Source organism: Dreissena polymorpha, chromosome 4 (assembly GCF_020536995.1).
Source record: "Dreissena polymorpha isolate Duluth1 chromosome 4, UMN_Dpol_1.0, whole genome shotgun sequence".
NCBI classification, from domain to species: domain Eukaryota; kingdom Metazoa; phylum Mollusca; class Bivalvia; order Myida; family Dreissenidae; genus Dreissena; species Dreissena polymorpha.
This window is the reverse complement of record NC_068358.1, coordinates 74,885,921-75,009,695: the sequence shown is the minus strand read 5'-3', so window position 1 is coordinate 75,009,695 and position 123,775 is coordinate 74,885,921. Positions and strand designations below refer to the sequence as shown.

General features: G+C 35.2%; 1 protein-coding gene across 1 annotated transcript; it reads left to right on the top strand.

The window, feature by feature from the left end:
- The first annotated feature begins 15,536 nt into the window (after positions 1-15,536).
- LOC127878518 (ras-specific guanine nucleotide-releasing factor 1-like) lies at positions 15,537-89,668 on the top strand. Its single transcript, XM_052425051.1, has 31 exons — positions 15,537-15,590; positions 16,410-16,516; positions 20,083-20,143; positions 22,769-22,855; positions 23,425-23,502; positions 38,358-38,473; positions 39,400-39,537; positions 43,630-43,709; positions 44,085-44,161; positions 45,170-45,286; positions 46,441-46,551; positions 50,944-51,061; positions 52,817-52,983; positions 53,353-53,431; positions 54,409-54,611; positions 57,720-57,802; positions 59,072-59,147; positions 60,585-60,787; positions 61,212-61,495; positions 65,123-65,815; positions 66,693-66,819; positions 71,526-71,635; positions 71,964-72,070; positions 73,335-73,511; positions 74,246-74,343; positions 74,789-74,873; positions 77,153-77,350; positions 78,043-78,122; positions 79,538-79,655; positions 82,957-83,025; positions 84,351-89,668. Exons 1-31 carry the CDS (start codon positions 15,537-15,539, stop codon positions 84,474-84,476), a joined length of 4,227 nt encoding a protein of 1,408 aa, XP_052281011.1. The 3' UTR covers positions 84,477-89,668.
- The last annotated feature ends 34,107 nt before the right edge of the window (positions 89,669-123,775 follow it).

Here is a 123,775-nt window from a genome sequence, read left to right as displayed (position 1 = left end):
TTAGACTGTGCAGTCAACACAGGCTAATGAATGTGCGTAAAGGGTCGTCCTAGAATAGACTGTGCAGTCAACACAGGCTAATGAATGTGCGTAAAGCGTCGTCCTAGATTAGACTGTGCAGTCAACACAGGCTAATGAATGTGCGTAAAGGGTCGTCCAAGATTAGACTGCGCAGTCAACACAGGCTAATGAAGGTGCGTAAAGCGTCGTCCTAGATTAGACTGTGCAGTCAACACAGGCTAATGAAGGTGCGTAAAGCGTCGTCCTAGAATAGACTGTGCAGTCAACACAGGCTAATGAATGTGCGTAAAGCGTCGTCCTAGATTAGACTGTGCAGTCAACACAGGCTAATGAAGGTGCGTAAAGCGTCGTCCTAGAATAGACTGTGCAGTCAACACAGGCTAATGAATGTGCGTAAAGCGTCGTCCTAGATTAGACTGTGCAGTGAACACAGGCTAATGAATGTGCGTAAAGCGTCGTCCTAGATTAGACTGTGCAGTCAACACAGGCTAATGAATGTGCGTAAAGCGTCGTCCTAGATTAGACTGTACAGTCAACACAGGCTAATCTGGGACGACATTTTCCCCCCTAAACTCGATTTTTTCTAAGAAGAGACTTTCTTGAAACGAAAAACATCATAGAAGCTGAAAGTGACGTCCCAGATTAGCATGTGCGGACTCAAGCTTATCTGGGACGACACTTCACGCACACGCATTAAACACCCTTTTCACATAGCATCGCACATATGTAAGTGAAACCCCGTTGACACAACAGATCTGGTAGCAACACGATCAATCACAAAGCAAACAAATTAATGCATCCCAGTTTAACTCACTTACTCGTTTAAATGGTATGTCATGTAAAGTCGATAGAAAGACGACAATGAAAATACATCTGCTTGAAATCGAATCTACTCGGCGACAAACGTACTCCTAATGCCGGCTTAATTGACTTCTTTAACCGTGCAAATCATGTCATTGGATAATCGAATGTTGCTGGGAAATTTTGGTGTTTTTCCCTGACAATTTCCTCAGTGTAATTGCTACTCTTGCAAAAGAAGAGGCATTTATTTGCGAGAAATCTGTTTCTTGCGCTATCAAAGTTTGCAGGAAGCAAAACATAAAGGCATTTGTAGTCGATTATTCAGAATGCCATGCGACGACATTGTTTTAGATAAATGATGCGGTGTGAATCGATTTTATTTCAAGATTTGACTTAAAAAACTCAATTATAGGGAGGATAAATAGCCTTTTCATTTTCGAAATCTGATCGCGTTTACCTAATATAAAGCAAAAAGGCGAATGAACTGTGTCTTCATACGTGTATATATTTTTCAAGCCTTCTGAAATACAACAACGAATTTTAAGTCAAAATAGAGATTAATGTGAATTGCTATTAGGATTTTAGTTACAATATTTGTATTAAATATGCCATTAAAAACACGCACCAAATTTCAAACGATTTATTAATCAACCTTAGAAACCTTAAATTTTCAAATAAAAATATAAATTGTTGACTTTTTATGTTTGTTCAGGAAGTTTGTTTACCTTCATAATGTATTATATTAATAAGCGATTGTATGTTTGCAGTTTTTATTGTACCCTATCGATACGTAGTAAAGGGTTTACACCGTACTCACTGTCTGTCCGTCCGTCCGTTCATCTTTCCGTAAGCACACTTTCTCAGATAGGTACTCCTACATCAGTATGGATTCGTTCCTTGTGATATGAACTTATGCGTGAGCGATTTGTATCAGCCTACGTTACAAGTTACACACATTTTCCCCCTTTTTCATGTTAGAATTTCGTTTACACTATTATTGTTACCATCGACTTTATTAGCAAAAATAAACATCTCTGAAACTACAACTTCACTATGTATACTTCAAACTATATGAACCTTGCTCTGTAAAAAGGGGGTTTAATGCATTTGCGTTAAGTGTCGTCCCAGATAAGCCTGTGCAGTCCACACAGGACAATCAGGAACGACACTTTTCGCTTAAATGGTAGTTTCCGTCTTAAGAAAGTCTTTTCTTAGCAAAAATCCAGTCTAGGCGGAAAGTGTCGTCTAGGATAAGCCTGTGCGGACTGCAATAAAACCCCTTTTCATAGAGCATGGTTCATATGTTGTATATTTCTTATGTTAAGTTATTTGTCACTTCTGTGACAAGCTCTTTTTCATGATTTATTAAATCAATGCTATTTTATAGTTAATAAAATGTCCTCGAAAAGAGCTATTTTTGTTCATAGCAAATTTTATTTTCCATTGCATGTATTTTAAAAGTGTATGCAAACTACATAAATGTTTCACATAATATTTTGGAAAATATTTGTAAATTGTAATTAAAAGCAATTATACTGGCAATTCTGTGATACTACATTTGAATATTGAACTTATCACGTTGGACACGGCTGTTTTACTTTATATGTACTGAGAAAGATATCCAGCAAAAGTTGATATCCTGAATGTGCTCCATGCCAGCCTAATTGGTTCGAAGGTCCTGAACATCACGGACTAGATTGGCGTTTTGCAAATCAGGGTCGTTCTACTGTACTTCTTAGTCCTACAATTAGGGACCTTAGTGGCTCTCCTGTTATATCCCTTGACAGATCCGACCCTATTATACGTAGATACATTTGAAATCCTCGGTGTTTCTTGCTTCTTTCCTTGCTGAAAAGTATCTAGTTTGGCTTAATTAAACGAATATAATATACATTATGTATATATCTTATGTATGTGGTTATCTTACTAATAAAGTTCTTCAAATCTTTACCAAGAAAAATCCCGAAAGATGGCACAGGACAACGTAGCAAATATTTGTAATACAAATTTGGGAAATCAACGATGAATCAGACATATTTGATTAAGATCTACACAAAACAATACTAAAAATACACGAAACAAAAAGAATGGAAAATACGTTGAACACAACTCATCTATAGAGCCACATCATACGTATATTGATCGATTACGTCTATGGTATATATTTATAGCAAACGTTGTTGTTTTTCTTGATTTTAAACCACGTCCACATTAAATTATTGTTATTGATGGAATCTGGTTAGGAAAGAGACATTAATTGACTTAAGATTGATGTGGTGTTCACCGATTGCCATGCGATGCGTTTTAGAAGAACTTTATTGTAAATACTGAAGATTTGCTTCAAACGGATTCTCAGATCTAGGACGTTTCCATAAGAACACATTTAAAACGCAAATGGTCCGTGATCTATGCCACGTTCTTGAGCTCAAAACCTTTAGAAAAAATGTATGCAGGGAACAAAAATAAGAAGATTGCGCGATGCAACGTAAGTGTTGCACGTAATATTATTATTACCAATGTTTTACAACTTGAGAGAACGGTTTTTAAGGCAACCAAAGGAAAGTGTTTTTTGAGAAAATGAAAGTAATTTAGCATGTTGTCATGCATACAGACTTCAATCGACTGATACCAGGAAGACGTCCTCAAGTAGTATTGTCACACGTTGCGTTGAAAAATGATTAATGACCGTCAAGATAATGTTTCTCAATAATTGTTTACGGCCTTTATCAGAAATTATGCCCAAACCATTGGTTTCATGGACAAAGGTTAAACTTCTTTTTAATTTCAACAACATGCAACGTATACTTTATTTTGTCATTAAAATTGATATTTAATAAATTGGAAACACAACTGAAGGTCAAATGGTATGACAGTCATAAGCAAGGCAGCATTCACTTGTATATGGACAAAGCTGGCCCGACAGTGAGGTTTTCCACTTCTTACATGGTACCGAACATGTTTTCCTTCAACTGTGTATTAAATTTCATGCCATTAATCGTCTGATTTTTTTTTTAAATGATGAAATTGTAATGATTCAACAAATATTCTGTATAAATCAACGATTTAAATAGCATACCGTCGGATAAAAAGTATGTTAACTCTAAACAAGGACTCACCCAGAAGATCTTTTACCCATTTATACCTAGCGTCTAGAAAAAAGGCCTTGGCAAACAGCGTAGAGTCAGATGAGACGCCGCATGATGCGGCGTCTCATCAGGGTCTGCGCTGATTGTTTAAAGGAATTTCTGTAAGAAATAGTCTAAATATAGAAATAAATATACTAGACATCCCTAATTTTGGAAATAAATTAATCCAATTTAGATGGATGGGAGAGTCCACTAGGCATAAATGGGTTAAGCTGTCATGTCTTGTGTATTCATAACATGTTGTGTTTTAGATAAATATTTTAGGTTATGAATTATGAATTATGTTTTTAAAACATTTTAGTTTTAAACATAACGTGTGCCAACAGCGAAGAACATTTTAACGCCACAGACCATTGCAACTTAGCGCTGTGTAACCCGGATGGTGAAGACATTCGTCAAAATTGAGCGGTCCATATAAATATTGTAACCTTTCCATGTACATTTGATTGTCTCTATGGAATTTTTCGAAAATAACACGCTTTTATTTAGATAAAAAGGACATATTATAAAAGGTACAATATTACATGAAACACGCGTGTCAAATATTTTTTCCCCACTTTCTCTTAATAAATTTGTTCTCGAGGCTTGTCCTTGTATTTTAAGAAAAATTAAAGTAACAGCTTCCAGGGGAGAAATCAGAGTAAAAATAACTCTTAAACACGAGATATCGCGCTAATCGGAACCTGAGAAACGCGAACTAAACAGTCGCATTAGGCAGCAGACGTTTTCTTGGCAGAAATCAATGAATCTAGATGTCTAACACAAGAAAGTGACGACTTGAAGAAATTTATAGACGTCGTATGTTATTTTTTGCTATTAAATTGACCAATCAGTTTTTATTTCCTTATTTTGATTAATTAGATTAGATGTCAATGACCTCGCTTTCATACGTATTCGCTATCACTTTGTTAATTTACACGAATGCATTTAATTTCATACACAGATATAAATTCTCTGTCGTGAATATAAAAGCTAACAGCAAGAGTAAATTGAAAATTATTTCTACACCATCCGCATCTAATACTGCGAACCCGGAATCAACATCATACCAACAATTTACTCGGAATTAACCCATTTATGCCTAGTAGACTATTCCATCCTCCTAAATTGGATCAATTTATTTCGAAAATAAGGGGTGTCTAGTATATTTATTTTTATATTTAGAACATTTCTTACAGAAATTCTTTAAAGCAAACAGCGCAGACCCTGATGAGACGCCGCATCATGCGGCGTCGCATCTGGGTCTACGCTGTTTGTCAATGCCCTTTTTATAGACGCTAGGCATTGATGGGTTAATGCGTTTGAGTAATGAAAAACAGAAAAAACGATTACTTTTATGGTATTAAAGCAGTCGCGCAAACTTTTTTCTATTTAAATTCAGTTAGAAGAAAAATGATCCTTTATCGTATAATAATCATATTTCTAGTATGTTCGAAGCTCACGTTTAAAAAGGAATCGCATAAGTCACGATTTGAACGGCCCAAAATTAGCAGTTACCCAATTAATTACATATCGCAAAAGCCTAGTCTATTTATTTGGAGCGCTTACCGGAAAGAGTCCCTTGATCAAATTTTATTTATGTCATAATATTTTAGCAAGTGCCTTTTTGTGGGCGTGTGGGGGGGGGGGGGTAGGGGCCTACTGTATTCCTGAGATTACCAACAGGGTTATATCCACAGGATACGTGATGTGTAGCAGCTTTAACACAAAGTGAGGTATTGTACGTGATGTTAATGCAAACGATGACATCGTTTCTGTAAACAGGCACCGTATCATTATAATCGTTTACTACCATTTACACCGCACCTTCATGAAAATTGACAGTATTTACCACGTGGCAACAAGCTGTAGGCAAAGATTTAACACAATATTTTGTTAATTGTACAATTACCAATTATTAATTACATTTACAAACGCAATAACAAGATAACTTATACAATTGAGCCGCTTGTTCTAGTTCCTGTGATGTTGTAGAAAACACATGTTTACCCATTGAGTTTTTGACAGACGATCGATCACCTTAAGTTAACCGTCTAATGCTGCCATTTATCATCATTTAAGCCGCGTTCAAGAAAACTGGACTTGAGACATGTGCGTGCAGTGTCGTTTGGACTTGAGACATGTGCGTGCAGTGTCGTCTGGACTTGAGACATGTGCCTGCAGTGTCGTCTGGACTTGAGACATGTGCGTGCAGTGTCGTCTGGAATTGAGACATGTGCGTGCAGTGTCGTCTGGACTTGAGACATGTGCGTGCAGTGTCGTCTGGACTTGAGACATGTGCGTGCAGTGTCGTCTGGACTTGAGACACGTGCGTGCAGTGTCGTCCCGTATTAGCCTGTGTAGTCCGCAACACTTCCGCCTACATAGTTCGTTTATTCGTTTAGAATATACTTTTAAATGTTAAATTCCTTAAAAGCGGAAAACGGTCATCCCTGATTTGCCGCGCGGATTGCAAATGCTAATCTGGGATGACACTTTACGCACATGCATTAAGCCCATTTTCCCAGAACGCGGGTCATTTCAATCAACTAGAACAAACAAAGAGACTTAAACACAATATATTTCAAATATTTTAATTACACGCTAATCGTAAATCACTCAGTAGAAACGTTTAATAGACATGTACAAAGAACATCTTCAAAGTTATTAATATACATTATAAATAAGAAAATACATGCGATATGTAGAAAAGGCGTAAAAATGAAATAATAATCACCAATATAATAATTTTGTATATAAAATATACATGTATGTCGATTGAGCTAATACATGTAATAGAATGAACACACTCAATACAATTAGCGAGCAAGCCATTCCGGATACGACAGCTTTTATAAACCCTTCAGTATTTATTCCTAACATTCCTAATAGGCGTATTGGGCCGTATTAGAAATTCGAAGATTCATGTTTTATAGACTAGTAATTGGGTATTTATTTCTTCCGTAAGTCTTTTAATATTTGATCAATACAATGAAAATAAAAATGCTTCTTTGACGTCATTTTTATAATGCAATAAACACAAAAGTTGGCTTCTTTCAATTATATTTCGTGAATAACAAACTTCATGAAATCAAAGTGGATGTTCCGAATTTCTTCGCCTAGAAAAGACTATTGTTATTATTTTGCAAGTGTTATGATAACGTTCATACCCCAAATTTTGCTAATTCTGTCAATAGTGTTCAAGTATTTTTTTAATCGTTTTATACCCCGCTGTCTATTGTTGATAAAAAAAAAACCTCATAAAACGCTGCTTAAATAAAAAAAAACTTGTCATTTTTCACAATTTAAAAGAAAACAAATGAACAACCATAATCGTTTAACAATTTTCTGATATTTCATACCCGATTGGTTTACCCGTTTTTGCAAAAAGCTTGGCTGTACACTGATTCCGAAGTTCAAGTTCGAACATACTTTGAAATATACGAAAAATTACGAGCTAATTCAACGTAAACACAAACCAATGAAGAATTGGTTTGGAAAAAAAGTATCATGACTGTTAACTATGTCCATTTGCTTTGAACATTTTTAAATCTAAAGTTGATGAGACAAAAGTATAACAACTTACTTAAATTGGGTTTGAAATTATACTTCTTTCAATTGTTTTCAAAAGTAAAACGGTTACTGCCTTGACCGGTTTTCTCGCTAATTTTCTCTTTATTAATTTTTTACATCTTCTATTTCCTTTTTGTCAAGTTTCAAATGCTCATTTATCAGTATTCACTTTAATACTTAATCGGTCATTTTTATAGAACAATTGTTACTCACTTGGTGTTGTGGCAAAAATAGACATATCATCGGCAAAAACAACTGTTGAACAACTATATCATAAAGAAACCAGTCTGATACAGGATTGTTTTGTTACTATAATTAATTATTTATAATTGCCTTGTAAAGCCAAGAAATACATGTCGATAAAATTACATGCCCTTAACGCAATCTAACGGCAAAATTAAACAATAAGTGTAAATATTAATTGCTTTTACACAAAAACTTAGCTTTCTTATATATTTCCATAATTACTCTTACAAAATACATTGTTTGTCCGCGTTGTATAATGTTAACCAACATACCTTTCGGCATGTATAACCAAACTATTTGACCATGCCCACGTTTACAGCATACAAACATGTTTAATAATTCAAATAGTATAGTACTAGTGACATTAAAACAAAAACAGCGTCTTCAGTGGAAACTCTTCCTGAAATCCAAACTGCGCATCCGAAACTGACTGTAACGTTGTTATTTAAAAAAAAGTTCGACAAGATTATTGATTATAGCGGTAAATAAATTCTTTACAACTATTCGTGTAACATTTCTAATTACTATGAACAATCACTTCTTCGGTTCATTTATTCGGGAAGTAACCGGAGTTCAAACTAACATTAAATATCTAACAAACGTGTGATGACATCATTGCCTTCAATAAAATATTCATGAAACAAACACTCGTAATCAGCCGTTTTTCCGGACTTTAAAGATTTAACCGCGTTTAATATTTTATCGACCGTTATATGTCTATCAAATTCTGGAAACGTATCATTTGGTGCATCAAAATAATTATAGTCGCGTTCTGAGAAAACTGGGCATAATGCATGTGCGTAAAATGTCGTCCCAGATTAGCCTGTGAAGTCCGCACAGGCTAATTAGGAACGACACTTTCCGCTATTATGACATTTTCAATATAAATGGAGTCTCTTTTTAGCAAAAATCCAATAAAGGCGTAAAGTGTCGTCCCTGATTAGACTGTGCGGACCGCACAGGCTAATCTGGGACGACACTTTACGCACATTCATTATGCCTAGTTTTCTCAGAAAACGACTCATTATATCTATTAAACTGCCCCACGTCTTTATTTGAACGATAAGAAATGTCTCTAAATTAAGACGAAACAAACTGAGAAAAGCTCTCAATATAAAATCCTTATTATATACATACTTTTTTAATTTTCAGAAATTTTCAGGTCTACTTTGTTATATTCATTAAAAATCATTAAATTTGTAAATGGAAATTTTCAGTTTTTCTTGTTTTATAAAATATTTTCCTTTTATATTTCAAAAAGACGTTTACCACTATGACTCGAGTGACATTTATTGATATAACTTAGGTCTTGCTATTTTCATGCACGTTACGTTCTTTGATAAAAGCAATCTCCAAGCAGAGCTGTCGTTCCTTGTTTTCACATACAATCTCTTCCATCACAAGATATTCCTACCAGATTTGGTAGGATTTGATTTTTGTGTTTAAGCATTATATTTTGAAAAGTAGTATAATTTGCTATTATATTTTGAATATAGTGTATAAGTTTAAGTTTCATAATAAACAAGCGATGTGTTTGTGAAACACTATGTCCCCATATATTTGACCTTTGACCTTAAAGGATGACATGGACCTTGACCATTTACCACTCAAAATGTGCAGCTCCATGAGATACACATGCATGCCATATATCAAGTTGCCATCTTCAAAATTGCAAAAGTGTACATTAAATGAGCGATTTTGACACATATATTTGACCTTTGACCTTGAAGGGTGACCTTGACTTTTCACCACTCAAAATGTGCAGCTCCATGAGATACACATGCATGCCAAATATGAAGTTGCTATCTTCAATATTGCAAAAATTATGGCAAATGTTTAAGTTGGAGCAAACAAACACACAAACTAACCAACATACAGGGCAAAAACAATATGTCCCCCACTATAGTGGTGTGGGGCATAAAAATAAATAATAACCTAAATTAGAAAAAAAAGTAAAAATAACATCGGTACAATTGTGTCACACGTGGCTAGGCTATCATCACGTGGTTGGTTATGAAGGCAGGGATTTGATCCAGCTATGCTGGTTCCAGTTAAAGCTCTGCGCAGAGGTTGTGATAAAAGATGATCCGCAGTAGTGCGCAAAAATATACGTAAATTTATTTCATATACCATTTCCTGGCGGTCTTCTTAATATATCATCTCTATTCGTGTTAACCTGTTGGATTTTGCTTTAAACGCTGAATGGAATAAATCTCGGCTTTTACCACTGCCATTACGTTTTTATTGTTCGCATTCCGGAATCCAGTTATTTAATCGGCGTGTGATTGTTATATAAATTAAAACACTATATAATTAAGTTAATTATCATTGAAAATATAAATCTATCGAGAGTAAAATCGAAAACACCCATACACCTTGCTATGAAATAAATATGAAACGATCGGTATTGTGAAATATAAAGAATGGAATTCAAACGTTTGTGGATGTCCATGCACCATTTACATGTATTTAGTTTTTGAATATTCAGAAAACATAAGAACATATAGAAGTGTATGTGTTTGAGGCTACTTCTTAGAAGAAAAACTTCCATGAAGAAAATCCGTTTATCAAATTCACGAGAGACTCTAAATAGTAATGACTTTAAGCTGTGCTGAAACCTAAATCAATTGTACTTCCTAAAATTGCCAAGTACAAAAAACGACCACTATTTAAGAAAACGAGGAAATGATTGACTGCTGAAAAGTCGAGACATATCAATTCATTACTTTTTCAAAATAAGAACTCAAACAAGCGTTTATACTTGTTGAATTAGAGGTAATAAGTCATTAAATATAAATATAAATTAATTATTAGCGTTTATAAAAAAAAATTGTTGTCTGTCAGTGATATAAAAACATAATGTAAATTGTTCTCAGCCTTCGATGATAATATCCGCAATGATGTTTCTACAAAGTTTATTAAATTAACGATGGAATTTTTGCAATCGATGTTCGTAGATGGTAAGCTAGTAATTGTTTTTAAACGAGCTTGTAATACTCTCAGAATTACTGAACATTATCAGCATTGGTCTTGAGATAAAAGCAAGTCTTGGGCATGTTGAGTCAAAAAGGTAAAAACAAGAACAGGGGCAAACAAAGACGATCTTCATTGCATACGCATTAGATCGCAGTATGCCTAAACCATTGACGCAAGTATATTTAAAATGCATGTAATTTTCGATTAATCGTTGTTTATCGACCACTTAACGAATACTTAAGTTTTAATAACAAGTATTGTGGCGCCTATTGAGTAATTCAACATCGGCACGCTTTTGTGCCTATAGAAACATCCCTTTGTATGACATTTACTACGGACTAATCCGTTTAAGCAAACTAGCCTTAATAGTGTTGCCAATGTTTTATGTGAGAGTATAGCTTCATAAAATATAAAACTTTAGTTGCGTGACCGTATTGTCTTCAGACACAGATCAAAGCCTCTGTAATAAATCAGAGCGACTGAAATTGCATGTTCCATCCTTAAAAAAATTGAGTTATGAATCTTAAAGGTTTTTGAACTTCAGGCAGGATGGGATTTTTGTTTAAGGATATGATGTATATTTTGAATAGAAAAAATACTTAGATTACTAATGTATGCGTATGTTTTATTGCAGAGTTTATTTATATTGTATTAGCAAAGTAGATTTTGCCGTTGGAAAGAAAACGTATCATTTTGTTAAATTTACGCAGACCGGAAATTGTGCAACTTTTGCATAAACAGCTGCGGCACAAATACGAATATCTCGATAAAAATCAATAGATCTAGAACTAAACTAGCCTTCCGCCATAAACTATCGCCTTAATGGCGTCGCAATTACATTGGCGGTCGTCTACAATGTCGAGAGATTATCTAGAGTTGATAATGATGAGTTAACTTTAATTTTCTTTGATTGTGTATTTGCGTGGTTTTCGAGATCGTTGAGAATCTCACTTTGTATTTGTCAGTGAATGATTAATTGCTGATCGGTACAGCTTGTTTTGTATGATAATGCTACAAACGAATATTGAAAGCCCAGCTACGTTTATCACGAGAAAAATTCTTGTCACAATCGAAAAGTTCCCTTCCCTTTCAAGTGACCAATTTCCCATAAAAACAGAACGATACAACACAACACGAAACATAGAAAATGATTACAGCTGGAGCCGCAGACTTTGAACGGTCATCGCCAAGCATTTGGGGTTTGAATCCGTTCAAATACTTAATCGGGTCGAAATTGAGTGTTTAATAAAATAATCAGTATAGAAAACGTATAAACACCAAAGCTATTGGTAGCATGAGACCATGACAGTCATTAAAAACGTAGATATTCTGAAACAATGTTTGAAACATTTTACATTGTCATCTAATGTTCTGAAATACGCTTTATCTGCAAAACATGTCAATACAGTGAGTACTTTACACTTGTCCTTTATTAATGTTTACCATTGCCTATTATTAATGTTTTTCTAATTAGTATAGCAATTGTCGATCTAGTTGTATATATGCTTCACAGGACTCGTATGAGGACAGACAACTGACCAACATACATAGTATACGCAATCTAAACGTACTAAAATTCGTCACAACTGAACAGCTTTCCCTTCGATGTGGTGACACACATTTTTCTGTGCGTTTGCACCTTTTGTACATGTAGCTAGCCTGTTGTCAATTGGTTTATGTAGTAACAATTCAAACCAGTTCATGATTATTTGTTATTTATTACGATTTAATTGTTTCTGATTTCAGATAACATGGAACTATTTTAAAATCGAGGTAAATCAAGGGAATGCAATTCTGGATGATCTATCCTCTGTTTTCTGCACTGTAACACTTGCACTCGCCTTTCACTTTACTTCTGTTTTCAATGCACGAATATTAACAAATGCACGAATATTTATAAAATGTTAAACCAACATTTAGGTCAATAAAACGTACGTGTTTTCTCTGTTTGCGTGGATCTATGAATTGTTTGAATTTCTTAATCCATACGAAACCGAAAATCAAGCAGCGAGACGTAAGTCCGCTCATCGATTAGGCAAATTTGCAAACTCATTCATTTCAATCATGTGTTTCATATGGTCTCTTGAGAGACATAATTAAGTAAAGGCATCATCATGCACAGTCTGCACTTTGCCACAGATCCCCACTAAAGGCTGTTTGAGTGTTGGCATACGTTTTCATGCACTTTGCCACAGATCCCCACTAAAGGCTGTTTGAGTATTGGCATAAGCTTTCATGCACTTTGCCACAGATCCCCATTAGAGGATGTTTGAGTATTGGCATAAGGTTTCATGCACTTTGCCACAGATCCCTACTAGAGGCTGTTTGAGTATTGGAATAATTTTTCATGCACTTTGCCACAGATCCCTACTAGAGGCTGTTTGAGTATTGTCATAAGTTTTCATGCACTTTGCCACAGATCCCTACTAGAGGCTGTTTGCGTATTGGCATACGTTTTCATGCACTTTGCCACAGATCCCTACTAGAGGCTGTTTGAGTATTGTCATAAGTTTTCATGCACTTTGCCACAGATCCCCACTAGAGGCTGTTTGAGTATTGGCATAAGCTTTCATGCACTTTGCCACAGATCCCCATTAGAGGCTGTTTGAGTGTTGGCATACGTTTTCATGCACCTTGTCACAGATCCCTACTAGAGGCTGTTTGAGTATTGGCATAAGCTTTCAAAGTGTTGTGAAAATTGTGCATGAAGGTTTAAGACTCGTTTATACATGGGCCGTGCTCAGTAAAAAGGGGTTTAATGCATGTGCGTAAAGTGTCCGCACTGGCTAATCAGGGACGACACATTCCGCCTAAACTAGATTTTTGCTAAAGAGAGACTTTCTTTAAACGAACAATATCATAAAAGCGATAATTGTCGTCCCTGATTACAGTGATTAGCCTAATCTGGGACGACACTTTACGCACGTGCATTAAACCCCCTTTTCACAAAGCACGGCCAAAATGTAAATGTTTCATCAGTTTAGCACGTTGCACTGTGCATTTCATTAAAACACTGTTTCTAGCCAGTATTTGTCTGACTGCACTTCACTTTCTGTTGTCAAATAATTCTTCCATGCATTATTCTCTGTGCATAAGATACCAAAGTCCTCAATCAAATAACCATGTTAGCATGAGATGTATTGGTAACTTACTTTATACAAAAGAACACAATATACTTTTTGCAATTCATTCATGAAAAAAGTAATACTGTACACTGTGCTTTTAACATCAACTTGAAGAAGATTACATAACACAAGAACATATTAATAAACGCATATATGAACTCATGAACATGTGATTTTGGTCCTAACTCAAGTAAGCTTTTGAATATTGTTCGTCAGGTTTTACGTAAACGAGCATGCATTGTTATGCATAATATATGGTGGAACATAACAGTGGTTGATAACTTTGTTCTTGATTTAGTTTTGTATAAAATGCATTTTTCTCACCTGGAATAACAGGCTAACGTACCTGAATATTTGATTTTGTATGCCAGTCGTTAAAGCTGCTGTTCTATGTTTTGTCCAATATTTTGATGCTGTATAAACAGCTTAAATGTCAACGACACTACGCGGGTTTATTCATAATTATTTAGATGTTTTCATACACGTTGACAATACTGCCAATACCTTTAATAATTCATACCACACAGTACTGGTTTTCGCTAACACGGAGGTCGAGCATGTTTAAGAATAGAGTACATTTTGTATGTTTGCAGTTATGTTGTAGAGCACATCCTAATGTAGATGAATACCAGCGTTGGTTCCTTCATATGTGACTAGTTTGTTTTCGGCACGAAGTTTTACTTAGCACTTAATTATCTGCTAAAGACATTTCGGTTCGAAATTAAGAAAATTAAAGTACGGAATACATACTTGTATAGACGACTGTAAAACTATTTTTTCAATTTTGTTACGTGGACAATACCTATGAACAAAACTTGGTATTTAAACCCCCTCATGAGTATCTCGCATTGCTAGTGTACAATAAAAATAAGTATACAAATCGAACCATTTGTGTGTGCATGTTTGTACATATCTTAATACGCGTTTTCATTATCTGTCTTTATGTATGATTCGTATCTGTCTTCTGTCTACCGATGAGACAATCAACCTCAGAGATGCTAATCATGCTGTACAGTTGCGTAATCATTGAAGGTTACCATCATTTTATAATTTCAACTTGAAATCGCACAATGTTTTTTATATCATTTTGATATGACATTAAATTATCGTTAAGTACTTAAGTAAGAATTATTAGTTTTTAAATAAATAATAATGGTTTTGGAAAAAGCCAGATAAGTACTCTAGCTAAAACTACGCCTCGGTATGAAATCTTACAAAGTTTCGATGTTGAATATCTCCAACTAAGTTTTTTTCATACCATAGATTTGTATATTACCTTTAAAATTATACTTTAATAAGAGGTATTACTTAATAAATAATAAAGTTTTAGGCAAATACAGATATGTACTATTCAATAAAATAGTCTGAAATATTTTAATATTTCGCTAATTAATGTATCCGAAACAAATTTAAGTTAGAATAACAAAGTATCCTCCAGACTATATCATTTGACTTATTTATTACGTCACATTCCTTAATATATAATAATAAAGCTTTTAGCCGATGCAGTTTTAAAACGAACCTAAATATTAGTTATTGTCGCTGAATATTGCTGCAGTAACAAATATATGATGTTTTATTCTTATATCTCTTTTACTTATTTTAGTGAAAATATCGATGTTTTCATGTTTCTCTTGTTTTCAAATCTACTGTATATGGTAATAAAATCATGTTTACTGGGATCAAGAGCGTGTACACACTGAAGTCGTGCGTGATAAGAACTGTGAGTAAAGTCATGTTTCGATTGAAATTGTCGCTCCATTTTTTAATGCAATAGACAATGGCTTTTTGAGTCCCTTGCAAAATCATAATGTAAATATAAAGGTTTGAGGTGTAAACGAGAACGCTGTTTATTGTGCATGATGGCATTTTAAAATAAATTGGTAAACTGGTACAAATGGTCATATTATATTGACAACATGTCAGATGCAAGCATCATGCCACACTATTGAAGGTCAAGTTGACGTGCGGGACACTTGTCTCCCCATTTCTTATCTGCATAAAGTTGAAATATAATGTTCTTGTAGGATGCCCATAATGCTACTATGCATGATGTGATTTGAACTAAATCGGCAAAAAATGTCTTCATATCAAGACGTGCAAGTCGAACGAAATAATCCTGTTGTTTGGTAGAATGTTAAAGTGGGCAAGTGGGGTGTGTTTAGATTCCATGTACACATTTATCTGGATATATGTTAAAGTAGATGTTTGTATCCCGCCTTACTTGACACCACATCATCCTACCCAGACGATTTGTCATATTTTATCGACAAAGTCGTTTGGTGAAGCCAGGTCAAGATTAGGTTACATACTGTTTAAAAACAGTTACCTTCTCCATTATCTTGACTTATCCTAGTACTTATTATTTCTTTGTTGTACTCGTGAAATGTTTGCCACAAAACGCTTATTTATGTCTTTATGGTAATGAACTGGAATATCTACGTCCTATTGCCATATTAACGATTGTTTGAAGTGAACTTTTCCCCTCTAGCTTTTCAACATTCATATATGATTCTGATGAAATAGCATTTGTATTTTTCAGTACATTTTCACAATAACGTACAAGAGTGAGGGTCAACGCAGCTATGAACTACGTACAGACACAGAGTCCGAGTGCAATGCGTGGATTGATGCAATACGAAGAGCAAGGTAAACGGCAATAATCTGTATAAAGCTGGGTTCCCACTGCCGATCAGTTTAACTCGATCAAGCCCGACCAAGCGGTCGGGAACTGGTCTGGTTCGGTCGGCATGAGTGGCCGGGGCGGTCGGGTAGGTCGGCATTGGTCGGGCTTCCTACCCGATATTTTTTGACATGTCAAAAATATCGAGTAGCTGTCGAGTAGGAAATGGATCGAGAAGCGCTCGGGAAGTGGTCGTTTATTAGTCGAGCAGAACGAGTTGATCGTGAAGCAACCGTGTGGCGATCGGATTGACATCTTTTACACGATCTGAACCCGATCCGCTCGACCTCTACCCGATTTATCTAAGATCGCAACACGATCCACTCGAGCTCTATTCGATTTGATGTACAGATTTACTAGACTGCTACCCGACGGCTACTCGACCGTACACGATCACTTCCCGATTGCTGTTCGTCCATACACGAGCTCTGTACCCGATCCGCTAGACCTCTACCCGAGTTATTTTAGATCGCTTTGTACGACTGTATTACGACCATCACGATCTGGTCGTGTGAAGATCTGGTGGCGATCAAGCTGAGGTCCACTTGGTCGAGCTGAGATCGTATAGGGCTCGCGTATAGGTCGAGATGATCGAGCGGAAATCGGAAAGATGGTTGAGTGGACGTCGTGAATGAGTCGTGTGGGGGTCGTGTGTTATCGACAAGAGGTCGAGAAGAAGTATATCTATCTATTATACTGTCTAACTTCCCTTTCGGGTATTATCGACAGGTGCAAAAGTCGTGTATACCCTTTTTAGTCGAGCTTGGTCGGGTTTGGTCGGGAAATTTTGGTGATCGAGTTGATTGGATCGGCAGTGGGAACCCACCTTAACTCACCGGGCATTATTATATACAGTAGAGGATTAAGAGGGTAAGAAAGCGGCATCTTCTCCAAGTAATATTGCCCAACATATTAATTTTAACCAACAATATGATGTACAAACACTTGCAAAATTAGCTGTAAATATTAGACGAGCTTTTTGGTAAGTTTATGTTCACATTCAAACCCATTAAACCTTTATTATGTTTGCATGATATTTTCCTTTGTCTGATACAAAATCTTCCCATATCCTTCCCAGTAGATGGAAGCAATTGTTGGCATTTCCGTTTATGACATGTTCATCCCGAATATCTATCACAGAAGATGTGAAACAATGTGTTGGAAAATAATGACTGATCTCCCCCCATGTCTATCCCTGTAGCTGGAACACACTATGTTAGCATTTCCATTAATGGCTGCTTCCTCCCTCTGTATCTCTCATAATAGGTGAAAAACAGTGTGTTCACAGGCAACAGTATACTATATTTGACCCCCCCCCCGAGCTTACCCCAGGGGTTCCATATTCTTCTTATTATATATATAATACCTATACGAGGGTTATTTTTTCAAACTGTGTATTTTTGTCAATATTCGTTGTTGAAAGGTCAAACCATACACACTAGGTGTACATTTAAGAATCTGGAACCCTTGGGGTAAGCTCGGGGGGGGGGGGTGCCCGGGGGCGGGGGTGGGGTCCGGGTGGGGGGGGGGGGGGGGCAGGGGTCCGGGTGGGGGGGTGGCAAAATTATGATACTGCTGCCTGTGAGTGTGTTAGCATTTCAATAAATGTTTGATTGCTCCTCTCATATCTATCTCAGTAGATGGGAAATATATGTGCAAGCATTTCACTTAATGACTTATTTAAATGTTTCTTATAAAATGTCTAGTGAGGTATTGAAAAATATATATTTACCATATCACATGGTTGTTTGAAAATATGATAAGACTAGTGTGTACATTAAGAAAAGACATGACAAAGAAACAATATTTTTTTTATAAATATATGTAATTAAATTAAGATGAAATTTAAAACATTATTTCAATTTTAGTTAAAAATTACATATGAATACACCATATAACGAATTTAAGAAGTAATGTGATTTTGAAAAGTTTACCTATGAACAGATGTAATTGGATAATTTTAGACCCTAAATAATTTACTATGCTTGTGTTGCAAAAGATTCTCTTGCGACTTGACCCAATTAGTATCTGCAGAAGTGTTTTTCTATTGACATAAGTTCAGGACAAAACAAAACACCGTCAATTATTCAGGGATCGAATATCTGAATACCCTGAGATCAGATAACAAATTAGCATGACAATACGTCTTAAATATTTGATGCACTGCCTCTCAGGCATCTAGAAGCCATGGTTAAAGTTTGTAGCTTTGTGGGAGAAATTGAGGGCTAGATTCAGACAGGTAATAATGCCACTGGCACTGTCCCCAATCTCCTAACATAACTTTCTGACATTTCTTTTTACCAAAAATACCGTTATGACAGACATTTAAATTTGTATTTTAACCAAGACATTGCAGTCCCCACAGTCTAATCTGGGACAACTGACTCTCCTTAAATTGGATTTATAAAAGAATCCTTTGAAACGTAAGATTCCATAAATGTGGAAAGTGGAATCCCTGATTAGCCTGTGCAGACTCCACAGGCTTCTTTATGACAAAATTTTGCGGACAAGCATGCCCACTTTTCACAACAGGCGGCTAAATTGATAAAAAGCTGTTTCGCAAAAGACACTTGCCAATGTTAACTTACAACTTTCTGAATATTGTTGTCTTAAAATCACTAAATTTAAAGTTTAAAAAAAAAACAATGGTCACCAAAGCAGCAATAAACTATGCAATTAACCGTGATTAACCATGGATACAAAATGGTCATTTCAAGGTCAACCCTGGTTTACATGGTTAACTATATTTGAAACCATGCTATGCTTTAAAAAGAGGTTCCCTTGAATCACTGTGTCTGTCTGTCTGTTTGACTGTCTGCTTCTCAGTCCATCTGTCTGTCTGTATGTCTCTCTGTCTGTGTGTCTGTTCCTCCGTCCGTCCATCTGTCGGTCCGTCTGTCTCTATGTACCTACGTACGTACATCAGTCCATTCGTCTATCTGTACGTCTGTATGTCTGTCTATCCGTCCATCATAATAGCTTTTGACAATCTATCCATCAGACATAAATAATGTCCCTCCATCAAATCCTCTGTCCATGTGTTAGTCCATCCATCTGTCTGCACTGCCATCTATCCTTATGTCTGTCTGTGTGTTTGTCTGTGTGTTTGTGTGTCTGTCTGTCTGTCTGTCTGTAGACACAAACTTGTGAAAAGGGGTTCACTTTAACTTTTCAATATATAACATTCAAACTTTCAGGCATCATTCCAGATGATATGAACTTATGCCCATAAGTTGAATTCGTCATTTGATTACACCATACTACATATTATGACATTTAGCATCGTCAGCACTATGCTATCTAACTTTCTAGTCGTTCCCGGATGCTGCAGCAGTGTGCAGATAAGCTTTTGTGAAAACAATAATAAAATTGTTGGAACAAATTGTCAAATGTGCCACATAAAAACATTGTGTGGCACAAATATTAATCAGGATTAGTTTTATTCTCAACCATTAATAGATTGTTTCTGCAAAATAGTCTGCATTTTCTGTACGGGTCTGTAATGCACTTTAAGAGTTAATTTCTGTTGCAGCTACAGCAAAGTCCTGGAACAAAAAGAAGAACTGGAACAAAAACATCTGCATGTGATACAGGTCTGTGCTCTGCTGTCATTCTTTATTATTTATTTACTAGCCCAGCCTTCTGGCTTAGTTTACAGACTACAAATCTGAGTTAATAAAGCGTTACATGGAAATTGTATGTGTAGTTAACTTACCTAAGTTAAAGTCAATGTCACTTTCTGGCTTAGTTTACAGACTACAAATCCGAGTTAATAAAGCATTCGTGGAAATTGTATGTGTACATGTAGGTAGCTTACCTAAGTTAAAGTCAATGTCACTGTTACTTAAAGTAGAAAAACAATATCCGCTAAAAAGGTTAGTTCCTGTAAAAGAGTAGGTTCCTTTCCTGCAGACCTTACATGAGATAATTTATTTTTTTTAATTAAATAAGATTATCATTTTAAAAGTTTAAAAGTTGAAGTTCTGGGTTTATCCTGTAGTCATTTTTCGTGTTGTATTCTTTTTGTTCTGTGACCTCATTTGTACAACAACTTTATGCAAAGCTTCCAGAACAAAATCTATAAATTGGCTTAGTTTGTTACAAGTTGATACTCTTGGTTCATTGTACCCAAATGGTTGCATTGGAGTTTTAGATGTTTGTGCTTCCTGGATAAGAAGGTCTTAACCAGAATATAGCAGTAGTCTAGCTACCATATTATCAAGTTGAAAATCACATTTTTACAGACAAATGCATAATGAACCTAAAGCGGTCTTAGATGCTTATTGCCCCTTACCTATAATCAATATTAGCTATTTCCATGTGTAATTTTTTTTCTTGTATAAAAAACAACTTCTAGTTGAAAAAGTTTGTGATAATTTTTCACATGAAAAAAAAAGCCAATCCTCTCACAGAACTCTGTATATAAACTTAAAAGCACAAAGCAGAAAAGTTCTATATGCAAATGCAAAAGGCAGTTTGGCAGCATAACATAAACAGATAAATAAATATGTAAACATTTCCATCCGTGAAAGTACATTTAGGTTATCTGTTTGATGTTTCCCTTATCCTGAGCACACCCTGTTCATGACTGTATTAATGTTTTCAAAGGTCTTGCACTACTGTTACTGTGTCATACACAATGAGAGATGTGATCTTTCAGTTTGGGCACATAGTACATTAAAGGGATCTTTTCATGGTTTGGTAAATTGACAAAATTGAAAAAAGTTGTTTCAGATTCGCAAATTTTCGGTTTAGTTATGATATTTGTGAGGAAACAGTATTACTGAACATTTGCCATGGTCTAATATAGCCATTATATGCATCTTTTGAAAATTTAAAAACCTAAAAATTATAAAGCGTTGCCACGCGAAACGATTGAATAATTTGGAGAGTTCTGTTGTTGTCGTTTAAATTTGTGAAACTACGAAGATTGCTTATATAACCTATAAAATACACATTTTATGTATGCTTGGCAGGATAGCTCAGTTGGCTAATGCGTTTTTACTTCAGGATTCCGGGGGTCACTGGTTCGAGCCCTACAGCGGGCTACTTTTTTTCCTTTTTAAAATTTTAATTTTTGATTTTTTACTGGAGCTTTTAAATTTTAATGTTTACATTTATCAATATAAAGCATTTAATGACAAACTTCAAAACATGCCAAAATCTGTGAAAAGGCCCCTTTAATGAACTGATAACAGATTTTACAAGCTATTTTTGTGTTTGTTTAATGCAATTATTTACAAAATTGTAGTTTGTTTACATCTCTCAAAATGATGTGGAAGGTAGTTAGTTCAAACCTTTTCCTGCCCCCACCAAGTATGAGGCTTCAAGCATGCCGCCAGACGTCCACTTGTCTGTCCCGACATCTGCACATCAAAAGCTTGCATTTTCAACTCACCTTTAACTACTTTTGCTCAGTCTTCACAGATTAAATTGACCCTAATGTTTAAAATTTAAACTGCTACGAGTTTTGGCAGAATAAAGATACATTTTTAATTTTTGTTAACTTTTATCCCTAAAAGTATAAGGATGTTTATCGACAACATTTTGTCTTTATGTGATTAGAAATTGTATAAGCCAATATTAATGAATATAACAAAAAAGATACGACAACTCAACATGGAACACCAAAGAGAAAGTTTAGGGTTAGCAAAAATAGTATGGTCAGTTTGGTAAGTAGAAACAGACAATTTTTTTTAAATAATCCTTTATTATAAATAATTTCAAGTTATAATTTTAAAATATGCGTTTATTGCTTTGTCATCTTGAAACTTGCTCAGAGCATTGTTTAAATGATATCTCTATTATGTTGTAAGATGATATCTCTATTATGTTGTAAGATGGGTAAGAAAACATCACAAAAGCTACCTTGAAATAAGAAGTTCAGTTCCTAAGGGTCTCAGGTGAGCAACATAGGGCCCTTGGCACTCTTTTAATGCAATTTTGCAATAATTATACATGTTTATCAAATAACATTTTTGAGTCACATTGTGGGAAAACTGGGATTAATGCATGTGCATTTAGTGTCATTCCAGATTAGCCTGTGCAGTGGGCAGCTTTTCCGCCTAAACTGGATTTTCATTAAGAAGAGACTTTTTTAAAAGTAATATTCAAAAAAATGTCGTCCCTGATAAGCCTGTGCAGTCTGGTATGAGACTTTACGCACATGCTCTATGTAATTATTTTTAAAACCAAAGCTCGTTCTATCTTGCTGTCAGATCCTGGAGAGTGAGCGGCAGGCCAAGTGGCACTATGTGCAGCAGACAGAGGAGCTCGCCACTGAGGTCAAGAAGCTCAAGGCTGAGGTAACCATGGCAACCAGCGCACATGTTTGCTTCAATAAATTTGATATATTTGCCATATATGTTGGTGTTTGAATCTATCACTTAAAGGCAACATGAGGGGGAAGGGGGGGGGGGGTGATCTCTCCTTCAGTCAGTTTAAGCAAATAGAGAATCTATTGTGCTTTTGCAAATACAAAATAAAAAAATATATTATCTAAATGAACTTCCGTTATTCCTTTAAAACAAACAAAAATGCATCCTGCACAGATACAATCATATTTTGAGATTTGTGTGTGCAATAAGTATGCAGTTAGGGCTAAATTAACTGGTTAGATGAAATAAATCAAAGTAAATGCTTTGTCGACTATTTTTCTTATTTAACATTGTCTCGTCATTGCAAAAATGCAGATTGGAAAATATAGATCTTACACAATTTAAAGAAAATCTGAAGTGAAACTATACTTTTGTGAAATTTGCATAAAAGTTTTACATCATGTCTATAAAGATTCTTAATTTGAATTTTATTTACTTACTTGGATTTTAAATAGATTCATAAAGAACAATTGCTTGTCTTCTTATCTTGATTACAGTTGCAAAAATTTAAGAAAGATCGAGTGTTCAATCACACAGTTGAAGACGAAACGGATGAAATTAAAAAGATTAAAAAGGTATGTATAGTAACAAGCATAATTATCAAAAAGCTTCAGGCCCCTATCTAATACTTCTTCATTTCAATTTTTGCGATCAAGTTTCTTGGCCAGTATTTTGAAGCTTTTTGGCAAAGGATGGTAACATGTCGTTCTGTGATCTTGTGTCTGTTTTGCTGTCCGTCTGTTTGTTCTTTGTTCCCAATTGACCAGTAAGTGACACCTTGTAAACCAAAATCTCCATGGCGTATTTTGTCAACGTTGTTTTGTCCGGTCTGTTTTTTAACATAACTTACAAAGTTTATTACTTACTCTTATAATTATATTAACTTGTATAACAATTTTATTTGAGTAGATCTTAGATATTTTTCAGACAAGCTTTTGATTATAATCCCGCTTCTGTATAAAATTTATCTGCTAATATACTTGTCTTGTATATAATTACATTTACTATGCTGCATATGTCATTTAATGCTTTCTTCGGCTTTCCATGATATCATTAGATTAGTTCTGGAATTAACACACACAAAAAACACATATCAAAGGGAGGTAATCTAACCCTAAAGACCTGTGAGAACTAATGAGTTACTGGCCCAAGTTTATGAAAGCATATAAAAGAATTTGCATGATGGAAGTAATTATATGCTATTATCACTTTGCAAAACTGATATATCAAATACTTTGAGTCAGTGTTTATTAGATTGAAATAGTAGACTCTTATATTGATTACTTCACATTCCCTATTGGTCATATTATGGCCTGTATCCTACTGTTACTTTTGTTCATTTTGATAGTCTGTACATGCTATTTACTCATAAAAAGTCACTGAACTTGTTCCTGCTTATTTTGATGAGTGGCTTTCTAAAATGCTATTGTGATAAGTGATCTTCAACAAGTATGTTTAAAAGTATAAATCACATAGCTTTTGGACTGTTCTTGTACAAAATGATATTAACCCTTTACCACTTACATACATATTTTGACTCATTTGTAGTCTGTCAGAAAGTTAAATTTAATCAAAGACGTTTCTTGCTAGATTCAAGTTTTAAAGGCTTCATTTGCAACCCTAAGATACTGGTGAGCAGCAAACAGCATAAAACATGAACAGACTGCGAGTATCTCGCAGGCTGTTCTGGTTTTATGCTGTTTTCACATGACCATTTTCACTTTTCCTCTGAGTGGGAAAGGGTCAAGAAGTTAATTTATTAAAATAACAAACCAAACATGTACATAACTATCAGTATGGACAAATCCACATACCATCATTACGACCATGCAGTCAATGCAGTGTACATTCATTTTCCACACTATGTCCCTGAAAATTCAAGCCCCTATTGTATTTGAATGTCTGAATTTTGTACCTATACATTATTGTTGCCCCTTAATGTAACACAGCTGTGATTATAACTCTCATGCATTACCTAAAGGATGATCGGCGTTCTCTTCAGGAGACAGACAACGAACAACAAGTGATTTTAAAAGTAAGCCTCTGTGTGCACAATACCCCTCCCCCCCTTCATATATACCTCCTGTTGTGCAACTAGATGAAATATTTTGTTAGTAGTAAATAACTTTCCAACCCCTATGCAATGAAACACACAAATAAAAAAAATCCAATGAAAATATTGAACATTCTAATATGATTTAAGAATGGTGCATTTTGGTTGTCATGGAAACAAGATTCGTTAACACTATAATAACTGGTTTGTGGATGACTGACTTTGTAAGAACACTAGGAACTTCCAAAAACCTTTAACACTCCCCACCCACTCTTTTCCTTGTAAGAGTCTCGCTCTATATGGCTCTTTCACACATTTAACCAAATCTTTTGGTTTATTTTCACCTATCTACTTCTGTGTTCATATCATTTTTGCTATTGATGTAATTTTATTATTACTTATAATGTTTATTATTATTTATCAAAAGCTCTTTTTTATCACAAGTTCTATGTATTGAACAAATGCAGATTTCGTAGAGGTATACTTCATATTGTGATAAAAGCATATACAAAAAGTTATTACATAGATGTATTAGCTAGATGTATTAGTTTGTGCATGGTGTTTTGCATTATGTTGAATTATTTATGTGTAGTTAAATGGGTATATTTTGGGGCAAAACTCTGTTCGTGTTTTATTATTTCGTAAAAAAAAACACCTAAAAACCTTAAAAAAATATTTCCTGCAGTAAGACATATAAGTATTAAAATGAGCTATTCAGCTTATGGTTTCTTGAATTTCATAAACAAACCTATTTATCCTATGTGTCCTTTAGTTGGTCGGAAGAAAATGAAAGGTTCAGAACCATGTTTTTGGATTTGGGTGTGGATACGCAGAACTTTAATGTGTCTTGCATGGCACAGTATATGTATACAATAATAATGAAATAGGTTTGGAAACAAGAGGGGATGTTACACAACAGGCCAGGTTTCATAACTTAGTATATTGTTTGTATATAAAATACAATTGTGACATCAAGGTAATTGATCAGTCACTTGTTAATGAAACCATCAGTACTATAATTAGAAATGAAATTTATTAAGTTTTCAGTTTTATTGTACCGGTAGTTGCCTTTCTTATTTTAACCCTTTCCCACTCAGAAGCATATTGGAAATGGCTATGTATAAACAGGATAGAACCAGAACAGCCTGCGAGTAACTGGAAGTCTGTTCAGGTTGTATGCTGTTTGCTACTAACCAGTATCTCTGGGTTGGAAATGAAGCCTTTCAAACTTGAATATATTAATAAAGGACTTAAATTTACTGTGACTTTCTAAAGGACTTCAAATGCGTCTGAGTGGTTAAGCATTAAAGAGCAAAGTTTATGGTGAGAATGATTGATGGTGCCCAGTGCAACTCCAAGGGAATAATTTTTTTATATTGTTGCAATAACATGATTTATGATTTATGTATTAACTTGATATGGTTACGTGGAAACATACAATGGTTACTTAAACTGTACACTTATTTAGAATTGCTCTGTGCACTATCAGCCTATAGCTGTTGCTCTATCGCAACTTACATGTTACTCTGAAGTATTTCATGCCATACTTTTTTTCTACGTACCATTCCAGTTGCTTCTGACTTATTCAGCTTAAGTCAGCACTTCGGAAAATATGTTTGTTTCATGAGATCTAAACTGTATATTGTTAACAAATTGCCTTGACAAAGTAAATAGGGTGACAGCTTTGATATACATTGTCTTGAATTTCAGTTTAAAATGTATGTTTGGGTTTGCAATTGCAAAACCTGTGATAGACAAGCGATGTACGTGTTTGTGAAACACTTTGACCCCATATATTTTACCTTTGACCTTGACCTTTCACCACTCAAAATGTGCAGCTGCATGGGATACACATGCATGCCACATATAAAATTGCTATCTTCAATATTGCAAAAGTGTACATTAAATGAGCGATTTCGACCCATATATTTGACCTTCGACCTTAAAGGATGACCTTGACCTTTCACCAATCAAAATGTGCAGCTCCATGAGATACACATGCATGCCAAATATCAAGATGCTATCTTTAATATTGCAAAAGTTATGGCAAAAGTTAAAGTTTGCACAAACAAACAAACAAACAAACAAACAAACAAACAAACAAACAAACAAACAAACAAACAAACAAACAAACAAACAAACAAACAAACAAACAAACAAAGCAATTATAAAAATTATAAAGCGTTGCAACGCGAAACAATTGAATAATTTGGAGAGTTCTGTTGCTGTCGTTTAAATTTACGAAACTACGAAGATTGCTTATATAAGGTATAAAATACTTATTTTGTGTATACTCGGCGGAATAGCCGAGATGGCTAATGCGTTTTTACTTCAGACTAACTCCAGGACTCCGGGGGTCACTGGTTCGAGCCCTAGTACCGGCTACTTTTTTTTCCTTGTTTTAATTTTATTCTTAATTTTTTACTGGAGCTTTTAAGATCCAATGTTTACATTTATCAATATAAAGCATTTAATGACAAACTTCAAAATATGTCAAAATCTGTGAAAAGGCCCCTTTAAGAATTTAATAAATAGCATTAAATAACAAAATGTGAAGATGGTATAATTGTATTATTATACCCACTGACAAAGTTTAAAGGGGGGTATACTTAAGTCACCATGTTTGTTGGTTGGTACTGGACTCAGTTAAAAAGTATTGCCTTGCAACCCATCATGGTACTTTTGCATTGTTTGTTTGATTCACATAAAAATTAACATAAACATTTCCGCTTTTCACACCAATATAGCTAACATGAAGCTCATTCATGAGCTCGTTTCTAATTCCTTCAACAGATTTAAAATTGCTTACTGGCAGCCATCTTGGATGTCTCCTGTGTCTTGCACTATCCTTTGCAACCCAAATGTCCGTTATGTTGCACTATTCCTTGTAACCCAAAATGTCTAATATGTGGGATTTTATTTATCATAACAAAACATATCTCCTTTATCATGCATTCTCCCTTGTAACCCAAAATGTACACTTTATACATGTATAACCCTACCCAGTGTTACCCAAAATGTATCCTTTATCTTCCACTATCCCTCATAACCCATAATGTCGCCTGTATCTTGCACTCTCCCTTGTAACCCAAAATGTCTCCCATATAAATGAGATTCACACGACGTACTTGTCTGATAAATTTAATATTAACCAAAAATAGGCCTTCGGACGTATCCTTTTAGAGTAGCTTATGATATTCCTTAGCTTCTGTATGTAATGAGGAGTCCTAATGTCAGCTGAAGAGGCCATGAACTTTTGTATGACTCTATAGCAGACTTGGTAGCTGGGGACCAGATGATGCAAATGTGCAGGATGGTCTAGAGCTAAGCTGACATCATATGGCCTAATACCTATTGTCAATGATGCGGCTAATTTAGTTCATTTAATTTGCATATCTATATTGTGCAGTATTTTTTAAGACGGCATGTTTGTTTCCAGCATGTATGATGCATAATGTCTTAAGTGGTTTGATAAGTCAAATTTTATTGAAAGACCAATGACATTTCATTGTACATATAGCATTTTAGCTTATTGACATAATCACAAAATGCTGGTTTAAGTATCCTTCAGCGTTAACTTTAATGTTAATAAATGAAGGAACAGACCAAGATATGGTAAACATCCTTTGGACCTACTAATCTATTATAATGGTCCACATACCACCTAATTGTTTGTCAAGTCAACCCATATTTTTGTTTTCAGGAAGTCTGCGGTCATATATTGGTATCAAAAGTCAAAATAAAAGACTCGTACATATAAATTATTGCAGTTTATGGGGTTACACATCATGCCTAGTTATAGTTCTAGTTACCATTTTTCATATAGCTTTCAACTTATTAATAAGATAAGGTGTTTCTTTTGTTAATATGAATATATATCTTCATTTTTTAACTATTCATAATAATTCTCTTTATAACCAGTTTATTTCTAGATGCATAATATATTAATTTTTTTAGTGCATAGCCATTTAAGCTCATCAGTCTGAGCATAACATGCCTTTGTTGAGCTTTTCTAATCGCCATTTGTCCATCGTTTTACGTCAGTCTTGCGTCGATCAACATTTATCTGGTCAACCTTAAGATGCCAATTAAGTATTGCCCAATCATCATTAAACTTGGTCAATAAATTTGTTCAAATAATATCTCGGCTGAGTTTAAAACTGGGTCATGTGTGGTCAAAACATGGTCAACTCTAGAAGTCTTATTCATCAAAAAACAAGGCTGCCAGAGGGCAGGGTAGCTTTCCTTGCATTGCTAAACTGAAACATTTTTTACCACTAGGGTGTAATATTTGTGTGCAATCATAATCAAACTTGCTCAGAACATTTGGTTTAATGATATCTCCTTGTAATTGTAAATCCAATCTTGATACAACTTGGTTAGAATGTTTATCTGGACAATATTCTAGGCAAATCTGGCTCATGTGCATCCAAAAAAAGGTCACTAAGTAGGTCAAATCTTTTATAAACGCTGTTACAACTCTAGATGCCACAGTTATGACTTAATCTTACTAAAACTTGGTTAGAATGCTTTGCTTGTCTAAATCTGGGCGGATGTTGAATCTGGCCGGGTCACATAGATTTAAGAACAAGGTCACCTGGTCAAATGTTAGAAAAACCTTACCGCTTTAAAGGCCACATTTTTTACTCTATCTCCATAAAACTCTGTGAGAATGTTTATCTTGACTTTTTCTAGGCTGAGTTTGAATCCGTGGCAAATGCATCTTATAACAAGGTCAACTATTCAAATCTGAGAAACCCGTGTCCACTCTTGATGCCATTTTTTCATTCAATCTTGAAGAAACTTTGTAAAAATGATAAGCTGGACAAAATCTAGGAGTTTGATTCTGGGTCATGTGCGTCTAAAAAAATAAAATAATCAGGTCCAACGTTACAAAAAACGTAGTAAAACTCTACAGGCCTTATTTTTTACTCAATCTAAATAAAACTTGGTCAGAATGTTTATTTAGACAATATCTAGGCTGATTTGAATCTGGCTGATATCTGTCAAATCGAAGGTCACCAGGTCAAATCTTTGAAAAAAGTTTATACAAATCTAGAGGCCACACTTATTACTTAAGCTTAATGACACTTTGTTAGAATGTTTATCTTGACTAAATATATGTCAGTTTCAAATCTGGGTCACTTGGGATGAAAACTTGGTCACCCTGTGTAAAGAAAGAAAAGCTTGTTACCACTGTAGAAAAAAATGTAACATTCAATCTTGATGAATCTTGTTCAGAATGTTTATCTTGACAATATCTCGACAAACTTTTAAACTGTGTAACATGCGTTTACAAAATTAGGTCAATCGGTCAAATCCGAAAAACAAATAAATTAAAATCTAGAAAAGACATTTATGCCTTAATCTTGGTCAAATTGTTTATCTTCACATTTTCTAGGTTGAGTTTGAACATGGGTCATGTGTGTCAAAACTAAGTCACCATGTCTTATCTTACTAAAACCTTGTTACCACTGTAGAGACCATATTTTCAAATATTAGAAAGACTGTATTTATACCTCTCTAGAGGCAATATTTATGATTCAAACTAAATAAAACATTGTCAGATAGTTTTCTTTCCAATATCTAGGCCAAGGTTGAATCTAGGTCAAACACATCTAAAAAATAGGTCACCAAATTAAATCTTTAAAAAATGTTACCACTCTATACCACTATCATCACTCAGTCTTGATGAAACTTGGTCAGAATATTTTTATCTTCACCTTGAACTCAGATGATGCCATTTCTTATCATTATTACTTAGTTGACACTGGTTCCAGTCTGTTGAGGAACATATAACTGCTTTAACATAGTAGCAGGGGACAGTTTTTTTTTTGACCACTATAACCATTGCTTGTGAACACTGTAACAGTCATGGTTTTGTTTGGCTTATAATCATGAAACCAGAGCAGAACCTTGGTTTTTCAGCGTAGCTGTCCAAGCCAGCTTTTCACCTTACCTGACCTTTGTAAGTGTCCAATGAAATTCAAATAAAATTTCCCGCGGCTAGATCCGAATGAATACTCTTCATTTATTCCATAGGCTGATTTGAGCATTATTCCCCAGAACATCGGCAACACGACCTTGTCTTTGTAACAATGTTAAATGCTTTTCAGCATTAATCTACTTTATCTCTCATAGAAAGGCTTGAGGGATAGAACAGTTTCACACTCAACTCATGACATCAATACAGTTTGTGTGTGCCCCTTTACATTTACAAGATTTTCAGCGCCATAGCGTTTGTACTTAAAGGCTGTGTTCTCATATATAGTTATTACTATCGTATTGCATTCTGTGATTACGTATATTTTAGATCATATAAATATGGTTGTTCCCCATCCTGATATTCGTTTTGACCAAAATATGTTAAATTGTTTTTGAAACGTTCCAGCAGTGGAATCGTGACCTCACTTTAATGTATTGCATTCCATCTCGCAAGATATAAAGTTCAGTTCGCGGTCAGTTCAAGACTCATTATATAAACTCTTTCGCGTTAACCCTGTGAACATGACCAGATATATCTTTATTGCAGATATTCGGCAATATAATTATGGTATGTCAATAAAAGATTTTTTAAAATAATTCTATGATAAGTACTAGTTTTGACTAATTTAATAAAAATTATTCCACCATAGCGACCAGTTGATTAAGCATGAGCGCGATGATTCACGATACTTTTAACAATCGAATCAAATAACTATGTCTGAAAAAACACTACAACATGTCTGTTTTGAAGAACGCACGTATTAATATTTCAAATATGTACAGTTGATATGTACGCGTGTGGCCATTAACTCAAATATTTTCATTGAATTTCCCTTCTTCTTGCGTATTTATGTTCTATAATTTTATCTATAGATAAATGGTAAATAATATCTAATAATGCGAAATAAGCCACGAAATTTGGCGCAACGTAATTGATTTGCGTGTGATGCTGCTAAGAATTGCGCAAAAAAAGGCATTTGCTGTCAAATTGATATAACTCTTTATATTTCATTAGCCACAACCACAACAACGCCGTATATCTTTTTAAAAGATAATTCTTGTTATATCTTTGCCAAGTTAAAAAGTCACTTATGTATGTTGAAAAGCATGGTAGCGAGGGGATGGGGCAGTTAATCTCTTTTTTAATGTTGATGTGTTATAAGTCAGATTTGTTTTTAAAAATAACTGGGGAGAGGTTGTGTAAACATGACAAAATCTGCTCAGAGCCTTTCTATTCTGATTGGCCTTAGGTCAAGATTCTAGTTCCTTTGGCCTTCTTGTTTGTGTATAATATTATTACAAACATTTGAACACTTGTTTTACTGGCTTGAAATTCTGTAGAGAAAAAATAGTGACAAAATCTACATGCTAAGTATGTTTATTGTATAAAATCAGAATGTATGGTGTATGGGGTATAATATGAGAAAAATCTGACGACATTTTGAATTGTAATCTGTTGTTGTTTTTTGATATCATCACAAATTGTGAAATTGTTCTTTGATGCATCAGTCATAGGGGAATTTTCAGTTAAGAAATACTTATTTTGTTTGAATACTTTACAAGAAATTATAATAAAGAATTGTGCCTTATAAAATATAATTTACTGTTGTAATTATTGAAACCAACATGAACCTGATAGTAATTATAGTGGAATTGTCAGTTTAGAAATAATTAATGTTTGCATACTTTATAAAAGACAATGATAAAGACCTTTGCCTTATCAGATACCATGAACTGTCATTTTATGTTACAATCATCTTGCTACATGATCCTGAGAGAATCGGAACTAAAAAATTTCTATGACAGGTGTTTTACTTATTATTTTGGTTATACACTTTTCTTATGCAACATGTATTCAAATCAATATAGCTCCCTTATTTTAGAACAGATTTTGTTGAAATTTGGACTCAGACTAATTGAACACATATCTAATACTTCATGTAAATTTAAATGAAATTGATCAACATTTAAATATTAAACATAACAAATTTAAAAATCACTGAAAAAGAAAATTCTCAAAATCATACATTGTAAAATAATAATGTGAAAAATTGAACGCATTCACTTACATGTCTTAATGACCTGCAACCAGCTTGCAACATTGCGCTCATAAATATTCATACGAGCCATATTTTTTATCTAATTAATTTGATGTTTTCCTGGTGTAAAATCCCACCCAGAATGATGAAATTGAAATGAAATTGGAATTATATAGCCTTGTACTACACTTTGTGACTTAGCAAAAGCACAGCATTTTTCAATCTTGAATATCTCAGTTATGAGTTAATATTTTGATTTAAAATTGTACATGTGATCATTTGACTGCAGTATGTGCAAGCAAACAATAAAGCATTCATCCGTGATGTTTGGATGCTTCAGCAAGTGGGGAAGGTAGCCTGCAACATGCCTATTGCACTGTTGAGCTTCTGAAATTGTATACCAGAGATATTGATTTTTAAATTAATTTTATGTATTTCTGGTGTATCAACCCACCCAAAATGAAGACATTGAAATGAAATAAAAATTATATCGCATTTCACCATTTTCACATGTCAAAAGATAAAACCACACCTACATGTACCCCACGTGCAAAAGCTCCCAATTGTCACTGATGAATGATTGTATCTTTATCTTTCACTAGATATAGTCAAATGATCAAATGTGCAATTTTAAATCAAAATATTAACTCATTACTGATATATTCAATTTTGGGACACGTGTTGCATTAGAAAAATCTCCTAGTGTATGACCTTTTCCCCCAAAAAATTGCAATTATTGCGTAAATTTACTTAAAATTGGGTAAAAGTATTTTTGGTTGATTTTATAATTTTTGAAAGACTATTGATAAAACCTACCAAAAATGAAAAATACTTAACATTTTATAAGATATAAGTAAAATTGATATTACAACTTCAAACTGGCAAAATAAACTTTGTTCACTCTAAAGCAAAAAAAGTTTTAATCTTATCATTTGCAAACTTGGTGGCAATGTTTATGGGTGTCATATCTAAACTAAGTTCAATAGACTGATACCGGAAAAGCACGAGTTTAGAAAAACCAACTAATCACCTCGGTACAAACAATGCTGGTCCATTATATCAACCAATGATAGCTTCCTTTAAATAATAACGGTTGATAAAGTGTGTGATTTTGAAAGGATTATAAATGGGTCATGTTTATTTGTACCAGCAGATTAGTGGGTTTTTCCAAAAAGTTGCTTTTTCCGGGATACATATATTACCAGCCAGATTGTCTGAAGCACTTCTAATGTATAGCTCTTGCATTATCCCTGTGCTTTGCATTATTTATGCGTCGCTCTCTAGTGAATTGTTTCCTTTCAAAAACTTGAGGTTTGATTAAGATATGCAGCATTCAATTTGTGTGTGTACATAATTTAAATGGAGACAATCATCATAGCATTGGATTGCATATGGGCAGTTGGATTAAGGGCAAGGTCACTGTTGCAAAACATAGAAAACAGTAATTAATCCATAACTTGAGTTTCGATGGAGGTATTATGCTAAAATTGTGTGTGTACATAGCATACATGCATGGCATTGACTTGTTTTTTTGTGTCTATATTGCTTCTATTCTATCATTTCTACAAAAACAATACATCCTTCAGAGATCAACTGTATATGCATTCCTGTAAAGGGGCGTATTTTGTAACAAGTTGGCACTCTTTCTTAGGGAAGATTATTTTAGCTTGACTATTCATTAAAACATTTACGCTAACATTAAATCCAATCTGTGTGTCCTAAATTGACCTTGTTACTGTCCTCATATTGCTTTGATTAAGGTCTATGTGAAACAACCCAATTACAACTACAGATATCAAAGTTAAACTTAGCACAAGAATATAAGGTCACTGACCAAGGTTCATGACCTTTAATGAGCAGGATTATACCTGTGTTTTTGTTTATACATTTTCATGTTTTATTGATGGGTCAACATTGGTGTACACTTCTCTCTGTGCAGATTTAACATTTGACAAACAGGCCTGTACCACTATATGTAATGCATTTTTTGATGAAGACTTTTTCTTAATTGGAAAATCCACACATTAAAGTACCCACAATATTGTCATTTATTGAAAATATAAGATTTAATGTCGAAAAATATTAACAGTTTTACAGGATACAGGGACTTGGGGAATACTGATTAATGTGACCAATCACGGAGCATAATGGAGATGAATCAAGCATTTCACCCTTACTGTAGTAAATTCAATCTTATGCAAAAACTAATCATCTGATTTTATTGGTTTATGTTATCTTGTTGCTTATTAATTCCTCTTTAAAAAAAAACAAATTTTTAGTATACTCCCATTGTTATTAATGAATTTATAGCGAGTTAAACACAAGAAATAAACATTTAATGTTTTACCACCGCGCCTTAAAACCGTGTCGTAACTTTTGAGCTTTTATAATTAGTGTACATCAAAGCGCCTAGGTTATACACTTTGATGTACCCACTCACATCTTTTTTTAAATGATGGTTTCATTTCTTGGCCCATTTTGACAAATAATATATGATTAGAAAGCCTATGTTATGTAGTTTTTAGATATATAAATATATATTAAGCTTTTCTTCTGATTTGGGCAGCCGGGCGAGTTATAACTTAAACTTTTGCAAATATCATACTGTTTTGGAGTTTTAGAATCTAGATTTACGGTTGACATGTTTGTACTTTATACCGATTTGTAGCGTTTATATTCGGAGTTCAGTTTTAAAAATTACATCTTGCTTAAGAAAATAGAATTCTGTATTTGATAGAAAAAAAATAGTTTAAAAATGAAAGTAAGTAAGGAATGAAGGCGGAGGTAAGTAGCGCGTGGTCCTAACGCACCGAACTGATGCTACGGTCTTAGCGATTATGCTTTTGTTTAGATACCGGCCATTATATTTCCTTTGCCATGATTATTATATTTTTATGGAATAAATTGAAATATTTTGTTCACGAAACATATCAAAAAAGCTAATTATTAATGAAGGTTAATAAATGAACAGCTCTTGTTTATAACACAGAAAGGGTGTTAATTTTATGATGAGACAGTTTATATAGCGGACCCTCTTGATATTTTTCGGCTTTGCATACTTCAAATAAAGTGGGTGTCAAAAAGATTGTTCATTTGTTGTTTATTATGCCCCCCTTCAAAGAAGAGGGGGTATATTGCTTTGCTCATGTCGGTCTGTCGGTCGGTCGGTCCGTCCACCAGGTGGTTGTCAGACGATAACTCAAGAACGCTTGGGCCTAGGATCATGAAACTTGATAGGTAGATTGATCATGACTCGCAGATGACCCCTATTGATTTTCAGGTCACTAGGTCAAAGGTCAAGGTCACAGTGACCCGAAATAGTAAAATGGTTTTGGATGATAACTCAAGAATGCTTAGGCCTAGGATCATGAAACTTGATAGGTAGATTGATCTGGACTCGCAGATGACCCCTATTGATTTTGAGGTCACTAGGTCAAAGGTCAAGGTCACAGTAACAATAGTAAAAGGGTTTCCGGATGATAACTCAAGAACGCTTAGGCCTAGGATCATGAAACTTGATAGGTAGATTGATCATGACTCGCAGATGACCCCTATTGATTTTCAGGTCACTAGGTCAAAGGTCAAGGTCACGATGACCCGAAATAGTAAAATGGTTTCCGGATGATAACTGAAGAACGCTTATTCCTAGGATCATGAAACTTGATAGGTAGAATGATCATGACTCGCAGATGACCCCTATTGATTTTCAGGTCAAAGGTCAAGGTCACGGTGACCCGAAATAGTAAAATGGTGTCCGGATGATAACTCAAGAATGCTTATGGCTAGGATCATGAAACTTCATAGGTACATTGATCATGACTGGCAGATGACCCCTATTGATTTTGAGGTCACTAGGTCAAAGGTCAAGGTCACAGTGACAAAAAACATATTCACACAATGGCTCTCACTACAACGGAGAGCCCATATGGGGGGCATGCATGTTTTACAAACAGCCCTTGTTATCAAAGAGTTAATTATTTATAATTATTTGAAAGGTTATTTACCTTAAATTATCAATTAATTAAAATTATTTAAAGATTCTTGAAAATCAGGGCCGAAAAATATCAAGAGGGTCCGCTATATACGCTGTCTCATAATGAAATAAACACCCTTTATGTGTTATAAACAGATTTAAGTGACATCTTGTTTCTATAGATAATCAATTGTTACTATACAATGTAAATAGGTATAAGAGTCATTATGTTAGGTCGGCAATGTACTATCAAGCTAGAAGAATCGAGGATGATGTCTTGCAACAGTTCCTCTTTTTAATTTGGCATTGATAAGTGCATTGCATTTCTTTTGACCATGCAGTCAAGGATAACCCATGAAAGTGCAAGCACTTATTTCCAATGGGGTCCTTCGATTTTGCTGAAGAGACAGCAAGCAGACGAGACAGTATTGGGATACAAGGAATCCGGGTGCAATACCCTAGCTCTTTGCGAATAGATCCCTTGGTTCTTTTACGTGCTCAGTGTATAGCCCTAATACACGCGAGAATTACCTGGGTTTCATACCAGTACATCTCTAGTTGGGTGGGAAACACTTGAAGCATTTCTGAAATTTCCAGTGCCCCGGCCGGGAATTGAACCGGGGACCTCTGGAATGGTAGACCAGAGTGTTACCACTCGACCACCGCACCACCCAAACGACGGTGGTGAAAACAGTAATCAGATCTATGGCTATATTTTTTTAAAGATATATTTTATGCTTAATGTGTGCAATATTAGGTTTAACGCTTATATTAGCTAGCTCTTTCATTAAATGAGTTACCTTGCAAATTTAATTTAATATTATAATTCTTTATTTTATTTACCATGTTTATTATTTTCAGTATCTGTAGAAATATAGATTAATTCACAATTAAGCATTTTAATGGATACATAGTAATTTCATTACTTAATTAAGTGTAATAATTGTTTTAAATTAAAGATTGATTCAAAGGTAAAATTTTTGCAATATAAAAGCAGTGTTCTTATTTTCACAAGAATAACCAGAATGTTGAGTTATGTCTTTTTTTATTATATTTATTTCTGTGAAATGAGCACTATCAAAGGGTAAAACAGGTCTCCCAAGAACTAGTACATTAAAAAAACAGGTTTTGTACAAATGCTGTTTTGATAGTATGAACAGATCTTAATTTACAGAAAATAAAATTTTGCATAATCAGCTTTTGCATTAAAAAAAACAAAAAACAAAAACAAACACAAGTAGCCAAAGATAATTTTTATTGAAATAGATAAGATCTCCATTTTGAAAAATTTCTCCAAATTTAATTTTTTGCATATATTTTTTAAATAAGGAATCATAAAACTGTTAAATATGTTGCATACCTGTTCGAAATTGCTTTCAGGTTCAGAGTTTCTTCCGAGGATGGTTGTGCCGTAGACGATGGAAGCAGATCGTTGAGCTCTATATACGATCTCCCCATGCGGAGAGTATGAGGAAACGAAACAGCATTGTGTTCAGGTGAAATAGTGGATTATTTACTGTGGTTAGATAGAGATACTGTAAAAAACTTTACAAAAACATAATATTATCACATTGGGTTATGTAGAATACACACTGGAAATAAGATATAGTTAGATATAGAAATAATTAGAAAGATCTGACCACAGTCATGTAGAATCCCTTTCAGTTAATCTTTAAGACTAATGAAAGTTCTTAACAAATGAAAATTATAGAAAACTGTATTTTGTTTTCACAGAACTGTTGACTGTCCAGTTGCACATTCTCATACAATATAAAAAGCAGATTTGGAAGCATTTAGCCTGACAAAATAAAAAGCAGATTTGGAAGCATTTAGCTTCTCCAGTTTACCTCCACAGCAAAAATACAACAATATCTTAAAGTTGTGAAAATAAATGAGATATTGCAGAAGTGATAAAAAAATCAAGCTGGTACATTATTTAGACAGGTTTACTCAGGGATACACTCACATTATGTGGAATAACTTAATAACTTATTAAAGTGTTCTGCTTTTAATGCCCTGAATGTTTCCATTATTGCGTAAATTTATGACCATCATGAATATTTAACTCATTATACATGTGACTTAAAGAAATCATATTTATATGAATTTGTATTCAGTGATTCCACATATTGCAGCCTCATGTGCAGAAGGACCTCATAAACATTGATTGATTGTGCCTTACTCTGGGAAAATGGGGTTAAATGCATGGCAGTAAAGTGTCGCAAAGGCTTATCGAGGATGACACTTTCCAATTTTATCATTTTTTTTTGTTTAAAGAAAGTTTCTTCTTAGCAGAACCCAGTTAAGGCGGAAAAAGTTGTCCTTGATTAGCCTGTGCAGACACACAGGCTTATCTAGGAAAACACTCTATGCACATGCATCAAGCCTCATTTTCCCAAAAGAGTCTCCTATGCTTTTTCAGCATGGTAGAGTGTGAGGAGGAGTATAACCAGCAGTTGTCTACCCTGGTCTGCTGCTTCCTGCGACCCCTGCGTATGGCTGCCAGCTCCAAGAAACCACCCATTACACATGAGGATGTCAACTCTATCTTCCTGAACAGGTGAGTGTTGACATCACCCAGGCAGATGTCAACTCTATCTTCCTGAACAGGTGAGCCTACACATCATCCGCAAGGATGTCAACTCTATCTTCCTGAACAGGTGAGTCTTGACATCACCAACGAAGATGTCAACTCTATCTTCTGAATTGGTGAACTCTATCGTCCAGAACAGGTGAGTCTTGATATCAACCACAAGGATGTCAGCTCTATCTTCCTGAACAGGTAAGTCTTGATATCGCCCACGAAGATGGCAACTCTGTCTTCCTGAACAGGTGAGTCTTGACATCACACATGAGGATGTCAACTCTATCTTCCTGAACAGGTGAACCCTATCTTCCTGAACAGGTGAGTTTTGACATCACCCACAAGGATGTCAACTCTATCTTCCTGAACAGGTGAGTCTACACATCACCCACGAGAATGTCAATTCTATCTTCATGAACAGGTTAGTCTTGACATCACCCATAAGGATGTCAACTCTGTCTTCCTGAACAGGTGAGTCTTGACATCACACTTGAGGATGTCAACTCTATCTTCCTGAACAAGTGAGTCTTGACATCAACCTCGAGGATGTTAACTCTATCTTTCTGAACAAGTGAGTCTTGACATCACCCTCAAGGATGTCAATTCTGTCTTCCTGAACAAGTGAGTATTGACATCATCCATGAGGATGTCAACTCTATCTTCCTAAACAGGCGAGTCTTGACATCACACACGGAGATGTCAACTCTATCTTCCTGAACAGGCTATTCTTGACATCACCCACAAGGATGTCAACTCTATCTTCCTGAACAAGTGAGTCTTGACCTCACCTACAAGGATGTCAACTCTATCTTCCTGAACAAGTGAGTCTTGACATCACACACATGGATGTCAACTCTATCTTCCTGAACAGGTGAGTCTTGACATCACCAACAAGGATGTCAACTCTATCTTCCTGAACAGGTGAGTCTACACATCACCCACAAGGATGTCAACTCAATCTTCCTGAACAGGTGAGTCTTGACATCACCCACAAGGATGTCAACTCTATCTTCCTGAACAGGTTAGTCTACACATCACACACTGAGGATGTCAACTCTATCTTCCTGAACAGGTGAGTCTTGACATTAGCTACAAGGTTGTCAACTCTATCTTCCTGAACAGGTTAATCAACACATCACACACAAGGATGTCAAGTCTACCTTCCTGAACAGGTGAGTCTTGACATCAGCCACAAGGTTCCTGAACAGGTGAGTCTACACAGCACACATGAGGATGTCAACTCTATCTTCCTGAACAGGCTAGTCTTGACATCACCCACAAGGATGTCAACTCTGTCTTCCTGAACAGATGGGTCTTGACATCACCCACAAGGATGTCAACTCTGTCTTCCTGACCATGTGAGTTTTGACATCATCCACAAAGATGTCAACTCTATCTTCCTAAACATGTGTGTCTTGAGATCACCTATGAGTATTTCATCTCTGTCTTCCAGAACAGGTGAGTCTTGACATCACACAAGAGGATGTCAACTCAATTTTCCTGAACAGGTTTGGCATTGATATCACCCACTAGAATGTAAACTCTATCTTCCTGAACAGGTGAGTCTTGATATCACCCACTAGGATGTCAACTTTGTCTACCTGAATCGGTGAGTCTTGGCATCCCCCAGGAAGATGTCAACTCTATCTTCCTGAACAGGTGAGTCTTTATATCACCCACAAAGGTGTCAACTCTATCTTCCTGAACAGGTGAGTCTTGACATCACTAACGAGGATGTCAACTCTATCTTCCTGAACAGGTGAGTCTTGACATCACCAACGAGGATGTCAACTCCATCTTCCTGAACAGGTGAGTCTTGACATCACCAACGAGGATGTCAACTCTATCTTCCTGAACAGGTGAGTCTTGACATCACCCACGAGGATGTCAACTCTATTTTGCTGAACAGGTGAGTCTTGACATCACCCACAAGGATGTCAACTCTATCTTCCTGAACAGGTGAGTCTACACATCACACACGAGGATGTCAACTCTATCTTCCTGAACAGGTGAGTCTTGACATCACACATGAGGATGTCAACTCTATCTTCCTGGACAGGTGAGTCTTGACATCACCAACGGGGATGTCAACTCTATCTTCCTAAACAAGTGAGTCTTGAGATCACCCATGAGGATGTATACTCTTTCTTCCTGAACATGTAAGTCTTGACATCACCCACAAGGTTGTCAACTCTATCTTCCTGAACATGTAAGTCTTGACATAACCCATAAGGATGTCAACTCTATCTTCCTGAACATGTGAGTCTTGACATCACCAACGAGGATGTCAACTCTATCTTCCTGAACAGGTAAGTCTTTGCATCACCCTTGAGGATGTCAACTCTATCTTCCTTAACAGGTGAGTCTTGACATCACCAACGAGGATGTCAACTCTATCTTCCTGAACAGGTGAGTCTTGACATCACCCACGAGGATGTCAACTCTATTTTCCTGAACATGTGAGTCTTGACATCACCCATGAGGATGTCAACTCTATCTTCCTGAACAGGTGAGTCTTGACATCACCCACAAAGATGTCAACTCTATCTTCCTGAACAGGTGAGTCTTGATGTCATCCACAAGGATGTTAACTCTATCTTCCTAAACAGGTTAGTCTACACATCACACACGAGGATGTTAACTCTATTTTCCTGAACAGGTGAGTCTTGATATCACCCCGAGGATGTCAACTCTATCTTCCTGAACAGGTGAGTCTTGATATTACCCACAAGGATGTCAACTCTATCTTCCTGAACAGGTGAGTCTACACATCACACACGAGGATGTCAACTCTATTTTCCTGAACAGGCGAGTCTTGACATCACTCACAAGGATGTCACTTCTATCTTCTTAGACATGTGTGTCTTTACATCACCCACAAGGTTGTCAATTCTATCTTCCTGAACATGTAAGTCTTGACATCACACACAAGGTTGTCAATTCTATCTTCCTGAACATGTAAGTCTTGACATCACACACAAGGATGTCAACTCTATCTTCCTGAACATGTAAGTCTTGACATCACACACAAGGCTGTCAACTCTGTCGTCCTGAACAGATGAGTCTTGATATCACCCACAAGGATGTCAACTCTATCTTCCTGAACATGTAAGTCTTGACATCACACACAAGGCTGTCATCTCTGTCTTCCTGAACAGGTGAAACTTGACATCAACCACAAGTATGTCAACTCTATCTTCCGGAACATAACAAATAAAAAAATGTGATCTCTATCCTCATGAAGAGGTAAAACCAGGTCCCATTACTACAAACATAAACATGCCTAATACAAGATTTTATCTCATATATTAAACTTATGGAAATAAATGCTTCAAGTTCTATGCAGGCACAATAAATTGTTGGCACATTTAATTGGAATTGTGTGATAAGAAACTTGTTTTTTCACACGCTATTTGTACCACCTTACTCTTACAAAATCATGTATCTATATTGAGTGGAATTTCAAGGTCTACCATATGATTATCCCCACCAACAGTTGACTGACAAAGCATAAAAAGCAAGATACGATACCATTTAAGTGCAGTATCAATGAAATCAATACATGTTTATATTAAAAAAGCAACAGGGTATGAGATCATCATTGTCAACATTTATTTACAATAAATAACTTATCTACAGCCATGGAAACTAAACAAATACTGGCATGAATTCTTCTCAGACAAGACTTGTAATTGCCAAGATAAGTAAACAAATCACTTTGTCCAAAACATTTTTTCAAGTATAAAAATAATAGATCAGAAATTTTCATTCTGTACTTCTTAATTATTTTGATTTACTAAAATATGGATGTCTGTGTGCTGATTGTTGTCAATAAACTATATCTTATGACATTCCATTATAAACTGTTAACACATGTGAGCGATTGAATGCCATTTCGGTCATCTTGATTGACTTTATAGCAACTGGGTAGCCCCTAAACCATCTGTGTGAAATGCCAGGCCTGGTCTGGAGCTGTGCTGGCCACATTTGTCATAAGCCCCGTTTGTGCATCAAGAGGCTCATATGTCTAAATTTTGTATAACTATACATTTATCTTTCTTATTTCAGTGAGACATTGCTGTTTTTACATCAGATTTTCTTCAAGGGTCTTTGCGCACGACTTGAAAACTGGCCGACACTGGTGTTAGGTAAACCTTGTGTCTTGTTTTGATCTGTATTTAGGGTTAAAGGGTTATATGTAGCCTGAACAAGACTTCAAATGAGCTTACTTCATGGAAAACCACTGCTTCAATCATGTGCGTGAAATGTTCTTTAGATGTTCATGTTCAATCCACAGTTGTTTATAAGGGACAGCAATGTACGCTTTTATCATTTTTTGTTTCAAGGAATTCTCTTCCTAAAGTCTCTGGGAAAAGTTTGGCCCCTAACTTGTCTGTGCGGACTTATCTTGGATGACAATTTACACACTTGCATGAAGCCCAGTTTTCCCAGGGGCCTTGCTCAAAATATATTCAACATGTTTATAGGTCAATATTTGGAGAGTCTCACTTTGCTGATTTCAGGTGATCTGTTTGACATGTTGCTGCCAATGTTGTCAATATACCAGGAGTACGTTAGGAATCACCACTACAGTCTCCAGGTTAGATCTATGCTCTATTTAATATTTAGTTCATGCACAGTGTTTGTGAGAAATAATTAATGCACTGTTTGTGAGACATAATTAAAATCAAGCAAATTACATGTATATGCAAATATTTTATCTAAAGCTAACTTTAATTTAATACATTTAATGTAGATATTTCTTCTTTCCCTTGCTTCAAGATGGGAAATCATTAAAACATAGATTAACGGAACTGTATATCCTGCAATGTAAAGAAGTACATTTTGTGTGCATCTTTTAGCCTGCAGCTTTGTGAATACAAATATTTAATCAAATCTAAAATCTGTTGGTGGAATTCTTTAATGTTTGCCTAAATCACCGTACTCTTTTCCATTTACATACATTTTTTGTTTCATATTGGTTAGAATAAGATGATTTCGTTATTTGGTGAGACTTTGTATAAAATGTTGTTTTGATTCAAGTCATGTCCAAAAAAAGCACTTAAAAGTTTTTTAAGTAACTCCAGAAAATATTATATATTACCCTTTCTAGCTTTTGTCTGCAATTAAGAGTGAGATAAAAGTTAACATGTCCTGTCCACTCTCTGAATATTTGAATATAGATACAAATCAGTATGTGAAAAGTAAAAATCTCAAAGGAAAATAAAATTTTGATGTAATTTTCGATCTTCTTTATCTTTTTAAAACATTGATTTTGATATCTAAACCATTTACGAGAGTGGTTTCATATACCTATATTGCTTACTTACAAAAAAGCTGATATGAACATGATTTGTATTGCAGAATTATCTTGGCAACAAAGTACATGTAGATGCAATGACATACTTGACCATGTTTTACTGTTTTTCTTGGACTGTTTTGAGTTGTTTGCCAATCTAACAAACATAACTCTTCTTTAAATCAAATAATAAGAATGCCGCTTAATAAATAAGGTGCATTCTATACATTACCCTGCATTATACTCAATTCTTTACTGTACTTATTTCAACAGGGCTGCATTTTTTTTACATTCTGATTACATAATCAGGTGCTGGCAGAATACAAGCAGAAGTCGGAGTTCAACAACCTGCTAAAGCGCTATGAGGAGAAGCCAGCCTGTGAGACCAGAACCCTAGAAATATTCCTTACATATCCTATGCATCAGGTTAATATGAGATATTTACTTACTTGATTATGACTAAATCTTTCTTAAAGGGACCTGTTCACAATTTGGTAAATTGACAAAATTGCAAAAAAAATGTTTTCAGATTTGCACTTATATACATCTTTTGACGTATTACAAACCTGAAAATTACAAAGCATTACAAACACGAAAAGATTGAATAGTTTGGAGAGTTCTGTTGTTATCGTAATATTTTGTAATACTACCTGGATTGCGTATATAAAGTAACAAATTCCATAAGATGTCAGCAAGGATGATTCAGTGGTTTAAGCTCAAAGGGTCAGTGGTTTGAGACCAGGTTTGGAAAACTAGTTTTTGTCTCTCTTTAATTCTTTTCTTGCTTTATACTGGAGCTTTTAGTTCCAATATTAAAAGCTTCTTATGACAAATTTAAAAACATACCAAAATCTGTGAACAAGATCCTTTAACATTCCTTACATATGATTTGTATCTTCAGAGTATTTATACTGAGATATGGCAAGTACCTTAAACAGTTTACAATATGATAAGAATGATATTGCTGACTTATGATAAGTACCTTGTAAAAAAATATTCTTTAAATATCCTTTACTGTAAGTATAGGACAGAAGCCATGACAAGTTTCTTCCATGTCCTTTACATAAAAAATTGGTCAGAACCCTTAAAATATTTCTTTTGTTAGTGAATATTTTAAACACATAGGGACCAGGATGTCCTGTGTTCAATCACTACTGTGGGAGCTTTCTTAACTCTTTCAGTGCTGGAACCGAATTTTGAAGTCCTTTGCAAACAGTTTGGATCCAGATGAGACGCCACAGAACGTGGCGTCTCATCTGGATCCAAACTGTTTGCTATTCTGATAGTATTCTTTGAAAAAAAATCGAAGAAAGTAATAATTTTAGAAATTCAGCAGAGAACATTTTAGCAGACAACAAATTTTCCAGCATGCAAAGGGTTAATATTTTTCCCAATCACACTTAGTTCTCATTCTTATCAGGAAACAAGCTCAAGATCATCTTGCAATAAGCCTTAGTTTGTATGCATTTTGGCTTAAATAAATAGGTTTAAATCAAATTCTTGAGCACAAAAAACAACCTCAGATAAACAGAAAGGTTGACTGACCATTGTTTGCAGCTGCTTTCTCCTTTGTGTTTCAGATTCCTCGCTACATCATCACACTCCATGAGCTGCTTGCCCACACACCACACGACCATGTGGAGAGGAACAGCCTTGAGTATGCAAAAAGCAAACTGGAGGAACTCTCCAAGGTACCCAATTAATGTCTTGGTGTGTTGTGACTGGAGGAGCACTCCAAGGTACCGCATGTCTTTGTGTGTTGTGCGGAGATATGAGCCTTGTCATGCGAAAATAGGTCACATGCCATATGCGACCTGTGTAGCTCAAGACCAGCCTGCGCACTTGTGCAGTCTGGTCAAGAGCTGCTCTGTCCTCTATTATAAGACCTGGAAGTTTTGCATGATTTTATAGTTATAAGGGTAGCTCCTGGCTTAACTGCACAAATACAATGGCTAGTCTGGAGCTTTGCTGGGCATTTTTTGCATAAAACTCTTTTTGCTGGACCCTGGTAATATCGAATGCTAGATAGTTTTGATTACAGAAACGTTTATATAGGCTTTGACATCCTAAACCCAAAAATTGAGCATTGGCAAGTAAACATGTCTGTATACCAGTACCTTGTATTCTTTTTATCCCACCATTTTTGCATGTTTTTCTCTTCACTACAAAAGATTGATAAAACGAAAATGGATGCAATCATTTTATAATTTTATAGACACAAAATACAACATGTAAGCATTAAAAGATTTCACACATTTCACTATACTTCCCATGTTTGCTGTATTCAACAATATTGAAATGCATCAAAATTTATCAGATAGGGATGTTTTATTATGAGGGTATGATGCTGGATTAAATAGAGAATATTATAAGGGTTTATAAGAAAGATCAGGGTTATCATGCAAGGCTTGGATACAGATGAATGCAAGGCTAAATAAGTGCTTAAATGTTTCATGCCTAACATGATAAACCATATTTTCTTACAACCTTGAACTACTAGTATGTGTTTAAGGTTGTACTCATGATGAGCTTCAATGATCGCCTTTTGTCTGTCGTTCATTCAGACTCTCTAGGCCTAATTTATTGCAGTATCTTAATTAAACTTGGTCATTTGCCTCAATGAAAGCTTGGACAAGTTTGAAATGTGTTTGAAATTAGGTTATATGGTAAAATTAAAGAAAAAGATTGGGAACACAATTGAGGCAACATATATTTTCCAATCCTGATGAAACTAATTGAGAACATTTGTCTAAACGATATCTCAGTCAAGTTCAAAACTGGGCCATGAGGGGTGAAAAACTAAGTAACTAGGCAAAAAATAATGAAAAGGCTTGTGAACACTCTAGATGCCACATTTATTGCCCTTTCCTCATCAGAATTGGCAGAAGATTTTTCGAATTGATATCTCTCCTCAGTGCAAAACTAGATCATATTGTGTCAACAAGTTGTTCACTAGTTCATATTAAAGACAAAGACTAAACGCTGGAGTGCCCACATGCTTGTCTCAATATTCATGAAAATTGTTCATAACATTTGCCTCAGTTTAATATATTTCTACAACAGGATGATGCATGGTAAAAAAACATAGTCACTTTGTCAAATTAAAGAAAAGTCACATTTGTGGGATGTTGTGTCAGTCCATTAAAAAGATGGCATAATGAGGCTAAGGTAAAACCAGTTGAACACTCTACAAGTCTCCTGTTTTAGGGGGGGGGGGAGCTGTTTTACCAAGCTTTTCATCTTGAATTACCTTTACATGACGCAAGCAGAATGAATAAATTAGAATATTTAATTGGCTGATTCGAGAGAAATCCACCAAAACTTTGGCCGCATCACTGTGTACAGCATAAAAGATGTGAAATTGTTAAGTGTAAGGAATTCCAGACAACTCTTAGCATGTTCGTTCTTTCAAATTTTGGCCCAGTTACAATTAGCCATTTAATTCCATCTTGCAGAATTTCAGGGTCAGTACTAAGTCACTAAACGTCCATGGAAGAATATATAATTGGATTATACAAAATGTTGATAACACAGTTTTGCTTTCAATACGAGAAAACAAACACTAACGAAATAGTATATTGTCATGATAAGACAAAAATCGTGTAATTATCTAACCACAAATGTTTGCTTGGTCAGTCCTTATGAAAATTGTTCCTAAAAGCCTGAAAAGGCTACAGAAATTTGCCGGTTTGGTATATATAACACAGTTTGACTTCAATTTTCTATCGAAAAGTATTGTTTTTAGAAGTTCCGCATCATGCAAAAATGGGTCTTATGCCATATGCAGTCAGTGTAGCTATAGCCCAGCCTGTGCATCTTGCAGTCTGGTCAGGAAAAACCTAATGAGATCACAAAACATTTCATGATTGTATAGCAGACAGCGCAGCTTCTGACCAGACAGCACAATTGCTTCGCTGAAATGCCATAAGAACACGGTGTGATTTGAATGTGTCGAAAGAAAACTGAGTATTAATCAAATATTAGTCATACCATATATTTTGATGGTGAAGAAATAAACTCATAATAATCCATGTGAGAACACATTTGATGTGATCTTCCGTAGTATCATTTTTATTTACGACCAGTATTATGTGCATATACATGCACTAAATAACACACATTTCATGCTGTGGATATGCGGCTCACAAGTGAAAATCCACAACAACAATAAAGCATTTGTTTGCAATTTGATTATTGGAAAAGATAATTTTTGTCAAACTTTATTTCAAAGTCAATATATAACCACAATATCATTTTGTTCCCTGACAATGAAACCGGAGGGGACTTATGGTTTGCGCTCTGTGTGTCTGTGAGTCTGTCACACTTTTTCTGGATCCTGCGATAGCTTTAAAAGTTCTTCATATTTTTTCATGAATTTTGAAACATGGACAGATGGCAATATGGAGATTATGCATGTCATTTCATTTTGTTTCCACGTCAAGAATTCTGGTTGCTATGGCAACAAATAGACTAGATGTATTGCTGAAAATGGTGGATCCTGCGATAACTTTAACAGTTTGTCATATTTTTTCATAAAACTTGATACATGGATAGATGGAAATATGGAGATTATGCACGTCATTTGATTTTGTTCCTGCGTCAAGAATTCTGGTTGCTATGGCAACAAATAGACTAGAAATATTGCTGAAAATGGTGGAGTTTCACTGGTAGGGGAGCATATTGCTTGACAATAGTCTTGGTTAAAGATATTTGTTGTTACTTACTCATGCTTCTTGCTGAGAACGTAACAAATGGTGGTATTATTAGCGTCTTGTTCTGATAAAACTGGGCATAATACATGTGCATAAAGTGTCGTCCCAGATAAGCCTGTGCAGTCCTCACAGGCTTATCAGGGAGGACACTTTCCGCCTAAACTTGATTTTCGGTAAGGAGGGACTTCCTTGAAATTAAAAATACCATTAAAGCGGAAAGTGTCGTCCCTGATTAGCCTGTGCGGACTGCACAGGCTAATCTGGTGCGACACTTTACGCACATGAATTAAGCCCAGTTTTCTCAGAACAAGACACATTATATCTGGGATGAGTTTGAAAATAATTGTTATTTTTTCAAAAGAATGGCTACTATAAGTGAAACCTTTTGAACGCTACCTGCTCAAAATGCTTATAATTTCTAGGGGCCTTGATTGTCTCGTTACCTATTAGTGGAATAGTTTCCTCACTTTAATGCATTCCATTCCAACCGGCAAGGTATCAAGGTCAGTCCATGGTCAGTAACAGACACGTAATATAAACACACTCGCGTTAACTATGTGAACTTATGGTATGTCAATATAGATTCTTAATGCGTTTTCAACAATTCATTATAAGTACCATTATGATATATTTAATTTGAAATATCCCAACATATAGACCAATTTATTAAGCATAAGTGCAATAATTCACTATATTATTAACAATCAAATCAAATAAATTAACAATGTCAGACAAACCACTACAACAGGTTCGAAGAATGCACATATGAATATTTCAAATATCTAAGAATAATTCTTGTGTGGCCGGTTGACTTTTATAGTTTCAATCATTTCCTGTAATTGATGTGGGTGTGATGCTGCTAAGAACTGCGCAGAAAAAGGCATTTGCTATCTTTGTATCTCATTGATATAACTTTTGATCTTTTATCAACACCAACCACAATCAACACTATATATATTTTTTAAAGATATTTCTTGTTTTCATTAATATAGTATGTGTATTTTTCTGACCAAATTTCTGCCTACTTAAATCACTTTGAGCTAAATGTCTGACTTAATCAAAAATCAAAATTCGATTTCACACCAGAGAGTGACAAATTTGAAGAAATCACTGAAAATACTGGGAATACATGAACCATTTATCTGCAAAGTTGGCTGATAGTGCCTTCTGGCCGTCACTGGGCAATCTAAGCAAGAAAACAAGTCGGACTGTTGTTTAGACAATAGTACACACAATTGTACAAATACAGTAAACTATACTTATGCTTTTGGGTTCTGAAATCATGTCAACAAGAATTGATTTTTATTTGTATTGGAAACTGTTTGATAGTTATCAAAGTCTGAGGGTTTTAATTATTTGTTTTTTCCCTAGGTGATGCATGATGAAGTGAGTGAGACAGAAAATATAAGGAAGAATTTGTCCATTGAGCGAATGATCATCGAGGGTTGTGACATCCTGTTAGATGTGAACCAGACCTTCGTAAGACAAGGTGAAGTATAACATGTCAAAATCCTTGTAGCCTAATATAAACCTGTTATTTAGAGTTGTTTGCATCAAAAGTTTTTTTAGACAAGTTTCAAGTCTAATTCTTGGATATAGGCAACTCTCTAGAGATGTTTATGCTACCATGGTTTAGTTCTACCCAGCAAAAAATTCCCAATTGCACTCTGTAATTCAAAAGCACTTTGCCTTCACAAACATAATCTTCTGCTCTGTTTCTGTTATATTAATTCAAAGAATATATTCCTATCAGCCTCTACCAAAGTCTTTATTTTCATTATATTTTCTAAGAGACCACAAATAGTTGAAATGAGTAATTCTGAGCATTAAAGGGTAAATGTATTAAAATGTCTTGAAAAATCAGGTATACTCTGAACTGTACACCTTTCAATCAACCATGCCTACTAGTTAGTTTTATCTGAGAAAATATTGATTCAAGAATATAATACATGGTATGAAAGACAATTGTTAACACATTTGTGAAATTTCCTATATTTTATACCATCACAGGCAGGATAACAAGAACTGGTGTTTCACATTGCCCTCTGAATTCAGTATAGGTTTTCAATATTGGGAGCATAGCTGCCAAGAGCCTTGGTCAGAATTGGTTTTTCTGTCCTCACTTTCATCTGTGTCATCAGTGTTTAAAAATAGAAGTGGATCTGAAAATAATTAATAATGTGTGTCGTTTTCATGTTGGTAAGTCTGTTAAGAGTGGTGTCCCTTGGTTCTAAGAATGGATTCCAAGAGAGGGCTCTGCTATATTTGGACATGCTTATGACAAAATCTTTCATATGAGAATCATCATTGAACCTGATCCTTTTGGAAATTGATTTTCAAGATTATTGTATTGTTTGAAACAAGCATTTCTTGCTTGCCTGCTATGTATCTGCATGCAAGAAATATGGCTTGTTTCTGCTCATTATAATATTTGTGGTTTTGACTTTGGTGAAGCTCTTAATAAGCATATATATATACTTGGACAATCTAAACAGGTAATGCTGTATTAACATGCATGCAAATTGAGTTCCATCTATTTCAATGTCTGTATGATTTCGTTGCTGCCAGAAACTGGAATAACTATTTTGTTGTGTTCATGCAGCATGATGAAATTGTTTGATTATGAAATGTATTACGGTACTCAAATGCTATTATCTTAATAAATGAATTTACACAATATAGTCCACACTGTTCTTTTTTCTTTGTCATTTTCCAATGTATATTCAGAGGTATATTATAAAATAAGTGAAGTTGTTTGTTTCTTTACTAACCAACCCATTCTAATGTTTGTGCTGACCCTGAACTTTTTTTTGTTATTCCAGATTCAGTGTAAATTGATCCTTTTAATGTCCCCCAGTCTATACTAGATGACATATTGTTTTTGCCCTGTCTTTTTTTTTGGTTTGTTGGTTTGTTTGCGTCAAACTTTAACATTGGCCATTATGAACTTTTGCAATATTGAAGATAGCAACTTGATATTTGGCATGCATGTGTATCTCATGGAGCTGCACATTTTGATTGGTGAAAGGTCAAGGTCATCCTTCAAGGTCAAAGGTCAAATATATGGGGGGGGGACATAGTGTTTCACAAACTAAATTGCACTAATATTTGCCCGATTGTTGAATTTTGTTAGAATTTCTATTAAAATTTGTGCAGGGATTCTAATGCACCGATTCGCACAATCTACAGTGTTTATGTGTAGATCCTTAGCACATTATAATATTTGTGTTTTTAAAATCTTCAGGACCTCTGCTGCAAGTGTATCAGGAGAAACAAAGGGGAAATAGGGGCCGTCTACCATCGCTTGGGAGCTCTTCAAAAAAGGAAGAAGTGCGGCAAGTGTATCTCTTCACCAATCATATCCTTCTGACAACGCGAGCAAAGGAGAATGGCCGTCTTCATCTTGTAAAGGTATGAACAATGTGTTTTTTAAGTGGTGCAAGTTATTTGACTGTCATTTTATTTTATTTTTTGTCATGCCATATACAGATTTGAAACTTATAATTATATAGATGCTGAATACATTTTTAACTTTTTTTCTTAAAATGGGCTCTACCAATTTGAATTCTTTAATTTTCGTTCACCGTTTCCTTAAGAAATGTTTGGACCAAACAAAAATTACAATTGATTATTAATAGTGCACTGTGAAAAACAATAAGGTGTTCTGAAGTTTGCATAATCAAATCTGTTCCCTTGGCTTCTTTCTTGGATTTATTACGTTAAAAACACAATAAAATAATTATTTGTTTATTCATTAACCTCAGATGATGTATATTGCAGAATTTTGGGAAGATACCTCTGTCAGATTGCACTATTATTGAGGACCCCAGCTCAGAGATTTTCTTCTTCGAAGAAGACAGTAAGTGGAAAGGCTTTGTTGACTTCTAAATTGAGCATCATTCTGTGGAAAAGGGTTTTAATGCATGTGCATTAAGTGTTGTCCCAGATTACCCTGTGTCCATGCAGTCCTTGGAAGCTAATTTTGGACAACACTTTGTGCTTTTATTTTATTATATTTTTTTGTTGGTAAAGGCGGAAGGTGTTGACCCTGATTAGCCTGTGTGGACTGCACAGGCTAATCTTGGAAACACGTTACGCTTTTACAATAAGCCAGAGCATGGCTCAAATTATTTCAGTGAATTTGTGATTCTAAAGTTCTAATACCAACTTCAAACATCTTTGCATAAGCTAAGCTAGCAGATTCCTTATTGCATGCTAACTAATATAATGCACACTTGTTCACCAGATGTTTTTCTTAGTAGTAAGTCATGCATATTAAACTTTATTGCAAAGTTTGAGTGATAACTTTTTATCAAAATACCTTATAACAATTTGAACACATGTATAATGTATTACTGCAGACTCCATGAAACCTTTCAAGCAGTCATTCAAAAATGTGCAATGTATGTCAAACTTTTGGGCACTGTCAGACACATGCAAGTTGAAACCCATATAATATGTCTGATTAATTGACTAAAAATCAGAAAAACATTCCAACCTTATTAGACAATTTTTATGCCCCCTGATCGAATGATGGGAGTATATTGTTTTTGGCCTGTCTGTCTGTCATTGTATGTGTGTCTGTAACAAAACTTTATGGTCATTACTTTTGCAATATTTAAGATAGCAACTTGATATTTGGCATGCATGTGTATCTCATGGAGCTGCTCATTTTGAGTGGTGAAAGGTCAAGGTCAAGGTCATCCTTCAAGGTCAAAGGTCAAATATATGGCTTCAAAGCGACGCAGTAGGGGGCATTGTGTTTCACAAACATCATTCCATTCAATGATTTCGTTGAGGTTGTTATATTAAAAAAATATATCTCATATATTTCAGCAACCTCACTGGACTCTGTTTCTAGCGCCGTAAGTTCCAACTCCCAGAGCACCTTGCTTCCATTCCAGTTGGAGAAACTGGTAGATTACAATGGCCTTGACTTTCGTCTCATCGTGGACTCAAAGAGCGGGCCTCAGATCATCGTCACTCTAGTCGCTTCCACACATATTGAAAAGGCAGCCTGGTGTAGTGATGTTAGCCAGGTATGTGAAACTAGTGGATGTTAGCCAGGTATGTGAAACTAGTGGATGTTAGCCAGATATGTGAAACTAGTGGATGTTAGCCAGGTATGTGAAACTAGTGGATGTTAGCCAGGTATGTGAAACTAGTGGATGTTAGCCAGGTATGTGAAACTAGTGGATGTTAACCAGGTGTGTGAAACTAGTGGATGTTAGCAAGGTATGTGAAACTAGTGGAGCCGCATTTTGTGAAAACTGGGCTTGATGCATGCGCATACACAGGATTTTCATTAAGAAGAGACCTAGTTTAAACTCCAAATTTGTTCAAAGCAAAAAAGTGTTGTCTCTGATTAGCCTGTGTGGACTGCACAGGCTAATCCAGAAAGACATTTTAGGCACATGCATTAAGCCCACACAATGAGGCTCAGTGGATTGTCAGTTTTGATGTTATGCCACATTTTTATGTAATGAAGTCAATTAAGCATCACTTGATAGTAAAATAATAATACACACATGTACAATAATTGGAGGAGAGCCCATCTAAAATGGACGATGACTGTTTGTTATGAAACTGGATATGTGTTATTGTATGCTGTTCTTACCAAATTTCATTCCTTTAACTTTTATTATCTTATTGAAATAAGTTATTCTTATAAATTATTAAAATATAAGATGATAAGGATTTTCGGCTGGACTATTTAAAATGATAGACCAAGCTATATTACTCACCCAAATATGTGATGATGGCCTCAGAATGTAATGTTGCGGTTAAGGTTAACATTCAACTGCTCTGTATTAGTGTTTCTGCCACAGGTATTCAATTGAAACTTTATAAGTCTCACTGGGGTCATTTGGTGGACAAAGTTCTATAACTCCAACCTTCAATTAAGCAAACTTAAGCTCCCTTTTTTTACTTTGAAATTCAGTAAAAGTAAACATACAACTTCTCATAATCACAGCTTCTACTACAGGTACTCAATTGAAACTTCGAGGTCTTTGGGTGTTTGGCCTTTTGCACTGATTAGGTTAAGGTAAACATGCAACCTCTTTTTTGGCGTAGCTGTTCAACGCCACTTTTGACCTTACCTGACCTTTGTAAGTGTCCAATAAAATTCAAATAAAATTTCCCGTGGCTAGACACGAATGAATACACTTCATTTATTCCATTGGCTCATTTGAGCATACCACTAGAACATTGGAAAAAGCGTCTTTGTAACACTGTTTTACTGCATGTTCAGCATGAAACAATTTTTTATCTAATGAAAAGGCTTGATAGATAGAACAGTTTTACACTCAACTCTTGACATCAATACAGTTTGTGCGTGCACCTTTTATTCTCAGAGGATTGCCAGCGCCAGAGCGTTTGTACTTGAAGGGCTATGTTCTCATTTTTAGTAATTACTTCCATATTCCTGTCTGTGTACTAGTATATTTAAGTTCATAAAAGTATCGTTTTTCCCTATCCTGATATTCGTTTTGGTCAAACCATTTTAAATTTGTTCGAAATTGACCATTTAACATGTAAATGTGTAAAGTTTTAAACAAGCCGTCGATCCAGCAGTGGAAGCGTGGCCTCACTTTAATGCATTGCATTCCAACCCGCAATGTATCAGGGTCAGTTCGCGGCCAGTAAAATAATTGTTATATAATATAGACGCTATCGCGTGAACTAGGTGAACTTGAATTTTCTTTAGACCAGAAATATGTTGAATGAAGATATTCGGCGATGTAATTATGGTATGATAATAATAGATTCTTAATGTGTTTTCAACAATACCATGATCAATATTTTTTTTGATTAATTTAACAAGAATTATTCCACCATATTGACTAATGTATTAAGCATGAGCGCGATGATTCTCAATTAATAATCAAATCAAATAACAATACCCGACAAACCACTAAAACTGGTTTGTTAGAAGAACAACATATAAATATTTCAAATATGTACGGATTACTTCGCGTGTGGCCGGTTGACTCATATGTTTTAATATCACTCCCATTCTTCTTTTGATTTTCTGTTTTATATCTATAGGATTATGACCAGCAATATGTTATAATGTAAAATAAGCCGCGAAAACTCTGCGTAACATCCCGTACTGCGAGTGATGCAGCTAAGAACTGCACAGAAAAAGACATTTGCTATCTTTGCTCTCATTCATTGATCACTTTACCTTTCACAAACTCCAACCACAATCAACACCATATATCTTTAAAAAAAAAGATATTTCTTGTTATCTCTGTGTCTACTACATGAACTATTATTTAAAAAAAGATGCATGTGTGTTAAGGGTCTTTATAACCAGTCGCTGACCAAGACCTACAACTTTTTTCATCATACTTGAACAATGTCATGTTGAAGTTAATTTGCCTGCAAGTTGATATTCTTTAAACTTTGCAAGCAACAAGTACATATCTCTGTTACCTTCTTCAGATATTTAATTGAAGCTTGACACATGTTAGGGTTAGGGTTCGGGTTAGGGTTAGGGTTGGGTTTAGGCTAACCCAAACTCTAACCCTACCCCTTACACTAACCCTAACCCTAACCCTAACCCTCTAACCCCCCCTTGCGCAATACCATACCATGCCTCGCCCGTTGTAGTTTTCCGCCTCCCAATTTAGTGAGGGATTGCATTTAAGCAAGTAGGGTAAAGGTCATTGTAACTAAAAATAGAAAAAGTTTTATCTGCTCACTATCTTTGGTTTGGTTTTAGGCATATTGCTGTAATTATGTTTGTAGGAAGCTTACATGCATAGGAGAGTGGGATTCATTTGGTCAAGGTGGTTTTCCATTAAAATAGGAAAACGTTTTATCCTCAATAATTTGTGTTTGGAATGAGGTTTGTGTGTGTAGGTCGCTTAAATGCTACCTTCCTTTCAAACTTAAATAAATTTAACTATTGTTAATTCATTGGTAAATTTAAGAGCAAACATTTCAAAATCTATTTTCTTTGCATGGTCACATTTTGTGTTTCAATTCTTGCAGACTGCACAGGCTAATATGTGACAACATTTTATTAAGCCCCATATTCCCAGAGTGGGCTGCTATATTCATGTATATATTTTTTCCAGTTTGATAAACCAGTTGTTAATTTTATTAATCACAATTAATGAAACTCTGTCTTATTTCAGTGTATAGAGAACCTGCATTACAGTGATCTGTTAAATAGCTCCATGAGTGAATCATCCTCTGTCACTATGCCGCAGTCTGTTAGGTATGTATATGCTATATTCACACTCTGTTAGGCATGTATGCAATATATTCACAGTTTGTTAGGTATGTATTCAATATATTAAAGTATGTTAGATATGTATGCAATATATTCACAGTCTGTTAGGTATGTACATAATATATTCACAGCCTGTAAGGTATGTATGTAATATATTCACAGTCTGTCAGGTATGTATGCAATATATTCAAGTCTTTTAGGTATGTATAAAATATATTCACAGTCTGTAAGGTATGTATGTAATATGTTCACAGTTTGAAGGTATGTATGCAATATATTCCAGTCTGTTAGGTATGTATATAATATATTCACAGTCTGTAGGTATGTACATAATATATTCACAGTCTGTTAGGTATGTTTATAATATATTCACAGTCTGTTAGGTATGTATATAATATATTCACAGTCTGTTAGGTATGTATATAATATATTCACAGTCTGTTAGGTATTTACATAATATATTCACAGTCTGTTAGGTATGTATGCAATATATTCACAGTCTGTTAGGTATGTATATATATAATATATTCACAGTCTGTTAGGTATATATATATATATAATATATTCACAGTCTGTGAGGTATTTACACAATATATTCACAGTCTGTTAGGTATGTATATCATATATTCACAGTTTGTTAGGTATGAATGCAATATATTAAAGTATGTTAGATACATATACAATATATTCAAGTCCGTTAGGTATGTATACCATATATTCAAGTCTGTTAGATATGTATACAATATATTCAAGTCTGTTAGATATGTATACAATATATTCACAGTCTGTTAGATATTTATACAATATATTCATGTCTGTTAGGTGTGTATATAATATTTTCATGTTTGTAAGGTATGTATACAATTTATTCAAGTCTGTTAGGTATGAATACAGTATATTCAAGTCTGTTAGGTATTATGCAATATATTCAAGTCTGTTAGGTATGTATACAATACATTCAAGTCTCTAATGTATGTATGCCATGTATTCACAATAAATGTAGTTTAAGGAAAATGGCTTATAAACAACACTTATGCTTAAATTATTTAGATTTTACATGATTAGACAAATCTTATTGAAGTTGAACTGAAAGTACACTTAACATTATTTCTTGCCAGACTTTTGGATAAACTGATGTACCATTTTAATTTTTGCATGATTTTTGTTATTTTGAAATTTTTCCAAAGAGTAAAAAGTGTGTTTTTGATAGTTTGAGGAGTCTCTGCTTGTATGCATTTAAACTGTGAATTTCAGGTCAGATCCCAAGTTGTTTCGTGATGATGTTGACATCAAGTTTAGCCGCACACTAAACTCGTGCAAAGTTCCACAGGTGTTTATTTTTGTGGTTATTTCATACTTGACATCTTTTTCTTATGTAAAGTTTAACTCATTGTTCAAAAAGAAATATAAGGATGACCAATTGCATCAAGGATGGTGGACTAAAATGATGTTAAATGAAAACACTACTTTGCTGCAATCCCTGTTTACATTCTCAGTATAAACTTTTTTAAATAAATGTAAAACACAGTTCAAAACATAAAATGAAAACATTTTTAGTTTGTTTTGTAGATTATCACATTTGTATTCAATTGTTATCTTACAAAAACATATTTTCTGTCACAGTTTGACCACTTAGTAAACAAATATTTCATGTTTTTTCTCTGAATAACATGTGTATTTATAGCGATTATGTACCAAAACAATAAAATATTATCTATTTCTGAAGACGTATGGTTCGTCACATAACTTTTAACAATTTTAAACCATAAAAAAATAACATATTTCATGTAAGACATGTCTCTGTACATCAATGGTCAAAGTTACACATAGGGGCCAAACATCAAAGTTTTGGCGATAAAACATCTAGAACATTCCTGTCTCAGCAATATTTTTGTCATTTGATGATGGATTATAAAAGAACTTTTGAAATCTACTTGGTACAAATGTTAACAACCATAAGATTATGTGGCAGCATGTAAATGTCATTTCCTAATAGTAATGTCAAGGTCACAATCAGAGGTCAAGGGTCAAGTTAGTGGAATATGGCCTTTAAAGACCTTGTTCAGACTGAGTGGTGAGTAACACTTATCTCCAGACATCAAAGGGTCATGGTCCGGTTTAAAGATCAAAGGTCAAATGAATAGCAGTATATTTGGGGCAATAGGGTGAAGTTCACGGTCACAGGGGATTGTAACATGAAATTATACATACAACAGTGAGTCTGAGTACCATAAATACCAATAATAACAATCCCTTAAACCGACTTTAAGTTATGATAGAATTCAATGTAGGATTTGATTTTGTAAGTATATATGACCCAAAGGCCATCATTTAATGTGTTCAACCATGTAAAATTAATCCTTTTATACAGTGTGTTTGCTAAAAACCTGCTCTTGTTATTAAACAAGTTATTGATTTGCATAGCTGATGGGGAGAAACAACATACAAAAGTCATGCATGTTGGGGGGGGGGGGGGGGGAGGAAAGAATGTTTTACAAAGATGTCTTGTTGATTATACTAATTTTATTTTTTCTCAATAATATTTGCTTCTTTTTAATCATCTTAAGTTTATTCTTGCATATTAAAAAATTATTGATAGTTATTTAGGAGACCTGGCCTTATATATAGTTGAAATTTTATATGCTATTTCAAGGTACATGGCTATATTTAAATGACTGAGATTTTATAAGCTACATACAGCATAATTATTATTATCATATCTGTGATAAAATTCATTTCCATTCTTATAATTATTGACTATTTATAGATCCGACACGGGAGTGTAGAACGGTTGTTGGAGCGGTTGACAGATCTAAGATTTCTAAGCATCGATTTTCTCAACACGTTCCTGCTCACATACCGTGTGTTCACAACGGGTGAAAAGGTGCTTGAGGCCCTAAAGAAGGTGTATCGCAGTCTTGAAGGAGGGGCTTCAGGGTCAGAGACTGAGGCCAGTGAAAATAGCGACAAGTAGGGCCCTGAGTGTTAACTTAACTTTAACTTTAACCTGTTGACATGTAGGAATTTGTTTAGTTGACAAAATGTTAAAGATAAAAATATATTTATATTGCCTTCAATTGGATCAGCTATATGGGTTGGTTTTTGCTAAATCCTATAAAGAAATCTTAACATATATTGTTTTTTAGAGAAAATATAAGTGCTTTTTGTGTACAAAAGACATCAATGAGAATAAGTTTAGCATTATTAAAAAAAGTTTTTTATCAAGATACTTAAAGCCTTGTCCTCTTTGAAAAATTTAATACATGCTAAAATGGCAATATTTCATATGAAAGATTTTCTGAGTTATTTACCCTACAACCTAGCTAACAATACCATGCGACGCTATAAATATTGTTTGAAACAAAACTTTAGTATTCTCCATGCTTCTCACAAGGGGCTTGCTCGGCACCGAGCTAAACCTTCAGCCGCAGCAGTTCACAAAAGATCCGCCCAGCATGGACCGCATTGTGAAGCCTCATGTACACAAGATGGACCGGATCAGACGTATCAGCACTGGATGCATGAAACTGGAGATGACTGGTGGTTCATCATTGACACAGGTGCCCTCAACGGCCCCGGCCGCATCCACAGCAACTCAGTCAGCATCTGGTGGTTCGGTGTCAGACAGCGATCAGCCCTGCAGCTCAAGGACAACTAAACACATTAATTTCGCCAAAAGTATGTAGATCTATTTTATGTGCACCTATGCATCCTGAGGTATGGGCGAATTATTTTCTTGCTGTAAATTAGGATGGATTATGTAATATTTGGGGCACTTTTATTTTAATATATTTTGTTTCTATTATACAATTCTGAAGTCAAATAATTGTTCATACTATTGAACATTATGTAATTGAAAAGTCTTAAACAAGTTCCTAGCCTAATTATTATACTTATGTCTTATTGAAGAATACGATGTACACATAAGAGTAATCTTCTCATCAGAGATTAGAGCCACGTTGTGCAAAAAAGGGCTTTATGACATATGTGAATAGTGTAGCTTAAGATATGCCTTCACATCAATGTACTCTGATTAGGATATCTATTGTCCACTAATGAGATCACAAAACACAAATGTGCACACCGGTCTTAGGTTACACTGTTCACATATGGCATAATACGCATTTTCGCATTGTGTGTTAAAAATATGGCAGACGTTTTTATTAAACATATTGGTGTATTTAACAGAGTATATTGCTCTTTAATTATTTTTTATTAGAAAACAAAAAAGTTGTTTGTTTCTATATTCATGAACCTCGTCCCCCAAAGGTAATGAAGGTCTTTTTTCATTTTTTGACTCCCTACCTGTTTGTACTGTCGAGTTGATCTTACCCTTAGTCCGTCCATTTGTCCATCTGTCCATATGTCCGTCTCTCGATCCATATTTGAATCCTTTGATAACCATAGATAAATTGATGAACCTTGGGATGTGGATGTACAGTCAATACTAAGAACAGCGGTCAGTCAAGGGAAATGACCAAAATGGCCGTTGTCCACAGGTGGCTGTTGTTTTCAGATCACTATTTTTATATGGTTGGTCAGTTGGTAGTATTGCTACGTCGTTAAACCATCCAGTAGTTTTCATACAGTGTAAAAAGGCTAATTGCCAATAACTTAGTGTAATCACATAATTAACTTTCATTGAATAAAACAGAATAATATCGTATAAATTGATTTAATTATCTTTTGTTAAACTAAATCAATTACTTTATAAAAGCTAGTGTAATTGTTAACTCATGCATCTCGTTCATTCAGTAAATTAAGCTTGTCACATGCCATTGACGTCACGTCCGAATAAGTATAAAAAGTGGATTCACTGTCATAAACTGAAAGTACGGTGTAACTGTTCTGTTTTCATCCAAAGAAAAAAATGCCAAATAGATGTAAAAATTTATTCATACGCAAACATCACACAGACAGCATTTTCATACAAACAACCTCAAACAAAATACAAACATGAAAAAATCCTCTTTCATAAATGCCTTAAGTTTGTTATAAATGCTGCAATTCAGTGTATATTTTGCCTTTATAGACAATCACTAATCCTTCAATTGACTTTTTATAAAAACACTTGCTGGCTCAATGTTTTTTTTAACACTTTATCAGCATTAAAGATCAATTGACTTTGTCACGCGCTCATGCATCATGCCTGCACGCCCCTGCGAAAAATTTTATAGAAATTGGAACGGTTCTGGAACTGTTCTAGAACATCAAGAACAGTTCTAGAACTGTTCCATATTCCCGTTCTAGAACTTATGTTCTGGAATTGTTCCAGAACAGTTTTCTAGAATAATTCCAGAACATTTGTGGAACAAGGCTTAGTTCTGAAACTGTGCCAATAATATACAAGAACATTTCAAAGACAAAATAAGTTCAAAAACTTTCTTAAAATGTTCTAAAATGTAGTTCTAGAACACATTAAGAACTCTTTAAGAACAAGTAAGTTCTAAAAAAAACTCTAATAGGGAATTAGAACACATATAGAACAGGTCTAGAACCAAGGTCTACAATTGCTCTTCATTGTTTAAATAAACTAATTCAGACAATGATAATTTGACTTCAATTTTAAATTAGTAAGTTCTACAAAATTTCTAATGGGGAATAAGAACACATATAGAACAGGTCTGGAACCAAGGCCTACAATTGTTCTACAATTGTTCTACATATTTAAAATAAATATGTGTAACAGTGTGATATTACCTCCCTTTAAAATGTTCTTTCTTAGATTAATTATACTTATTGTTTGTATGTAATGTTTGTGTGAACAATAGTATACTTATTTTCTAATTGTGTAACTATTTGAAGTATATTGTTGTAGTTAAATAAAGTTTATATATTTTCTTATATAAACTTTATTTAATAATGGAAGTTAAGATCAATCATTCCACCAGTTGGGCAAGGTAATCAGGTTATTCTTGATGAATAGTTCTCAGTTACAAGTTCTGAGGGGAACAATGTCCTAGAACTGTTCTAGAACATTTGTTCCAGACTTACTTGAAGCAAACCTTTGGAACTACTCAAACATTTCTAGAATTGTACTGGAACACACCGACTAGAACTGTTCTTTAATCATACTGAAAATCTACAAGAATTTTGTAAGGAACAGTTGTTGAACGTTAAATGAGAATAATTTCTAGAACAATTGTTCTAAAACAGTTCTGGAAATTTATACAAGAACAATTCTGGAATAGTTCTAGAACAGTGGTTCAAGAATTGTTCTAGAACAAACCTTCAGAACTGTTTTAGAACTATTTGTTCTACAAATTATTCTCATTTAACGTTCAACAACTGTTCTTAATCATTCTAGACCATTTTAAGGATGATTCCAGAACACTGCTAGTCATTTGTTCTAGTACAATTCTAGAAATTTTATAGAACAGTTCTAAAACGTTTCGTAGGGGAGTGGATAATTGCTACTAATACAAATTGTTATTTTTAAAGTCACCTGTTTTTATGCCATTTAGATGCAAATTCATTAATAATGGTGAAACAAACATATTTTACTTTGAAGATACCTCCATAATTATCCCCGGGAAACAAACCTTCTTAACACCTTATTATTTGTCCACTCGCAAAAAGCCGCTTTTATCATATCAAAAGCAATTATCAAAGATGCTTTACCTGCATAATAGACAGACAAATTATGTTTTGTGATTTTCTTTTCGCGACTCAAAACGACTGATGCATGATTGCTGTTTTTAGTTCAAACACGACTTTCGGAGTGGAATATACTGGCCGTTGGCCGTTATGGACGATTGACAGTTATTCGCAAGCGTAATATAGAGTGATTTTCGTCGGGGGGGGGGGGGGGGGGGGGGAATCCAAACTGACCAGTTGTCTGCAGTTGACAGTTATTCTCAAGTGACCATTAGGTCAGTTTTGACTGTACAACATTATAGGGAATATGCCTATTATTTCAATGTTTTTTTCCCAACTACAATAAGTGAAAACTGTCCAAAAATATGGATCCTCCGATAACTCAAAAGTAACTAAGTTAGGTTGTTGAAACTTTGCACGTGGAGAGAAGGTTTTATATGGGGAGTATGTATATTATTTCTCTATATTATTTGTCAGACAAAAATTGCTGTTGCTATGGTATACGTAAGAAATAAAAAGCACTCAAAACAGTACCTAAACTAGGTTGATTGAACTAGATTATATGAGAATAGAGGGCCATATAAGGAATATTATTGTAATACACTGAAACAGTTTATGGTTGGCACACAGATAAGGGTAGTTTATATAAATGGAAATAAACATTTTATTTTACACCTAATAATTTTTTGTCTTCATTTATTCCGCCAGCCCGGGAGGAGTCGATGGACAGTGACGACAGCCACACGGAGCTGGACAGCTTTCTGCAGCCCCCTAGACAGGCCCCTATAGCCACATGTGAGACCCTCTGTGACTCTGACTCACCCGACATACCCGCAATAAAAATGGACCCTTCCCTGTCCGACGTCGTGATTTTCAGGCATGACTTTGGGGAGTCCTCCAGTGATGATTTTGACTTTATGAACGGCAAGTATCTTATGCCGGACAGCTGCACGGGTCTGTTTGTCAGCCCATCAGAGTCGCTGGGTTTGAAGACGGTCTCCAGCTCCGACACTCTTACACCTGGGCCCAGCACACCTAGACCAAGCCCTGCCTCCAGCCCCTTGGGCAGCCCACGGCGGTCCTTGCCGCAGCCCCTCAGCCCCAAGAGCGGGGAAACCAGCCCCCGACGCCCTTCAACGCCCGTCAAGATGCCAGGGATGTCAAGTCTTTCAGAGGCGATTTTTGGCCCCTCACCTGGTACCCCGCCCACAATTCGACTCAGAAAACCAACGAAGGCGTCCTCGCCAGTACGGATTCCATCACCAATAATCCAGTCTACCTCACCCAAGAAAACCATTCGATCACCGAGTGCGAGCCCGAAATTGAGACGGGCTCCTTCACCCATCAGCTATAGTTACTCTTCGCCTAACATTGTTGCTCCTCAGATCAAAGTAAAACACTGTAAGTTTACTTAATATTTCTTAAAAAATTCTACAAGTTACTTAATATTTCTGATTATGTACTTTTATATTTTCTAAGTTCAGTTTTCACGTATTGTTCCCATATTTTCAACACCCTTAACTTCTGTTTCTTGCTTTGCCAAAATGTAAAAACAGAATGAGAAAACAATTAAGAGTTCAAAACTAATTCATTTTCACATCCTTTTTCTTATTTAATATTTGTGACAGATACAGACAATCACTATCAGCTCTTTTACAAGTTGGCAAAAATCTTAAGAAGAATAAATCTTTAATTTTTGCTTTTAAAGGCTATTTCTTACAAATTATTAGTAGTGGTTGATTTTTTTTGTACTGATCTAAAGAAACTTTATTAACATTAAATGCCAAGTTGAATTGTCACTTTATTCTCAAGTATGTGATGTTATAGTAGAATCCAGGCATTCAAACTTAGAATAGTGATGTTCTTTTATATTAATTTGTTTAACACAAAAACTGTGTATTCCATGTTCCTTTTGTATGCTTTTTGTACTGAATCAACAATGTTTTCATAATAAGCATTTTCCGTTTATTTTTCATGAAAGAGTGTTTTTGTCTAAGTTTAAAGATTTAAAAACAACATATGTTGATGAATGATTGGAGTTTCATAATTATGTAGAATTTTTTGCAAACCCATTCAGAAATATAGTTTTTAATTATTCAGTAATAAAAGTAGGTGTCTATTACACTTACTAATGTGCTCACTTACTAATAACAATTGATAGAACTGCTTATAAAACACTTTCTTAGTTGATTTTTTTATTCCCAGTGTAATGTTTTTTTTCTAACTTCACAATAAACTTTTGTTTAACTAGCATTATACTGTTGTTTGTGCTCCACAGTCAGCTCTGAACTGGAGATGACCCCTAATGTGACCCCTCGCAGCAGTTTTGCGTCCCAGATTGATGGGTCCCCTCCCCAAGCGCGCGCTGGAGCTGTGGTCACTTCCTCACGTGCATCCAAACGAAGGTTAGGACGTTTTGTGTGAGGAACTTCAATTTATTTATTTGTGTCATGTTTTTTAGCTCACCTGATTTATCAGGTGAGCTTTTGTGACCAGTCTTTGTCCGTCGTATGTCAGTCCGTCCGTCCGTTGACATTTGCTTGTAAACACTCTAGAGGCCACATTTCTTGTCCCATCTTCATGAAACTTGGTCAGAAGCTTTGTCCCAATAAAATCTCGGCCGAGTTAGAAACTGGGTTGTGCCAGGTTAAAAACTAGGTCACTAGGTCAAAAAAAAGAAAAACCTTGTAAACACTGTAGAAGTCACATTTCATGCCCATCTTCATGTAACTTTGTCAAAATGTTTGTCTTAATGATATCTTGGTTGAGTTCAAAAGTGGTTCCGATCAGTTAAAAAACATGGCCGCCAGTGGGGGGGGGGGGGGGGCAGTTTTCCTCATTTGGCTTCATTGAAACCTTGTAAACACTCTAGAAGTCACAATTTTTGCCCAATCATCATGAAAGTTGGTCAAAACATTGGTTCAATTGATGTCTCGGACGAGTTCGAAAATGGTCGAGATCGGTGAAAAAACATGGCCGCCAGTGGGCGGGGCTTTTTTCTCTATATGTATATAGCGGCAGTTTTCCCTATTTGGCTATAGAGAAACCTTGTAAACACTCTAGAAGGCACAATTTTTGCCCAATCATCATGAAAGTTGGTCAAAACATTGGTTTTATTGATATCTCGGACGAGTTTGAAAATGGTCGGGATTGGTGAATAAACATGGCCGGCAGTGGGCGGGGCATTTTTATGTCCTCCACTATAGTAGTGGGGGACATCTTGTTTTTTCCCTGTCTGTTGGTCTGTTGGTTGGTTGGTTTGCCCCAACTTTAACATTTGCAATAACTTTTGCAATATTGAAGATAGGAACTTGTTATTTGGCATGCATATGTATCTCATGGAGCTGCACATTTTGAGTGGTGAAAGGTCAAGGTCAAGGTCATCCTTCAAGGTCAAAGGTCAAATATATGGGTCAAAATCACTCATTTAATGTACACTTGCAGTATTTCAATATTCAAGATAGCAACTTGATATTTGGCATGCATGTGTATCTCATGGAGCTGCACACTTTGAGTGGTGAAAGGTCAATGTCAAGGTCATCCTTCAAGGTCAGATGTCAAGTATATGTGGCCAAAATCGCTCATTTTATGAGTACTTTTGCAATATTGAAGATAGCAACTTGATATTTGGCATGCGTGTGTATCTCATGGAGTTGCACATTTTGAGTGGTGAAAGGTCAAGGTCAAGGTCATCCTTCAAGGTCAGAGGTCAAATATATGTGGCCCAAATCGCTAATTTTATGAATACTTTTGCAATATTGAAGATAGCAACTTGATATTTGGCATGCATGTGTATCTTATGGAGCTGCACATTTTTAGTGGTGAAAGGTCAAGGTCAAGGTATAATTTAAGGTCAAATATATGGGTCAAAATTGCTCATGTAATGTCACTTCTGCAATATTGAAGATAGCAATTTTATATTTGAAATGCATGTGTATCTCATGGAGCTGCACATTTTGAGTGGTTAAGGGTCAAGGTCAAGGTCATCCCACAAGGTCAAACATCATATAGGGGGACATTGTGTTTCACAAACACATCTTGTTCTCTATATGTATATAGTGAAAACATGTGAACACAGTAAAAGTCACATTTTTGGCCCAATTTTCATGAAACTTGCTCAGAACATTTGTTTCCTTGAACCGATAGTCGAGTCAAAAAATGGTGCCGGTCAGTTGAATAACATGGCTGCTGGGAGGGAGGCAGTTTTCTCATTATGCCCCCCCACCTTTCGAAGAAGAGGGGGTACATGTATATTGTTTTGCTCATGTCCGTCCGTCCACCAGATGGTTTCCGGATGATAACTCAAGAGCACTTATGCCAAGGATCATGAAACTTCATAGGTACATTGATCATGACTCGCAGATGACTCCTATTGAATTTCAGGTCACTTGGTCAAAGGTCAAGGTCACAATGACCCGAAATAGTAAAATGGTTTCGGGATGATAACTCAAGAACACTGTTGCCTAGGATCATGAAACTTCATAGATACATTGATCATGACTCGAAGATGACCCCTATAGATTTTCAGGTCCAAGGTCAATGTCACGGTGACCCAAAGCAGTAAAATGGTTTCCAAATGTTAACTCAAGAACGCTTATGCCTAGGATCATAAAACTTCATAGATACATTGATCATGACTCGCAGATAACCCCTATTGATTTTCAGGTCACTAGGTCAAAGGTCAAGGTCACGATGACCCGAAATAGTAAAATGGTTTCCAGATGATAACTCAAGAATGCTTAGGCCTAGGATCATACATCTTCATAGGTACATTGATCATAACTTGTAGATGACCCCTATTGATTTTCAGGTCAATAGGTCAAAGGTCATGATCACGATGACCTGAAATAGTAAAATGGTTTCCAGATGATAACTCAAGAACGCTTAGGCCTAGGATCATGAAACTTCATAGGTACATTGATCGTGACTCGTAGATGACCCCTTTTGATTTTCAGGTCACTAGGTCAAAGGTCAAGGTCACGGTGACCCAAAATAGTAAAATGGTTTCCGGATGACAACTCAAGAACGCTTAGGCCTAGGATCATGAAACTTGATCATAACTTGTAGATGACCCTATTGATTTTCAGGTCAATAGGTCAAAGGTCATGGTCACGATGACCTGAAATAGTAAAATGGTTTCCGGATGATAACTCAAGAACGCTTAGGCCTAGGATCATGAAACTTCATAGGTACATTGATCATGACTCGCAGATGAAATAATGATGAAACTTGACCAGGATGTTTGTCTGGACAATATCTAGGTCAAGTTTGACATTTGGTAAAGATTGAATGAACCGACTCCTCTCAGGTGAGTGAACTAGGGCCATCTTGGCCCTCTTGTTTAATATCTATGCTAGCAGTCAACAAATAACATTATTTTCTTACTGTTCTGTAATTTGCATGCGTGGAAAGTAAATTGATCCAGACATGAAACTATGTCTCCTACCCTGGATTTGCAAATGTTTGGATATTTTTACCATAAAACTCCAATATTATTCTCCAAATAATTGACCATGTTTGCTTTTACTCTATTTTGTTTAAATATTTTGATGGTTTCTTGGTTGAAATGCATGTACATGGTTACTTAAAACTGTTCCCTCATTGGTATTCTCCATTGAGATTCTTTCAAAATATTTTTTTATTTACAAACAAATAAAGATCTACAAGGCGATGCATTAGGACCTGAGAAAGATCTAGTAAGCTATGCATGAAGACCTGAGAAAGATCTACTAGGCTATGAATTAGGACCTGAAAAAGATCAACTTGGCTATGCATGAAGACTTTAGAAAGATCTACAAGGCTATGCATGAAGACTTGAGAAAGATCTACTAGGCTTTGAAATAGGACTGGAGAAAGATCTACTAGGCTATACATAAGAACCTGACTGAGAAAAGTCCATGAGGCTATGCATTAGGACCTGAGAAAGATCCACAAGGCTATGCATAAGGACCATAGAAAAATCTACTAGGTTATGCATTAGGACCTGAGAAACATCCACAAGGCTATGCATTAGACTTAAAAACCATGGACTAGGCTATGCGTAAGGACCTGAGAGAAATCTACTAGGCTATGCCTTAGGAAATGAGAAAGGTCTTATATACTAGGCTATGCATTAGGATGTGAAAAAGATCTACTAGGCTATGCATTAGGACCTGAGAAAGATCTACATAGCTATGCATATAAGGATCCGAGAAAGATCCACACAGCTATACATTCGGACCTAAGAAACATCTACTAGTCTATACATAAGGACCTAAGAAAGATCCACCAGGCTATATGTTGGGACCTGAGAAAGATATACAAAGCTATACATTAGGACATTATAAAGATCTACAAAACTATTCATAAGGAACTGAGAAAAAATCTACTAGGCTATGAATAAGAATCTGAGAAAGATCTACTTGGCTATGCATTAGGACCTGAGAAAGATCTACCAGGCTATAAATTAGGACCTGAGGAAGATCTACTAGGATATGCATGAGCACCTGAGAATGATCTACTAGGTTATGCATGAGGACCTGATAAAGATCTACTACTGCTATGCATGAGGACCTGAGAAAGATCTACTAGGTTATGCATGAGTACCTGAGAAAGATGTACTAGGTTATGCATGAGGACCTGATAAAGATCTACTAGGCTATGCATTAGGGCCTGAGGAAGATCCACTAGACTATACATTAGGACCTGATAAAAATGTACTGGGCTATGCATGAGGACCTGATAAAGATCCACAAGGCAATGCATGAGGACCTGAAAAACATGTACTAGGCTATGTATAAGAACCGGAAAAACATGTACTAGGCTATGCATTAGGACCTTAGAAAGATGCATGAGGCTATGAATTAGTACCTGAGAAAAATCTACTAGGCTATGCATGAGAGCCTGAGAAAGATCCACAAGGCTATGCATTAGACATGAGAAATATCTACTAAGCTATGCATTAGGAGCTGTGAAAGATCCACGAGGATTTGCATAAGGACCTGTGAAAGATGTACTAGGCTATGCTTTAAGACTTGAGAAAGATCAAATAGGCCATGCTATAGTGTGTGTTTGTGTTAAAGTCCCTGTGACGTTGTCCTTTGGGCACAGTTCAAATGTTTGTTTCTTGTAGATCCAGTTCCTCAGCGGCAACAGCAGCCTTTGCCGTGGCTACTGCAGGATCTGGCTACTCCCCAGAGCAGTCCACCAATCGGGTGCAGAGGTTCTTAAGTGCTGGGTCAGGTATGTGGTGTTGGTGATGTTGTGTGATAGTAATGTTTGGATAATTTTGGATTTATATGTAAATGAATAGAAAATGAAATAATTTAAATTTATTAAAATATAATAATTTTGATGTAAATTGTATTGTTTTTATTAATGAACACTTGAAATGAACAGAACGGTTTAATGGCATAGAAAGAAAACTAGTTATGCAAACAAAAGTGTTAGAAATAAAATCCAGTGAACTTTTACGGCCAAGTATTTTTATGATATTAGTATTATGATGCCTTTGGGGTTAATAATATGACACAAATCTTTTTACATTTAATATGGGGATAATTTCTTCTAGGAGCAACAGACCCACGAATGCTTCGTAAAAGAGAGTCTGTGATAAGTACGGCTGCCACCATGAGGGTGTTGAACATCGTCAAGCACTGGGTCGCGAAACACTCACAGGTGTGAACTGGGGGAACATGGCAGCAACCAGCTGATACCATTTATCATTCCTTACCCACTAAAACTTACTTAACCAATCAGTCCACTCCCTTTGTCCACCTTATCATCATTAACCACCAGTCATCTCACCTTACCCGCTCCAACATCCTCAACCCAATACCCTACTTCCCTAGTCCAACCCACCCAATACCCTACTTCCCTAGTCCAACCCATCCACTACCCTACTCCCCTAGTCCAACCCACCCAATACCCTACTCCCCTAGTCCAACCCCCACTACCCTACTCCCCTAGTCCAACCCATTTTCCCCCCTATCCTTACCCAGCTTCCTGAACCCACCCTGCTTAATCCCCTTGCCAAACTGAACTTTCTTAAACCAGCCAGCTTTCTTTCCCTTTCCCACCCAAACTTCTTTAACGGGCAAAGCCTACACCCCTGGCCACCCCAACTTCCTCGATCCATTCAGCCTACTCCCCTGGCCACCCCAACTTCCTTGATCCATTCAGCCTACTCCCTGGCCACCCCAACTTCCTCGATCCATTCAGCCTACTTCCCTGGCCACCCTAACTTCCTTGATTCATTTGGCCTACTCCCCTGGCCACCCCAACTTCCTTGATCCATTCAGCCTACTCCCCTGGCCACCCCAACTTCCTTGATCCTTTCAGCCAACTCCCCTTATCCACCCAACTTCCTTGATCCATTCAGCCTACTCCCCTGGCCACCCCAACTTCCTTGATCCATTCAGCCTACTCCCCTTATCCACCCAACTTCCTTGATCCATTCAGCCTACTCCCCTGGCCACCCCACTTTCCTTGATCCATTCAGCCTGCTCCCCTGGCCACCCCAACTTCCTTGATCCATTCAGACTACTCCCCTGGCCACCCCAACTTCCTTGATCCATTCAGACTACTCCCCTTATCCACCCAACTTCCTTGACCCACAAAGCTTGCTAACGTTGCCAAATTTAACTTTCTTAAACCAACCAACTTCTTCCTTTGTCTGTCCCAAAATAGTTTACACTAATATATTCCCTTTTACTACTTATTAGTTGAATACTATTCATGAATTTCAAAAATGTGATGCCATTGATTTTGTCAAATGATAATAAAATAAATAAAGCATTTCAAGAAATTACTACTGTTTAACCAATGACTCAATAAACCAGTGTTAACCCAGAAATAAAAAATTATAAAGTTCTTATTTAGCAATATACGTAATTTTTTTTTTAAGTATTTAATTTTTTATAAACTGCTTGTTTGTATACAGGATTTTGTATGTGACCCAGCGCTGAAGTCATCATTGATAGACTTCCTAGAGGAGATGGTGTGCAACTCAAACCTGCTACCGGCCGAGCACAAGGCCGCTGCCTCCATCCTCCGTACTCTAACCAAGGAGGGCACAGAACCAAAAATAGATCTCACCAAGCTCCTGGCTCACCCAGAGGTCAGTTTGTCAAGCTCTCAAGAGCTCTAAGACCATGGCACAAATTCACCAGCCAATACTTCGACTTCAGTCTAAAAATAAAAAATATTCTTTAAAATGCTATGGTCGAAAATTACTTGTATGTCATGTCTAGCATGGCAGTTGATGCCTATTATTCTTTGTTTAGAAAGATGTGTAAATGACACCATTTTAAGCGTGTATGTATAACTCAGATATATATTTCTTGGTTCTAAGTCTACTGATATTGCATGATTATTCTTAAGTCTTTCAATGGATAGGTGAATATGGGCTTTTCGCACAGCTTTGTGTTCTTATATGGACATTTGAGGAAGGTACTGAATTGTGGTACTGTTTGTCCATGTATTAAGTAATTATTTTCCATGGCGTTGCTTGACCTAGCTTTTATTTTTTATCTTATATGAATTGTGTTCATATTATTCTGACTTGATTTTAAGCTATTTATGCAGGTGTATTTATCAACAAAACAGAGACCTGTTTCAAACCATTACAATGAAAAATATCTTCAGATATTGTAAATATAATGACAAATCAATGAAAAATATAATGACTTTATCACTTCAATCAGATTAATGTTAATTCATGAGTAAATTTTGTTTGAAATAACGTTAGGTGTTTTTGAATACAACTAATTATAGCAGCAAATTGATGTGCTTCAGAGTGTATCTAACATATCATCATGCGTCAACTGATAGATAGGTGAATTCTTTTTTCAGACACAATCAAAAGACACATTTGACACCCTGTCTGCCTTGGACATATCAGAACAGCTTACATTCCTTGATCATCAAATCTTTACCTCAATCAGGAGCGAGTGAGTGAATGTTTGGATTAACCTCATGCTTAATTATCCTTTTATACCCATGCAGCGCTCATTTCGCAGGAATTGTACCATTCCATCTTTTGTATCATTTGTAAACATTTACCTTAATGTTTTAAAATCATAACCAAAAGAGTATTAAGATATTTAGCAATTTTTATCTATTCATTTGTATGAATAACATTGTTATATTTGCATTTTCTATTGTTTGTTTCTCAGTTCCTTTAAAGGAAAGATTTTTCCGCAAATACCAAGCAAATTATTAGGATGACTTTTTTAAGGTGCAAACAATTCTTCTAAATTCAAGTGTAGACCATTTCTTCAAATTGACTTGGAATCTAACCATTTTTTGGAACTAAGATTTTTTTTAAAATTTATTCTAAGTGTGACCAGATAGAGAAATCTTGCTAAAGGTCTATTTCCGGTATACTTGTTAAAGGGAGCTATTGTGCCAGGCCTGGATGAAGCCTGACAAGGCGACAAAAGCCCCACATGTTCTTCTAGTCAGCAAGAGATTCAATGAGGTGGGTGCTTAGCAATTTTTGTAGATGTAAATAAGTTGTAAACTTTATAAACTGGGGCTTAACAGGACTTAATGCATGTGCGTAAAGTGTTGTCTAAGATTAGCCACAGGTTGTTAGCATGTGGCTATGATATTAATTAGTGAAAACATCATTTTGAATGATAAATAATCATATTATACCGAAAAATTAACTTTTCTGAAAAAAAAAATTCACTATCAAATATATATATATATATAAGTATTTGATAGTGAATTTTTTTTTCAGAAAAGTTAATTTTTCGTTATAATATGATTATTTATCATTCAAAATGATGTTTTCACTAATTAATATCATAGCCACACGCTAACCACCTGTGAGATTAGCAAGTGCAGTCCCTACTGGTTAATAAGGGATGACACTTTCTGTCTTAACTGCATTTTTGTTAAGATGAGACTTTCTTTAAATGAAAAAAATCAATACAAGCAGAAAGTATTGTCCCAGATAAGCATGTGCAGACTGCACTTTATGCACAAATGTAGGTAAATGCCATAGGTAAAAATGCCAGAAGAAAATATGTCATAAGTAAAAATGCCACAAGTAAAGTTGTAAGAACGCAATAGGAAAAAATGCCAAAAGTAAAAATGCCAGTTTTATGTATAAAAATAGTGTTCTTAGCAATTTTAAGGATATTTAGCATTCTATGCTTTTTTTACTGATGACTTTCTCTGATTGAAAATTTTATATTTATTATGCCCCCTTTCGAAGAAGAGGGGGTATATTGTTTTGATCATGTCAGTCCGTCCGTATGTCTGTCCGTCCGTATGTCCATCCGTCCACTAGATGGTTTCCAGATGATAACTCAAGAACACTTAGGCCTAGGATCTTGAAACTTCATAGGTACATTGATCATGACTCGCAGATGACCGCTATTGGTTTTGAGGTCACTAGGTCAAAGGTCAAGGTCATGGTGACCGTAAATAGTAAAATGGTTTCCGGATGATAACTCAAGATAACTTATGCCTAGGATCATGAAACTTCATAGGTACATTGATCATGACTCGCAGATGACCCCTATTGATTTTCAGGTCACTAGGTCAAATGTCAAGGTCACGGTGATCCGAAATAGTTTAATGGTTTCCGGATAATAACTCAAGAACGCTTATGCCTAGGATCATGAAACTTCATAGGTACATTGATCATGACTCGCAGATGACCCCTATTGATTTTCAGGTTACTAGGTCAAAGGTCAAGGTGACCCGAAATAGTAAAATGGTTTCCGGATGATAACTCAAGAACGCTTATGCCTGTGATCATGAAACTTCATAGGTACATTGATCATGACTCACAGATGACCCCTAATGATTTTCAGGTCACTAGGTCAAAGGTCAAGGTCAGTGACAAAAAACTTATTCACACAATGGCTGCCAGTACAACTGACAGCCCATATAGGGGGGCATGCATGTTTTATAAACAGCCCTTGTTCTTATTGTCTTTCTAATAAATCTTGGCTATAGTTGTGTGTCTTTGAGGATCAGTCAACGAAGAAAACCTATGAAATTCCTTTTAAAATCTATTGGATTTTATTTGTTAAATGGAATCTTTTGATTTTGAGGGCAATAATTTATTAAAGCAATGTGACAAACAAACAGGGTTTTGATGATGATTATTTTTACTGCATGGGAATTTATTGCCCATGTATCATAAAACAACAATATTTTGAAAGAAAACAATGTGCGAATATTTCTTTTTTGATTTGCAAGTGATAATTTGTTTTGAGAAACTCTTTCACTGTCTTTTGTTACATGTATGATAAGAATTTAAATTAACATTTTATTAAATATCATTCATGTAGATACAAAAGTTGCATACCATTACCTCGAAATTGGATACTGTGTCAAAAAAAGCGTGACTCTCCCCCTATTTAAATAAAATTATGCAGCAGAAGGCTTTGTAGCATCTAAACTAAAGAAGGACATTCCCAATGTTTGCAAATAAGATAATGCTCTGGAATTTTTACCACTTTACTGATCACAATTTTTTTCCTCTGGCATATTTTTCCTCTGGCACTTTTACCTCTTGCATTTTTCACAGAACAAAGTTCATATATGAATGGATAGTGAACAAATATATTTTCTATTTACACTCTTAAGCACAACATGTTCATGGTGAGCTTTTGTGATCACCTTTTGTCTGTCATCAGACATCCGTTGTCATCATTTACCATGCGAACACTGTAGAAGTCATATTTTTCGGCTCAATCAACATAGACTAAATTTCTTTTTTTTCTAAATCTTCTTTAGGTGAGTCGACTCGTTGTCACAGAGATAATCAGTCGCACCAATCTTCAGGATCGTGTGGCATGCATTGAGAAATGGGCCGCCATTGCTGATATATGTCGCTGTATGCACAACTACAACGGTGTGCTGCAAATATGTGCAGCATTTGTGAATAGCTCTGTGTACAGGCTGAAGAAAACCTGGGAAAAGCTGTCTAAACAAGTGAGTACACCACTTCTGTTTAATAAAATGCACACATTCTGTTTTACATGTTCATGCCCCTCTTTGAAGAAGGTGTTGTACAGCAGTCTGTCTGTACTTGTGTAGATCTGTGACAAGCTTCTTGTCCCACCCTTAACTTTGTCGTATATAAAAAATGTGTTGCCTGTCAGACCTGTCTTCCTACCTAAAAGGTCAAGGTCACACTAAGAGGTGAAAGGTCAAATTGACCCTAACAATCTTTGCCATATCTAGATGGATTTTAAAGTTACTTGGCACAAATGTCAATATCTACATGACTGAAAGGTCAAGGTCACACTGAGAGAAAAAGTAAAAACTTGACCATGACCATTCCTGTCTTTTCTCTAACTTTTCCATTTATTTAAAGATTTTGAAATAACTTTGCACAAATGTCTATCATTATTGTCTCTTTTAAAGGTTAAAGGTAAAATTTGATCATAAAATCCTTTTTAAAACTTTTTTTTTTAAAGTGGAATGTTGGGGCATAAGTTTCCTATGGACATTAGTCTTTTTTCAGCCTTCTTTTGCTAAAAATTACTATACTTGCATACACCAATATAAAATTTTTTTAGTTTTAAAAAAATAAAAAGAAAACATTCAAAATAAAAAAATTTGAAAGCATAACAAACAGAAAGGAAAATAAATTTGCTTATACACTGTATATGTATTTTTAGACTAAGCAGATGATTGAAAGACTGCAGACTCTGGTGTCTTCGGATGGCAGATTTAAAAACATGAGAGACGCCCTTCATCGGTAAGGCAACTTATAGATATATAAATTATTTTGATTTTCTGTCAAGCGCTTTTTTATGTCAAATTTACAATATTTTTTGTATTTTGCATCATTATGGTACATTGAAAATTCCGAAGTAAAATGTTTAAAAGGTATTTAAAGAACTTGACCAAATTCTGATATATTTTCAGCTAAAATGCTTAAAACAAAAGCTTGTGATTGTGTATAAGTACATGGTGTTATATTGTGTTGCATGGGTGACCCACTGTGTAACTCACCAGGCATGGTGTGTTATCATACCACTCATACACCACTTGTTTTGCAGGTGCGACCCACTGTGTAACTCACTAGGCATGGTGTGGTATCATACCACTCATACACCACTTGTCTTGCAGATGTGACTCACTGTGTAACTCTCCAGGCATGGTGTGGTATCATACCACTCATACACCACTTGTTTTGCAGGTGCGACCCACTGTGTAACTCACTAGGCATGATGTGTTATCATACCACTCAACCACCACTTGTCTTGTAGGTGGGACCCACTGTGTAACTCACCAGGCATGTTGTGGTATCATACCACTCCTACACCACTTGTCTTGCAGGTGGGACCTACTGTGTAACTCACTAGGCATGGTGTGGTATCATACCACTCATACACCACTTGTCTTGCAGGTGGGACCCTACTGTGTAACTCACTTAGGCATGATGTGTTATCATACCACTCAAACACCACTTGTCTTGCAGGTGGAACCCACTGTGTAACTCACCAGGCATGGTGTGGTATACCACTCATGCACCACTTGTCTTGCAGATGCAACCCACTGTGTAACTTACTAGGCATGGTGTGGTATCATACCACTCATACACCACTTGTCTTGCAGGTGGAACCCACTGTGTAACTCACCAGGCATGGTGTGGTATACCACTCATGCACCACTTGTCTTGCAGATGTGACCCACTGTGTAACTCACCAGCATGGTGTGTTATCATACCACTCATACACCACTTGTTTTGCAGATGCAACCCACTGTGTAACTCACTAGGCATGGTGTGGTATCATACCACTCATACACCACTTGTCTTGCAGGTGGAACCCACTGTGTAACTCACCAGGCATGGTGTGGTATACCACTCATGCACCACTTGTCTTGCAGATGTGACCCACTGTGTAACTCACCAGCATGGTGTGTTATCATTCCACTCATACACCACTTGTTTTGCAGATGCAACCCACTGTGTAACTCACTAGGCATGGTGTGGTATCATACCACTCATACACCACTTGTCTTGCAGATGTGACCCACTGTGTAACTCACCAGGTATGGTGTGGTATCATACCACTCATACACCACTTGTCTTGCAGATGTGACACACTGTGTAACTCACTAGGCATGGTGTGGTATCACACCACTCATACACCACTTGTCTTGCAGGTGCGACCCACCATGTATCCCATATCTAGGCATGTACCTAACGGACCTCTCGTTCATTGAAGAAGGCACTCCAGACATGACGGAGGATAGTCTTGTCAACTTCTCTAAGATGAGAATGGTAACAGCCAATTAACTAGTATAATAATTTTTTTTCTCTGTATATATCTCCATAGGAAAAAATATTGCCTTGAAACATGTTATTCTCATTGTGTATTGATATATTTCCAAAGTTTTACATCGTTCATTTGCAATAAGTTCAACATTTGTTAAATTTCGTTGTATACTTTCTACCAATGAAAGTATTACGGGCAGTAAGGTTTCATATTATGCTGATGAGTTTTCTAAGAGACAATTTCTGATACATGTGTTGTTAAATATGGATATTTTACAAAATTATTGTAATGTCCCCCTTGAAGGAAGTGGGGATGTATTGCTTTAAGTTATCTACTGTTAAGTTTGTCCCCATGATATCAACCAGAAAATGCTTTGACCTACAATCATGTCAATTAATTTGATGTTAAATTTTGAGGACAAGAAAAACTTGATTTTAAGTTCAACAGATCAAAAGTCGAGATCACAGGGGCTTGTAACAATAAAGTCATTTCTGCATGATATCTTGATAATTCTTTAACCTATGACCATGCAAATTGGTAAAGTGGTGAGCTTGAAAGGTAGGGGGAAGTCTTGATTTTGAGGTCATCAGGTCATCAAAGCAAATTTTTTTTGGAAAAAGCTATATATACACAGCTTGAGAAGTATTTAGTAGATAATAATTTATTATATGAATTACATTCAGGTTTTAGAAATTCATATTCTACAGATACATGCCTTGTTCATTTAATGGACCACAATAGAAATAATAATGCTAAAGGACTTTATACAGGAATGGTTAGGTTAGACCTACAGAAAGCGGTCGATACAGAAGACCACAACATTTTATGTGGCAAATTAAAGATAATGGGTATTGACAATACAGATTGGTTCATGTCTTATTTATCCGGAAGAAAGCAAACTGTATGTGAAAACAATGTATTTTCTGAATTCGAACCTGTTACTTGTGGTGTACCCCAAGGTAGTATTCTTGGACCTCTTCTATTTTTATGTTATGTCAATGATATGATTATTAGTATTGACCCTGATTGTAAATTTATTTTATATGCTGATGATAGTGCTATCTTGTATGCTCATAAAGACCCAAATGTTATCTCTGAAAAATTAAGCAGTGTCATGGATTCTTGTTCAGACTGGCTAGTAGACAATAAATTATCCCTACATTTGGGGAAGACTGATGTATTGTATATGGAACAAAGAGAAAGTTAAAACAACTAAAAGATTTTAAAATTGAATGTAAGGGGCATACAATCAAACCCACAACTGCTGTAAAATATCTGGGTGTTAGTATTGATAACACATTATCTGGTAAAAATATTGTAAACAACAGTGTTAGTAAAGTAAACTCTCGTCTTAAATTTATATATAGAAATGCAAAGTCTTTAGATACAAGAACTAGAAAATACTTATGTTTTGCCTTGATACAGTGTCACATCGATTATACTTGTTCCTCTTGGTATCCAAGTTTAAATAAATGTCTAAAAGACAAATTACAGATATGTCAAAATAAAATTGTTAGATTTATTTATGGAATGGGTCCTCGAGATAGTATTAACCAATGTAACCTGTCAGATATGTCATTGCTAAATATTGAAAACAGAAATAAGCAATTAAGACTGAACCATGTATTTGAAATTGTTAAAGACAAGTGTCCATCATACTTAAAAGAAAATTTTATCTATGTTAAAGATACTCATTCATATGACACAAGGGCAAATACATACACTTTTAGAGTGCCCAAATGCTATGGTAAAGGAAATGTTACCTTTTACTACAGTGCAATTAGTGATTGGAATGCTTTAAATGCCAGATACAATTAAGAAAATCGATAATAAACATAAGTTTAAATTAGCTGTTAAGAACCATCTATTGTGCCTAGCTAAAACACCTTAATAGTAACAATTAGGATATGTGTAATCTAGTCATCATGGCAAATATATTATAGAAACATGATTGTAACAACTTACATGTATACTCAATAATTATCAGAGACGTATTTTTCATTTTGTGTAACTTTCATATAAGATCATATTATAGTAAGTGTAACCTAAACAGGACCCCATTGGAAATAAGCTTTCGGGCTTTCATGGGCAATCCTAGGTTTTTACACTATATTATCCAAGTTATTTCATTTTACATAGTTAGTTTCCCAAAGTTGTGAACTTGTTTCTATTAAATATATCTTATTACCAGTATATACTAAAGTATGTGATAGTAAATTTATGTGACATACATTTGTAACTGTGATATTTATGTAATATATTAAACAACTGTGATATTTAAGCAATATACTAAATACCATAGAGTAACATTTAACCATATTTTAAGTGTGAGGTAGTTGCTGATCTGTTCCCTTCAAAACTAGTCTGAGTTGATACGCTTTATTAGGACCTTTTATTTTGCCCCACTTTGGTGTTCCTTTTTATTGTCATATCTAAATTCATATTATTTTTACGGCAGTTTTTAGATTATAGGTTTTGTTCAACAGCAATCTCACAAATACTTTTAGTAATAATTGTTATACTTTTAGAAACAATTGTTATGTAAATTTGATTTATAACTTGTATATTATGTGTTTAAACCTGAATAAAAAAAAAAAGGTCAACAGTCAATGTGACAGAACTTGGAGGCAAAAAAATACGCTTATTTATTTTAAGGTCACCAAGTTAAAGGACAAGGTCAAAGGAGTTTGTTTAAACAATCAGTTTTCCCATGATATTAAGTCAAGTCAAGTAATATTTATTTATTGGTTATTTCAAAAAAAGTTTTGAAATACAATCATCTAGATTTGAGTGAAGGAAAAGTGGGAGAAAAGAAAGATACCTAATAATAATGAGGTCAACAGGTTAAAGGAAAAGGTCATGAGGAGTTGTTACACTAAATGTGTTTCCATGTGATATCCCTCTTTTATATGGTTTCGTTCACTAGTATATAGAGAACACTTTGATGCAATATCCTCTTAATTGGTAAGGTGGTTGCTCAGAAAGAAAAATGGACACTTTTAATCTTGAATTTTTATATAACTGGTATTTCTTGACAAATGATGACCCTAATGATTATCGAATCAAGAGCTTTAAAGTCAAGGTCACATGGGCATGAAAATCTGTTTAACAAATACACATATATACATGTAGGACGTAACTGAACCTGGAAAGGGGTAAAATATGTTTTTCAAACATCTCTGGCTGTATCAGTTATTTTTATTATCTTTTTGTTAGTCAAAGTACAAAGTGTAATAAGCACGAAAGCAAATGCAACATTGTTTAAATGGTTCAAGATAGTATCATTATTAATATTTTGAATTTCAGATTGCTCATGTGATTCGAGAAATTAGGCTGTTTCAGCAGACACCGTACAGGATAGAGCATCACGCTCGAGTAAGTGTCCCATAATAAGTGTGTTTATTGGGTTTTGATCTATTTATTGAGGTTAATGGTATGATACATGAGAAAATGAAACACCAGCAATATTATCTAAAGATAATTTTTTGTTTAAGGTTTTGGAGTCTTTTATTTGAGGCTAGTGACCAACTGACAATAGAAAAAAGGCCAATAAATACAACATTAAGCATAAACATGTGATTAAAGGGGAATTAATGGAATTGTATCATGATCATTCTATTACCACATGTTAAGCTCACCTGAGCACGAAAAGCTTATTGTGAGATATTGTGGTCATTTTATGTCTGGCATCCATTTTTGTGTATTGTAAATCAAATGCATGTTCTACCAGCTTTAAGCTTGTTTTTTGTTTTTGAGGCAATATTTTTCTTCAAATCTTGATGAAACTTGGTTTGAATATTTATCTTGACAATATCTAAATGCCAAATTTGGGGACACATGTGTCATGAAACTAGGTCAACAGGTCAAATCCTAGAAAAACTTTGTTTCTTCTCAAAAGCCATATTTATGACCCTTCTTTATTTAATGAAACTTGATCTGAATGTCCTTAACAATATAAAGGTTATATTTGATTTTGGGTCATATCTGTCCAAAAATAAGTGTTCAACATGCAATTTATAAAACACATATAAGGCTTGTTAATGTTGACAATATCAATTAAATATTTGAATCTGGGTCAATTGGGATAAAATAAGTAGGTAACTAGGACAAGTGTTCAACAAATGGTGTGCCTTCAACTCATGTGAGTGCTTCAGTTCCATCATATACTAGTACCTCTTTTACTGTTGCTTGTTGTAAGTGTTTGTTGAAAAAAACACATCATGGTCAACAATTAACACTAACCGGATGAATTGAGCTCTTGTTTGAAATAATGTTGATTTTTATTTTATTTAATTACTACATAGACATTGAAATCTCACTTAAAACTATGTTTGATTTATTTCATTCATCTTATTTGTTTATAACCATCTTTAAAAAACAGAAGTTTGGTGTTAAGTTGTGTATGAGAGATTATTTGTTTGTTAAGTATAGTTTGGAAGTGAATTGTCAGTATAAAGTGTGTCAAAGAGTGCATCCATTTATAATAATAAAAAAGGAGTGATAAGTAATTGGCATGTGCAAGGACAGCTTCAAATTTCATGAACACATATGAACATTAAAATACATTACTATCTAGTATGGTTTTTACTTTGTTGATGTTGCACTGTTATTATTGTACCCAAGTTTGTACTAATTTTTATAATCAATATTGAAAGGTAAATGAAACATTGATACAAATGCAAACAATTATCTGTTGACAGGTAACCAATTATTTGCTGGATACCACTCGTCTGTATGATGATGAGCAGACGTATAAAGCATCACTGGCCATTGAACCAAAGATGTCGAGGCTTTCCATGGCATCTGCAACCACAGGGCCTACTTGATGATAACCGATTAGTTGTGGCATCTGCAACCACAGGGCCTACTTGATGATAACCGCTTAGTTGTGGCATCTGCAACCACAGGGCCTACTTGATGATAACCGATTAGTTGCTAACATTCTACTGGTTAATCACTACTTGATTGCAGTGAGTTATTTTCAGCGGTAATTGGTAAAATAGAGATCAGTCTGAAATACCATATGTGCATGTAGTTTGTGTTGCATAGGGTTTAGGAAGGTAAAAAAGAGCTAATGTTTTAATCAGGATTAAATTAAATTAATCACTGATGAATACAGGTTCTGTATTCGGTGTCTGTGTTTGAGACTCCGCTGAATATTGGGTGAGGGTATTGAAGGTTGAGTATTATACTGCTGTATCTTATACAGATATCTCTGGCAGATACAGCAGCTTAACACTAAACTCTTGAATTTTTATTACAAGTGCGGACAACATTCCAGGCTGAATGTTCACGGACATTGTGTTATGTTATAATCTTTTGTAGAAATGTGTATTGTGGTTAAGTGCATCATTAAAAAAAATGAGTTATCGGTAGAAGATGTCTGTCTGGACAGGAAATTAACAAGATGTAAGAAAACAACCATTTTGTTTCTGGTTAGCAGTGTTCAATTGTTCCTGAGTTATTACGTTTGTTTTGTACTAGCGCTTGATCCACCTTGGTATGTCAACGAAGCTTAACCGGAAATTATCACGGGAAATTAAAAGCCATGATCGTGCACCTTTAATCCCTAAATGGACCAGTTTTTTGTATATACATATTTAATTGTCGGGGTTTAAAGAAGTTTTTTGTTTAAAAATACTGTAGTCAAATCTTTTTGTGAATGTATTTTGTGTCTTTTACCAAAAAAGAATCATAACCTTTTGATATATTTATTCAATATTTAAAAAAACATGGATCATTTGGGTTACAAATATATTTCAACAAACAATCCATTTATTAATTTTAGGTAAAATGATTTTTGTATGTTTATTGCTGAATCTTGCTGTGGCTATGATGCAATGTCATAAAACTGTAACATAGTGTTACAACAATGTAATATAATGTAGGATTTTTTTTCTATTAATCATTTCCTTATATTTTGTGATGTGATATGTTGTAGAGTGTATTTAGACTTTTGAAAACTGTTGAACTATAATTGTTATTATTGCGTATTATTGTGGTCCAGCAACTACGAAAATAGCTTTTTTTCTAACAATAGTATTTTTTCTTGATCGTTTGTCATTTATGATAACTTTATAGACTGATCAACAGTTTCTGAAATGTTTGTATAGTCGAGACATATGCTGTTGTTTAATTGTTTCAATATGAGCTCTGCTATGGGCAAATGGGGCTTAATGCTTGTGCGTAAAGTGTGTCCCAGATTAGCCTGTGCCGTCCTCACAAGTTATCAGATACTTCACTTTCTTGTTCTTTATAGAACTTGAAGAAATCCCTTTTTAGAAAAATCCAGTTTAGATGGAAAGTGTGGAGCATAGGCTTATAAAGGACAACAATACACAAAATCATTAAGCCCCATTTTCCTATGGCAAGGCTTATATATTTGTTGATTTCTACTCTTGTAATAATAAGTTAATGACCTATACAGAAAATACAGCATCGTTTCTGGATGCATGTTCTGTGTATTGTTATTTGTTGAACATGGAGGCTTAAATGTATTTTAGCTTCAACTTTAACAGCATTTACAGTTACATGTATAATACTAGACCAAGACACTGTACAAAACAGTCTAATGCCTTCATATTTCTTAACAAGTTTAAGCAAGGTTAATCAATGAAACTATTTAGCACATTATAGCTAAAATGAGAAAGGTTTAAGCTTATTGGAGAGACTTGTAAAAAGATTGGCCAACTTGAAATTTAAAAAAGTAATATAAAAAAAGAATGAGTACATTATATTTAAACAAACACATTATTCTACCTGCTTAGATGTTTGTTTTGCAAATTAATTTCTGATATGTAGAGCAGAAAACAAATTCATGTAATCAAGATATCTACACTTTTAGAAAAACTCTATTTATTGGTGCAGATTCGTTTAAACTACACATAGGCATAATGTTGGTTCTGAAATAAATAAGAGTGACTATGTGGGTATCGTAAAATGCTTTTCATTTATCTTCTACCTTTTTTAAACAGAGACATTTTGGTAAAATTATAAGTGAACAGTAAACTAAGTTAAGATTTAACAATGTGAATGTTGTGATATCTTTGATTCATTATATCCGCTGTTATGAGATAGGAAGGTGGGGCCAACTGGAAACATGTCCACCTTTTTGTCTGTCGGTTTTTAGGTAAGTGTCTATTGGTAAGCACAATATTGGCCAAACATATTTTTGTACACTTTTTAAATTATAATGTTCAATTATGCATCAATTGTTCTTTGTTATAAAAAGTTGTACATGTGCAATTTGTGTCATCCTAATTTAAAATTACAAAAGAGTTTTTTAATGCAACTTGCTTCATATTTTAACATTTTATCACCACGTTGGAAAATTCTAGTGATATGCTTATGAACATCTCAGCAGTGTTTCACAGTATGTCATAAAGAAATTGTTGATCTGTCAATACAGGCCAAACCTTTGTGGTCGATTGTTTGTGTATACATGTAATTGTATAATTGATTCAATGATTGTTGCATTTTTTCATTGATTGTTGCATTTTTTTATTTTATCCTTTCATCAAGCGTAAGTTTTCTTACTATTTCCTGTTATGTATCAATAGTTTTTTTAATATTACACAAGATTGTAAATGTAGTGAACACCTTAACAGTTATATATAATGTTTTGTATATACTTATGAGATAACCACTTTGCTGTTTTTTTGTTCCATCAATTTAAATTATTTAAATAGCATGCATATTGAAAGTGTGTTGGTTGAGATCTCTTACAGTAGTCTGTTATTGTTTATGTCATAATCATTCACATTGTATACTTATGTGGACAATGTTTTTCTTTCTTTGTAAAAAAGGTTTCAATCTTTACATTCATCTACTTGTTTTAGTTTTTATTCAAAGTGCATTAATACTGCCTGACTTATAATGAATAATCAGGGTAGAGGCAAGAAATAATAATTACCCTGTACAAATAAACTACTGTAATTTCAAACAAACACAATGCATAATGTAACATGTGTTTGTAACTATAAATTAGTTTGAGTACAAAACTAACCACTGATAGAGGGGACTTCGGATTTTGCAGAATTTGGTCACATAAAAAGTTATATATTTTAGGCACATTAGGACCAATTACTCTGTGCACTGGTATAGTCCAACACTTACTCGTTATAGTTCACCCAAGGTGTGTTTCCTCGGAAGTGAGTTTTCAATATATCTTATCACAGTACTCAATAATTTGTTTAACTATTCTTAATAACTCTAGAAAGTTCCAATATGTACCCTTGTAAGCCATAATCATTTCTGAGTAATGCAACTAAAACAGGTTTGGATCAAGTTATAAAGGACATATCTCTTTTGTCAGATAAAACTCAGAAACCAAAGCTTTTTGTTAACAGTCTTTAAATAAAAGCTCCAGGTCATATTTAAAGGACTAAGATATTTATACCTCCACCCTGCATGGTTGTGGTATATTGGACTATGTGGGTCAGTCAGTTGGTTTGTCTGCATACAATTTTATATGCTTCCGCACTTCTCAATCAATTAATTATAATTTTAATTACATAACCCTGAAGTGTAGCTGTTCAAGATACGTTTGTCATGCACAATGATCCAAACATTTCTGAGTAATTTGCCCTTGAACACAGCTGACAAATATTGCAGGGATATTATTTATGTTTTAGACAATGCCCTAGATTGATTTGTACTTAGCAAATACTTTCGATCCTTTGCATGAATATCTCTGCATGAACTCATTTCAGGATATATTGAAGCTGATCGTTTGTCAAATTAATGCACGCATACTGGCTTATTATTAACCAATACATCATTATAAATCAAGAACTGATTGGACCTATAATGGGATTATATATGAGCTGCTCTCTGTGAAAAGGTGGTTTAATGCATGTGCCTAAAGTGTCATCCAAGATTAGCCTGTGCAGTCTGCACAGTCTAATCTTGGATGACACTTTCCGTTTTTATGATATTTTTCTTTTAAAGAAAGTCTCTTTTTTGCAAAAATCTAGTTCAAGCGCAAAGTGTTGTCCCTGATTAGCCTGTGCAGACTGGGACGACACTTAACGCACATGCATTAATCCCCTTTTCACAGAGCCTGGCACATACCATTGTTAAAGAGATATTACAATTGATCTTCAAAACTATTGGACCAACAACCTTGGCCAACAATCAAAGGCTGGGTTTGCTGGTTATTTGTTCATGAGGCATATGCACAGGCTGGGTTTGCTGGTTATTTGTTCATGAGGCATATGCACAAGCTGCTGAGGAAAGGCACCTGTTAATGGAATTATGTTGGGGAAAACATTATACAAACCTTTTGTTAGATTCCTGTGTGTATGAATGTATTCATTGGGAGATGTTGTTTTATAAAATAGCCCTTTTTGGCAGCCATAGATTTTAGTAAACAGTTTAATGGTGACAAACTTAGACAGATATTTGTGTTTTGCATTGTATATATTGTATTTTCTGCTTTTACAATCAACTTTATTGCTGTAATGCTAGCTTGGGAATTGTTAAGACTAAAGCTGTTCTGTATGGAATATTTAATATAACTTTTAGAATGATTTATATATTTCCCATATTTTTGCACCAATTTGTTAAGAAGGAAATTATTCAATTGCTGTGGACATAGGTGGCAATAAATAAGTTAGTTTACACAATTAAGATGCCATTTTTCCACAAAGAAGAAACATAAATGTGTCTCGTAAATCTGTATAGCATCTGTATAATATATTATTAATCATGCAGACAAAACATGTCTCTATATACCTATTTGTGTAAATGAAATCGTTATGTAGTGAAAAGGTTTTAAATAACATAAGAATACATTTTGTCAATTATATTATTTATTTCTGTCTAGGACGTGTGAAGAAAGCCTTTTTTATCAGAAGTAGAATTTAAAGGTAGCTTTAAAACAATTAGGTAATGTACATTTATATGTGTGTATGTGCTTGTTAATTTTGTACAGTTATTCAATTGTTCCTCTTTCATCATTTATGTCATTTGTCAACCCCCTGTACTGTTGAACAGATAATAAAACTTTTTATTTCTTGTTGACCTCAGATATGTAGTTATATCCTCGGCAGTCTCTTCTTTTTTACATGATTTAACACTTCGACTGTGGGCGTCCATGCGGCGGTTACGTTGACTATAGGGGTCCGTGCGGTTTAAGCGTTGCCTGTAAGATCCGTGCAGGGGTTACGTTTAGTTCTACCAGCCGAGATCTGACACGACATTGTGAACATAAATACTCTCAAAAAAGTTTTTCACTGAAGACGTGACATTTGCATGTTAATATTACCCAGCCAGAAAAATCCCCGACCACAATGGGGATTTAACCCGGGAGACTCCGGTTCCAAATCAGGCAGACACTACCGCGTCGCCATAAAAGCTACCTCATATAGCAAGGCAGTATTAGTTCTCATTATACCGAACACGCCATCAAATTGTGAAATTCTACCACGAATTTCCTACTGCAAAGATATCGGGGACGTCTGACACACATGTTGTTTAAACGTTGAGCGCCAATAAAAAAACTCAGCTAGAAAATTCCCGACCACAATGGGGATTGAACCCGGGAGACTCTGGTTCCAAACAGGCAGACACTACCGCGTCGCTAAAAAAAGTTATCCCATATAGCAAGGCACCATAAACCGAACCCTTCTACAGTAATACAACATTACAAAAATTATTGATCAATACAAAATATTATTGAATTTGATTCTTGCACAATTTCTCCGTAAATAATGCATTTTATTATTATTATTCTTTTAATACTTAACAACGTACAATACTTTAAAACAGTTCTTATAATTTTCGTTGACATGACGCCTTTTACTTACATTATACATTTTGAAATTCGCCCCCAGTTTGCCACATTTTTTTTTAACAACTGACCTGAATTCATGTCGCGTTGTGGTTGTTCTGTTGGCCCGTGATTTTCGTATTTCATGTAGTGTTTTTCTACTTCTCGGTTCGATCCTATGGTCACGTGCACCAAAACCAGTATGTGTACCGTAATAAAACATACAAAAATAAACTCAATGAATAGTTCTTTGCTCTTTATTCAGTGGTTAACATTTAGCTAGTTCAGACTTATACAAAATTATCGGCTTCATACTAAAATATACACATTAAGTCGATATGTATAAATCTCTTACATAATATAACATAAAATATTCATTTAAGAATACAAATGCAAAGTAATACATTCGATGGCAAGAAAATCTAATGTCTATCGCGGCGGGTAGTGCATTTATTAAACCGTATTATTTAGGATCGTATTTCTTATAACAAAAGCTTCTTTCACATATTCATATATACTAGAAATTATCGAATCTTCTCAACAAAACAATTACCGGTTGGGTTTAAAGACAGATGGGGACATTTAAAATATACATCTGACAATATGTTTTTTTTAAATGTTTAATAGCGGGATAACCATATAAAATAGTATATGTCATGAAAAGCATGATTTTATTAAACATGCAAGTTCAAACACTGGTGGATCTCTCTCTCAGCGTATTTTCCAGTCATTCATTTAGTCATTTGATGTATTGTGTTTTATTTGGGCTTAAAGAGAGTATGCACGATTTTTTCCAATATTAAATTTTTTATATAAAATGTATAAAAAACTTATTGTACATATATTTCAATATAAATTAAAATAAAAGTTAAAAGAAGAACATGTGTCGAAAAGTGCGAAATAAGCCAGATATCTTATTCTGTAATCGAAAATGTCAGTACAGTCGAATTCGCCTACATGTATATCATGTATGTACGATGTGAATTTAAATTTAGTTTTACGGTTCATTTTAATTTCCTTCAACGATATATAATCATACGATACACGAACACTAACTCTGATCCTAAAAAAGACGAATGCTTCGGTTATTGTAGGAAAATATGTACAAAATATTTTCGTCCCAAGCGGCTCGGGGCGCTATTTTGCCTTTGATGCATTTTATGAAATTCGCCTTCAATGTATTTTTGTGTGCCTATTTTGTATTATTGTAACATATTTTTTATCAATATATTACAATGTAACACATATAAAAATCGTGCATACTCGCTTTAACCATAAGCATGCTTAATGAAAGTTGATTCCTGACCATGACATTTTTCAAACATGATTACAGCGCGTCCCAGTTTCTGATTGGTGTCTTTTTTAATAGTTTATCCTTGAGTTTTATAGTTCGCTTATATTTGCGAATATGTTATGATGTGTTTGTTGGCTTTGCCTTTGTTTTTTGCTCGTTTGACAACCTGAGTAACGGTAGTAATCCATGGCATGATTTGTTCAATGGTATTTCAAGTTTGAATTGTGCATATGTCTGGAAGCCGTTTAAATACAACACCTTCGGTAATTTTATAGTGAGGACAGTTGCCAAGAGCTTACGCTGTTATCGATGGATATTCGTTTAATTACCGGGCGACGAGTTCATGTTGAAGCTTTGTTTAAATATGTCATCATTACCATGTAGTGTTACGATTGTAGTGTTGCCTCGCATATTTAATAAAAGTTCGTGTTTTATTAGAGCGTATTTTATCTTGTGTGATTGTCTTTTTGCTATACATTTGTTACTTGGCGATCACGTTTTGTGTATTGTCCGGATATTGCCTACATAAACGGTTATATAAGATTATGTACAAAAAGAGCAAATACCTCAAGTCCTTTTAGATACTATACATTTCTCTTCACAGGAGACTACGTAGCATAACTAGGTAGGTGTGTTATGATGATTTTATGCGTTTCATTCGGTATAAAAGCGACTTCTTTTTAATCGTACTTGAAATAAAGAACAATTTAAGTCCGATATCTCATTGCTTACCGTGTCACTATTAATGTTTAATTTACAGGCATGTTATACAAAAGTATACAAGGTATATGAACCTGCGATCAAAGCACATTCAACATTGGTATTGATACATATACCTGTACGGTTTCAATAGATATCAACTGGTGACAAGATAAGATTTATTTTAAGTCTGCAAGAGTTAATAAAACAACAAAAATAAGCTCAGGCAGCTTGTACAACCGACTATAAAACATGATGAATAAAGATAACAAGTCTATAAAAGCTGAAAGACTTAAACAAATTTGTAATTAAGTAAGGCAAATATACATACAATCTATAGAATTAAATTATAACATCAGATATGGTAATTTAAAAAAAATACATTTGTCTGCTTAAAAGTCAGATAATTTAAGGAAAAAGAATAAAATATCCACTAAATTTCTTGTTAAATTATAAAAGGTTTAAACGCATATTTCAAGTACAGGAAAAAATACTGCGTTGTTGCTAGACATTTGACATATTATAAGCATATAAACGTAAAACAGCACATTTAGTCAACAATATACAATGCAAGATCTCTTGGATTTCTAAAACACATACATGTAAAGCAGTAAAATAAAGCAGAAACTTTTTGCTCAAGACTTTGGGCAAAAATGTTGGACACATATTTGACTAATATATGTAACCTCGATTTAAATTGGATTGGAATCTCAGTTAAACAGCTATAAGTGAAATGACAAAGGAATAATAATTTTTGTTTTAACAAATGGTATGCTTGTTGAGTCTTGGGTAATTTTCATAAAGAAGTTACATCCCAAACATTTTATAAAGATATGATTATGAATCATTATTAACGCAATAATTAACCTTTGTTTTTAAATAAGTTGCTTTTTCTCCAAATTTGTATTGTCTGTAATAATTTTAAATAATCGAGTGTGTTGATAGTGTCAAACCGTCTTCCTGAAAATAGGTTCTTCTTGAACCGTCGATTCTGATTAGCTATTCTAATTTAAAGATTTGCATGCTTTACATAGCCATAAAACTTACATGTTTGGGAGTTTTAATTCTTGTGAAAAGGTTAACAGACGATGTAGTATGTTAAGTACTCATTTATGAGCGATGTTGTGTTACTAAGAGATACTATTTGAGTATCGAGTTATGATGAATTTAACTATTTTACTGGCTTTGTCGCAGTTTTGATAAGCAAAATGATGGTGGTTGTATCAAAACATTTCCCGTAACGAACTGCATCAAATGCGAACTTTCTATCAAGGGATTTTACGCTGTCTCTATACCCACCCCTCAAAAAGAACCCAAGACCCAACGCGCACCTACCATGCAATTGCAATACAGCTACACGATTGAAAATGGTACAAGTAGTTTTTAATGTTAATAATTGATACAACTTTGGTATATTTTGAATAGCGTCGGCAATGAACAATTTAATATATAGGACTTTTCAGCTGAATAACCCACTGGAACATAAAATCTGCTTACGTGAGGGGTTATCGTTTAATGACTTATTCAAACGCACGAAACGCCCACATAAGAAATTAGTTCTTAGATCCATCTAAAAAATAAAGCAGCACGAGTGTGCAGTTGATGTGAGTCAATATTTCGTTACAACAATATCTAGCCGATCAAATGAATTCAGCGGTATTTTCCTTCTATAAATAAAATTAATCAACAGGCTAGGCACTTTAAAGTCTGCATAAAGAAAATCGTATACAAAGGTGTACGTTCACAATCCGTTTTTACAGTAATGTACTTGCTGTGCAAACTGTTCAAGTCAAGTGAGCACAATTATCGCCGGAGTTGCAGTCAAATTCATGTTTTAATTTCTTTGATTACACAAGAACATTATATACTACAATCATGAATGTTCATTTATTTCACAAATTTACGATGCCACGTAATACTTACAACTAACCAATAATTAATGATATGGCATTATGTATAGAACACACAATGTCCACACTGTTTAATGGAACAAAGTACGAATTGTTTCATTTACAAAAACATGAACCGACAAAGGCATTGTTAGAAAAAAGGTCAATTCAATACTCAAAAATTGTCAGCAAAATAAAAAGTCCACACAAAATGGAAACAAGCACATATACAGTGTTTTTAACAATTAGCCGGTCTCCGTTGGAACCAGGGCCTGAAAATACATATTTGTTTACAAGTTCTCATCATTTGCAATTGATAAAAGTATTAAGCGCTACAAACGCAAAACGATGAAGTTCTTTTTACTGACGTTGCTTTTTCGGTTAAAGTTTGTGATTACACTTGGGTCACTTACAACGAGATAAAAAGACTAATTATTTGTAATAATCCAAACGGCCGATTGGTTGAAGAAATAGCCTTTTAATAAAAATACAAAGGATAGAGCCCTGCAGACGGCAAAATAATTGTTTTTGTTTTTCTTTCTTTAATCCATTGATTGCCATTATAAAGGAGCTCAGGTGTTCCGTGGTTGAAATTTAATAATTTAAAGGATTTGACCCACTTGAAAATAGAACATATATATTAACAAGTCACTTTAGATGTTATCTTTAATGTTTTGTTATCGCTTAATTTCCAACCTCGTGGGAAATCTCATATTAGAACTTGCATTAAATTGCTTCTTTAATTTTAAATATATCTTTCAGTTGTAATTACCCGTTTATTTGAAACAATAAAGCATTATCGCATTAGTAAGCAAATACGTTCATAATTTACTTTCATTCCTATTTGCATACACAGATAAAGGAATAATGGAAGAGGAACTATCGAATTGCCAAAAGATATCAAGAGATAACATATTGTCTCCATCCAAGATTTTATAATAATGACGATCAATACACAAAACATAGCATTTAAACATAACAACATTTGTGCACAAACATCGTTTTATATCACTGTTTGTAAGATGCATATTTTATTTCAGTCGCGTAATTTAATAGCCACGAAGCTATAGATTAATTAATAGGGTACGGTAAAAGTAATAAAACTTAGTAAGTTACATTAACTCTTCGACGTTTTGGACAAGTGTTCATTTTCAAAAGAATAAGTTAAACAGCTTCACAATAATGTTTTCTACACGCAACAATGAATCTGACGTTTCAAAGTAAATATGCTTTGACAGTATAGATTGACTGACAGACATCCTATTGCAGTTTGAGTCAATAGCTGTTTGTAGTGTAGTTATTTAACTGTAAAGTGATGTACCACTTTTTGTGACAGTTACATGACCTTTGACATCTCGTGAAAAAAGGGTCGTGCATGATTCCGACATTAAAGTTTATAAGTAAGTATACTCCAAGTAACTTCATTCACTATTGAAAAATATTAAGAAAAAAGTTTTCGGACAGATGGGCGGTCGAACAGTTTGACTCACAAGACCGACAAATGGGTAATCCTAAAGTGCCATACGTTGAAACCGGCGGGTGAACGAACGGGGCAAATGTCGCGCAAATTAACCTCGCATATCGAAGCAGTTGAGTTTCAATTATATATATGTAGTTGCAGACACGGTGTTATCTTTAATTTTCTAATAACAAAGGGACAACCAGTTTGCTTAATTACAGGTCGAATCTACATACCTTCGTCAATGACCTTAAATAAAAAGCTCAATGGCAGGTTAAATCACTCAATGACAAAGACGAGATTTGTAAGATAATCTCAAGAGAATCGTTGTTGCAAGTATACCATAATTCCAAAGATCTCAGAATAATTCTGATATATCGATAGTCACAGTAAAATGTCTTGGTCAGTGATCCTAGGTAATGAAGCTGAACACATGTTTTAATCTGTAAATCTGATCTGTTATATATGATGACCTTTTGCATTTCTTTCGGGACTTACAGAACGAAATTGAGTTATGAGGCTTGGTCAGGAGTCTTGCACGAGGGCACCGAACAATTGAGTAATTAGGCCGAATACATTTATTGAAATTGAACATTATGTGATGTTGCACGCAAAACAAAACCTTGCTTGTTTAAATACAGCAAGTACAAACATGCGGTTAAATTGAAGTTCACGTGTTAAATTGATATAAGAATTTATAAACGTTGACCAGAATATGTGCTTGGAATTTTAAATTGAATACATGTTCATGAGAAAACAGCATATACATTGATTTGCAGCTTAAAACAATCCCGAAGCGTTTCGCCCGGGAGCACTATAGCTTGAATATTCCATTCATAATCGAGAGAAACAATTTGTTCTACAGAAGTTGTAGCCGCATTTGATTTATAAGTACAATATATTTAGTGCTTTAAATCACAGTACCTGGTTGCCAACCTGCGGACCCATTCCAAAGGACAGCACAAACATAGCCACCAATCGTATCATCAATACTCGGCACTTTCCGTCGTTGACACAGAAACCGGTCTACAGGAAAAAAATGTTATTATACAAAAACCAAAATGACATCATTTTAAGATATATACCATAACAAACATGCTTTAAAATAATAATCCCGAAAATCATTGAAATCTTTTGTAAATGGAAATTTAACCCTTACAGTGCGGGAACCGAGTTGTGAAGGCCTTTGCAAACAGTTTGGATCCAGATGAGACGCCACAGAACGTGGCGTCTCATCTGGATCCAAACTGTTTGCTATTCTGATAGTATTCTTTGAAAAAAAATCGAAGAAAATGCTAATTTTAGAAATTTAGCAGACGACATTTTAGCAGACGACAAATTTCCCAGCATGCAAAGGGTTAAGTCGTGTCTAAATAAATATATGTCAGAAAACAGACATTGTGGTTATGCGCATTAACGATCATGAGAAGAACGGTTAACTGTCCGAGACATTTCCATAGATATGTCACAACCGCACGAAACAACATTGATTTCTCCGATATTTATTCATAGCCGATATTTATCGGGTAGTTTAAACATTTAAAATGTTAAGACTACTTGAAGAGAACAGTTAGTTAAAACGACACACTGTGTATTGCGCTGATCACCTGGCAAACATCAGAATTTATAATGCATTTTATTTGACATATATTAAGTTATTGAGTTTTAAGTTATTTCAGCGAACCCGTTTTTTGCATGTAAATGTATCTTCCGTCTTGTTACAGCTAACGCAGGCTGAGTCGTACACAACCAATGTGTCTTAGTCACTAAAGTTGACACCGTCGTTACTCAATGAAATGTTGTAAAATCTGGCCATAATGTCGTCAATATCAGCATCAGTTTCCTTCTTTGGTCAAGCTGCCATGAAACCTCCATGTAAGTCTGAGCTACACCTATCACGCGATAGTCTTCTTTAGACACAACTTCAAGCGTTTCGCGTATCTGTACGGAAAATATACTTATGTTTATTCATGCCATTTTATTAACAATTGACCATGTATACACTCCATCAGGTCAAATGTACTGTAGTACTAGTTGTATGTGCATTTAATAATTATACGTTAAATAAGTCCCCCCCCCCCCAAAAAAAAAAAAAATCGTTATGCTATCTATGTCTATATTTGGAACTGGATTTACCATGGATTTTTTGTTAACTGGTAATGTTTCATGTTCAATGTATGTTAAAATTTAACAAACAGGTAAATACCTCTAAAGGCTTAATTTTGCATTTGACCTGATTATCGAATGCAAGATTGTTTCCAAAAGCGGACGTTTTCTTGCAACTCGTTCCTGCAAGCCTTTCTTACAGATACAAGAACCTGAAATGGTAATAGTATTAAAATATTTCAACTTAACCTGTATCCCGGATAATTTGTTATTTTTAAATGTTAAATATATGCTAAATAAAGTCTTTGAGATTTATTTCACTTAAAACATGGAAAATCTTGGAACGAAATCAGTTGAGTAATATTAACTAGGATTGAAACCGGTATGGGGTACTGTTGCAATACCAAATCGTACCGGTATATACCGTTTAGGGTATATCAACAACATCAATCCAACATTTTGTATATTTGTATCATATTTTATGTTATTAATGAAGAAATGAATGTAACATTATGTTCTTTCAAAACAAGTTTTAAAATACATGAAGAGCATTCTATTGTTTCATTGCCTTTGATGGCGAGCTTAATTGGTTCATTGAACTTAAGTTTTGTATTAATGTTATAATTCGTTCTACTTTGCTTTCAGAATTTGCTAAAAACAATAAATAAAACATGACAACATATTTGTATTTCCCCCACCACTATAGTGGGGGACATATTGTTTTTGCCCTGTCTGTTGGTCTGTTGGTTTGGTCACACTTCAACATTTGCCATAACTTTTGCAATATTGAAGAAAGCAACTTCATATTTGGCATGCATGTGTATCTCATAGAGCTGCACATTTTGAGTGATGAAAGGTCAAGGTCATGGTCATCCTTCAAGATCAAAGGTCTAGTATATGTGTAAAATCGCTCATTTAATGTACACTTTTGCAATATTGAAGCAAGCAACTTGATATTTTGCATGCATGCGTATCTCATGGAGCTGCACATTTTAAGTTGTGAATGGTCAAGGTCATCCTTCAAGGTCATAGGTCATATATATGGGGACATAGTGTTTCACAAACACATCGCTTGTTACAGATGAATCAGTAACTTAGTTGTTTTTGGCCTGGGGCGAAGCCCCTAGGCCATAGTACTGATACCGATTTTTGAGACAAGCTGACTTGGCTGGCTGCCAAAACAATCACGAATGAATGAATTTGTGAAAGTCCGATTTACCACTTGGCGGTCATTCATGCGCAATCAAAGAAGACGGACCTATACAAACAAATAGGTCCCTGCAAAGAAGTTCTCAATAACCCGCATTGTAAATACAGAATATCACTATATAACATGACAGTGTTATAAAACGTGTAAAAAAATATTATTGAAGCAAAATTGCTAAGCATTGGGTACGACATAGTTTTTCTTATTGTTTGCATATTCATGCGAGAATAAGTTCCTCACTTGACGGTCTAGGCCGAAAATATACGAGTGTCTACGGAGACAGTAAGAAGATTTTTTACTGATACATTTTGTTATTATTATAGTCTACCTCACTTTTATTCACAATGCTAAACTCCCATAGGCCATCGTGACATAGAAATACTGTCAGACCCATCGGGAATAAATTTACTGTCCAAAAAAATACTGTCTCCCACTACCTTGGTAATCACGTGCCACCAGCGGGAAAAAATTACTGTCCAAAAAATACTGTATCCCGCTGCCATAGCAACCACGTGCGAAATGTTCGAAAAATATATAGTCCCATTTGCGCATACGCAGTACCCAGTTTTGCATTTCCGTTCTATTTGGATAATTTATATATCGATTGCAGCTTAAACTGTGCTTTATAATAGATAAATGCCATTATTTTAGCATTGACTGGAGACATAAAAAAATTCAATTTAGTAGAAACGTGTTCCGATTTTGGACGACGAATTTAAGGAAGCACAGAACGTGTTTTAATTTTCTGTTATGGGTATTCCGTGTGTGATCCGATGCAACAATGGCGCCTATGTTAAAATCATTTCTCCAAGAACAGGGAACGACAAAAGTACAAACAAAAAGCAAAACGCGTTCGAAATAGTATCTTACCTTTAAAATCCATAAATAATCCATTTAAGTCAATGATTGACGATTGTACATCAAGGGTCTTTAATAATTAGTTTAGCATAATTTATTTAAGACCCTTATGCCATCCTATTACTATATTCAAATGAGTTTATGAACACGATAAACTTTCCTCTTCGTCACACGCTACGTCATTTACTCTACATTCTTGCTGTTCAAATGAACCAGAGCAGTTTATGAAATAATAGCCGTTTGTAAACTCGGATGCATTTGCAGATTTCTACATAAAAACATGTTTAAACTTGCACAATGTTTTATTTGTCTATAGTTAATGCTCTTATTGTACACGAAAATAATTTAATATATAAATACACAAAGAATGGAAAACATTCAATTACACAACAGATAAGTTAGTGGATGATACCCGTGTACAAAATTGGACAGTCCGAATTCCAGTGTGGTGCTATTTTTACCATCTTATTCTTTACACATCTCTATGCCGGTGGTTAAATTCAACTTTGCGCGGTGAGGTTACGTAGCGGTATATCGTGTTTATACAATCGAGTTACTTTGAAGGTTACTAAACCTGAAGAAGTGCAAACTTACCAAGGTTTGAAAGTAACTGAGCGGTAACTTTAACCAGCGTTTATACAATTGGGTGCTGAATCACTCAATATATTAATTGTTGTTCATTGCTGAAATTAAATGCAATTATTGAATATTAAAATTGTTTATGATTTACTGAAAATTGCTCCTGTTTGAATAGTTTGTTCGGTATAATAAAATAAATATTACATGTCTGACAGGGTGCTAGTAAATTTGTCAACTTTCGGAAAAATACTGTCAACCTTGGCTTCGCCTCAAGTTGACAAATTTACTGTCACCCTGTCAGACATGTAATATTTATATAAGGTATTAGCACTCTAATGAACTTCGTGCAATATCGCATTCTTTCGTACATATCGGTCACTCCGAACGCTGGACTGTGCGGAAAACTAAGAATATTCTATAAATACGCTATGAAATACTAAATGTAGGACCCGCTAAATACAATGACAACTAATATGGCCGACATTGTACCTGACAGATTTGGTCCAATCTGAACGCATCGGACAGTGGGCTACACCACACCGTCTCTCTGATGTACGAAGGCGGCCGTCATATTGGATTTGGAACTACTTTTGAAAACAAGATGGCGGCCCCACGGTTTCAAACCTGACGTAAAGAAGAAACAGTAAAACGTGTTGTTTGTAGCTCGTCTGTTTCAAGATTACATTCTTTAAATAATATTCAATGTAAATCTGTGAATTCCCACAATATAATTACACTTGTTTAAATGGAAAGTTTCCAGTATTGACATTGAGGTACTTCATGTAATCATACTTCCGGTTCCGGTGGCAGCAAGTTGGAAAATTTAGGAATGATTTTTTTTTTATTAAATCGATCAACATCTCTTTCTTCAAACATTTAAATTAAAATTATTTTGGGCTGTTGTGATTAATGAAGTGTTCGTTTATCATGAGGATTATATTTTGAGGACATTACGGTTTTCTCCAAGGATTTATTTGATGGTGTCTCAAGTTGTTAATAACGAAGCATGTGCTTAGTGTGAGATCGATCAACAGCTCTTTCTTAAAACATTTAAAATTAATTTGGTCTCTGTGATCTATGAAGTGTTCTTATATCATGAGGATTAATTTTTGAGCGTATTTCATTTTATCTGAGGAGATCTATGATGGCGTCTCAAGTGGCGTCTCAAGTTGTTAATAACAAAACATGTGCTCAGTGTGAGATTTCTTTTAAAGGGAAGAGTCCAAAGTGCTTTAATTGCAGTATTTGTAACTTTTGGTTCTGCCTGGAGTGTAGTCATGTGTCTAACAAGGTTTACGATGTTCTTAAGAGTGAGCCAAATGTTAAAAATCTGCCTTTCAATTGTGATGGATGTACTCGGGTTTTACCTAAAATAACTGAACTAGCTAAGGCTCTGCATTTACAGCAGCTTAAAATTGAGTCGTGTGAGAAAAAATACGAGGATCTGAAAAATACTCTACAAAGTGTTGTTGAAGAGCAAGTTGAGAAAGCCATCACTGAGTACAGAGAGCGCGAGGAGCGTAAGTTGAACATTATTATACACAATGTGCCAGAACCGAGAGCGGAAAGCACCGATAAGAAGGGGGACGATGAAATTTCTCTGAAAGAAATACTTCTTACAACCAAATGTGTTGGTCTGAAAAATTTTGATTTTGTACGCTTGGGAAGGCCATCGGACGGAAGGGATCGACTGATCAAGGTAACTCTTGGGAGTGTCTCAGACAAACACAGAGTTCTAGGGGGGACAAGATATCTGAGGGCGAAGATAGGGCAAGTTTATGCTCATAGATGGAGCAAGATTTTCATAACCCCGGATCAGACTAAAGAAGAGAGAATAAAGAATATGAATCTCAAAAGGGAACTGGAGAAGCGAAAGTTGGAAGAGAAAAATCAGGATTTAATTATTTTTAGAGGGGAAATAGTGGAAAGAAGATCAGATAGGCTTGTGAATAGCACAATGGCGACACCGGGCATTTCAGAGCCGGGTCGGCCATTTCGTCTATGATAAATTTAAAGAAACTGTAAATAGAGTTAGTGTTCCAGTTTCAAGTGTTCACCACAGTTCTTTCGTTGACAGTTTTTCAAGTTGTGTTAATCACAGTTCTTTCGTTGAAAGTTTTTCAAGTTGTGTTAATGACTCTTTGTCTGAAAACAATGAGATTTTAAACAGTAATCAGAGCAATGATTTGCAGTATAGGCATAAACAGTGTCAAGCAATTAACTCTAGTCTAATCACGTGTGATTTTAAATCAATAAGTGATCAGGAACCCTGTGATATTTACCGAAGTATTGATTCCACTATTGTCGCGAAAACAGTTTTAACAGAATCAATTGCAGAAAGATGTAAGTGCATGTATACTAATGCAGATCAGCTCCAAAACAAACTTGATGAATTGCGTTTGCAGTTGTCTATTGTGTCACCAGACTTTGTATTTGTTACAGAAGTGTTACCCAAGTATAATTTCGACAATATATCATGTTCTTCCACATTGTATCATATTGATGGTTACTCAGCTTTTCCTGGAACTGACCTTGGTAGAGGTGTCATTATTTATGCGAAAACAGAATTGAATGTTTCACCAAATACCACTCTTAATTCCTTTTATGGTGATGCTTCGTGGATTGACTGGATTAGTGATAGCAAAACAATAACACTAGGGTGTATATATCGGAGCCCCTCCAACACTAGAAACTGTGATGAAATTAATCATTTATTAAACATGGCAGTTGGACTCGCCGAGAATTTATTAATTACGGGAGACTTTAATATGAAGGACATTGATTGGGACACGTACACCACCACACATGGAGAGGATCATCACGAAAGCTTATTTATTGAGTGCTTAAGAGATAACTTTTTGTTTCAACATGTAAACCAATTCACAAGATGTAGAAATGATCAGAGCAAGAACCCACTTGACCTAATTTTATCTAAAGATGAGAATGACATAGTGAACTTAGAATATCTACCATCCCTGGGATGCAGTGATCATGTAACATTACTATTTGACTTTTTATGTGATTTCAAAATAATATGTACTGGAGCTAGCTCCTATCAATACAGGAAATGTGATTTAATACGCTTTACGGAAGAGTGGGAAACAACAAACTGGCAGGAATATTTCCAACACAGCGATGCTAACAGCATGTGGGAGTCTTTTGTTTGCAAATTCAGAGCTAGTGTGGAAAAGTTTGTTCCAAAGTTTAAACCAAAATCAGGACACATGAAGAAACCGTTGTGGATGACACAGGATTCATTGAGATTTATTAAGGGGAAGCGTCATGCCTGGAATAAATATATGGCTACTAAAAGGACGGCAGACTTTGGAACATATAAAGTGGTGAGAAATGCGGCCAATGAATGTGTGAAGAAGAGTAAGAAAAACTATGAACGGACTATTTCGCTTAAAGCTAAAAGTGAACCGAAGCAATTTTGGCGGTATGTAAAAAGTAAAGTTAAGTCAAAAATTGGCGTTTCTAATTTGAAACGGGACGATGGGGGGTTTGTTGGATCGGACAATGAAAAGGCGGATGTTCTTAATGGGTTTTTTGCCTCTGTGTTTACAAAAGAAACTTTACATAATATACCTGATTTACCAGATAAAACTGTGGAGAATAATTTAAATGACATACATGTTTCTGAAGTGGAAGTCTTAAATTTGCTAAAGGATATTGATTCGTCTAAGTCCATGGGTCCGGATGAAATACATCCATATTTGCTTAAAAGTATGCCTGACGTTTTTGTCAAACCGCTTTCATTAATTTTCAAGAAGTCTCTGTCATCCGGAGAAGTTCCAAAAGGGTGGAAAGATGCAAGAATATCGCCAATTTTCAAGAAGGGTAACAAAACTGAGCCATGTAACTACAGACCAGTTAGTCTCACATCAGTAGTCTGCAAGATCCTTGAAAAAATAGTTAGAAAACATATCATGTATCATTTAAGTGTGAATAATTTATTATCAAATGATCAATACGGCTTTAGACCACATAGATCCTGTGCGTTACAGTTGCTACATGTTATGGAGGACTGGACAAAGTTCATCGAAGGAAGCGAAAGCTGGGACAGCATTTACTTAGACCTTGCGAAAGCTTTTGATAAAGTTGCGCATAGAAGACTCATAAGGAAGGTATCTGCGTATGGCATTAAGGGAAATGTTCTGGCCTGGATTGAGAACTTTCTGAGTCAGAGAAGACAGTGTGTGTCAATAAAGGGAAGTACATCTAGCTGGATAAGTGTAGAGAGTGGAGTTCCTCAGGGAAGTGTGCTTGGTCCAGTACTTTTTATAATATATGTTAACGATATCACCGACTCTGTGAGCTGTATTTCTAAAATATTTGCTGACGACACCAAGTTATATGCACCTGTGACGGACTCAGGCAGGCTGCAGGAGGATCTTGACTCTCTCAGCGAATGGGCACAAAAATGGGAACTTGCCTTCAACGTTGACAAATGCAAAGTTATACATTACGGAAACAATAACCCGAATCAACAGTATACTATGAATAATAAGCCTCTGCAGGCTGCAACTGAGGAATGTGATCTGGGAGTGCTCTTCGAAAGAGATCTAAAATTTAGTAAGCATATATCTACAAAGATAAATAAAGCAAACAGTATCCTAGCCTTAATAAAGAGATCTTTTGAGTTCATGGACAAATACTTATTTTTGAAATTATATACTGCCTTGGTGCGTCCGCATGTTGAGTTTGCAAATGTTATATGGTACCCATATTTAAAAAAGGACATTATTAGCATAGAAAAAGTTCAAAAAAGAGCCACAAAACTTGTACCGAATTTGAGGAATTCATCCTATGAGGAACGACTTAAAGAACTTAAATTACCATCACTTGCTCATCGCAGAATTCGTGGGGATGCCATTCAAACATTTAAAATAGTCAAAAATATAGATGATTGCGTTTTTGAGAACTTTTTCAATTATAAATCATCAACTAGAGGACATAACCTAAAGCTTGAGAAACCAAAGTCCAGAACATCTTTTTGTCAAAATCAATTTTCCAGAAGAGTGATTAACATGTGGAATGACTTGCCTCAATGTGTAGTTGATGCCAAGAATGTATTAGAATTCAAGAGCAGGATTGATCTACATTGGAATGGGGACATAGTGTATAAGTTTTAGTGATCACAACTGTTGTTTGTCAAAAGGACATTCATTCTTTACCATACTTAAGGAACTATTTTTTACTGAATAAGGGCTATTTTTATTAGTTGTGAGAACACATACGGATACACTACCATAAGACGTCTATAAGAAGAGGGGTTTAAAAAGGACTTGAATTTTTTTTTTTTTTTGAGGGGGGGGGGCAGGGCGGAGGAGGTTCGGGGGGGGGGCAGGGCGGAGGTTTGGGTGGGCAGGGCGCGGCGCCCTTCGATTTAGGCCTAGCTGGAGCACTGCTTATATATAGTATAAAATACACCCTTCATTCAATAAGCACGGATGTTTGAGTAGTCTAAATGGTAGACCTTAAATCCAGGACTCTAGGGGTCAGTGGTTCTAGCCCTGATGAGGGCTACTTTTTTTCCTTATTTTAATTCTATTCTTGATTTTTAATTGGCACCTTTAAATTGACTGTTTTCGTTATAATTTGTGACACCACAAGGATTGCTTACATAAGGTATAAAATACATCACTCATTGTATACACATGGAAGGCCGAGTGGTCTAAGCGGTAGACTTTTATTCCAGAGGTCAATGGTTGAAGCCAAGTTGAGGGTTACTTTTTTATTTTATTTAATTTTATTCTTGTTTTTTATTGGAGCTTTTTAGATCGAATGTTTACATTTATCAATATTGCAATTAATGACACAAATAATTTGGGAGAGTTCTTTTTTTATTGTTTGATTGTGTGATATTTCAAGGAATGCTTATATAAAATATAAAATAAACCACTGACTATGGAAGCACTGATGGCCCATTGGTTTAAGCGCTTGACTTTTACTTCAAGGATCAGTGGATTGAGCCCAGTTAAGGAAGACTTCCTTTCTTTTTTTCAGCGTAGCTGTTTAACCTTACGTTTGACCTTAGTTTACCTTAAATCATGACCAGTAAAATTCACATAAAAATTCCCGTCAGTAGGTCCCAAATGATTACATCCGAATTGTACATTAGCTAATAATACAAAAATCACTGTGAACAATGGATGCATATCATTTGAGCAGAAATATGAATATATTGTAAAGAATATGTACATGTTAATTACAATAAATTAAAAACATGATTAAAAACATTCTCTAAACATTACACCAAAACGTTTTTCCATAGTTTAAGAAGCATAATAGCATTAATCACAGGTCTCTAAAATTAAAAGAAGCTATTGTTTACATGCCGTAACGCTCACACTAAACACTACAAAAACACACAAAGTGTAGCAAAGGTACACAAAGTCAAACACATGCTGCAAAGTCCAATAAACCCACTGTAACTCATGGATTGCCTTTGTTATAACTTGCCTGGAATTATATCTACTGTAGACCAAATAAAAACAATTATTTATGTTAAAATCTTTGTTCCTCCTAAATATATTCCCCTAATAGTCTTAAATTTATTGAATAAAGGATACACTGGTTAACTTATTTGTGTTTTGATCTGACTTTACTTGTCTTTGTAGCCTTTGCTAGACTGTGTGTGTCTTTGCAGTGTTTAGTGAGACCCACTCTTATCTAAATTTGTAAACAGCATAGTTATAGACGAGTTAATTGTTATTGTTTACATTCGGGATTTTCCGCGCATGCGCACTAACTGGTTGGCAAAAACACTGGTTACAGTCACGTAAAACATGTATAAAGGACTTTTGTTTAGTCAATTAAACGATAAAAAATCCGAAATAAACATTACAACTCTTATACAATAGTGCAAATATATCATATTTAGTACCAATACATGTATATTTTTATATATTATTTCCTCTTTATAAAAATACAAATTAGTTATTAGCATCAGAGTAAACGTGGTCGTAAGACTAAATACTGACAATACCACACAACAAAACAATAAATTAGCTGTATTTTTTTTTATAGTAAGACTTAAAAAAAATGATATTTCAAAACTTATAAAAGATATATTAATTTGATTATAACTATAAACGGTGTGGATATTGTTATAGCTAATCAGCGATCGAAAGTGTATTATAAGAGGCGCATTTAATCAATTATAAAACAAAGCCATAAAAAACGGAATACATTACAATCGTTAAATGTTGTGGTAATTTTCTTTTTCGTAGAAGGAATTTTCGTTTCGTTTCCCTTGAATTACAATATTAATAAATTTTAATATACAAATGGAAATAAAACCTGCATCTTGTGCAAATTGAACTGTCTTTGCATGTATATTGAAATCTATTAACAAGTAATAAGGAGTGATACATGTAACAATCTAGCATTTTATGATAAATATATATATTTATTTAATTTATTTTACGCAAATATTGTTTATCCATTGTGATTGCTTGGTTTCATGATGGTTTTACGTGCACTGCAAGAATGTAAATCTTTACATTAAATTGCCGAAATTACATTTGCCGGCACCCGCGTTAAATACATCAAGTGTGTAGCGGTAATATTGAACAATATTTTAAATTTAAAGTTATAAAGCACTGTATTATTATGATTAAACTGGCTAACATATAAATACACATATTCCTGTTAATCCGTTTCGGACAAATATCTTCTTCTTTTAATATGTTAAATTATTTATTAAAGCAAATGTTACGTATTTTGGCTTTAATATTTGGCTTGCTCAATATGACTGCTCAATATGCCAAGAGATGACATGGAGGTATCATAAAGTCTGCCATATGTGGTCTATGCAGGGACCCAATTAAAGTATAGGTCCCTATGTTTATGACACCGGCATGTTTTCTGTGTAATTGTCTGGGCAGTCTCCGATCATAACGAGATTATATGCTTGTGACGAACAACGTTGCAATTAAACACCAGGTTAGAAATGCTGAAACAAAAGTGTCAAAATTGGTGTGCACAATTCAATAAAACAATTAGATTTATGAATTTATTTGTTGTTTAACAAGGTAAGTTTGTACAGACATATTAAGGTCAAAATCAGTTACTATATGTTGCGAACAAAAAGCGATCTATTTGTTGTTTGTTTTCATCGTTATTTGTGTTCTTTCATTAAATTTAATTTATTCTAAAAGAATTTCCATTTCTGAAATTTTGTATCTAAAATGGACGTGAAGATGCGTTTAGTAGAGATTTTTTTGGTAACCACATACCGAGCTCGTAGATAGTGTACGTTCCACTCCAGAGCTCGTTTTTAGCAAAAACAAATAATAACAACAATATAATCGTTCCAAAAATGAATTTCCACGCATGCTTATGTTTTATTCAGACATAAATAGTAAAATTATATTTGATACAGTTCATGAGTATCAATAAAAACGATGATTATGTCAACCTTCTCTATATGCGCTTATATGAATTCCACCTCTTTTTGCCAACCAGTGGGCGGAGTCTAAACTTTGCAGGTGCGTGTGACGTCACGCGTTAACTCGTCTATACATGTCAATTTATCAAGTCAAAAAATGTAATAATTTATACAAGTGTTAGTCTATTGCAAGATTTAGTTCACTGATATATTAACTAAATGTGTTATTACTATTAATCACTTCAAGTGGCATAATAAGCAATCAGTTGTGTATTGCGCATCAGACACAAGAAAGAATCGACGCTTGCTGAAGAACTTTTTATTTCAAGAATACCAAGATGGTGAGCATAATTAATTGTAGATTTCACCAAGCGCTTATTATATCTAGTTCTGCGGGTTTTCAATGTTCATAGCATCAATAGCTTTTGCTGCCATTTTGTTTATCGGATGCATTTTAGTTCAAACACCCATATGCCAAACGATTGACAGCCCACAATGTTTACCTAATTTTTGATTATGGACATTTTATGAGCAAATTATAGCCTTATATAATTGCGGTCCATACAATAACCGAAAAGCCTCGAAAAGCACCGAAAAGCACTCAATTTCTCTCTATATATATGCAATATATCGTTTTTAGTGTATGTTAACGAGTTTAATTAGTAATAAATGGTTATATGATTGTATGTTTATACTACATTGTGCCCAAAATGGAAAATATCGGCAATTACCGACAGAAAAGCACTTCATGTGGAAACCGAAAAGCACTCAATTTCTCGCTATATATATGAATATTTGCGTTTCTATTGGGTGTAAACGGATTGAATTAGTTATAAATGGTTATATTTCATGCACATTTATACTACCTTGGGTTTATAACGAGGTATTAATGCCCGAAATTGGATAAATATCGGCAATATACCGACCGAAAAGCACTTCATGTGAAGACCGAAAAGCACTCAATTTCTCGCTATATATATGAATATTTGCGTTTCTATTGGGTGTAAACGGAGTGAATTAGTTATAAATGGTTATATTTCATGCACATTTATACTACCTTGGGTTTATAACGAGGTATTAATGCCCGAAATTGGATAAATATCGGCAATATACCGACCGAAAAGCACTTCATGTGAAGACCGAAAAGCACTCAATTTCTCGCTATATATATGAATATTTGCGTTTCTATTGGGTGTAAACGGATTGAATTAGTTATAAATGGTTATATTTCATGCACATTTATACTACCTTGGGTTTATAACGAGGTATTAATGCCCGAAATTGGATAAATATCGGCAATATACCGACCGAAAAGCACTTCATGTGAAGACCGAAAAGCACTCAATTTCTCGCTATATATGTGAATATTTGCGTTTCTATTGGGTGTAAACGGATTGAATTAGTTATAAATGGTTATATTTCATGCATATTTATACTACCTTGTGTTTATAACGAGGTATTAATGCCCGAAATTGGATAAATATCGGCAATATACCGACCGAAAAGCACTTCATGTGAAGACCGAAAAGCACTCAATTTCTCGCTATATATATATAATATTTGCGTTCCTATTATGTGTAAACGGTTTAAATTAGTTATAAATGGTATATTGCATGCATATTTATACTACCTTGTGTTTATTATGAGGTATTAATGCCCAAAATTGGTTAAATATCGGCAATATACCGACCGAAAAGCACTCCCGCGACAGCAGAGAATCACCGAAAAGCACTCAAGTTCTCTATATATACATGCAAGTTAACTATAAGGGCCGATTTTAATGGATTGAAAAGATGTACATATTTATTTAGTCAAAGTCTGTTCATATTGAAACTTAATTTTAATGTCTGAAGTCATCATTAACAACTTGTGAACGAACGGCCGGTACGCTTCTTTAATCAGCACAAAGCAGTTTGGAAATAGATTTTCGCACCTTCAATTAATTATATTCCAGATAATGATGAGAAGTTGTGTTATGATCGGTGCCTTTAATTCATGTCCGAACAGTGCGGCTCGTGTGAATTAATGTACAGTTTTGTTGATTTACATGTGCTCAATTAATTATTCGATGTACGATGTGAATCTAATCTTAGTTTTAGTGCAGATTCGTGCATACGACACAAAGACACTATTTTATGTTACGGATCTTTTCGGTTTAGAGGACTGAGACATTCATGTTAAAAATCGAATATAATATATATATTTTTTATAAAAAACAGGTAGCAAGTTATAAATATATCGGCAATGTACCAACCGAAAAGCATTTCATGGTGTTTATCATCTCATACGTAAATTGATGTATATGTTTTAAGTATTTCTAATTGACGTGAAACTCTTGAATAGAAATTGCAGCATGACTTTTAGTTAATGCGCTCTGTATTAATAATAGCGATTTTAATTGAAGATACAAAAAAATCAACATGTACACTTGAAATTCAATAGCTCCCCAAATGAGTGCAGAAAAAACAACGTGTCAACGTGTCACGTATATTTCAGGCACGGGCACAATCACACTTTATTAGCGCCGTCTTTAAACCCTTTTAATCTCTAAAGAACAGATTAATTTGACCTTAATTAACAAAATTAACAAAATTATTTTAACTAATGCAAGCTAGAATTAATATGTGACTACTTGCTATACAATCAGTACCATTCGAAAATGGATCGTATTTAATTGTGGTTCCTTCTTTTAACTTATGTTGACGGCCGACTTTTAGAATAGCTAGTGCCAGTAATAAATGTATTTCTTTAAATTCACATGTTGTTTTTTTAAGATATGAAAGATGCAAATGTGTCTTACTTATATTGTTTTCTGGTATTTAATCTATCTTATATATATGTGACTACGTGCTAATTTTTGGAGAAATGAAAGATTCAAATGTGTCTTATATATATTTTATCCATGTATCATGTGTATTCAGTTTTCATGCGAAAATATATCTTATTTCTTAATTTCCACCATCACACTTTATTAGCGCAGCGCCGACTCAGTAAATTAATTAATGTAATAAAAAAAAGTGCAACGGTGAGGTGGATCAATTGTTAGTGCACACCACTTCAGCAATAAATGAAAGTTATTTTGGCTGTAAATCCGATATTTCCAATACAGTAGCCATGTTCCTGTGTATTGAGATGATAAGATCACCACAGCAGGTTGCTAATACACAGTGTAGACTGAAATGAAAACAGTTATTTTGGCTGTAAATCCAATTCCAGTACAGTAGCCATGTTCCTGTGTATTGAACTGATAAGATCACCACAGCAGGTTGCTAATACACCGTGTAGACTTCCACTGTTTTATTATAGTAATTGTTATTTACCTGCTTGGAATAAATGGTGTATTCATTCGGGTCTGATGGTGTATTGTAATATATATAATCCTGATAAGAAACAGTAGCACACAACAGGAATTTGGTTGATAAAAATAACTGATGTATTTATTGAAAGTGAAATTTGCCCAGAATAGTTGTATAAAATTTTTCGTCTAGCGGCCAAGTGCATTAATCCCGATCGCTGTTGGGTATTTTACTGTTTAGTAACACCTTAATACCATCATTTTTAAACTGATAACGGAAATAAAGAAATATCTTTTTTTGGGTAAGTATACGTGCTTGAATTAATGTTACATCTTTCATTGGAGATACATTGCGGCAGAGTTCTAGTTCGCAGCGTAATCAAGCTCCGTGTAATCGGGAATATTTCGGCCTTTTTTAAAAAAATTTGGCTCTTACAAGAGGTGGCCTCCACGTGGCAAGAGCTGGGCAACATATTCATTATGTTGGCAAACTACCTCATGTATATATGAGTCGTGTTCTGGGAAGAAAAAGGAGCTTAATGCATGTTCGTAAAATGTCATCCCAGATTAGCCTACGCAGTCCGCACAGGCTAATCAGGGACGACACTGTCCGCTTTTATGGTATTTTTAGTTTCAAGGAAGTCACTCCTCACCGAAAATCACGTTTGGGCGAAAAGTGTCGTCCCTGATTAGCAGTGCGGACTGCACAGGCTAATCAGTGACGACACTTTAAGCACATGCATTAAGCCCACTTTTCTCAGAACGCGCTTCATATATATATAGTGCTTTATTTTCAAACTTAAATCAATATTTAACGAAGTCATCATTGATTATATTAAATATAGAGAGAAATTGAGTGCTTGTGCTTTATCTTTAAACTTAAATCAATATTTAACGAAGTCATTATTGACTAAATAAATATGTACATCTTTTCAATCCATTATAAACGGCACTTATAGCTTAGTTTCGTTTATATATAGAGAAATTGAGTGCTTTTCGGTGATTCTGTGCTGTCGCGGGAGTGCTTTTCGGTGGCCACCAAAAATAGTAATGAGCTTTATATTTAAACTTTTTATTTAATGAAGTCATTATTGACTAAATAAATATGTACATCTTTTCAATCCATTAAAATCGGCCCTTATAGTTAACTTGCATGTATATATAGAGAACTTGAGTGCTTTTCGGTGATTCTCTGCTGTAGACTCTGCTGTCGCGGGAGTGCTTTTCGGTCGGTATATTGCCGATATTTAACAAATTTTTGGCATTAATACCTCATAATAAACACAAGGTAGTATAAATATGCATGCAATATAACCATTTATAACAAATTTAAACCGTTTACACACAATAGGAACGCAAATATTATATATATATAGCGAGAAATTGAGTGCTTTTCGGTCTTCACATGAAGTGCTTTTCGGTCGGTATATTGCCGATATTTATAAAATTTCGGGCATTAATACCTCGTTATAAACCCAAGGTAGTATAAATATGCATGAAATATAACCATTTATAACTATTTCAATCCGTTTACACCCAATAGAAACGCAAATATTCATATATATAGCGAGAAATTGAGTGCTTTTCGATCTTCACATGAAGTGCTTTTCGGTCGGTATATTGCCGATATTTATCCAATTTCGGGCATTAATACCTCATAATAAACACAAGGTAGTATAATTATGCATGAAATATAACCATTAATAACTTATTTAAACCGTTTACACACAATAGAAACGCAAATATTCATATATATAGCGAGAAATTGAGTGCTTTTCGGTCTTCACATGAAGTGCTTTTCGGTCGGTATATTGCCGATATTTATCCAGTTTTGGGGCTTAATACCTCATAATAAACACAAGGTAGTATAAATATGCATGAAATATAACCATTTATAACTAATTTAAACCGTTTACACACAATAGAAACGCAAATATTCATATATATAGCGAGAAATTGAGTGCTTTTCGGTCTTCACATGAAGTGCTTTTCGGTCGGTAATTGCCGATATTTACCATTTTGGGCACAATGTAGTATAAACATACACTCATATAACCATTTATTACTAATTAAACTCGTTAACATACACTAAAAACGATATATTGCATATATATAGAGAGAAATTGAGTGCTTTTCGGTGCTTTTCGGTGCTTTTCGGTGCTTTTCGGTGCTTTTCGGTTATTGTATGGACCCATATAATTGTGTTGTTACCACTGCAGCAAGCGCCCCTTGTTTTCAACAACGATATGTTAAGTCATTGAAACTTTTAAAGTGTTTTCTGTTGAGTTCAGTAACAATGTTTGGCTAGATTGAACTTTACCGGTACGCAGTTGTTTACCACTTTCGACAAAGCAAGGGTTTGGGGGCGGTAGCCCCCGATACTAAGGAAATATATATGATAAAACGATTATAAGGTGTTGTGTTAGTTGGTATGTGTTAGGTGTTAAGGGTTAGGATTAGGGTACACTGTTTGATGTTAAGTGTTGCGTACCGGTAAAGTTCAATCGTCCCCAATGTTTATATGTGAATATCTGTAACATTATATATATATTGTTAAGTGTGTTTTTTATTAAGCTAAACTTTTCAGCACATTATACTTTCTTGAAGAAATTTTGATGAAATAATCCCAGAACTTTCCAAGCATATGTTCTGTATACATCTTTTTTTCTTTATCTGTTTCTTTTACACTGAAAATACTAGTTGGAAACTGTGTAGAGCTACGATTGTCCCAATTTTGTTACTATTTTTGTACATGATCTGATGAACATGACCATTCCAAAACTCTATTTTACTGTCTGTTCATGTCAATCTTCTATCTAGTCAATTAATATTTTTGTGTTTTTTGTTTAAACTATTTGGGATTATTTTGATGCATGTTACATCAATTAAAAAGTGTTATTTCTTACTGTACAAGTAATCAAACGTTTTATCTTGTAAAATGTTGCAACTCGGCCCTGTTTGTATATAAAGTTCATTTGAACATTATGTAGATCTTAATAGTTAGTGCAGCCCAAAATGTCATATTTAGTTATTCTCATTATTTGCTACTTAATTGCTAGCATAAGAAACATACCATTGTAGTTATTTGAATATTTGTTTCGATTTAGTTGTTGCAGTTTCTTACCTCCTCACTGTCACAAGTACCAACACATGTACTCACAGATGTAAATAAGCAAACACATTTTCAACAAGTTGTTGGGTTATGTGTCCAGATTTTTATGGGGATCAATAATCTATTGAAATAATAAAAAACATTTAATTGTTTCTATAACAAAAAAGTGGTTTTAAATAATCTTTTTTTGATTTCAGGTTCAGTGCTTGTGGAAAAACATGAGTTCCTGATCCAGAGTAGCTTTAAAGGCGAGCCCTTATGATACATGTCATTATCAATGTGACAGTTGCCTTAAAAAATTGATGGAGAATAAATTGTTTTTAAAAAGCTTAAAACGTTTATTTACACATTTTGTGTCAAGACTTAATTAAACAATTAATATAGTTGACAGAAATAATTGTAACCAATATTATTGCTGTTAATTGGAACATCCTTATAGTGTAAGCAAACACACCTTTCTATATGGAGAGGAAATCCAGGTTCAAATCCTGGTGGGGATCCCATATTAGCAGCAACTTAGATTATGTTCATATTGATTATACAAACAATACTTTTTGTTGTCAAAGTGTGTTGTATTTAATATGCAAATAAAATTTTCATTGTTTTTTTTATAATTTTCTCTATCTCACACAAACTTACGCAGTAATTTTGTTTTGTTTTACTTCATGTTATGTATCATTCGTATGAGGGCACCATTATTAGGTTCACAAGATATCAGATGTCAAAAACAAAAGCCCATAATTACGTCCTGGCAATTAATCATAATTATAAAACTTTTACTTTAAAAAGAAAAGGGTTCTTCTTTGTTTCTACTACAGAATCAAATAAAGACGTTATTTTTCGTACGATATTACAAAATCAGGATATACGCCGAATATCTTTTTAGCTCCACTGGCCAAAGACCAGCAGGGCTTATGTCATGGTCCTGTGTTCGCTGTGTGAGCGTGCATCCGTCTGCGCGTTAACTTTTCCTTTAAACATCTTTTATCTTTAACATGAAGTACAAAAAACAAGTACCAAATTTTAATTGTGTTTGTCCATAGTCTTAAACTAAAAATCCAGATTGAGAAAGAAATAGCCCTCAGTAATGACACATTACAAATCTTTGAACAAAAATGGAATCTGATAAAATTCTCATAATGTTTGTCCACTTATATACATTTTGCTCTAATGTTAGTTTATCTTTCTAAAATATTTGCGTATATTTTTTTTCAATCTTATAAGATCATTGTAAAAATACAACAAAAAACAAATGCATTATGCTTTCTTCCCACTTTATACAACTCATCATTTTTCATAACTGTTCTTCTGCTGTTCTTTTCTTTTGTCTTTAAAAAAAAACAACACCTATCACAAACAACCAAAGAAAAAACATATTAACCCAGTTTTTTTTTTTTTTTTTTTCTTAATCTTAAGGAAACCAAAAAAAGTACATATATTAGCATATCTTGTATAACATGTCTGAACTTTATTGCTTTGTACAATCACTTTGTTGTATGATCATATACATGCATACATTGGATGAACTATATTGAATAAAAAAAAATGTAAAAAAAATGTAAAAAAAAATAAAATATATAAAACTTTTACTTTGAAAAGAAAAGGGTTCTTCTTTGTTTCTACTACAGAATCAAATAAAATTGTTATTTTTCGTACTATATTACAAAATCAGGATATACGCCGAATATCTTTTAGGCTCCACTGGTCAAAGACAAGCGGGGCTTATGTCATAGTCCTGTGTTCGTCGCGCGTGCGTCCGTCCGCGCGTTAACTTTTCCTATAAACATCTTCTCCTAAACTACAGGTCCAATTCTGATGAAATTTCTCAGGAATGTTCCTGGGGTGAACCTCTTTCAAATTTGTTCAAATTATGCCCCTAGGGTCAAATTTGACCCTGCCCTAGGGGTCACAAAATTGAAAATTTGCTTATATAAGGCCTATTTTGTGAAAACTTTCAAAATCTTATTGTCCATAACCATTGAGCGTAGGGCTATCAAATTTTGTATGTAGAGACATCTAAAAGTCCTCTACCAAATTTGTTCAAATTATGCCCCTGGGGTCAAATTTGACTCTGCCCCGGGGGTCACAAAATTGAACATATGCTTATATAAGGCCTATTTTGTGAAAACTTCAAAAAATCTTGTCCATAACCATTGGGCTTAGGGCTACCAAATTTGGTATGTAGTGACATCTAAAATAAACCTCTACCAAATTTGTTCAAATAATGCCTCTGGGGTCAACTTGGACCCTGCCCCGAGGGGTCACAAAATTGAATTAACGCTTATAAAGCATCTATTTTGTGATATCTTTAAAAATCTTCTTGTCGAAAACCATTCGACTATGGCTACCAAATTTGGTATGCAGTAGCATCTTATAGTCCTCTACTGAGTTTGTTCAAATAATGCCCTTTGGGTCAAATTTGACCCTTACCACCGGGTCACAAAAATGAACATTATATATGCTTATATCTTGCTTATTTAGTGAAAACTTTTAAAATATTCTTGTCCTTGACTCTAGGACCTAGGGCTACCACATTTTGTATGTAGTGAGATATAGTAGTCCTCTACAAAGTCTGCTCAAATTATGCCCCTGGGGTTACATGTGACCCAGCCCAGGGGGGTCACAAAAGTGTACATGTGCTTAACTAGGGCCTATATTTAAGTATTTGCACATGCCGAGAATACTTGTTTCAGCCTTTTTTTCAGCAGTGGAGCGATACAGGGCCATCATGGCCCTCTTGTTTAATAATTAAGACTGTAAATGGTTTTAAGTTTGTGTTTGACGTCCTTGCTTCTGAAAAGCAGAACGGTTTAGGCATAAATGACTACCCTTTTTTGTTAGAATCAACATTGATGCATTATTACTTAAGCAAAGTTGAACTCTTTAAAAACTCGATGACTGGGGGACTGAATTTTTTATGTTTGTTGCTTACAATTTACTGAATATATAAATGTTTATGGCGAACAAATGCCATCTCTCTTTACAGGGAGATGGTGTTTTTTCATAAATATCCAGGTTATTTTGTATAAATAAGACCACATAACATATTTATATAGTATAAAATGAATTCTGAGCTATACATCTATGATGATGCCATTATGTGTTTCGCTGTAAAAAAAATACAGAGAAAATAGACTACAGCTGCATGTCACAAGAGTTGTTAAAGGGCATTTTGACAGTATTGCCCCGGACTTTTGCCCATTTTGAAGGATAATCTTATAAAAAACTGATTATTGGTTTAGCGTGCATAGGGGATGGAGGAGCATTTATTGGTGCCTTTTAAAAAAGTTGTTTCATATTGTGGAAAATTGAGTTTTAAAATGTATACACGATGCCTTAAATAAGTCAAATTCCAACAATGTCTTTGGTTTTTCAATTAAAAACAAGAGATGTGTTTGTCAGAAACACAATACCCCTTATTGCGCCGCTTTATAGCCATATATTTGACCGTTAAGGATGACCTTGACCTTTCACCACTCAAAATGTGCAGTTATTTGAGATGCACATGCATGCCAAATATCAAGTTGCTATCTTCAATATTGCAAAAGTTAGGGCAATGTTAAAATTTTCAGACGGACAGACTGACGGACAGTTCAAAAACTATATGCCACCCTACCGGGGGCATAAAAAACTGTATTCTTAATTTGTTTATAGGTGTTAATGGTGTCTCCACAGTATTGGAATAACCAATTTACACTTAAGGCTAAAACAGGGCTGATTCATTATATTCACCACGAGGTTCATTAAAATGCTTACTGGGTCAAACATGCGGCATTGGGATACGCGTCGGCCTCTGCCGCGCCACTTCTAGTTACAATTGCTGCCTGCACAGCTGACCATATTTAGTGTTTTGGTTGCCCAGCTAAAGAGTATCTGCCTGGCCAGAATAACAGCATCTGGAATTAAGTTGCCTAGGCTAAAATATAAAAAATATCTGCCAGAAGTACTGTTTGGTTGCCATCATCAAATGCACAGAAAGAATTGTTTTTCAAATTCAATCAAGCTCTCCACTTATTCCATCCTGCGAAACCCTTAAGGTGTCTCAATACTGGTAATAGTAAACCCCACTGAGAGCCATATGGCTTTTGTATGTATACAGTTTGTGACTGCCTGGCTTGTCACTATAATGTTGTTATTTTTTTGGGGGGGGATCTAAGTGGATTTTACTATTTCTTATATTACACTGAAGAGTTTTCCCCGTACCACTGTACAGTGTTGTACGATTGTTTATGGTATAGAACCTAAACATATGGATTAAATCTCAAAGTTTGTCGCCCTGCAGAACATCCGCAATGTTGTACCGATAATTAATGCAATTTAAGAAATACTGGTTCTTTAAGTTTGAATAATTGTGTTGTTTACACTTCAAGAAACAACTAATTGGCTTTCTAAACATTTAATTAACATTTGAATATTTTGTATGTAATGACAACTAATGTTTAACAATAACAGAAACAAATATTCTATTATATTACTCATCAGAGATATTGGTCCTTCTATATATCTACATTATCAGTTAATTTAGTGCAAATTTAATGGTGTGTAACCCGAACTATATTTTCGGTGTAATATCTTCCGCCTAGAGGCGTTAGACATATCCTTCCACCAAATACACCCGAGAGACGATCGCCGTTATGGCGGAATTGTCCGAGGAGTCCCGATTGAGATTTGGTCGTTTAAAGAAAAAGCAATTTGCTATATTGAAAGAGAACAATTATTAAAAGTGTTATTATTGTTCATATTAATGTGACTGTAGTAAATAATTAACGTCAACTAATGCATGGCAGTGTTGATATTTACGAAGAAAACGATTCCTGGAAATACAAATGTCAAACGATTGAAAATTTTGACCACTGTGAAGAATAACGTTTAGAACCCGTGTCATTTACAAAATTTAATATGTTCTTGAGCAGTAAAAGGGGATAAAGTGGATTTATGATTGTGTGATGACTGTAGCCATGTGAACGGGTTATCGTACGGCAAAAACCCATCACGTAAAGAAGAGTCTTCAACTTTTCAAGAAAGGAATGCCTTGTTTTGCTATCAACACAAAGCTCGGATCAGGAAGGTACATGGATTACAGTATGCAATATTTTTTCAAGTATGTTGTGCCGGTGCCCGGTCTACAAAATGCCCACATACCTCGTGATTGGGAACCAGCGACAAATCGGTATAGTGCATGCTGGGTAGCACGAGTGTGTACGGTCTCTTATGCACGGGTGACTGATGCGAGTGGACGTCTTTTCCCAAGTTGAGTATTGCTTGGAGTAATTGTGAGCCTGAGTGAGTAATTGTGAGCCTGAGTATAGATTATATTGTATCATATTGTATTATATTGTATTTTATGTGTGTTCAACACGTATTTACCTGGAAGGCCATTCCCAGAAGATATAAGTGAGTCTGTGACTGTGTATGTGAGTCTGTGAGTTGCCTGTGAATGTGTAAATGACAGGCATTTCCCTGGAAGTGTATTCCCAGAAGTATATGTGTATGTAAGCCGGTGACTGTGTGTTTAAGTACGTATTTGCCTGGAGGTGTATTCCCAGAAGTACATGTATAGTGCCATTTTGTGACGTGCAACCGACGAGTATAGCCCACGAGTTCCCTCGAAGACGACGAGGACGTTTGGTGCATCCTGACGAGCATTCCAGTCGATGCCAACGTGAGTATTGTATTTAGTGCCGTTGCAAGTAATTGCTGTAGTTGTTGACGAACCCCACAAAGAGCTAACCGTGAAAACACTACAATGGCGCCCAACGTGGGGCAAAGTGAAAATTGTGTTTAACGGTTAGGCTAGTTGCAAAATCAATCGGCATCGCATAATTTATTTTCAATCGACGGATCAAATTTAATTTAAAGTTTATAGAAACTGTTCGTTTCATAAAACGTGTTACGTGATTTCTGTTTTTAACTTGTTGAACTCAGTGTTCGTCTATTTTAAGAAGTGTGTTACAAACAGACGGCATCGTAGTTTTTTTCCATTGTTGGCATTCGCCGGCCATGTTATCAGTTGGTGAAATATTTCTTAAAAAACGTGATTTTTCAATGCTGTTTGTTACAGTTTAATTGCTTGTGTAATCAACGGATGGCCACGTGTTTTTTTTTATTTGGCAATTTTCCCGTGATTAGTTGGCGCGTATTCTGTGCGCAGCAGTTCATGAAAAACGTGTTTGGTTGACTGTTGTATATAGCAGTGTAAATTGCTGATATATCGGTAACTAAAGTCCGAGGAAATAGAAGTTTACACGCACGAGTTTTGTCCTTGGCAATTCTTTTTATAGCAGTGTTATTGCGAAAGTAAACTGGGTCCCGGGAAATTAGTGCTTAACGTCAAGTTAAAGCGACGTGTTTCTTACTTTCAGTTTTTATTGATTATTGATAGCAACAACAGTGATAGCGATTTTGTTAATTGGTTATTGTTTGGCAATTAAATGTCAATTGTCTACCAGTAGATACAAAAGTTTTTATTTCAGAATTTCTTGGCCCATTTATTTTAGGTTGTTTATTAATTTAACTTTTTCATATTTACTTGTAAAGTTCTAAATTAACAATGGATATGGGAAGTGGATATACCCCACCATTTTTACTGGTAGCCCCCAGAAAAATTCGAGTGAACTACGACACTCCCACTAGATTATGCAATATTCTGGGTGTGGGCAGACAACTGGCACAGGCCATTGTTTTGATACGGGAAAATACGGGAAATTTGTTACCACATACTTTAGAGGCAATTATAGGGCGGCCGCTGACCTTTGGTGACATGACCGAGTTGGATTTTAGTACTAACCCCGCATTATTTAGAGAAGCCCTGGGGTATGGGGATGGGGCGGAACATGTTGGGGAGGGTGGAATGGGGCGGTCAATCGCAAATAGGCCCTTGGACCCACACGAAAGGTGGATAGATATGTCTGTGTTCGAGAAGGAGTCGGTAAGTCAGGATCACGAAAGGGCCCAACTAGAAGCCCAACTTTCGGCTCTTGAGGCGGACGTAGCTCAATGGGAGGATTTTCTTCCCCAGATTGCAAAGCCTTTGCTCCCAAAGCGTCTGTTGTTACAGCCGGACAATATGATGACAAGCATACCGAAACCGTTTAATGTCGCATCAAGCGTCCCCGCCCCGCCCCCTTTGTTAGGTTTGCCCCAGAGTAGGGACAATGGGCCTACAGGATCCCATCGTGCCTCAAAGGGCCCTCTTGCCCCGAATGGTCTAACTGTCCCAATTCCATCTACCATCACTATTCCCATACCCAGCAATGCACCGGTTTTCAATAATTTGCCCGGACCAAGCAACCCTCCTGGCCCAAGTATTCCCCCGACACAGAAAGATCGGGATGTTCTGACAAAATTGCCTAAGAGCCTGCTATATGATGGGCAGAGCAATTGGTTTGTTTTTCAGAGCAAATTTGAGCGCTACGCAAGGGTGCAAGATTGGTCTGACGCAGAATGCGCCGATTGCCTTGGTTGGTGTTTGACAGGAAAGGCGGTCGATTTCTATGCGTTGCTTACCGAAGGGAGAGGGACGGTACCTTACGCAGAGCTAATGCAGCGACTGCAGGAGCGTTTTGGCGCCAGGGAGCTTACCGCCACCGCGCAGGGCCGTTTCCACTTTGCCCATCAGGAAGTAGGCGAGTCCCTAGACAATTGGTCAGATCGGGCGCTGAAGCTGGCAACAGCGGCGTTTCGTGATCTGCCCTATGCATACGCCGCTGAACAGGCAGTGACGAAGTTTTGTCACGGTTTGATTGACGAGGAGGCCGGCAAGCATGTTAGTCTGCAGTTACCAACATCTATGGGAGATGCGATGAACATGCTGAAGATATATTGCCATGTTCAGTCGGCTTGCGCCGCGGCTCCGAGGTATACCCAGGAGACTGAGCAAGAAGAGTCAATGTGGGTTCACGAGGTGAAGAAAGCACCCACTGCGGATGAGGTCAGTGTGTCGGCGGTCGACAAATTGACCCAGGTGGTCGAGAAGTTGCTGGATGCTGTGGAGAGATTGTCAAACTCTTTTGGAAGTTCGGCCGTTGATCCCTTTGTCCGACAACCGGGTAAGCCGTTTCGAAATAAAAAAGGCTATGCCGAATACCCTGTGGAGTGCCCCTACCCAGGGAAGGTCCCGAACCGGTGGTACAACGACCAACGCCAGGTTATGTATCCTGCGGGTGCGGGTGGCGGAGGTGCACGTGGGCATCGGAACCAAAGTTCAAAAGTCCGCCCTGAGGGATCGTATCGCGGCAGATATGGTTCCAACTGGGGACATTTTCAAGCCATGTCCTTGCCCAACCATAAGGAGAAGGAGCCCGTTGTGGTAGCTGCGACGACTAAGCAGTCTGGCCAACCGGAAGTGGATCATGTAAACCAGCTAGGTCCGGTTTCCCAGTTCTGCATGAAGGTGCAGCATGCCAAGGACGTGCACGATGCAGTTCCCTTGGTGCTGCCAACAGTGCCAGATGTCGTCAGT

What these genes read in the sequence shown, in the direction of transcription:
- LOC127878518 (XM_052425051.1), top strand. Translation starts at nt 15,537, where the DNA reads ATGTTTACTGGGATCAAGAGCGTGTACACACTGAAGTCGTGCGTGATA. An exon ending in AACTGGAGGAACTCTCCAAG is followed by an intron (nt 46,552 to 50,943) that starts GTACCCAATTAA and finishes TTTTTTCCCTAG; the next exon opens with GTGATGCATGATGAAGTGAG. An exon ending in GCCGTCTTCATCTTGTAAAG is followed by an intron (nt 52,984 to 53,352) that starts GTATGAACAATG and finishes TGTATATTGCAG; the next exon opens with AATTTTGGGAAGATACCTCT.